Consider the following 144,179-nt stretch of genomic DNA (forward strand, 5'->3'; position numbering starts at 1 on the left):
TAAGCGATGCCTGCTTGTGTGAGGGAAGTGGTTATAGGCAGGAGTGAGCTTCTGGCTTGCATTGTAGCTTGTACTAGGTCTGTGAATGTTTGGACATCTGAGAAGGGGCTCAGAAGGTGGTCTAATTTTCTAGTTGTTAGCATCAGTGCATCCTTGAGATGGTAAAAATGTGTGCAAGCAATAATCTCATGAGAATTTTGGGTCTAGGGAGTCTGTGGGCTCTATCTATAATAGGCTTGTGAGGGGGTGTTTCAGGGAGAACTTTTATAATTAGGCTCTTTATGAAGTCCTGTAATTCTGAAGCAAAGGATTCAGGAACACCTTGGATTTTAACATTGTTGCGTCTGCTGCGGTCTTCAATATCAGCTATTTTAGCTTTGAGTTGCTGAACTTTATCCTCTAGTGAATAATGGGAATCAATTAGGTCAATGTGTGATTTAGTAAGTTCACTCAGTTTAGATTCAGTATGGTTAACTCTGCTTCCTAGCTCCTGTACAGAGATATTAAGAGTAGCGCATATGCTCTCATGTAAGCTTGAATTGAGTCCCTCAGGGCTAAGACAATTCCCTTAATAAAATTTTCTGTGGCAGGTTGGACTTTAAATTGAAGTTAGCTAAATCTTCCCTCACCTCCGGGCATTGGCTTATGATTAACACCAAACACAAGAATATTTGAACATCTTAAAATAAATGTAGAACATTTTGGTACGTAGGAGGGGTAGACAGGAAATTGCACACATTGCATGAAACAAACATAGACATAAAACACAGTAGACCAGATAACTGAAGAATGGATGTCACCACTGCATTCATCCTCTCTGGGATACTTCTAGTAGGTATGGTCTGTTATCTACTGTATATCTGCTGTACATTATCTGGACTATTAGGAGAATATTGCAGACATTTATGTCTATTATTTGTGACAATATATCTCACCCAATCTAACAGTCTACACATATTACTAATGAAGTCTTTATATTACCAGGGGGGAATATGGCGCAGTCCGTAAACCAGATATCCGCTCCTCAGCTTGTCCTCCAAGGAGATCCTGTAGTCCTGGAATGTACATATACAATTACTGGCTATCCTGATATTATCTGGTACGTGCAGCATCCTGGTAAAGCTCCGGTTATATTACAAGGCCTGGGAGAAAAAGAGGATAACAGATTTACAGCCAAACACAATAGAGTCCAGCAATCACACCACATGAAAAAAGCTCAGGCTGAACTGACTGATTCTGGGGTATATTTCTGTGCTGTGACTCACACAGTGAGTGGCACCCAGAGCTCACCTGTCACAAAACTCTCCAAGATCATGTCTTCTTATAGACACCTGCAGAATGAAAGTCTTAAAGACTCCACAGGATATGCCATTTGTAGGAGTATTCTTTGTAAGGATTTGGTCTTGAATAATATTTTATTATTTATTATGGTTTTGAAGCTTCATCTATCTTTTTAGATTTCCCTTGAAAATGAAAAGGGAATGTTTCATAAGAAAATGACAGTATTTAAATCCAGTTTTTATTCTTGACTATCAATTTTTTTTTAATTTCTTGAAATCTTGAAGTTTTTACGATGTTCATAAGAGCAAACAGATTAGACTAGCACTAGTTTTCTGACAGCTCTAAAATACTGATGGAAGCCTACATAAGACAGAACAGCAAGTCTATATGTACAGATAAACATGTTTTTGTCTGTAATGTACAGTGCATGATTTTTGCATCTATATTATAGCTGCAACACTGCAACCTGATTAGACACTAGGTCTTGCCAACAGCGGCAAAAAAGCAATTGCCCTATGTAAACGTTTTTTTAGACACTACTTTTATGTAGTAAACCTCTTGTTGAGTGAGCCTTGACATGCCTTTACGATGCACTTGAACACATTTTGCCCAGTTAAAAGACTTTGAGAAGGGTGGAATGAGAGAAGCAGGATGTCCATTTCAACAAATTGCCCACCATCTAGGCCATTCTGATGAAGCTGTCAGGAGGTGTTGGGAGCAGTGATTACGTGAGGGCGCACACACACATACACACACACGGCTAGCAGTCTCCAGCCAGCCCAGACAGATTACCAGTAGAGAGGTTTGTTTGATCTGCTGACAAGCACAAGCAGATCCAATAGTTTCATTGTCCACATTCAAACACAGGTGGCACTTTCATTACAGAACCCTATCAGTCCAGGGTAACCACAGGGCAAAATACAGATGTAACAAACAGTAACTTATTAAATTAACATGTTAAATACGTAGTTGATGCAAATACTGACAACTTTTTTAAAGGATTTTGTTGTGTTAAATGTCTATTAAAAGTTTTCTGAAACTGTATATGTAATGTCTTAAGTGTCAATCTTAAGTTTGTTACATCTGTAAATTGACAAGAGACAAAGCTAAGCTACAAATAAAACACTCGAAACAAGCAAGGAATCACGCAGCTGGGTTAGGAACAAGACACTGTACTAGAACTAAACAAAGAATAATCAATTTAATTGCAAATAGCATACGATATAACCAGTGACACACTGCAGAAGCTAGGAATATATAAAGAGAGGCTAGTCAACGAGGAAATGCTCTCCAAATGAAACTGGGCTGCAGAAAAGTAGTAAGATGACCTACTCTACTTTATCAGCTGTTGGAGAGTTGTATAGCAGTTGTTTCAAGAATAAACTAGAAGACAGGAGATGACAGTACAGCAATAAATTTCCTGATGGTCATTTGATCATCCTGCTAGTTTTCTATCACACTTGGGGCTGTTATTGTGATATGCACAGGAGCAAAATCTGCCATCAAACCACAGACATGAATGGCATCAAGAGAACTGGTTTTCCATAAATAAATGGACAGGTGACTATATTACCACAGAAGAATCCACATCAGATTTTTCTGGATGGATTTCGCCTCAAAATTCATGGCAGAAATCTATGTTGAGTCACAGATGTGTGCTGAAGATTTTCACTCTAGTTTACCATTGATCTGCCCTCAGATTTTGCCCCTTTCAATGGACAAATCTGCATGCAGATTTACGGATGCTGATTCCACATCATGAAGTGACATGTTTGTACAATATGGTCATTGATACTTTGGTCTGAGAACCAAATTCACAGGGACATTGCAAAATCTATTTACTTACCCCCAATTCTCAAAAGAATGACAGGACAAGCTCCCTCTTAAGACCCCATTTATTCCACCTGAAAGTGAATTACAGTTTATTCCCTGTTTCCCCAAAAATAAGACCTACTCTAAAAATAAGCCCTACTCTGATTTTTGGGGGGAGGCTTTAAATATAAGCTCTACCCCGAAAATAAAGCTAGCTGCATTGCATTAAAAAAAGTATTGGAATAATGTTAAGAATCAAGTTCTGTGACTCTCCATTTTGTCTTGCCTCATACAACACTGAGGGCTCCATGCGGATCGCTGCTCGTCTGACTGAGCCCTTAACTATGTACTTTAGCCTAATTCTCTTTTCAACCTGAGAAGAAGATTCATCTGAGCATACAGCCATTTCTTTGTTTTCTCAGAATTTCTCATGAAATATAACTTTTTCAGTTATCTCAGAATTTCACAGTAGAAATGTTACAAGTTTTTGTAGATATGTACTGTGTGTTAGTTGCTTACATGAATTAATAGTTTCACACGAGACCTTATGTGAAGCTTTGGCATCAAACCATGTATACTTCTTTTTCTTGATAAAAACTCTGTTTGTAGTAATAAACTTAGAATTCTTTGAATACAGCAACCTGTCTTGTCATAGACTTCTGCAGGCCTGCTACATTTCAATACTAATTCGGAACTCGGCAACATATCATTTGGGGTCCCTGGAATATCCCTAACAAATACTTACCTAGCAGGCTTGGTCCAGGTCCTCCTGCTGCCGTCTGGAGCTCCGCCGTGCATCCTGCAATCCTCGTTAACCCACAGAAGATCACTTCTTGGTTATGAGATTCATAAATCCCACATCCAGGAAGCGATGGCTCTGATTGGTTCTCGAGCACTCCTCAGCCAATCAATGCCATTGCATTGTGGAGGCAGGATTTATGAATTGGCCAATCAATGCCGCGGCTCAGCATGTCGGAGCTCCGGAGAGCAGCAGGAGGGACCTGGACCGAGCCCACTAGGTAAGTATAGTATCACCTGAAAATAAGACCTAGTGCCTCTTTTGGGACAAAAATGAACATAAGACAGGGTCTTATTTTGGGGGGAACACGGTACGACAATATTACCAGTGTCTGTAGAAAATAATCTGAAAGACAAACACATTGCTTTAGTATTTGATATAACACGCATTTGTATGCTGTCAATGACACAGTGACTAAAACTAACAGATCATCTGTCACATATCTTCACCACATCCTCAGTAACATTACTTCCCCCATACCATCTTTTTTTAAGAAGAGCACGAATTTAATACTTTTTCTCACCACTGGTATGTCGAGATACACCATATTTTGTAACATTTTCCCTTAGTCTCCAACACCAGATTTAATTTTAAAGTCTAGTAAAATCTGAGAATATCCACATAAACTGGATTAGATTTTCAAAGCAAAATGCATCAGAATTTTGGAGCAAATTGCCATGTACTAAATTTATTATACATTTGAGGTAGAGATGAGCGAGCACCAAAATGCTCGGGTGCTCGTTACTCGGGCCGAAATTATCGCAATGCTCGAGGGTTCGTTTCGAGTAATGAACCCCATTGAAGTCAATGGGCGACCCGAGCATTTGTGTATATCGCCGATGCTCGCTAAGGTTTTCATTTGTGAAAATCTGGGCAATTCAAGAAAGTGATGGGAAGGACACAGAAACGGATAGGGCAGGCGAGGGGCTACATGTTGGGCTGCATCTCAAGTTCCCAGGTCCCACTATTAAGCCACAATAATGGCAAGAGTGCCCCCCCCCCCCCCCTCCCAACAACTTTTACTTCTGAAAAGCCCTCATTAGCAATGCATACCTTAGCTAAGCACCACACTACCTCCAACAAAGCACAATCACTGCCTGCATGACACTCCGCTGCCACTTCTCCTGGGTTACATGCTGCCCAACACCCCCCCCCCCCCCCCGCACGACGCAGTGTCCACAGCGCACACCAAAGTGTCCCTGCGCAGCCTTCAGCTGCCCTCATGCCACGCCACCCTCATGTCTATTTATAAGTGCGTCTGCCATGAGGAGGAACTGCAGGCACACTGCAGAGGGTTGGCACGGCTAGGCAGCGACCCTCTTTAAAAGGGGCGGGGCGATAGCCCACAATGCTGTACAGAAGCAATGAGAAATCCAATCTTGTGACACCTCCATCAGGTGCTGCACACGTGGGCATAGCAATGGGGAACCTATGTGCCACACACTATTCATTCTGTCAAGGTGTCTGCATACCCCAGTCAGACAGCGGTTTTTTTATAAATAGTCACAGGCAGGTACAACTCCGCAATGGGAATTCCGTGTGCACCCACAGCATGGGTGGCTCCCTGGAACCCACCGGCTGTACATAAATGTATCCCATTGCAGTGCCCATCACAGCTGAGGTAACGTCCGATTAAATGCAGGTGGGCTTCGGCCCACACTGCATGCCCCAGTCAGACTGGAGTTCTTTAGAAGTAGACACATGCAGTTACAACTCCGTGTGGACCGACAGCATGGGTGCGTGCCAGGAAGCCACCGGCGGTACATAAATATATCCCATTGCATTGCCCAGCACAGCTGAGGTAATGTCATGTTTAATGCAGGTGGGCTTCGGCCCACACTGCATGCCCCAGTCAGACTGGGGTTCTTTAGAAGTAGACACATGCAGTTACAACTCCCTGTGGACCCACAGCATGGGTGGCTCCCTGGAACCCACCGGCGGTACATAAATATATCCCATTGCAGTGCCCAACACAGCTGATGTAACGTCAGCTTTAATGCAGGTGGGCAAAAAATTAATTGGATTACACTGTAGGCGAGGGCCCCAAAAAATTGGTGTACCAACAGTACTAATGTACGTCAGAAAAATTGCCCATGCCCAACCAAGAGGGCAGGTGAAACCCATTAATCGCTTTGGCTAATGTGGCTTAATTTGTAACTAGGCCTGGAGGCAGCCCAGTTAAAATTATATGACTGAGCCTTGTGGGCCTAAGAAAAATTGCCCGTTCGGCGTGATTACGTCAGGTTTCAGGAGGAGGAGGATGAATATTATACACAGATTGATGAAGCTAAAAGGTCCACGTTTTTGATGGTGATAGAGAACCATGCTTCCATCCGCGGGTACAGCCTACGTATTGTTTAGGTATCGCTGCTGTCCGCTGGTGGAGAAGAGAAGTCTGGGGAAATCCAGGCTTTGTTCATCTTGATGAGTGTAAGCCTGTCAGCACTGTCGGTTGACAGGCGGGTACGCTTATCCGTGATGAATCCCCCAGCCGCACTAAACACCCTCTCTGACAAGACGCTAGCCGCAGGACAAGCAAGCACCTCCAGGGCATACAGCGCGAGTTCAGGCCACGTGTCCAGCTTCGACACCCAGTAGTTGTAGGGGGCAGAGGCGTCACGGAGGACGGTCGTGCGATCGGCTACATACTCCCTCACCATCCTTTTACAGTGCTCCCGCCGACTCAGCCTTGACTGGGGACCGGTGACACAGTCTTGCTGGGGAGCCAGAAAGCTGTCAAAGGCCTTAGAGAGTGTTCCCCTGCCTGTGCTGTACATGCTGCCTGATCTCTGCGCCTCCCCTGCTACCTGGCCCTCGGAACTGCGCCTTCGGCCACTAGCGCTGTCGGATGGGAATTTTACCATCAGTTTGTCCGCCAGGATCCTGTGGTATAGCATCACTCTCGAACCCCTTTCCTCTTCGGGCATGAGAGTGGAAAGGTTCTCCTTATACCGTGGGTCGAGCAGTGTGTACACCCAGTAATCCGTAGTGGCCAGAATGCGTGTAACACGAGGGTCACGAGAAAGGCATCCTAACATGAAGTCAGCCATGTGTGCCAGGGTACCTGTACGCAACACATGGCTGTCCTCACTAGGAAGATCACTTTCAGGATCCTCCTCCTCCTCCGGCCATACACGCTGAAAGGATGACAGGCAAGCAGCATGGGTACCCTCAGCAGTGGGCCAAGCTGTCTCTTCCCCCTCCTCCTCATGCTCCTCCACCTCCTCCTCCTCAACGCGCTGAGATATAGACAGGAGGGTACTCTGACTATCCAGCGACATACTGTCTTCCCCCGCCTCTGTTTCCGAGCACAAAGCATCTGCCTTTATGCTTTGCAGGGAACTTCTCAAGAGGCATAGCAGAGGAATGGTGACGCTAATGATTGCAGCATCGCCGCTCACCATCTGGGTAGACTCCTCAAAGTTTCCAAGGACCTGGCAGATGTCTGCCAACCAGGCCCACTCTTCTGTAAAGAATTGAGGAGGCTGACTCCCACTGCACCGCCCATGTTGGAGTTGGTATTCCACTATAGCTCTACGCTGCTCATAGAGCCTGGCCAGCATGTGAAGCGTAGAGTTCCACCGTGTGGGCACGTCGCACAGCAGTCGGTGCACTGGCAGATGAAACCAATGTTGCCGGGTGCGCAGGGTGGCAGCGTCCGTGTGGGACTTGCGGAAATGTGCGCAGAGCCGGCGCACCTTTCCGAGCAGGTCCGACAAGCGTGGGTAGCTTTTCAGAAAGCGCTGAACCACCAAATTAAACACATGGGCCAGGCATGGCACGTGCGTGAGGCTGCCGAGCTGCAGAGCCGCCACCAGGTTACGGCTGTTGTCACACACGACCATGCCCGGTTGGAGGCTCAGCGGCGCAAGCCAGCGGTCAGTCTGCTCTGTCAGACCCTGCAGCAGTTCGTGGGCCGTGGGCCTCTTCTCTCCTAAGCTGAGTAGTTTCAGCACGGCCTGCTGACGCTTGCCCACCGCTGTGCTGCAACGCCGCGCGACACCGACTGCTGGCGACGTGCTGCTGCTGACACATCCTGATTGCGAGACAGAGGTTGCGTAGGAGGAGGAGGAGGAGGGTGGTTTAGTGGAGGAAGCATACACCGCCACAGAAACCACCACCGAGCTGGGGCCCGCAATTCTGGGGGTGGGTAGGACGTGAGCGGTCCCAGGCTCTGACTCTGTCCCAGCCTCCACTAAATTCACCCAATGTGCCGTCAGGGAGATATAGTGGCCCTGCCCGCCTGTGCTTGTCCACGTGTCCGTTGTTAAGTGAACCTTGGCAGTAACCGCGTTGGTGAGGGCGCGTACAATGTTGCGGGAGACGTGGTCGTGCAGGGCTGGGACGGCACATCGGAAAAAGTAGTGGCGACTGGGAACTGAGTAGCGCGGGGCCGCTGCCGCCATCATACCTTTGAAAGCCTCCGTTTCCACAACCCTATACGGCAGCATCTCCAGGCTGATAAATTTGGCTATGTGCACGTTTAACGCTTGAGCGTGCCGGTGCGTGGCGGCGTACTTGCGCTAGCGACGGCTGGACGGTGCGCTGAGAGACATTGGTGGATGGGGCCGAGCACAGCGGAGGTGAGGGTGTGGGTGCAGGCCAGGAGACGGTAGTGCCTGTGTCCTGAGAGGGGGGTTGCATCTCAGTGGCAGGTTGGGGCACAGTGGGAGAGGCAGCGGTGCAAACCGGAGGCGGTGAACGGCCTTCGTCCCACCTTGTGGGGTGCTTGGCCATCATATGTCTGCGCATGCTGGTGGTGGTGAGGCTGGTGGTGGTGGCTCCCCGGTTGATCTTGGCGCGACAAAGGTTGCACACCACTGTTCGTCGGTCGTCTGCACTCTCAGTGAAAAACTGCCAGACCTTTGAGCACCTCGGCCTCTGCAGGGTGGCATGCCGCGAGGGGACGCTTTGGGAAACAGTTGGTGGATTATTCGGTCTGGCCCTGCCTCTACCCCTGGCCACCGCACTGCCTCTTCCAACCTGCCCTGCTGCTGCACTTGCCTCCCCCTCTGAAGACCTGTCCTCAGTAGGCTTAGCAAACTAGGTGGGGTCAGTCACCTCATCGTCCTGCTGCTCTTCCTCCGAATCCTCTGTGCGCTTCTCCCTCGGACTTACTCCAATTACTACTACCTGAGTGATAGACAACTGTGTCTCATTGTCATCGTCCTCCTCACCCACTGAAAGCTCTTGAGACAGTTGCCGGAAGTCCCCAGCCTCATCCCACGGACCCCGGGAACTTTCCAAAGGTTGGGCATCGGTCATGACAAACTCTTCCGGTGGAAAAGGAACCATTGCTGGCCATTCTGGGCAGGGGCCCGGGAACAGTTCCTGGGAGTCTGCCTGCTCTTCAGAATGTGTCATTGTAATGGAGTGAGGAGGCTGGGACAAAGGAGGAGCAGCAGCCAGAGGATTCTGAGTTGCAGCAGTGGACGGCGCAGAACTCTGGGTGGTCGATAGATTGCTGGATGCACTTTCTGCCATCCACGACAGGACCTGCTCACACTGCTCATTTTCTAATAAAGGTCTACCGCGTGGACCCATTAATTGTGAGATGAATGTGGGGACGCCAGAAACGTGCCTCTCTCCTAATCCCGCAGCAGTCGGCTGCTATACACCTGGATCAGGAGCTCGGCCTGTGCCTACACCCTGACTTGGGCCTCCACGTCCTCGACCGCGTCCACGTCCTCTAGGCCTACCCCTACCCCTCAGCATGGTGTATTACCAGTAGTGCAGAAACAGAACGCTGTAATTAAGTGTGCCGCTTATTGGCCTGTGGTTGGAGGCTGACTTCGCTTACGGAACGCACAGCAGAGGCAGGAAAGAATTCTGTGCAAGCCTGCTGTAACACTTAGCTGGCTGTGTATGAATTAGGACAACTACCCCCAGCAGAGACGCAGTACACTGAGGACGGTCACAGGCAGCCCAAATAGATTTTTTTTCCCAAATGTTTTTGGAAAGGCCCACTGCCCATATACACTAAATATGTCTTCTGTCCCTGCCTCACCACTACTGGCCCTGGACAATGTAAAATTACTGCAGGACGCAATGCTCTGCACGGCCGATATACAAAAAAAAAAAAAATGTGCAACACTGCAAAAAGCAGCCTCCACACTACTGCACACGGTTAGATGTGGCCCTAAGAAGGACCGTTGGGGTTCTTGAAGCCTAAAATAACTCCTAACGCTCTCCCTATAGCAGCTCCGGCACCAGCAGCACTGTCCCTGATCTCTGTCAGAATGCATCTCTGGCGAGCCGCGGGAGGGGCCGATTTATATACTCAGGTGACACCTGATCTCGCCAGCCACTCACTGCAGGGGGGTGGTATAGGGCTTGAACGTCGCAGGGGGAAGTTGTAATGCCTTCCCTGTCTTTCTATTGGCCATAAAAGCACGCTAACGTCTCAGAGATGAAAGTGAAAGTAACTCGAACATTGCGTGGTACTCGTCTCGAGTAACGAGCATCTCGAACACGCTAATACTCGAACAAGTATCAAGCTCGGACGAGTACGTTCGCTCATTTCTAATTTGAGGTACTTATTGCACCTCATTAGACAGTTTTGAAAAGTGTCTAGAAAAGGCAGCATGGTTAAGCAGAGTTCTTAGCTTGTACCACAATTGTGATGCAGAGTACTGGTCTAAAGTAAGCCAAAAAGGGGTGTAAAGAAGAGAAAATATATCAGTCAAGATGCACCAAATTAACTACACAACGTGATCTACTGTGATAGATGTGTAAATTAAAGTCAGCAGTAATAAGTCTGCCCCACTATGGTTTGATTTGTGGCATTTTTACAGCCAGTGACATAATTATCAAAAGGATGTTATATGTGGTTTTCTGGATGCTTAGGGCTCAGTCAAAAGGGGCCCGATCCGCCAGTGTTTCTGGACGATAAAACGGCCGCACTGCAGGTGCGGACGAATCTCCACACCGGCCAGAAAAAAGGACATATGGTTTGCAATGGAGCCGGTCATGCGGAGATTTGTCCGCACGTAATGCGGCCGTTTTATCGCCCAGAAGCACGGACGGATCGGTGCCCGTGTAAGTGAGCTTTTAAAGGGGTTTTGATATTTTAAAAAAAAATCTATACTTAGCTATTCCTTTCCTGTCAGTTTCCTTAACACATCTTCTCCTAGCTGAGCTTTTGCAGTGACCCGGGTCACCTCACCGCACACTGGGTCCAGCTTGTTATGAAGGCTGCATTCTTCAAATTCCTTCCGGCTGGGTCAGTGAAGGTCACATCCCTGTGCTGTCGCTTCACTGTCTAGGAAGGAATTGTAATCTATTTCAGAGACAGCTCACATGAGCAATCTCTGAAGAAGATAGGCAGTCCTCCTGCTGGCTTGTTAGCTGTGACATAACGTACATTGGTTGGCAGACAGAAGGCTGCCAACCAAATGTAAGTTACCTCATAGGAGGGAAAAGAATCAGGCAGCTCAAGTGAAGTGACCCCTCTGGACTGCAGGAGACAGGAGAAAATGGAGGAGGTGAAGATCTGGTAAGTAGACTGACGGGGGAGGAATAGATAAATATAGAATTTTTTTTTTTTGTGACAGAACACCTTTGGGCCTCGGTCAGACGACCGTTTTTTTTCCCCGATTTGCGGATCGCATGACGGATGCGCATCCGCAAATCGCGTGACCGGGCCGACGATTCCCAAAAAAATCTGCAGCTAGCAGCGTTTTCGGCGAAACGGGCCCGATCAAAGGAGTGCTGTCCAACTCATTGAAATTTAATGGAGTCGGCAATACAGCCGGCTCCATTGAAAGCAATGGGCTGCCGGCGAGCGCAGCATGAATTTTCGGGAAGGGCTTAAAAATATAAGCCCTTTCCTGAAAACCATCCAAAAATGTGTAAAAAAAAAATATATATATATATACTCACCTTGTCCCTGCAGCCGGAGTTCAGCCGCGGCCAGCCGGCAGTTCTCCTGAACCGCTGAGAGCTGCCCCTGATTGGTCCCTGCGCTCAGCCAATCAGAGGCAGCACTCACTCACTCATTCATGAATTCATGAATGGGTGAGTGAGAGCTGCCTCTGATTGGTGAGGGCTGTGACCAATCAGAGGCAGCCCATTCAGCAGGCGGGGATTTTAAAGCCCCACCTGCTGAATACTACACAGAGCAGTTCGGGAGAACTGCCGTCCGGCCGTGGCTGAACTACGGCTGCAGGGACAAGGTGAGTATATATATATATATATTTTTTTATTTTTTTTTACACATTTTTTGATGTTTTTCAGGGAAGGGCTTATATTTTTAAGCCCTTCCCGAAAATTCATGCCGCGCTCGCCGGAAGCCCATTGCTTTCAATGGAGCCGGCTGTATTGCCGGCTCCATTGAATTCAATGGGCGAACATCGTTCTTCTCTGCCACAGCTGTTACAGCTGTGGCACAGGAGAATGATCTTTATAGTATATGTCCTCAATGGGGTCGGCCCCATTGAGCGCATATATAGAACACAAGGAATCGCAGAACGCACCTTTCAATACCCTCCACATCGGCACAGATATCTATATGTGACAAAACCCAGCCTTCATACAGCAGTGCTTTAGGTGGTAAACACCAAACTGCTACCCTAAAACTCGTAAGTCTAGGGAAGCACAGCCACATGGCTGAAGTGCTGTTGATGGCTATGCAGACCGAGGCTGACACATGACTCACTCTGCACAATCTAAAGCCAAGCTTGGTTGTGTGTGACAATGGGGCCACCCAGCTGGCAGCACTTTGCCTCTGAAATTTCACACAGGTACCTTGCCTGGCCCATAGGCTGAGCCTGGTAGTGCAATGCTTGCTAAACAATTACCTAAGTTTACTTCAACTGCTGGAAATGGCCAGGAAACTGTGCTCACACTTTCGGCAGTTACACCCAGAGGCAGGGAAGGGGACTATGTTACAGTCTTTCCATCCATTACTAATTCCAGCCATTCTATGTAGATTGTGAGACCAGCCAGAGGACACTCTTAGGCCTGACCCAGAGGAATGTGGTCCATTACCCTTAAGCACTTTAAAGCATATGAGTGCTTTTCTGCTGCAGTGCTTCCAGAAGGACCATCGCATTATCCACATCAAAATAGCAGATCATTACTGGGTGGCCATCTTCCTTGAACCCCGCTACAAGGACAAAATGACAGATCTCATTCTGGCAGTGAACATTGACCTTAAAATGCAGCAGTATTAGGAAAAACTGTTTAGCAGCTTGAGTGGCTCATGGTGGACAAGCAATTCCACCATCGGCAGCAGGGGAAGTCTGAAGGAGGTCTGGCATAGGTTTTTCAGCTCATTGCAGCTGGCAGCAACAGCACAGGGTAAAACTTAGAGTCACAGGCAGCAATTAGATGACGGTCCAAGAGTATGTCAGTTCCCTTGTGGTTGTGCCCAGACATGGCTTTTGCCCCTTTGACTTCTGGGTGCCTAAGTTAGACGAGTGGCTAAAGCTTGTACAACATGCTTTAGAGGTGCTTGCCTGACCTACTGCCAGTGTACGATCAGAAAGGGTGTTCAGCACATCTGGGGATGTGATAATTGACAGATGCATCTGCCCTTCCACAGACAATGTGGATTGCAGTGTCCTGTGTTTAGTTGTCATGCTGATATCCCTACTTTCCCAGATTTTGTGCATGTTTACCATCGCGCTTCGCCCCAATGCTATTCTATGTTTTATTTCTGGCATAGATTCTCCCTCCTGATCAATTTTCCAATGAGGGAAAATAAAGTCTTGCATACATTCTATGGCCTCGTTGTCGATTTTTATTTGAATTTGCCCTTTTTTTGCAGTTGATATAATTTTTGTCTTCCTCCTTCTTTTTCTCCCCAAATGAAAACTCAACATGGAAATATGGGTACTACGGCTCTTATGTTTCCACGAGGAGCACACCCTGTCCTCAAGGTGCTGTTTTTGGTGGTGGTGGAAATTCTGCTGCTCTCTTTCTCCTGCTTCCACTATATTTCCCCCTCCTCCTCCTCATTCTCCAAGAATGAAAATTTTCTAAAGCACAAGAGCTTTAGCCCGAGAGCTTTTCCTTAGAGAAAGCCTGTGCTTGGCTGTACTGTTCACCTGCCAGAATTCGACTTTTTGCAAAATTTAGGACATTGCTTTTAAAATAAGTGCCATGACTGCTGTCTTGCTTAGTGTAATTTTTGGTATTTCTACGCCTGTTCATCGGAGCGGGCCCAGGCTTGAGTATTCGAGTTGCCTGCTAGAATTTGTCCTTGGAAAATTTATGACATTGCTTGTAATACAAGTACCAAAGCTGCTGTCTCCCTTGACATCCTTTTTGGTCACTCATGCTTTTCCTTTGAGGAGAAGTAAGAGGCCCGTCCTTGCCTGTTATGTTCAACTGGAAGAATTTGTCCTTTGAAAATTTATATAACTGATTTTTAAACAAGCAGCACACCTGCTGTCTTGTGTAGCATAATTTTTGGTAGCTCTACAGCTGTTCCTTGGAGCAGTTCCGTGTTTGAGTGTTGTGTTCACTTGGTAGAATTTGTCCTTGGAAAATGTATTACATTGCTTTTAAAACACGCAACTCACCTTCTATCTTAAATGGCTCAATGTTTGAGCTAGGAGATCCTGTGTGGGCCTTCTTTTGTTTTCAATGACAACCTTGTGCTACGAATGACCCCCACACCACTATACACTATTTTTACCAATTTTTGGGTAAAGCACAGTGTTCTTCAGATGCGTGACTGTATTACCATGCAATTTGGGGGACTTTGGCTGCCTTGGGGACCTTCTGGAGGTTAAGTTAGTGAATCCAATTTTTACTCCCATTGAATTGAATGTGAGTCGAAATTAGCCGCCCTGATTTAGGATAATTTCCATACAAATTGGCCCAGTTCCAACTTGAAACAATTATTCCACTAGTCACTCCTTACTAGTCTTAATGAGAGTCCATTCTTTAAGATTTAGTTTGTGGAGTTCATATCTCACATTACATTGGAAAATGTCTTAGTTTAGGAAAGTTTTGCCTTATATCATGCTTTATGTGATCTGTCCTCTATGAAACAAAGGTTTATATGAAATGTATGCAGTAGTATTATGTATGTCAATGACTACCAATTAAAGTTTTATTTAACAACACATTTTCCAAAGAGCTTTTGTGTTGCACCATAAGATGGCACTAGCACCTAATTAATTATTACTATCATCTGTAGAGATGCCTTTTATTGTGGTTGGAAACCTTTGATGAAGTTACTGCTAGGCTCTTAGATCTCTATAATTTCATTAGATATTTATGAACATAAATGAAACACTGAATCAGTAGTGTTTAAATGGAATGACAAGTCAATGGGCCAACAATGTTTTTTACTCTTGCAGAAACAGAATGATGAATGAGAAGTAAACGATTCTCATTTGTCATTCAGTTGTTGACTCGCGTTCAGACTGAACTATAATCGTTCACTTTCACTCCTTTGAATAATTTTTTTAACAATAATTGTTCCATCTAAACACACTATAACTCCATTAGCATTGTGTAGTATTGAATGGGTATGGCTGCACAGTCTCTGACAAAGGAGATGGGAGGGCAAACTGACCTTGTGCTGATCAGTACTGGGAACTTTCCCCAGTCACTAATTTCAGTTGAGGACTTCAGGCATAGCACATATAAGGTGCTTTAACTACATATGAACATAATTGCAAAGCAAAAAACTGATAAGTGCGCCATTTATTTCTGCAGTGACTTAGCAAGATATGTGTGCATTGATTTTTCATGCAGAAAAAGTTTCCATAGATTTTGTTAAGGACCGCTGCACGGTCACATAACCTTTCGGGGCTTGGGTTCCAAATTAGTCCATACCTGGGTGCACCTTAGAAACCAAGAACTAAACTCAGAGACAGTTATTGGTTTCCTCAGATACGCGGAGATGAACCACGGCAAGTATACTAGTTCTCTCCTGGCATAAGGCGGGCATACTGAGCCTTTATTCACTTGGTATTGTTCTAATACAAGAAAGGAATGGGTTATTAGTCACAGCGTTAATCTCATTGGGTTAGACAAACATTAAGAATCATGCATTGTTCAGCAATAGCATAGCGTGAGAATATATGAAAATGTCCTTCAAATATCTGCTTTCCCCGGCGTTATCTGGTCCTCCCTTGTGATTCAAACGGCCGTAGTATCTTGTCAGCACAGTCAGTTCTTTTGTCCAGATCTCCGAATGGAGGCATGGGAGAGCTTCTTCTGATAACAGCTACACATTAGACATCCAGACTTGTTTTCTCGGAAGAATAGAAACAGATGTCATGAAACACTGTACTGTACCTCCTGCTCTAAAGTTATTTCTACTTTGAAATATTGTATCTGGCGTCCATTTTGTATCTAGTGGCCATTTTGAGACAGAGTCTTCCATATTATGAGCCTGTACCTTCTCAATCCCCCTAGAAACTGTCTCAAAAATAAACAATACCTTTATAACTTCCACAAGACAGGGTAAGGTTTGCTTTCCCTATTTATAGCTTATGATCTATGCTATACCTATCATTGTTGGTCAGTTGTTCAAGGGCTAATCCCTTTCCCAACAACTAATCCTAACTAACTAAACGCAAAGACCTAATAGACACAGGAGGAATCTACAACACACATGCTACTGTATTCTAATGGCTGGGAGACTAGAGTGGTCACCCCTGCTTCTGTTGAGACAACTCCATAAGGGGTCTGGCCTTGAACAGATCTGGCACCCCCCTTGGCACTCCTATTGCATCTATATATACATGTGGATCAAACCTGCCACCTGGATCGTCAATTTCTCTCTTAGTACGGTGTGGTATTGGATTCTCACCCTCAGTGTAGTCTTATTGCACATTTGATTGTATTAATTTGTTCTGGTCCCTAAAACAGAAGGCTAGTGTACAGTAGTCAAAGGTGTGTGGCTATGTGTGTGTTAGAGAAATTGTACTACAATATAGCATGTAAAGGATATGCAGGATCATGAGTTCTGTGCTTCGGGACCCAGGGCCTTTTTTCAGTGCGAGGTGTGGGCTTTCCTTCGAGCTTGACTGCAGTTGGGGTGGTGAGCAACATCTGGTAGGGACCTTCAAACCGGGCTTTTCTCTCAATCTTTTTCACATAGACCCTGTCACCTGGTTTCAGATCGTGACACTCGTCTTGTAGGACCTGAGAGAGAAGCAGAGACTACAGAATGCGTTACTGACAAGTCCTTAGAGAGACCTATGACAAAATTAACAAGAGAATCATTTCCCAAACTCGGCTACTGTGGCATGTACTCTCCGGAGAAAAAGAAAAACTAATGGAAGACACTCAATTCAACATTTTCCCGTTTCCTCCATTGCCTTTTGGATCTACTTTCCCACTGCTCTGTGGATGGTAGAGTGTGTGAAAGGCCTTGGATATACCCAAAGCAGACATGATGTATTGCATTATTTCACCTGTGACGTGTGTACCTTTGTTTGACTCAATCACTTCCGGTACCCCGTATCTGCAGATTACCTCATTCATGAGCTTCTGTGCGGTTACCTGCTTATTTACTTTGGTAACAGAGTAGGCCTCCAACCTGAAAAGACATCAACAACAACAAGCACATATTCATACTTCCCAACAAGTGGGAGCTGAATGTAGTCAATTTGCAATCCCTGAAATAGGTAGAGTGGCCCAGGCAAGTGTACCTTCTCAATTTAATTGTGAAAGTTTCAAGTGCATTTAATGCATTTATTCTACATATATTTATTGCACATTTATTTCCATGTAAAACAGAACAGATGCCAACGTAAAAAAAATACTTGATAAAAATGAAAAATAGCTTTGATGTTAGCAGAGGTGAACCTTGGAGCCATTTGAACTATGTTTTAGGCTGCTCTCACATGGCAGAGAAACTCTCGTGAGATAGGTGCATTGCGAGATGCACAAATCTCATGCAAATATGAACCCCATTCTTTTGAATGGAGTCATAAACACAAGCGATGTGGTGTGGGAAAAAAAATCGCTGCATGTCCTATCTTTTTGCATTCCTTGGAACATATCATCCATTGATTTCAATGGGACCTTTAATGCATTGCATGGCTCTTTTATGCCATACGATGTGCAGTGCGAGGTTTCTCATTGAAACTTGCACAAGCCGATTAGAATTTCACAGATGTGAAGCGGGGCATTTTTGCCTGAAAATCGCCTCGCATCAAAGGGCAATTCGCACATTTATGAGGACCATATCGGGCCGAGAAACTCAGCCTGATATCGCACTCACCCGTGGGTAGGTAGCCTTATGGAATCATTTTGACAGCAATCCCCCTTATATTTTCCCTAAATTGCTTTGATTTGATGAATGGGGTATGTGCTTATGGGAGTTACATCTGTACTCTTGCCCTCTCTCCACAAAATAAAGGTGCTACAAATAAGCACCAGGGTCAGATTGCCCACCAGTGTATCAGTGGATTTCAGTGGGCCCACCTTCTGATGCAATAACGGTCTCAAAAGATCCAAGACAACCTTATTTGAAGGTGACTTTGCCAGTAGGATCTGTTTCTTATTAGCTGGTTGTGCTGATTATGAGCTAAACCACGTAGAAGCGCTTCAAGAATATATACTGAGGAGCTAATCCAAAGTTGTCCACATGGGGAGCTGCAGGCTCTTGTCATGATACACCATGAGAGGCATCCCGAGGGCTCTAAACCGGGTCAACAATGAAGAACAAAAATAGCAGGACTTGGCGCTGCTCCCAAAGAGACATTGCGAAAAGACACTTATAGCCAAATTGCAGTTTTCATTAGACAAAAAAACAACAAGCTATGCGTTTCAACCAGTCTGTGTGCCCTAAGGAAAACCCCAATCTGGAGTTGAAACGTATAGCTCACTAAAGGGTTCCACAGAAGACTATGGGGGGGACGCAAATGTGCACGCTATACAGGGGGATGTGTGAGATACAGCACAAAACTGCAGGGAAAAGAACATATCTGGACCTCATCAGGCAAAATAGCCTTTTAAATCAGTGTGGGGGTGTTGCACACGCATATAAACGCCCTGCGTGTGCAAAAAAAGGACAGTACAGTGCACAGACACGCACCCAAAAGCACATCATATGATAGTGCAGAAACATTGCACTGATACATGCGCATTTGCACATACTCTCGTGTTAAGGAGCATTGAGTCCATTATATTTTTAAAATGCTATTTTTTACTATGCTGTTTGGTATATTAGCTAGCTGGACTGGCCTAGATGAAGTGCTGCCCTTAATAAGAACAGCATGTTCTAATAACAGAGATTATGTCACACCCCTAACATCTAAACTCTGTATAATTGGCAGGTTCTGACATCGGAATGTTGAAATTATTTACAGATACACTTATGATAAATAGTTATAATTTCTCCGTCAGGCCAGGTTCATGACATTTCACCTGAGGCTTTCTTGCTTTCTTTTCATTGTAGTTTTTTTGGGGGCATGAATGGATGGATATGAATTTTCATGTGCTTCCATATGTTTTTAAGGCATTGTGCTTTTTTAAAGGAACCATCTAATGATGCTCTTGCAGTGATGCTCCCTCCACCATACTTCCCACTTGGGATGTGCTTTGAAGTTTGGTATGCAGTTTTCTTTCCCCTTCAGACCTAGCTTTGTGCATTTGTTTAACCCCTTAATGACGCGGTCCTTTTTTTCCATTACTGTTTTTCTTCCCCCCTTTAAAAAAAATCGTAACTCCCTTATTTATCCATGAGCATCGCTGTATAAAGGCTTGTTTTTTGCGGGACGAGTTATAGTTTTTAATGGTGCTATTTAATGTATCATATAATGTACTGAAAAACTTTTTAAAAATTCTAAGTGTAGTAAAATGAAAAAAAAATTGACATTCCGCCATCTTTCAGTGCATCTTGTTTCTATGGCACACAAACTGCAACAAAAATGACATGATAACTTTATACTACGGGTCAGTATGATTACTACGATACCAAACTTGTATAGTTTTTTTTTTTTTTTTGCTGTACTACTCTTTTTTTTCAAAGACATTTAATTTTTTTAAATTATTCACTGCCGCCATCTTCTGCGCGCAATTACTTTTTATTTTTCTGTCAACGTAGTTGTGCGAGGGCTCATTTTTTGCAGGATTTATTGTAGTTTATGTTAGTACCAATTAGGAATACATATGACTTTTTGATCGCTTTTTATTTCCATTTTTCTGAGAGACAGAAATTGAAAAAGTGCATTACTGGCGTTCTTTATTTTTTTTTTCGGACGACATTCATCGTGTGGGGTAAATAATGCACTATTTTGATAGATCCGATTTTTACAATAAATAAAACTTTATTTATCTTATTCTTTTTTTTTAAGCCTCCCTGAGGGACCACAACTAGCGATGCTTTGATTGCTCCTGCAGTGTGATCTAATGCTACAGCATTACACGATTTGACAGGCAGTCTATCAAGCCCCCCCCCCCCCCCTCATGGATGGCTTAAAAGGCAGTCTCCTAAGGCAGCCCTGGGGCCTTTCAGAAGGCCGCCAGCTTCCATGACACCTCTACGGCTGCCCTGATCTCACCGCAAGGGTGCCGTATGGGACCCCCGAGCATCATTTGGGGGATTTAAATGCCGCTGTCAGAATTGACAGCGGCATTTAAAGGGTTAATAGCTTCGATCAGCCATGCAGACGATTACAGCTATCGTCCGCGGGTATCAGCTGTAATAAATACCCCTACATACATACATACCCCTACGCTCCAGGATTTAAATGTACCTCCTGGAGCTGGAAAGGGTTAAGAAAAAATCTACTTTTGCCTCATATGTCCACAAAACATTTTCCCAGAAGCATTGTGGAATACCCACGTGGTCTTGGGCAAACTTAAGAAGGTCCACAATATCTTTTTTAGATTGCAAGGCTTCCTTCATCCCAACTTTCCAAACGCTATTCTTGTTCAGTATTTTTCTAATATTAAATGCAAATAAAATTACCCAGAGGAGCTTGCATGGCCTTATACGTCCCCTGCCTCACCTTCTAGGTGTCTCCACACCCATTTTGGGTGCTCTGCTTGGGGAGAGACTATGCTATCCCCCTACTCACTCACCTCCTAGATGTCTCCACATACTTTTTGGGTGCTCTCCTTAAGGAGACACAGCACCCCTCCTGAACCTCTAATATTAAACAAATAAACAAAGTTTTTTGTAGTTTGTAATCTCTTCATTGGTCCTGTGTGGTAGGTGCCACGCCAGCTGTAAAATTGTCACTGTCGTCAATAGGGTGCACATGGTCAGCCTGCACTTGGGCGTATTCGTTTTTGTGCGTACCTCAGCGCAACATATTTCCGCTAGGTGCAAGGCTTTTTTGTGCATAATTCAGCATATTTTACTGTACTTTTTGCGCACGTAGGGCATGTTCATTTGCGTGGCAGATGAACATGCTCTGACTTAAATGGCTATTTAGCCTAATTAGTCCCTTGTGTGCTCCTTTTTCAGTGGAATTGCGCAGCGTATTGCACATCTGTGCACACATTTGCGAACCTGGTGTGCAAATGCGCACAAAAATAGAGCATATCCTATTTTTTTTGCACATGGCAGAAATGCAAATAAAAAAGTAAATGAAAACAAACCCATTAAATTCAATGTGTGCTATTCTCTGTGTATTGCTTGTGCAAATACGCCAGTGTGAAAGAACCCTAACACCTCAGGCAGAAAGATGGTGTACATTAGTCCATGAAAAGTATATGAGAATGGGAACAGCAATTTAATTCTCCTATGATAGACATGAAAAAAAGTGGCAATTTTGTAATAAAAACTAGTTGCTTCAGTTATTAAAGGAGATGTCCCGCGCCGAAACGGGTTTTTTTTTTTTTTAAACCCCCCCCCCCCGTTCGGCGCGAGACAACCCCGATGCAGGGGTTAAAAAAACCACCCGCACAGCGCTTACCTGAATCCCGGCGGTCCGGCGTCTTCATACTCACCTGCTGAAGATGGCCGCCGGGATCCTCTGTCTTCATGGACCGCAGGGCTTCTGTGCGGTCCATTGCCGATTCCAGCCTCCTGATTGGCTGGAATCGGCACGTGACGGGGCGGAGCTACACGGAGCTACACGGAGCCCCATAGAGAAGAGGAGAAGACCCGGACTGCGCAAGCGCGGCTAATTTGGCCATCGGAGGGCGAAAATTAGTCGGCACCATGGAGACGAGGACGCCAGCAACGGAGCAGGTAAGTATAAAACTTCTTATAACTTCTGTATGGCTCATAATTAATGCACAATGTACATTACAAAGTGCATTATTATGGCCATACAGAAGTGTATAGACCCACTTGCTGCCGCGGGACAACCCCTTTAATTTAGATATATTGGAACAATAAAAATGGTTGCAAAGGTAGAAATAAAAGGTCAGTGAAGTATGCAGTTCATGTTCAGCAAGTGTATTAGAACCTGAAGCAGATTTTTTTTAAAATCAGCTATCACATTGATTGGACACCTTAAGAGCTTCCCTACACGACCGTATTTTTGTACACGTACAATATATGCGCTCAGAACACAAAGAATAGAACCCATTGATTTCAATCGGCTTGCACTCAGGAGTGGGTTTTGCGCACACATTTTGCCTGCACAGAAAAAGGCAGGACCTGCTCTCTCTTCCTGCATTTTGCGTAGCAGAAGCACCCATAGAAGTCTATGGGAGATCAACAACAAATACATAAGGGGATGCGTGAAACACTGCACAAAACCATAGGGAGAAGAACACATCTAGACCTCATTAGGTTAAATAACCTTTTATTTCACGGAAGGAGTGTGTCACGCTTACGTGTGAATTAGCCCTGTGTGTGCAAAAAATATAGTAATATGTGCAGACAGGTGCGCAAATCAATCTCATCAACTTCATTCATGCGCGGTGTTTTTGTGAAGCCGCCCTCAAGGGTTGTGTAAGTCTACCATATCTTTTTATATCGAAACAAGTTTGTAAAAATCCGTGCACATGCCGCAGAAACAGACTCATTCATATGTACGAGAATTGTATTAGCCACAGAAATGTCTGCAAGAGATATGCTTCATGTGATTACAATCTAATCAGCAATGACAAGACGGCCAGTGAAACCATAGATGAAAAAGAAACTAATGTTACACAACGCACACATATTATCAGTTCACTTCCTCTGCACACTGTGCTACATTATATCTGCTCTTCCTGCTGCTGAGAACAGGTTATTATTGTCCTAGATTTAGGAATGGGAAAGCAGGTCATGCATAGCGCACTCTTTCATGTCCCTGTGGGTGAACTCCATGCACTTTACTAGTAGAAGCACTTTGGATGGGTGTGACACAGCAAGCTGCACGGCAGGTTCTTCTTGTACTCTGGCTGAAATTCTCACATTAACAAGTAAGTTTTAGTACAAACTGCCCATCACTATAATATCTACCATACTGTAATAACATGATTGGCAACTATGCTACTGTGTGCACCTGCTTGAGGCTTCACATGACAAGCTCTCCCCCTTTTTGTATAAATGTGTGGCGTTTCACACAGCATTTTTTGGAAAATGCACTTGCAGATTTTGATCCATTTTTTGAGTAGATTAAACAAGAATGAAGACTTTAAAGGAAGGACTTATTCGTGAATAGATGTGATTTCAATGGGTTTGTTCAATTGCGTATTTCAATTGTGCAAGAAAAAATCCACAGCACGTTCTATTTTCATGTAAATTGCGCACGAACATAGCACATATTAAAATAATTTAAGTTAATTGTCCATTGAAATTATGGCAGCATGCGTCAGTGTTTTTTGCATTCGCAAATACATGCAACATGCGAGTGCAAAAAAATACTGTAAAACACGCACAGGCAGGCACAAAAATGTAATGCCCATGGTGCAAATACACAGTACAAATGCGCACGTAAATGCGGGTATACTCATGTAAAGCCGCAGCATATTTGTCCAGTAAACGGGTTAGATGTGCACATGTATTGGCACATAGTACTGTATTTTTTGGGCATGCAGACCCGCTCTGATTTAAAAGGCTATCTAGCCTAATCAGGTCCAGATTTCTAACGCTGCGATTGGAGCTCACAGTCTATGTTCACCTAATTGTACGTTTTTGGACTATGTAAGGAAACCCCTGTAAGCATATAAACTCCCTGCAGATGTTGTCCTTAGTGGGATGTAAATTCAGTCATAATTTGACTAGCAAACGCTGTGGACGATGTAGCTACAGTATGTTATTGCATGAAGGCTTATCACTGTGTACAGTGCAGCTGAGAAACTTGTATTTGGAAGTGGCACCAGACTCTCCATAATGCCAAGTAAGCTTCCTATATTAGTATATACCTTATGTAATACAAGCTGTTGCATACTTATACTGATTGTTCATAACATTAAATGGCTATGTGGGTCTATAACTGAGTTTAACCAAGATACTACGACTATTTCTAGTTGCTTTGGTGACTTATTGATGTTTTAGTAATTGGGAATATCATTGGGATCTGGCTTGTATTTGGCATTAGAATCGTTTTGGCTGTTGTACCTAGTGAACTTTAATATTTTAATGTTTTTGTTGTTTTTGATTTGTATCAAAATAAACCAAAAAGGAGTTTTTGTGATGGGATATTTACTGTAAATGAGTGAGAGAAGACTGATATTTGGAAGGCACAAAACTAGCAGTTGGACATAAGTATCAGCTAATAACACATATAGACCATTATGATGGTGAATAATTGAGCTTTAAACAATATTAACACTGTATGAAAGTTATAATAATAATAATGTAGATAAAGAGACTTTATCACCTACTTTTAGCCCCTTAAACTAAGCTTATGGGCTGAAAATAGGTGACCTAAAGAGTCCAGAGATGTGTTATACTTACCTCCCCCGTCGCTCCCCTAATATGAGCACTGGGAGCAGCACTGGTGGTACATAATCAGCAAATTATAAAATTAAAACAAGCAGATCACTTAGCGTGACTCTCAATTGAGCAGTGATTTTCAGCGGTCAAATCTGGGGAAGTGAATAAAACACTTACATCCCCGGACTCAGCGGGTCATCTACTTTCAGCTCATAAGCTTAGCTTACAGGGCTCAAAGTAGGTGACAGATTCCCTTTAAAGCATACCAATTACACACTGAAAAGTGTATAATTTACATATACTTTACATTTATATATTTACAAAAACAACTTTTAGTATGGGGGAAAGTAAATGTTATTTTGTTTTTAAAAAATATTTTCTAGGAATTTGAACATAAATTAGTACTGTCCATGCATTTAAGTCCCACCTACATATTAATATATTTATTGCCTTGTTATTTAAATAGGGCTCATGCACATGACTATATTACAGTTCTCTACAAGGTCGGAGCTTTACAAAGCCATAATGTTAGACCCATAGTAGTCTCATGGGCACTACTGTATGTCTGTATGCCTGTTACTTCATATGGAGGCTATAACATTTCATTCCCTGCAATACGTATAGGGAAAAGTATCTCCATACCATGATACTGTATGGAGGCACACAAACTACCTAGGAATCTGTTGTAGGAGCCGTAGGCACTCCATGCACCAGCATGCCATCATGTGCAGGAAATAGCAGACTTTCTATCAATTTATACAAAGCCTAGTTATTGTAAACAGGCATATCATTGTGTATGGTACAACTGAGAAACGTATATTTGGAAGTGGAACCAGACTCTTCTGCTTACAGGAGAAAATGTTCTGTCAACGAACCAGCAATAATATGTGTGCAGAAAAGATGCATCAACCAACAAAGGAGCATTTACAGGAATTTTCACAAGGGCCGATGATTGGGCAAATGAACATATGGACATTTATGCCCAATCATCAGCCCATTTAAAGGGGCCTTAACAAGCTAACTATTGGAAGAAGAGGAGTGATGGTCCTACTCACAAGAGCTTACAATCATAGATTTAATAACATGACTTTAGAGAAAGATCCAGGCGCCTTAGTATAATTGTGTTATTTACATAAACTCAGTTTTAAAGTTTTGTTAGTATTGCAGATCCATCTTTTAAGGATGGCCCAGGCTGCTGTTCTTTTCACAGTATGTTTTTATGAAAACAACTAATAATGATGGATCTTATACATTTCTACATGATAAACTTCAACTAAAATGAATCAGTATGCATTTTCAGTATGAAAAGACATCGAAAGAGATGTTAATGTAGTCCCTAGGTACGAGGCAGTCTATACCCTGCCCATTTCTTGTGGCAGTAGCGCTCTATTGATGTCCGCATATGATGGGGCAACCCACATTTGTTTTAATATGCCCAGACAAGGCAGTTGTATGTGAAAGAGGTAATGGCACTGACAACACATTGTACACTGAATTCAAAGCCTTTGCTGATGGCAAACATACTGTGAAAGAGTTATTGCTATGGTGTGTGTCACTGTGATATCAACTACAAGAATATATTTGGATCAGGAACCCAAGTATCTGTGCTACCCAGTAAGTAATTATTTTCTGGGTCATATAATTTATATATGGCCTAAACATTTATATCCCCCATGATTTTATATGGTTAACATAACAATGCATAACATAACTTCTAGGTTATATACAATGGTCGTGGATAGCTTTCTGCTCCTACGATTCACTGGCTTCAGTCATATTGTATGAATTTGGACATTATAATTACACAACAGCACAAAAATAGTGGAGAAATAAAGCTGTTCTATGTATTATTACTGTTATCTCATATTCAGTTAGTGAATCTAGCTTCAATTTTACACAGCCATTTCTTACCATAAATATATCACATTACTGGCTGTGTTATTTGTATTACCACAATAGGGATGATCAGATACAAATGTCTGTATTCCATGCTCTAAATAATAATTACTTGAAGAGAGAAAGTAAGCGAAGAGGTAGTTTTGGGTACAGGAGAAGTCACTGTGTGAATCTGGAGGGGTCGATAAACTCACATTTGGTAGAGGAACAGTCCTATCTGTCACACCTAGTGAGTATCATGAGAAATCTAGGTTACATTCAAACAAATGTTTCAGAGTTTGTTGTATGAAAGTTATAATAATAATAATATAGATAAAAGAGTCCGGAGATGTGTTATACTTACCTCCTTTGTCGTTCCCCTAATGTGAGCTCTGGAAGCTTTAGTGCATTGAGCACCACTGGTAAATAATCTACAAATTATAACATTAAACGAGCAGATTACTTAGTGCGCTTTTAATTGAGCCGCGGCTTTCAGCAATGACATCGGGGAAACCTCAGGGGAAGTAAATAAAAGACTTACATTTAATAAAATGAATACCTTTTAATGGCTAACAAAAATACATGATGTTACAGCAAGCTTTCGGACCTGCGCAGGGTAGCTTGAGGAAGGACCTTACGCAGGTCAGAAAGCTCGCTATAATATCATATATTTTTGTTAGCCATTAAAAGGTATCATATCTACAAGATTACTTGATTTTTCTTACTGATAACAATCACAGAGTGAGTAAAAACGCAGAATTATGAAACCAATGATTTACAATGGTTTTCTTCACATTTGCGATGTTTTCACTCATGCGATGTTGCGAGAAAACATAATTGCAGCATGTCCTATCTTACTGCGTTTCATTATTTTTTTTATCTCCCATGTTTCTCTATGGAGCCTCCTTTTTATTGCGTTTTTTTAACGGGAATGTCAATGGGACTTTTTAATGTTAAAAACGCATCGCACAAGAATTGCAAAGCACCAACTTGTGATTTTTGTGCGATGCATTTTTAACATTAGAAAGTCCCAATTACATTTGCATCAAAAACACTTGCAAGAAAAAAGCAAGTGTGGAAGAGCCCGTAGCAATGTTTTCACTGATGCGATGTTGTGGGAATAAAACTCAAAACACATGAGAAAATCATGAGTGGTAACGATGTTTTTGGGTGAAAAAGCAGCACTGCCGCTCAAAAGTGGTGGGGAAAAAAATGTGATTTTGTCTCAATTTTCTCGCGGCAAAATCGCGATTGCCCATGTGGAACTAGCCTTAAGCCTTTCACTTAGAAATGGTGAAGATCTGAAACATAAAGCAGTGTCTATGCAAAATCATGGAACTTATGTACCAGCAATGAACAATAAAATACTGACTCTTAATAGAAGAAAAGTGTTCCTCCATAAAGCCCAAATAACATGCGCGTATGTTGTCAGTTTTCACTGACAAACTGAAATTTGCAGCCTGCTGAAAATGCACATTTTGATTAACCAATGTATTTCTCTCATTGCATCAAAAGCAAAGAAATAAGTTGCAAATTCCACAAGGAAATCTGCATGTAATTTCATGTAATGACTAGAGATGAGCGAACGCGTTCGTCCGAGCTTGATATTCGTGCGAATATTAGGGTGTTCGGGATGTTCGTTATTCGTGACGAACACCATGCGGTGTTCTGGTTACTTTCACTTCCTTCCCTGAGACGTTAGCGCGCTTTTCTGGCCAATTGAAAGACAGGGAAGGCATTACAACTTCCCCCTGCAACGTTTAAGCCCTATACCACCCCCCTGCTGTGAGTGGCTGGCGAGATCAGGTGTTCGCCTAATATAAAAGTCGGCCCCTCCCGCGGCTCGCCTCAGATGCGGTGTGAGTTAGATGAGGGACAGTGCTGTTTATACCGGAGCTGCTGTAGGGAAAGAATTGGTAGTTAGTGTAGGCTTCAAGACCCCCCAAAGGTCCTTATTAGGGCCACTGATAGCTGTGTGTTGGCTGCTGTTAGCAGTGGGATTTTTTTTTCTTTCTCAAAATCGCCTCTGCAGACCGTTGCACCTGGCATTAGGGACAGAAGTGCTGCATAGGCAGGGAGAGTGTTAGGAGTGAGTGTAGCCTTCAAGAACCTCAACGGTCCTTTCTAGGGCCATATTTATCCGTGTGCAGTACTGTCCAGGCTGCTGTTGGCTGTGCTGCATTTTTTTTGGGCTTCTCAAAATCGCCTCTGCAGAGCATTGCACCCTCCATTGATACTGCAGGGAAAGAATTGTATAGGCAGGGCCACAACACAGTTATTATTCATAGAATATACGCAGTGCTGCCTGTTGGTGGGAAAAAACTGAAAAGAAATCTATTTGTCCAGCCTGTGTCCGTCCTTACGCCTGTGGAGACGTGTGAGCTGCGTGAAAAACATTGCTAAATCATACGCAGCCAGCTACGCTTTACTGCTGGGTTCGCCATTTGCTTTCCTTAATTGGGGAAAAAAATACCTGCTCTCCAAGAGTTATAATAACTCTGCTACCCTCACGTTCTGTGACACATAAGCAGGGACACAGCGCAGTTATTAAACTTCGCAGGTTCATTGAATATACGCAGTGCTGCCTGTTGGTGGGAAAAAACTGAAAACAAATCTATTTGTCCAGCCTGTGTCCGTCCTTACGCCTGTGTAGACGTGTGAGCTGCGTGAAAAACATTGCTAAATCATACGCAGCCAGCTACGCTTTACTGCTGGGTTCGCCATTTGCTTTCCTTAATTGGGAAAAAAAATACCTGCTCTCCAAGAGTTATAATAACTCTGCTACCCTCACGTTCTGTGACACATAAGCAGGGACACAGCGCAGTTATTAAACTTCGCAGGTTCATTGAATATACGCAGTGCTGCCTGTTGGTGGGAAAAAACTGAAAAGAAATCTATTTGTCCAGCCTGTGTCCGTCCTTACGCCTGTGTAGACGTGTGAGCTGCGTGAAAAACATTGCTAAATCATACGCAGCCAGCTACGCTTTACTGCTGGGTTCGCCATTTGCTTTCCTTAATTGGGGAAAAAAATACCTGCTCTCCAAGAGTTATAATAACTCTGCTACCCTCACGTTCTGTGACACATAAGCAGGGACACAGCGCAGTTATTAAACTTCGCAGGTTCATTGAATATACGCAGTGCTGCCTGTTGGTGGGAAAAAACTGAAAACAAATCTATTTGTCCAGCCTGTGTCCGTCCTTACGCCTGTGTAGACGTGTGAGCTGCGTGAAAAACATTGCTAAATCATACGCAGCCAGCTACGCTTTACTGCTGGGTTCGCCATTTGCTTTCCTTAATTGGGAAAAAAAATACCTGCTCTCCAAGAGTTATAATAACTCTGCTACCCTCACGTTCTGTGACACATAAGCAGGGACACAGCGCAGTTATTAAACTTCGCAGGTTCATTGAATATACGCAGTGCTGCCTGTTGGTGGGAAAAAACTGAAAAGAAATCTATTTGTCCAGCCTGTGTCCGTCCTTACGCCTGTGTAGACGTGTGAGCTGCGTGAAAAACATTGCTAAATCATACGCAGCCAGCTACGCTTTACTGCTGGGTTCGCCATTTGCTTTCCTTAATTGGGGAAAAAAATACCTGCTCTCCAAGAGTTATAATAACTCTGCTACCCTCACGTTCTGTGACACATAAGCAGGGACACAGCGCAGTTATTAAACTTCGCAGGTTCATTGAATATACGCAGTGCTGCCTGTTGGTGGGAAAAAACTGAAAACAAATCTATTTGTCCAGCCTGTGTCCGTCCTTACGCCTGTGGAGACGTGTGAGCTGCGTGAAAAACATTGCTAAATCATACGCAGCCAGCTACGCTTTACTGCTGGGTTCGCCATTTGCTTTCCTTAATTGGGAAAAAAAATACCTGCTCTCCAAGAGTTATAATAACTCTGCTACCCTCACGTTCTGTGACACATAAGCAGGGACACAGCGCAGTTATTAAACTTCGCAGGTTCATTGAATATACGCAGTGCTGCCTGTTGGTGGGAAAAAACTGAAAAGAAATCTATTTGTCCAGCCTGTGTCCGTCCTTACGCCTGTGTAGACGTGTGAGCTGCGTGAAAAACATTGCTAAATCATACGCAGCCAGCTACGCTTTACTGCTGGGTTCGCCATTTGCTTTCCTTAATTGGGGAAAAAAATACCTGCTCTCCAAGAGTTATAATAACTCTGCTACCCTCACGTTCTGTGACACATAAGCAGGGACACAGCGCAGTTATTAAACTTCGCAGGTTCATTGAATATACGCAGTGCTGCCTGTTGGTGGGAAAAAACTTAAAACAAATCTATTTGTCCAGCCTGTGTCCGTCCTTACGCCTGTGTAGACGTGTGAGCTGCGTGAAAAACATTGCTAAATCATACGCAGCCAGCTACGCTTTACTGCTGGGTTCGCCATTTGCTTTCCTTAATTGGGAAAAAAAATACCTGCTCTCCAAGAGTTATAATAACTCTGCTACCCTCACGTTCTGTGACACATAAGCAGGGACACAGCGCAGTTATTAAACTTCGCAGGTTCATTGAATATACGCAGTGCTGCCTGTTGGTGGGAAAAAACTGAAAAGAAATCTATTTGTCCAGCCTGTGTCCGTCCTTACGCCTGTGTAGACGTGTGAGCTGCGTGAAAAACATTGCTAAATCATACGCAGCCAGCTACGCTTTACTGCTGGGTTCGCCATTTGCTTTCCTTAATTGGGAAAAAAAAATACCTGCTCTCCAAGAGTTATAATAACTCTGCTACCCTCACGTTCTGTGACACATAAGCAGGGACACAGCACAGTTATTAAACTTAGATAATTCATTCACTAGAGGCAGTGGGGCCTTTCGTTTTCCAAAAAGGGCAAAAATTATATTTGGCCTGCAGTCTTGCGCCAATTTATTTCCTGCCTGGGAAATCTAATCACTGGTAATACAGCATGCTGAGGGGTAGGGGTAAGCCTAGAGGACGTGGACGTGGACGTGGCCGAGGACGCGGAGGGCCAAGTGAGGGTGTGGGCACAGGCCAAGCTCCTGATCCAGGTGTGTCGCAGCTGTCTGCTGCGCGATTAGGAGAGAGGCACGTTTCTGGCGTCCCCACATTCATCGCCCAATTAATGGGTCCACGCGGGAGACGGTTATTAGAAAATGAGCAGTGTGAGCAGGTCCTGTCCTGGATGGCAGAAAGTGCTTCGAGCAACCTATCGTCTACCCGCAGTTCTGCGCCGTCCACTGCTGCCAATCCGAATCCTCTGTCTGCTGCTCCTCCTTCCTCCCAGCCTCCTCAGTCCACTACAATGACACCTGCTCAGGAGCGGGAACACTCCCAGGAACTGTTCTCGGGCCCCTGCTTAGATTGGGCAGCAGCGGTTCCTCTCCCACCAGAGGAGTTTATCGTCACTGATGCCCAACCATTCGAAAGTTCCCGGGGTCCGGGGGAAGAGGCTGGGGACTTCCGCCAACTGTCTCAACAACTTTCTGTGGGTGAGGAGGACGATGACGATCAGACACAGTTGTCTTGCAGTGAGGTAGTAGTAAGGGCAGTAAGTCCCAGGGAGCAGCGCACAGAGGATTCGGAGGAAGAGCAGCAGGACGATGAGGTGACTGACCCCACCTGGTGTGCAACGCTTACTCAGGAGGACAGGTCTTCAGAGGGGGAGTCAAGGGCATCAGCAGGGCAGGTTGCAAGAGGCAGTGCGGTGGCCAGGGGTAGAGGCAGGGCCAGACCGAATAATCCACCAAGTGTTTCCCAAAGCGCCCCCTCGCGCCATGCCACCCTGCGTAGGCCGAGGTGCTCTAAGGTCTGGCAGTTTTTCACAGAGACGCCTGACGACCGACGAACAGTGGTGTGCAACCTTTGTCGCGCAAAGCTCAGCCGGGGAGCCAACACCAACAGCCTCACCACCACCACCATGCGCAGACATATGATGGCCAAGCACCCCGCAAGGTGGGACAAAGGCCGTTCACCGTCTCCGGTTTGCACCCCTGCCTCTCCCCCTGTGCCCCAACCTGCCACTGAGATGCAACCCCCCTCTCAGGACACAGGCACTACCGCCTCATGGCCTGCACCCACACCCTCATCTCCGCTGTCCTCGGCCCCATCCAGCAGTGTAGTTCAGCGCACCGTTCAGCCGTCGCTTGCGCAAGTGTTCGAGCGCAAGCGCAAGTACGCCGCCACGCACCCGCACGCTCAAACGTTAACCGTCCGCATCGCAAAATTCATCAGCCTTGAGATGCTGCCGTATAGGGTTGTGGAAACGGAGTCCTTCAAAAGTATCATGGAGGCGGCGGCCCCGCGCTACTCAGTTCCCAGTCGCCACTACTTTTCCCGATGTGCCGTCCCAGCCCTGCACGACCACGTCTCCCGCAACATTGTGCGCGCCCTCACCAACGCGGTTACTGCCACGGTCCACTTAACTACGGACACGTGGACAAGCACAGGCGGGCAGGGCCACTACATCTCCCTGACGGCACATTGGGTGAATTTAGTGGAGGCTGGGACAGAGTCAGAGCCTGGGACCGCTCACGTCCTACCCACCCCCAGAATTGCGGGCCCCAGCTCGGTGCTGGTATCTGCGGAGGTGTATGCTTCCTCCACTAAAGCACCCTCCTCCTCCTCCTCCTCCTCTGTCTCACAATCAAGATGTGTTAGCAGCAGCATGTCGCCAGCAGTCGGTGTCGCGCGGTGTGGCAGCACAGCGGTGGGCAAGCGTCAGCAGGCCGTGCTGAAACTACTCAGCTTAGGCGATAAGAGGCACACGGCCCACGAACTGCTGCAGGGTCTGACACAGCAGACCGACCGCTGGCTTGCGCCGCTGAGCCTCCAACCGGGCATGGTCGTGTGTGACAACGGCCGTAACCTGGTGGCGGCTCTGCAGCTTGGCAGCCTCACGCACGTGCCATGCCTGGCCCACGTCTTTAATTTGGTGGTTCAGCGGTTTCTGAAAAGCTACCCACGCTTGTCAGACCTGCTCGTAAAGGCGCGCCGGCTCTGCGCACATTTCCGCAAGTCCCACACGGACGCTGCCACCCTGCGCACCCTGCAACATCACTTTAAGCTGCCAGTGCACCGACTGCTGTGCGACGTGCCCACACGGTGGAACTCTACGCTCCACATGTTGGCCAGGCTCTATGAACAACGGAGAGCTATAGTCGAATACCAACTCCAACATGGGCGGCGCAGTGGGAGTCAGCCTCCTCAATTCCTTTCAGAAGAGTGGGCCTGGTTGGCAGACATCTGCCATGTCCTTGGTAATTTTGAGGAGTCTACCCAGGTGGTGAGCGGCGATGCTACAATCATTAGCGTCACCATTCCTCTGCTATGCATCTTGAGAAATTCCCTGCAAACCATAAAGGCAGCTGCTTTGCGCTCGGAAACGGGGGCGGGGGAAGACAGTATGCCGCTGGATAGTCAGGGCACCCTCCTGTCTATTTCTCAGCGCGTACAGGAGGAGGAGGAGGAGCATGAGGAGGAGGGGGAAGAGACAGCTTGGCCCGCTGCTGACGGTACACCGGCTGATTGCCTGTCATCCTTTCAGCGTGTATGGCCTGAGGAGGAGGAGGAGGAGGAGGATCCTGAAAGTGATCTTCCTAGTGAAGACAGCCATGTGTTGCGTACAGGTACCCTGGCACACATGGCTGACTTCATGTTAGGATGCCTTTCTCGTGACCCTCGCGTTGCACGCATTCTGGCCACTACGGATTACTGGGTGTACACACTGCTCGATCCACGGTATAAGGAGAACCTGCCCACTCTCATTCCCGAAGAGGAAAGGGGTTCGAGAGTGTTGCTATACCACAGGACCCTTGCGGACAAGCTGATGGTAAAATTCCCAGCCGACAGCGCTAGTGGCAGAAGGCGCAGTTCCGAGGGCCATGTTGCAGGGGATGTGCGTAGATCGAGCAGCATGTACATCCCAGGCAGTGCAACAGTCTTTAAGGGCCTGGCCAGCTTTATGGCTCCCCACCAAGACTGTGTCACCGCTCCCCAGTCACGGCTGAGTCGGCGGGAGCACTGCAAAAGGATGGTGAGGGAGTACGTAGCGGATCGCACGACCATCCTTGGTGACGCCTCTGCCCCCTACAACTACTGGGTGTCGAAGCTGGACACGTGGCCTGAACTAGCCCTGTATGCCCTTGAGGTGCTTGCTTGTCCTGCGGCTAGCGTGTTGTCGGAGAGGGTGTTTAGTGCGGCTGGGGGAATCATCACAGATAAGCGTAGCCGCTTGTCAACCGACAGTGCCGACAGGCTAACACTCATCAAGATGAACAAAGGCTGGATTTCGCCAGACTTCTGTTCTCCACCAGCGGACAGCAGCGATACGTAAGCAATACGTAGGCTGCACCCGCGGATGGAAGCTACGTTCTCTCTCACCATCCAAAACGGGGACATTTCTGCTTCATCAATCTGTGTCTAATATTCCTCCTCCTCCTCCTCCTGCTCCTCCTCCTGAAACCTCACGTAATCACGCTGAACGGGCAATTTTTCTTAGGGCCACAAGGCTCACTCAAATAATTTTTCTGAACAATTTTTATAAGTTTCAATGCGCTTAAAAGCATTGGAACTTTAACTTGAACCAATTTTTCGTTACACTGGGCTGCCTCCAGGCCTAGTTACCACTTAAGCCACATTAACCAAAGCGATTAATGGGTTTCACCTGCCCTCTTGGCTGGCCATGGCCAATTTTTGGGATGTACATTAGTACTGTTGATACAGCAATTTTTGTGGGCCCTCGCCTACAGTGTAATCAAATTAATTTTTAGCCCACCTGCATTACAGCTGACGTTACCTCAGCTGTGTTGGGCAATGCAATGGGATATTTTTGTGTACCGCCGGTGGGTTCCAGGGAGCCACCCATGCTGTAGGTGCACACTGAGTTTTTAATACTTCTGTACACTTCTAAAGAACCCGTCTGACTGGGGCATGCAGTGTGGGCCGAAGCCCACCTGTATTACGCACGACATTACTACCTCAGCTGTGTTGGGCAATGCAATGGGATATTTCTATGTACCGCCGGTGGCTTCCTGGCACCCACCCAGGCAGTGGGTCCACAGGGAGTTAAACCTACATGTGTCCACTTGTAAAGAACCCCAGTCTGACTGGGGCATGCAGTGTGGGCCGAAGCCCACCTGCATTAACCCTTTCCAGTCCACTGTGTGACCTGTGAAGACATTAGGGTTTAAGGCTGTACAGCTCCGTTGTTGGTAGACGTCCGTCGGGGTTCTCTTACTGTATATTGCCAGCCTCTCTGCTGTCGGAGCCTATCCTACGTGTCAGCTCATGCAGTACTGGCTTTAGCCAGCATATAGCGCCGTTGTATAACAGCAGAAAAAGAGTAAGCCCCCTAGGAAAACCATATACAAATTGGATTGGAAAGGGTTAAGCACAACATTACTACCTCAGCTGTGTTGGGCAATGCAATGGGATATTTCTATGTACCGCCGGTGGCTTCCTGGCACCCACCCATGCTGTAGGTGCACACGGAGTTTTTACTACATCTGTACACTTATAAAGAACCCCAGTCAGACTGGGGCATGCAGTGTGGGCCGAAGCCCACCTGCATTAAGCACGACATTACTACCTCAGCTGTGTTGGGCAATGCAATGGGATATTTCTGTGTACCGCCAGTGGGTTCCAGGGAGCCACCCATGCTGTGGGTCGACAGGGACTTCACAATAGGGAGTTGTACCTGCCTGTGTCTATGAATTAAAAAGCCCGGTCTGACTGGGGCATGCAGACACCTTGACAGAATGAATAGTGTGTGGCACATAGGTTCCCCATTGCTATGCCCACGTGTGCAGCTCCTGATGGCGGTGGCACAGGATTCTATTTCTCATTGCTTCTGTACAGCATTGTGGGCTATCGCTCCGCCACTTTTAAAGAGGGTCGCTGCCTAGCCGTGCCAACCTCTGCAGTGTGTGCCTGCGGTCCCTCGTCATGGCAGACGCAATTCTAAATAGACATGAGCGTGGTGTGGCATGAGGGCAGCTGAAGGCTGCGCAGGGACACTTTGGTGTGCGCTGTGGGGGGGAGGGGGGGCGGTTGGGCAGCATGTAACCCAGGAGAAGTGTCAGTGGAGTGTCATGCAGGCAGTGATTGTGCTTTGTTGGAGGTAGTGTGGTGCTTAGCAAAGGTATGCCATGCTAATGAGGGCTTTTCAGAAGTAAAAGTTGTTGGGAGGGGGGGGGCCCACTCTTGCCGGTATTGTGGCTTAATAGTGGGACCTGGGAACTTGAGATGCAGCCCAACATGTAGCCCCTCGCCTGCCCTATCCGTCACTGTGTCATTCCCATCACTTTCCTGAATTGCCCAGATTTTCACACATGAAAACCTTAGCGAGCATCGGCGAAATACAAAAATGTTCTGGTCGCCCATTGACTTCAATGGGGTTCGTTGTTCGAAACGAACCCTCGAGCATCACGGGAAGTTCGTTACGAATAACGAACACCCGAACATTTTGGTGTTCGCTCATCTCTAGTAATGACTGATACATTGGATCAAGGATTATCCTCTCTGGTGTTTTGGTGGCATGTTTTTGTGAAAATATCTTATAAGAAGGATAAATTAATGTATCTAAGGCTGGGTTCACATTAGTGCTTTGGGTTTCTATTATCTGTCTCTGTTCTAGGTGCTGAACTATGGTAAAAATGTAAGTGCCTCATCTGGTAGTAATCCAAACACTTACTGCAATAAAAAAAAGAACAGGGTGGAAAATACTTGCAGATTTGTTAGCATCTTGTTGCAGTCTATGATCTAATCTAACCTGAGACTTAGATGATGTTAGCAAAAAAGTAATCTTGTGTTCATTTAATCAAAACTTTGGCTTTGTTTAGAGAATTCCTTTCTATCATCTATAATTTTTGCAAATGTCCAGTTTCTCTGCGAAGCAAGTGAGGCATCCCACATCTACCAGGTCAATCAGAGATACATTGTAGATACATACTTGTATCTGATGTCCTCCCTGACTAATGGCTGGGAATCCTAAACTGGTATCCCCATCTGTTAACTCAGATTTGCCTCATAGAGTATTTGTTTTTGTTTTTTTCTATACTAGAAAGTATAATATGTTTCCTAGACATCCAGGAAACATTTCATATAGATGACACCGATTATGTTCCTGCATGGTTAAGTTCTTGTAGTGACATGAATCACTGTGTATAATGATGCTCGTAGAGTGATTTTTGGACAAGGAACAATTCTCAAAGTTCTTCTAAGTAAGTCTTTGTTGCTATGACTTTATTTATTGCTAGTAACATGTTATATAGATAAAGAAGTGCTGTGCAGCTTATATGTGTGCAGAACTAGAGCAGTTTATAATTTAGACTGTATATCATGTAATGTATAAAGCGATCTTATAGACACATGTACTGTATATTCATGTACTAGAAGCTACAGCGCGTTCTACATTAGCAATCTGAAACCTAGTGTATCTGCAGCTGGCATCAAACTACAAGTCAGATCATAGCATGGTTGCGACTGTCAGGGCATGTATCATAATTTGTCAGTGTATCATAATTTGTCAGTGTATCATAATTTGTCAGTGTATTATAATTTGTCAGTGTATCATAATTTGTCAGTGTATCATAATTTGTCAGTGTATCATAATTTGTCAGTGTATTATAATTCCAGCATACTTTACAAACCAATAAGCGGTACTGCTTTTAGAAACACTGAGAAACAAGATTTCAAATTCTACTCTATATGGCTGACCGATAATGTTACATCTATAATATAATAAGTTCACTTTCTAAACACCTTACTGCTATAGTAGTTGACTGTGACATTGAGAAGCATAAATGTTTCTATTCTTTCCAGAAACAAAGAGATATAATGAATAACAACTTAAGTGAATAAACTAGAATCCATTATTACGTGCATTATCATCCTTAAGGCTCAGTCACACGGGCGCCGATCCGCCCGTGTTTCTGCATGATAAGACGGCCAGACCGCGTGCGGACGACTCTCTGCGTGACCGCCTCCATTGCCGGCCATGTGTTCTTTCTTCCGGCGGTGCCGAGAGTCGTTGGCACCTACAGTGCAGCGGTCTTAATCATGCAGAAAAACAGGCGGATCGTCGCCCGTGTGACTGAGCCCTTATGCTAACATTCAGCTTCATGGCAAAACTTCCTCCAGTTATTAATTGTACTGAGGCACCCTTAAAATTGTTGATATATGCTAATATATCATAGGCTTCTTCAGCACTTACTGTATCATTCCAATCAATGTTAGCAGGCTCTTCAGGTATATCACACAGTGTGGTCCAGTTTGCTTGTTTAAATTTTGCTTATGATTTTCCCAATGTACCACCTCAGAGCGCTGGAGTCTTCTCTGACATAATGAAGCAGAACTGTTTTATTCTTTTTTTGATAAATATTGAATTAAGTGGTGGGTTTTGGATACTATTGATTTTATGTAGTCACGGCTCAAGTTACAATAAACACAATAGTTTGCAAAAGTTTTAGGCAGGTGGGGAAAAAATGTTGATACATAAGAATGCTTCCAAAAATAGAAGTGTTAATAGTTTTTTGTCAAATCACAAAATGCAAAGTGGATGAATAAAAGAAAATCTAAATCAAATCAGTATTTGGTATGGCCATTGGCCACCTTTCCCTTCCAAACAGCATCAACTCTTCTAGGTACAATTGCACTTAGTTCCTGAAGGAATTCAGCAGGGAAGTTGCTCCTTCTGTGAATGTAGGTTTCCTTAAATCCTTCTATCTCTTCAAGTAATCCTAGACTGACTTGATGATGTTGATATCAGGGATTTGCGGTGCCATATCATTACTCCAGGGCTCCCTGTTCTTCTTTTTACTGACGATAGTTCCCAATGACATTGGCTGTATGTTTGGGGTGGTTGTCCTGTTGTAGAATACATTTGAAGCCAGATACCTTCTATGTTTGAAAAAAAAAAATTCTTACTTTGCAGCATTTTTCCACACCTGCCTAAAACTTTTGCACAGGACTGTATATACATACAGGCTGTATTTATTGTTATTAGTCGCAATTGTGCATTATATAGCATGGTGGAATGCAACCCAGAGCATTCCAGCTAAAGTCATACTCCATGCTTCTGAACATGATGAGATCAGAGGTTTTTGCTACTGGAAGTATCACTGTGTACTGTTGGAGTTGGCAATAAGCTTACTTTCGGCAGAGGAACAGTTGTATCTGTCCCACCTAGTAAGTAGAATTTAGAAAATACAGTTGTATAATTACTAAAGCACATTTTTCTTAATTCCCAGGGTGGGTTCTTTTGTATAGCTAAAGAGCATGTATGCACCAATGTATTTATTAATATATTATACCAGGAGGTCACCTTGATACAATGAAAGGTTGGCATTAACTTGGCCAATCAACTCATCTTACTGCCCTTCATAAAGGAATGTGTATTTCAGAATTAGTTCTAATTGCCCAGAGGGTTTTGTTTTATCAACTTCTGAAGAAGCCTTATGATCTGGACGAAAATGTGTCTTTTTGCATTCTAAGCACATATAGTGTCCTATTGTCATGGGTTGTAGTTATATATTTTAGAATTATGTTGGTGTATTTATCAGTAAAGTCCAGGGACTGTGATCAGGATAAGACGTGAGCTCTTCCTGTGAACTGCAGGGATTATGAAAAGCTTCTAAACACTGTGTTACATCAGGATATAACAAGTTCATATTTGGAAAGGGCACCAAACTAGATGTGATCCCAAGTAAGTGATTATATAATATTCTGTCCTGTATCATTAGATAGATAGATAGATAGATGGATAAAAGACAATTCTATCATTAGCAATTTGTTCATAGACTGATTTATGAGAAATTAACTTTAATTTATTATTAGAATATACTTATTATAATAATACTTATTTAATATATAGATACTATTCGATGATAGAAAATATCAAAATCCCGATAAACAATGTGCTCGATATATAACATATGTCTCACAATAGGATTATTATAACTTGTTGGATACATTTCTCTCTCCATACATTATTTTACGCTGCAGCAACTTAATTTCAATGTGTAACACAATGTGAATATATATATATATATATAATTATGATTAGATACAATGCATGTTCTACTGGATAGATATTACAAAGTCTATACTATTGTGGAGATCTAGTGTAGTTGGGGGAATGAAATCCCCCAGTAAGCTGAGTGAGAGATAGTGTAAAGCTGTGAGCCAGTGTGCAGAATCAGGTACCTGGGGAAAGCTGACATTCGGAGGAGGAACACAACTTTATGTTGCTTCCAGTAAGTGTTTCTCTAAATGTATGTAAATGTAGGATAAAAAAGATATTTTGTATATAAAAGAAAGTAATGAAGGCTCACACTGCGATCAGTGACAACCCTGGTGATAGTAAATAGTAAAATGTCACATTTTGTAATCTTGGTAAGAAGGGATTTCTTATAGAGGATATAATTTCAGGCTATGGAGGGGTAGAGCTGGGTGACAAGTGTGAGACTTTTTGTAATGACACTAAGTACTGTGACTATATCTGGTGGAAACAGACTGGTATTTGGAACAGGAACAAAGGTTATTGTGTCACCAAGTAAGTGGACATGACTACTTCTTATAGGATTAATATTTGTAGTCTGTAATTGTGAATACAATCATCTAGGTTTCTTTTAAGGTGAGTTCACATATCGCATATTTACTGTGGAATGTCAGCTGCATTTTCATGCCCAAATTCTGCAGCAATGTACAATTCAATGTAGGTGAAGGGGTTTTAGCAAACCCCATTCAGTTAGGTTATGTTCACATGCAGATTTTTTGCACTAATTTCCACCTCTAGACACCACTTCAAAAATCATGACTTTTTGCAGCATTTTTTGGTGTGGATCTACTCACAGAATTTTCTCTGTCAGGGCCCAGCCATACGGGCACCGATGCGCAGATGTTTCTGCAGGATAAGACCGCTGCACTGCTGGTGCGGATGATTCTCCACACCGGCCGGAGGATAGAACGCATGGCCGGCAATGGAGCCGGTCATGCAGAGAATCGTGCGGCCGTCTTATCATGCAGTAACATGGGCGCATCGGGTGTGACTGAGCCCTCAGTGGGCAAAATCCACGTGTGGAATTCCAATGTGGAAACAAGTGTTTCTGTGTAAAGAAGTGACATGTCAATGACAGGATAAATTCCGCTTCTGGATCTGCCCAAAAAAGCACAGCAAAAAGCAGTGGATTTTGATGTAGTTTTTCAAGCAAAATTCACTATAGAATATTCCATAGTGAATTCCGCCATGTGAACATTTCCTTACAGTGGAAGGAATCCACAGTAGAAGAGTGTCATGCTATGGATTTTCAAATCCACAACATCCTTTATTTGTTATGGTTTTTCACAGAAGAATTCATTCATAATCATTACACACGATGAGTGAATTCATAGTAAAACCCACACCTTGGGTTTCCTTGCACCTTTTTGGTGTGGATTTTGACATGAATTCTGTCTATTGTGTTAACTTACCTTTACAGTACAAATCACTTAATGATTTCATTCTTGATTATTTTCACTCAAGCTTATTTCTTAAAGGGCTTCTTTCTTAATGAAGGTTTGTCCCTTTTTTCTATTGATGACCTATCCATTAATTTCAGTGGAAGTGAAGTCACCTGTTATAATTCCGACTCTGGGCACTAGACGTATGGCTCTGCTGCACTAACAGTGAGCTGGATAATCAGCTGATCAGCAGGTATCTCGGGTGGCAGACCCCACTGATCTGCTATTGATGATCTATCTTGGGGAAGTCATCAAAAGCTAAAAGTGACAAAACCCCTTTTCAATGAATTTTTGAGTCTTCAAATGTATCAGTGCAAATGAACTTAGTGAATTAAATACCAAATGTAATCCACTCTTCAGAGAGAATCGAGTATCAGATGTCTTCTCCACCACATTTGTTTCTGTCGACATTGTACTGAGATTTTTAACAGTTTGTTGGATATTTCATGAATTCCATTTTTCACAATTATAATTTTATTTTCCTGACTTTGAATGTACAGTATGTACAAATCTACTTACAAGCTGTTCTTACGCAGTATTGTGGGTGACCCACATATGTTTGACAATTGTAGGTTTTTGTTGAGGTTCCTTTTACTGTGATAATAACAACGACAAATATATCTTTGGAGCAGGAACACAACTGACGGTCCTCCCCAGTAAGTTCTCAGGTTTCTTCACTTTTTAAGATATCAGAAATATATATTTTTTAAGAAATAACACTGAATAGAGAAAACTATTAAGACAGATATGAATAAGGTCTAACAGAAAACCAAAGTGAATCTCATGTAACGCATTGAAGCACAAATATGTATAAAAATATTTTTCGTCTAATGATCCTCGTCAGCCTGAAGATTTCTCAGTGTTGAGATGGCTGTTTTTGCACATTGTGATATCACTGTGGGTACTGGAAGTGGGTACAAGATCACATTCGGCCCTGGAACTCTTGTATCTGTCGTATCCAGTAAGTGATAACATTTTTTTGACAATTCAGCAATACTGAATATTAGACATAACAGAGAGCACATTGCTGTAGTAAATGATGACCTGACAAGCCTTATCAACTGGGTGTTCATAGAGAACTATGGCATCATATCTGAGATAAGTGTCACTCTGGGGTTTTTAATATCATGGTGTAGGGAAGTAAAATGTATTGACTAGACATATGACAACCCGGTCTAACACATATGGTGTTATATTAGTTATATTAGTCTTGTATCCACTGGAAACAATCAAGAACCATATGTTATACTGTATGTTAATAAACTCTATCCATATACAATAATGTCCTGTTCACACGATTCAGTATCAACTGCAGGTAAATTAGACACACATTTCAATTAAAATATGCATTAGGAGCTCGCCCGGTTACTGCCGGTCTCTGATGTGGGTTTTCATTTCATGATGCAACTCTGCATGTGGATTGGCCCCATTCAATCTTGCTAAACAGTGTGCTGATTTTTCTGATAAAGAATCTGTATCAAGAATGAGCAGGTCAATTTTTTTTTCACAACGTGGATCTGAAATCTAAATTATGACTTAACTTCCCATTGAAATAAATCTGGTAGTCAAAAGACAGATCCTGACACAGATTTTGCAGTGAAATCTGCATCTGAATTCACGTCCAAATATGTCCATGTGAATGGGGCCTAATTTTTTCAAATTCTATAAGCTTCTGTAGGTTAATATAAGCAGCAGGAAGAAGAAGGAAAATCTATCAGATCATAGTTTTATGACTTTCTATTTTCTACGAAATGGAAAATCATTCAGTTTGCTACTTGGCTCTCTATTGTCTCCAACAATTATATGTGAATAAATTTAGGAAGATAAGACAGAAATGTGATGTGGGTGAACTGACCATTCGGGCATTAGGGCAGTAATTCAGGGCCCCTTGGACAATTAAGACACTCCCAAAATTTGATATAGTGCATGTAATAAGTGCTCCTTGAATGCTTTCTGTCAACCCAACTGTGTCATGTTTCCTATGGTGGGTAAGGACCCATAATCTTAATGCTCCGGGGCCCAGAGCACTATCAATCCAATTGTTTAATAGTGATTTGTGAAACACTGGCTACTGCAGATATTCATAGAGAGAGAGAGACTATATAGTTATATATGTACTACCTTTGTATCTAGTAATTTGAGTAATAGGGTTTTTGAATGACTAGATAGCACTGTGCTTCTTCAGATTATAGCAAACTAACTTTTGGTGATGGAACTAAACTATATGTTTCTCCAAGTAAGTGAAGATTATTGTGTATTGTAGGAATTTATGGAATTCTAACATCTTCTTTTAGAAACATGTTTAATAACAAAGTAGCTGAAATTATGTAAATTATTAATATTATCAGATATCCAAGCATGAGTAAGTAAACATGACATGTTCATGCGCTTGTGCCCCCCAAGAGTCTCTTTTGGTGTCTGAATCAGACTATTAGCAATTTAGAGCAGATGACTGAAATATTTCTATAAAGACACACATGTAACACAAGCACTTCATTTATTAGAAAATGAACTGCATACAGAAATCTAACAGTTATAAATATGCACATAAGAGCTACCGACTGCAGAGGGAGAAGATCCACTGCCTGGTTATTAATATGCTTTACATATGATTTCAACCCTTCACCGATCTTGTGGATGGCTGGAATATCCCTTTAAATACCGTATTGACAATACATTCAGCTTGGCTATCTGAGTCCAGTTGGGATGTTGTGGGGACATATCTGTGAAGCTCAGAAATAATAGAATACAATGGTTTATATATACTGTAGTCATTGCAGGTTTATAAGTCTTCTGTATATGGAGTAAATGTTGGCACAGTACAAACTGCTCATGGATGTGGTCTGGGGGACTCAGAGGGTTTATGTTAAGAGGTGAAGTGATGTGTAGTAATAACAACTACAATCTCATATTCGGGCACGGCACCAGATTACATGTTCTACCAAGTAAGATATTTATCATTTATATGCTGTTTAGAGCTGTATGACAGTAAGAGGTCTGTGTGTGGCTGATGGCACATTACCATTTGTATACTGACATTTCTCTAAGATGAAAAATTGCAGAAAAATGGTCAATTAGCGTCATGCTAAGTAAGTGATCTATATACATGGGTTATATGGGGAAACAGAAAATCTTTCAAAGAAATACCTGGTCTAGATCAGGGATGGTCTTCTGAAGAAAATTCTATCTTTCTTTCTTTCTATCTATCTAGTTTTGATGAACATATTTTTGGGACACACATTGACAGATATGAAGGGTACAATATATAGCAATATATTATACATATCTGCGTCATTACATATTTATGAGGTAATTTATAGACGTTATATTATACTGCTTTTAATTAAACACTAAAGTTATAGATAATGCTTGGATGAAGACATTACTTCTTCCCTACTAGTTTTGCCTTGCACTCTATCCTGTGTATGATCACAGCTTTTCGCTATGAGATTACACACTGTGTAATGATAATGTCAAACTCACTTTTGGAAGTGGGACAAAGTTAACAGTTGCACCAAGTAAGTTATATAGATATTGATGTTGTTTATTATAGTAACCATACTGGACTGATTGAGAATGAAAGTTTTATGGGAAACACGAGTGACGAGATAGCAGTGTGGTCTTAGCAGAGCATGGCAGTATTCATTCACTTTACACTCACAGGACTTGCATACACCCCTATTTAACTAAGCTAGCAGTAACTCTGGGGTACAGTATTGGATGCTACTGATGTTCACCCCACACATATATACCATACAAAATAGATGATTGACAGCACTTGTCCGAATCCCAGAGAATCGGGCATATCAAAATCTTAGCTACATACTTATTAGAAGAGTTTCTAGTACAATCAAATTCTAAGGTCGTCTTCAAACAGGCTGAAAATGTTGCAGAATTTCCACTGACGGAATCACTGCAGAAATTCTACAGCATTTACAACAACACAACCATGAAATTATTAAAGAGGTTTGTCCAGAGCTAAAAAAGTGGTCTGCTATTTTATCAGAAAGAGCGCCTCCTCTGTCTGTGGGTTGTGACTGGTATTGCAATTCAGCTCTATTGCAATTGCGAATGAGATTGAATGCAAGATCAGCCCACGGACAGATGTGGCACTGTTTCTGGAAAACCAGCAGATCCATTTCCCAGCCCTGGACGAATCCGTGCAAGACTGACCCATTCAGATTATAATATTATGGCTTGGTCTGTGATCTGCTTCTAGATTTGTTATTTGGCTAAAGTTATCATTGCAGTGAAATTGATCTTAATGACACGTACAGATCCTTGTAGTGAGATCCTGCCATGTGTAATGTGTACCCGCAGTTAGGTTTTATGTAATGGTGTTGAGCACAGTGTTCTGGTACTGGCTTCAATAAACTGGCATTTGGGGAAGGGACCAAACTCGATGTGCGACCAAGTAAGTTTGTAATAATTGTACTTGAGTAATCATTTATTTTAGTGAATTAAGTTTCTAGATGATGTAACACTTTTTAGTGAGCTCCCCACGACTTAATTGATTATTGACATTATGTAGCATCACTTACAATATTCATGCAGTACTGTGCAAACATTTTAGGCAGGTGTGGAAAATGTTGCAAAGTAAGTATTCTTTTAAAACTAGAAGTTCTAATAGTTTGTTGGTCAATTAACAAAATGCACAGTGACCAAACAATCAATCAATAGTTGGTGAGACCACCCTTTGCGTTTTAAAAAACGCCACCAGTTCTAGGTAAACTTACACGCAGTTTTTGAAGAAACTCGATACTAATAGTTCATAGGCTTCTACAGCACTTGCTGTATCATTCATCATTCATTTTTTTGATAAATAGTGAATTAAGTGTTGGGCTTTGGATACTATTGTTTTCTTGCAGTCTCAGCTGTAGTTACAATAAGCACAGTACTTTGCAAAAGTTTCAGGCAGGTGCAGAAAAAATACTGCAGAATAACAATTCTTTAAAAACAAGAAGTGTCAATTTTTTGTCAAATAAAAAAAATGCAAAGTGAATGAATAAAAGGAAAATCTAAATCAAATCAGTATTTGCTGTGGCCACCCTTTGCCTGCTAAACTGTATCAACTCTTCTAGGTACAGTTGCACACAGTTTTTGAAGAAACTCTTCAGGGCAGTTGTTCCAAACATCTTGGAGAACTAACCCCAGATCTTCTGTGTTTGTAGCTTGCTCAAATTCTTCCGTGTCTTCATGTAATCCCAGACAAACTCAATGATGTTGAGATCAGAGCTACATGGGTTGCATATGATCACTTCCAGGACTCCTTGTTCTTCTTTACACTGAAGATAGTTCTTAATGACATTGGCTGGACCAAACACCTTCTACTTTTGAAACAATTTTTACTTTACAGCATTTTTTCTACACCTGCCTAAAACTTTTGCACAGTCTTGTATATACATACAGATTGTTTTTATTGTTAATAGCTATAGTTGTGCATTGTATAGTGCGGTGGTTTGCAGCTAATAACATAGCCTGACAATCTGCTGGGAGCTGAATTTGTGCTACAGCTGGAGAGACTAAGATTGAGGTGTTATTAGTACAGTGTACCACATATGTCTGTTTCCCTTAGAACTAGTTAGTGTATGTGCACACGATTTTAAGGTGCACTAATGAAGACATGTTCCTTCAGAAGTATATGTATTTTAAGCATGCAGTCAGTGACATTATCTTTTATACTGCAGATACTATATATGTAATTCCCAGTATACAGCTGCAGTAAATGTTTTACATCATATCAGTGACATAAAGTCATACTCCATGCTTCTGAACATGATGAGATCAGAGGTTTTTGCTACTGGAAGTATCACTGTGTACTGTTGGAGCTGGCAATAAGCTTACTTTCGGCAGAGGAACAGTTGTATCTGTCTCACCTAGTAAGTAGTATTCCAGAAAAATCAGTTGTATACCAGTAATTACTCTAAAGTACATTTTTCTTAATTCCCCGGTTGGGTTCTTTTGTACAGCTAAAAAGTATTTATGCTCTTATGTATTTAGTGTATTATACCAGGAGGCCACCTTGATACAATGAAAGGTTGGCATTAACTGGTCCAATCAACTCATTTTACTGCCCTTCAGAATAGAATACGAATTCCAGAATTGGTTACAGTTGCCCATAGAGTTTTGTTTTACCATCTTCTGAAGAAGCCTTGTGATCTCAATGAAAATGTGTCTTTCTTCATTCTAAATATATGGAGTCCCATTGTCATGAGTTGTAGTTAGATACTTTAGAATTATGTAGGTGTATTTAGAGGTTTTTGCTACTGGAAGTATCACTGTGTACATCTGGAGCTGGCGATAAGCTTACTTTCGGCAGAGGAACAGTTGTATCTGTCTCACCTAGTAAGTAGTATTTAGAAAATACAGTTGTATAATTACTAAAGCACATTTTTCTTAATTCCCAGGGTGGGTTCTTTTGTATGGCCGAAGAGCATGTATGCACCAATGTATTTATTAATATATTATACCAGGAGGTCACCTTGATACAATGAAAGGTTGGCATTAACTTGGCCAATAAACTCATCTTACTGCCCTTCATAAAGGAATGTGCATTCCAGAATTAGTTTGAATTGCCCAGAGGGTTTTGTTTTGCCATCTTCTGTGTCTTTTTTTCATTCTAAGTATATATAGTGACCTATTGTCATGGGTTGTAGTTATATCATTTAGAATTATGTAGGTGTATTTATCAGTAATGTCCAGGGACTGTGATCTGGATAAGACGTGAGCTCTTCCTGTGAACTACAGGATTATGAAAAGCTTCTAAACACTGTGTTACATCAGGATATGACAAACCTATATTTGGGAAGGGCACCAAACTAGATGTGATCCCAAGTAAGTGAATATACAATATGCTGTCCTATATCATCAAACAGAGATAGATAGATAGATAGATATGGGATAGATAGATAGATAGATAGATAGATAGATAGATAGATAGATAGATAGATAGATAGACTTCTCTTACTCTATAACACTGTATAGAATAGCATAGTCTACGATGCTATTCTACACTTTTTTGTAGTATGCCGACAAATACCGTCCCGGCAGGCTAAAAGGACATTCTTTTGGCCTCCAGCAGGTGAGTGGAGCCCTGTAAATACATGTCATCTACATCACTGACATTACATGAGACGGGCCTGACAATAGGAAATGGTTAGAATGTAAATAAAAAACTTCCAGATACATTTTTACACATTTTTATCTGTTACGGAGCATTCATTAGTCATAAATCTGTCTCACAGTATGGAAATTTAAGTTTCCACTTACTGACAGCAAGTATACAGTTTAGAGATTCACAGAATCATTGTAAGTGATGAGAAACTGAAAGAAAAATTACATAATCAGTAAGGTTTAAAGACCATATAAAGACCTTTGTATATTTGCAGTATTTAGTAAGTATAGACACTATTTAACTATTTAAAGTTGTAGGCATGTCTTATTGGCATCTACAGTGTTCTATACGTGAGACTGATTTTATTGTTATGCTTTTGAGCCTGAAATACTTTTTTAACAAATGTCATACCCAAGAGACAATTCTATCATTAGCAATTTGTTCATAGACTGATTTATGAGAAATTAACTTTAATTTATTATTAGAATATACTTATTATAATAATACTTATTTAATATATAGATACTATTCGATGATAGCAAATATCCAAATGCCGATAAACAATGTACTCAATATATAACATATGTCTCACAATAGGATTATTATAACTTGTTGGATACATTTCTCTTTCCATACAATATTCTACGCAGCAGCTTAATTTAAATGTGTATCACAATGTGTATATATATAATTACAATTATGATTAGATACAATGCATGTTCTACTGGATAGAGAACTAAAGTCTATACTATTGTGTTGATCTAGTACTGTTGGGTGAATGAAATCCTCCAGTAAACTAAATGAGAGATAGTGTAAAGCTGTGAGCCAGGGTGCAGCATCAGGGGGTTTTGGAAAGCTGACATTCGGAAGAGGAACACAACTTTATGTTGCTTCCAGTAAGTTTTTCTCTAAATGTATGTAAATGTAGGATTAAAAGTATACATTGTATATAAAAGAAAGTAATGAATTCACAGACTGCGATCAGTGACAACCCTGGGGATAGCAAATAGTAACACTTAGCATTTTGTAATTTTGGTAAGAAGGGATTTCTTATAGAAGATATAATGTTATGCTATGGAGGGGTAGAGCTGAGTGATAAGTGTGATGCTTTTTGTAATGACGCTAAGTACTGTGACTATGTCTGGTATCAACAGACTGGTATATGGAACAGGAACAAAGGTTATTGTGTCACCAAGTAAGTGGATATGACTACTTCTTATAAGATTAATATTTGTAGTCTGTAATGGTGAATGCAACCATCTAGGTTTCTCGGAATTCCAATGCAGAAACAAGTGTTTCTGTTTCAAGAAGTGACATGTCAATGACAGGATAAATTCCACTTGTGGATCTGCACAAAAAAAAACACAGCAAAAAGCAGTAGATTTGGACCCGTTTTTTTAAGCTGCATTCACCATGGAATATTCCACTTTGTGAACATTTACTTATGGTGGAAAAAATCCACAATAGAAGAGAGTCATGTTATGGATTTTCAAATTCACAGCATCCTTTATTTTTGTGGATTTGCTGTGGATTTTCACAGCGGAATTCATTAGTTACACGCAATGAGTGAATTCATAGTGAAACCCATGCCAAAATTTGCTTGCACCTTTTTGGTGTGGATTTTGACATGCATTCTGTCCAATGTGTTAACTTACCCTCACAGTGCAAATCACTTAATGATTTCACTCAAGATTAAGTTTTTTTTTCCTAATGAAGTTTTGTCCCTTTTTTCTATTGATGACCTATCCATTCATTTCAATGGAAGTGAAGTCACCTGTTATCATTCTGACTCTGGCCACTGATGCAGACATATGGCTCTGCTGCACTAACGGTGAGCTGGATAATCAGCTGATCAGTAGGGATCTCGGGTGGCAGAGATAAGTCATCAAAAGTAAAATTTACAAAACCCCTTTAATGAGTTTTTGGGTCTTCAAATGTATCAGTGCAAATGAACTTAGTGAATTAAATAACAAATGTAATCCCCTCTTCAGAGAGAATCGAGTATCAGATGTCTTCTCCATCACATTTGTTTCTGTTGACATTGCACTGAGATTTTTAACAGCTTGTTGGATATTTCATGAATTCCATTTTTCACAGATATCATTTTATTTCCCTTCTTTGAATGTACAGTGTGTACAAATCTACTTACAAGCTGTTCTCATGCAGTTGTTTGGGTGACCCACATATGTTTGACAATTGTAGGTTTTTGTTGAGGTTCCTTTTACTGTGATAATAGCAACAACAAATATATCTTTGGAGCAGGAACACAACTGACGGTCCGCCCCAGTAAGTTCTCAGGTTTCTTTACTTTTTAAGATGTGAGAAATATATATTTTTAAGAAAACACTAAAGAGAGAAAACTATTAAGACAGATATGAGTAAGGTCTAACAGAAAACCAAAGTGAATCTCATATAACGCATTGAAATTTTTCTTAAAAACAAATCCATCATACTTTAAAGCACAATTATGTAGTAAAATATCTTTTGTCTAATGATCCTCGTCAGTCTGGAGATTTCTCAGTGTTGAGATGGCTGTTTTTGCTCGTTGGGATATCACTGTGGGTACTGGAAGAGGGTATAAGCTCACATTCGGCTCTGGAATTCTTATATCTGTTGTATCCAGTAAGTGATAACATTTCTTTGACATTTCAGCAATATTGAATATTAGACATAACAGAGAGCACATTACTGTAGTAAATGATGACCCGACAAGCCTTATCAACTGGGTGTTCATAGAGAACTATGGCATCATATCTGACATAAGTGTCACTCTGGGGTTTTTAATATCAGGCTGTAGGGAAATCAAATGTATTGACTAGACATATGACAACCCAGTCTGACACATATGGTGTTATGTTAGTCTTTTAGTCTCATATCCACTAGAAACAATCAAGAACCACAAGTTATACTGTATGTTAATTAACTGTATCCGTATACAATAATGTCCTGTTCACACAATTCCGTATCCCCTTCGGATAAATCAGATACGGATTTCAATTAAAATATGTATTAGGAGCTTGCATGGTTACTGCAGGTGGGTTTTCATCTGATGATGCAGCAGATCTGCATGTGGATTGGCCCCATTCAATCTGGATAAACAGTGTGCAGGTCTTTCTGATAAAGAATCTGCATCAAGAATGAGAATGTCAATTATTTTCCACAACGTGGATCTGAAATCCAGAGGAACTATGGTTTAAAATCCCATTGTACTCCAGTAGTAAAAAGACACAGATCCTGACACAGATTTTGCCATGAAATCTGCATCTGAATTCACATCATAATATGTCCATGTGAATGGGGCCTAATTTCCTCAAATTATATACACTTCTGTAGGATAGTATAAGCAACAGGAGGGATGAGAAATATCTATTAGGTCGTGGTTTTATGAATTTCTCTTTTCTAAAAAATGAAAAATCATTCAGTTTGCTACTTGGCTCTCTATTGTGTCCAATAATTATATTGGAAAAGGTTTAGGAAGATATGACAGAAATGTGATGTGGGTGAACTGAGCATTCAGCCATTAGGGCAGTGACTGGGGGCCCCTTGGACAATTAAGACACTCCCAAAATTTGATAAATTGCATGTAATAAGTGCTCCTTGAATGCTTTCTGTCAACCCAAGTGTGTCATGGTTCTTGTAGCGGGTATGGACCCACAAACCACAACCTTAATGCTCCGGGGCCCAGACCACTTTCCATCCAATTGTTTATTAGTGATTCGTGACACTGGCTACTGGAGATAAAATATATCTGGATTAAAAAATAAATAAATAAATATATATATATATATATATAGAGAGAGAGAGAGAGAGAGAGACTATATAGTTATATATGTACTACCTTTGTATCTAGTAATTTGAGTAATAGGGTTTTTGAATGACTAGATAGCACTGTGCTTCTTCAGATTATAGCAAACTAACTTTTGGTGATGGAACTAAACTATATGTTTCTCCAAGTAAGTGAAGATTATTGTGTATTGTAGGAATTAAAGGAATTCTAACACTTTCTTTTAGAAACATGTTTAATAACAAAACTAGCTGAAATGATGTAAATTATTAATACTGTCAATTATCCAAGTGTAGGTAAGTGAACATGACATGCTCATGCACTTGTGCCCCCCAAGAGTCTCTTTTGGGGTCTAAATCAGTCTATATTAGCAATTTAGACCAGATGACTCATACATTTCTATAAAATCACAGACTGTATGCAGTTAATTTTCTAATATATGAAGTGCTAATGTTACATGTAACAGTTATAAATATGCACATAAGAGCTACTTACTGCAGAGGAAGAAGATCCACTGCCTGGTTATTAATATGCTTTACATATCATTTCAACCCTTCACCGATCTTGGGGATGGCTGGAATATCCCTTTAAATACCGTATTGACAATACATTCAGCTTGGCTATCTAGGTCCAGTTGGGATGTTGTGGGGACATATCTGTGAAGCTCAGAAATAATAGAATACAATGGTTTATATATACTGTAGTTATTGCAGGTTTATAAGTCTTCTGTATATGGAGTAAATGTTGGCACAGTACAAACTGCTCATGGATGTGGTCTGGGGGACTCAGAGGGTTTATGTTAAGAGGTGAAGTGATGTGTAGTAATAACAACCTCAAACTCATATTCGGGCAAGGCACCAGATTACATGTGCTACCAAGTAAGATATTTATCATTTATATGCTGTTTAGAGCTATATGACAGTAAGAGGTCTGTGTGTGGCTGATGGCAAATTACTGTTTGTATACTGACATTTCTCCAAGATGAAAAATTGCAGAGAAATGGCCAATTAAAGTCATATTAAATAAGTGATCTATATACATTGATTATATAAGGAAACAGAAAATCTTTCAAAGAAATACCTGCTCTAGATCAGGGGTGGTCTTCTGAAGAAAATTCTGCCTATCTATCTAGTTTTGCTTAACAAATTTATGGGACACAGAGTGCAGATATGAGGGGTACAATATATAGCAATATATTCCACACGTGCATAATTAGATATTTTTGAGATTATATGTGGACATTATTATATTGTACTGCCCTTATTCAACCGCTATAGTTATATTATAGATAATGCTTGGATAAAGATACTACTTCTTCCATACTAGTTAGGCCTTGCACTCTATCCTGTGTATAGAAATAATAGAATACAATGGTTTATATATACTGTAGTCATTGCAGGTTTATAAGTCTTCTGTATATGGAGTAAATGTTGGCACAGTACAAACTGCTCATGAATGTGGTCTGGGGGACTCAGAGGGTTTATGTTAAGAGGTGAAGTGATGTGTAGTAATAACAACCTCAAACTCATATTCGGGCACGGCACCAGATTACATGTGCTGCCAAGTAAGATATTTATCATTTATATGCTGTTTAGAGCTGTATGACAGTAAGAGGTCTGTGTGTGGCTGATGGCATATTACTGTTTGTATACTGACATTTCTCCAAGATGAAAAATTGCAGTGAAATGGCCAATTAAATTCATATTAAAGAGGAGATTTATATACATGGGTTATATAGGGAAACAGAAAATATTTCAGAGAAATACCTGGCCTAGATCAGGGGTGGTCTTCTGAAGAAAATTCTATCTATCTATCTATCTAGCTTTGATTAACACATTTGTGGGACACACATTGACAGATATGAAGGGTGCAATTATTAGCAATATATTATAATATCTGCATCATTAGATATTTATGAGGTTATATGTAGACGTAATTACATTATACTGGTTATATTTCAACACTAGATAATGCTTGGATAAAGACATTACTTATCCCATACTAGTTATGCCTTGCACTCTATCCTGTGTATGATCACAGCTTTTCGCTATGAGATTACACACTGTGTAGCAATAATGTCAAACTGACTTTTGGAAGCGGGAGAAAGTTAACAGTTATACCAAGTAAGTTATATAGCTATTAATGTATTTTATTATAGCACTGATACTGGATTGATTAAGAATTAAAGTTTTACGGGAAAGACAAGTGATGAGATAATAGTGTGATCCTAGCAGAGCATGATAGTATTCATTCACTCCCCACGACTTGCATAGACTCCTATGCTATAAGATAATAGCAGTAACTCTGGGGTACAGTATTGGATGCTACTGATGGTCACCCTACACATATATACCATACAAAATAGATGATTGACAGCACTTGTCAGAATCCCAGAGAATCAGGCATATCAATATCTTAGCTACATACTTATTAGAAGAGTTTCTAGTACAATCAAATTCTAAGGTCGTCTTCAAACAGGCTGGAAATGCTGCAGAATCTCCACTGGTGGAATCACTGCGGAAATTCTGCATCATTTACAACAACACAGCCATGAAATTCTAAAAGGGGTTTGTCCAGGGCTTAAAAATGTGGCCTGCTATTTTATCAGAAAGAGCGCCTCATCTGTCTGTGGGTTGTGTCTGGTATTGCAATTCAGCTCTATTGCAATTGGGAATGAGATGGAATGCAAGATCAGCCCACGGACAGATGTAGCACTGTTACAGAAAAAACAGCAGATCCATTCCCAGCCCCAGACAAACCCGTGCAAGACTGACCCATTCAGATTATAATATTATGGCCTAGTCTGTGATCTGCTTCTAGATTTGTCATTTGGCTAATGTTATCATTGCAGTGAAATTGATCCTAATGACACGTACAGATCCTTGTAGTGAGATCCTGCCATGTGTAATGTGTACCTGCAGTTAGGCTTTATGTAATGGTGTTGAGCACAGTGTTCTAATATTGGCTTCAGTAAACTGACATTTGGGGAAGGGACCAAACTCGATGTGCGACCAAGTAAGTTTGTAATAATTGTACTTTAGTAATCATTTATTTTAGTGAATTAAGCTTCCAGATCATGAAACACTTTTTAGTGAGCTCCCCATGACTTAATTGATTATTGACATTATTTATTGACACTTAGAATATATACATGCAGTACTGTGCAAAAGTTTTAGGCAGGTGTGGACAATGTTGCAAAGTAAGTATTCTTTTAAAACTAGAAGTGCTAATAGTTTATTTCAATCAATTAAGAAAATGCAAAGTGAATAAACAAAAGAAAAGCTTAACTCTAAATCAAATCAATATTTGGTGTGACCACCCTTTGCTTTTTTAAAAAAAAACGGCACCAGTTCTTCTAGGTACACTTGCACACAGTTTTTGAAGAAACTCGATATATACTAATATACAATAGGCTTCTACAGCACTTACTGTATCATTCATCGTTCATTTTTTGATAAATAGTGAATTAAGTGGTGGGTTTTGGATACTATTCTTTTCTTGCAGTCTCAGCTGAAGTTACAATAAGCACAGTACTTTGCTAAAGTTTTAGGCAGGTGCAGAAAAAATACTGCAAAATCACAATGCTTTAAAAATAGAAGTGTCAATAGTTTTTTTTGTCAAATAATGAAATGCAAAGTGAATGAATAAAAGAAAAATCTGAATCAAATCAGTATTTGTTGTGGCCACCCTTTGCCTTCCAAACTGTATCAACCCTTCTAGGTACACTTGCACATAGTTTTTGAAGAAATTCTTCAGGGCAGTTGTTCTAAACATCTTGGAGAACTAACCCCAGATCTTCTGTGTTTGTAGCTTGCTCAAAACCTTCTGTCTCTTCATTTAATCCCAGATATACTCAATGATGTTGAGATCAGAGCTCCGTAGGAGCCATATGATCACTTCCAGGACTCCTTGTTCTTTTTTACACTGAAGATAGTTCTTAATGACATTGGCTGGATGTTTGGCTGTCCCGACGCAGATTATATTTGAAGCCAACCAGACACCTTCTACTTTTGAAAAAAATCACTGCAGCATTTTCCCATACCGGTGTAAAACTTCTGCCCAGTCCTGTATATATATATATGAGTTGTATTTATTGTTATTAGCTGCAATTGGACATTTGTGCATTGTATAGTGCGGAGGTCTGCAGCTATTAACATAGCCTGACAATCTGCTGGGAGCTGAATTTGTGCAACAGCTGGAGAGACTAAGATTGAGGTGTTATTAGTATAGTGAACTGTATATATCTGTTTCCCTTAGAACTAGTTAGTGTATGTGCACACGATTCTAAGGTGTTGTACTAATGAAGACATGTACCTTCAGAAGTATATGTATTTTAAGCATGCAGACAGTGACATTATCTTTTATACTGCAGATACTATATATGTGATTCCCAGTATACTCCAGTAAATATTTTATATCATAAGAGTGACATAAAGTCATACTCCAGGCTTCTGAACACGATGAGATCAGAGGTTTTTGCTACTGGAAGTATCACTGTGTACTTATGGAGCTGGCGATAAGCTTATCTTCGGCAGAGGAACAGTTGTATCTGTCTCACCTAGTAAGTAGTATTCCAGAAAATACAGTTATATACCAGTAATTACTCTAAAGTACATTTTCTTAATTCCCAGGTTGGGTTCTTTTGTACAGTTAAAAAGCATTTATGCTCTAATGTGTTTAGTGTATTATACCAGGAGGCACCTTGATACAATGAAAGGTTGGCATTAATTGGTCCAATCAACTCATTTTACTGCCCTTCAGATAAGAATGTGTATTCCAGAATTGGTTACAGTTGCCCATAGAGTTTTGCTTTGCCATCTTCTGAAGAAGCCTTATGATCTTGATGAAAATGTGTCTTTTTTCATTCTAAGTAGATATAGTGTCCTATTGTCATGGGTTGTAGTTATATATTTTAGAATTATGTAGGTGTTTTTATCAGTAAAGTCCAGGGACTGTGATCTGGATAAGACGTGAGCTCTTCCTGTGAACTGCAGGGATTATGAAAAGCGTCTAAACACTGTGTTACATCAGGATATAACAAGTTCATATTTGGAAAGGGCACCAAACTAGATGTGATCCCAAGTAAGTGATTATATAATATTCTGTCCTGTATCATCAAACAGAGATAGATAGATAGATAGATAGATAGATAGATAGATAGATAGATAGATAGATAGATAGATAGATAGATAGATAGATAGACTTTTCTTCCTGTATAACGCTGTATAGAATGGCATAGTCTACCACGCTCTTTCACACTTTTTCGTGGTATGCTGACAAATACCATCCCGGAAAGCTAAAAGGACATCCTTTTGGCCTCCAGCAGGTCAGTGGATCCCTGTAAATACATGTCATCTACATCACTGACATTACATGAGACGGGCCTGACAATAGAAAATGGTGAAAATGTAAATAAACGGAAAACTTCCAGATAGATTTTCACACATATTTTTATCCGTTACAAAGCATCTATAAGTTATGAATCTGTCTTAAAGTATGAAAATTTAAGTTTCGACTTACTGACAGCGAGTATAGAGCTTAGAGAATTATAGAATCATTGTAAGTGATGAGAAACTGAAAGAAAAATTCTCTGATCAATAAGATTTAAAGACCATTTAAAAACCTTTGTATGTTTGCAGTATTTAGTAAGTATAGACACTATTTAAAGTTGTAGGCATGTCTTATTGGCATCTACAGTGTTCTATATGTGAGACTGATTTTATTGTTATGCTCTTGAGCCTGCAATAATTTTTTAACAAATGTCATACCCATTATATATGAAATTCTAATAAGAGACAACTCTATCATTAGCAATTTGTTCATAGACTGAATTATGAGAAATTAACTTTAATTTATTATTAGAATATACTTATTATAATAATACTTATTTAATATATAGATACTATTCGATGATAGAAAATATCCAAATCCCGATAAACAATGTACTCAATATATAACATACGTCTCACAATGGGATTATTATAATTTATAGGATATATTTCTCTTTCCATACAATAGTCTACACTGCAGCAACTTAATTTCAATGTGTATATATATAATTACAATTCCGATTAGATACAATGCATGTTCTACTGGATAGATATTACAATGTCTATACTATTGTAGAGATCTAGTATAGTTGGGGGAATGAAATCCCCCAGTAAGCTGAGTGAGAGATAGTGTAAAGCTGTGAGCCAGGGTGCAACATCAAGTAACTGGGGAAAGCTGACATTCGGAGGAGGAACACAACTTTATGTTGCTTCCAGTAAGTGTTTCTCTAAATGTATGTAAATGTAGGATAAAAAAGATGCATTGCATATAAAAGAAAGTAATGAATGCACAGACTGCGATCAGTGACAACCCTGGTGATAGTAAATAGTAATACGTGGCATTTTGTAATTTTAGAAAGAAGGGATTTCTTATAGAGGATATAATTTCATACTATGGAGGGGTAGAGCTGGGTGGCAAGTGTGAGACTTTTTGTAATGACACTAAGTACTGTGACTATATCTGGTGGAAACAGACTGGTATTTGGAACAGGAACAAAGGTTATTGTGTCACCAAGTAAGTGGATATGACTACTTTTTATAAGATTAATATTTGTAGTCTGTAATTGTGAATACAACCATCTAGGTTTCTTTAAAGGTGAGTTCACATGTTGCATATTTACTGTGGAATTTCATGCCCAAATTTTGCAGCAATGTACAATACAATGTAAGTGAAGGGTTTTTGGCAAACCCCATTCACTTAGGATGTGTTCACATGCAGAATTTTCTGCGTTGATTTCCACCTCGAGAAACCTCTTCAAAAACCACAGCTTTTTTCAGCGTTTTTTTGGTGTGAATCTGCTCAAGAAATATGCCTTGTCAGTGGGCAAAATCCACGGACAGCATTCCAATGTGGAAACAAGTGTTTCTGTGTCAAAAAGTGACATGTCAATGACAGGATAAATTCCGCTTGTGGATCTGCACGAAAAAAATGCAGCAAAAAGCAGCAGATTTTGACCCGTTCTTTCAAGCTGCATTCACTATGGAATATTCTACTGTGGAAAAAATCCACAGTAGAAGAGAGTCATGTTATGGATTTTCAAATTCAAAGCATTCTTTATTTTTTGTGGATTTGCTGATGATTTTCACAGCGGAATTCATTTGTTACACGCAATGAGTACATTCATAGTGAAACCCACGCCAAAATTTGCTTGCACCTTTTTGGTGTGGATTTTGACAAGCACTTTGTCTATTGTGTTAACTTACCATTACAGTGCAAATCACTTAATGATTTCATTCTTGAGTATTTCCACTCCAGATTATTTCTTAAAGGGCTTCTTTCTTAATGACGTTTTGTCCCTTTTTTCTATTGATGACCTATCCATTAATTTCAGTGGAAGTGAATTCACCTGTCATAATTCTGGCCCTGGCCACTGATGCAGACGTATGGCTCTCTTGCACTAACAGTGAGCTGGATAATCAGCTGATCAGCAGAGACCTTGGGTGACAGACCCCACTGATCTGCTATTGATGATCTATCTTCAGGATAAGTCATCAAAAGTAAAATTGACAAAACCCTTTTAATGAGTTTTTGGGTCTTCAAATGTATCAGTGCAAATGAACTTAGTGAATTAAATAACAAATGTAATCCCCTCTTCAGAGAGAATCGAGTATCAGATGTCTTCTCCATCACATTTGTTTCTGTCGACATCCTACTGAGATTTTTAACAGTTTGTTGGATATTTCATGAATTCTATTTTCCACAGATCTAATTTTATTTTCCTGACTTTGAATGTACAGTATGTACAAATCTACCTACAAGCTGTTCTCATGCAGTAGTTTAGGTGACCCACATACGTTTGACAATTGTAGGTTTTTGTTGAGGTTCCTTTTACTGTGATAATAACTATGACAAATATATCTTTGGAGCAGGAACACAACTGACGGTCCGCCCCAGTAAGTTCTCAGGTTTCTTTACTTTTTAAGATGTGAGAAATATATATTTTTAAGAAAACACTAAAGAGAGAAAACTATTAAGACAGATATGAGTAAGGTCTAACAGAAAACCAAAGTGAATCTCATGTAACGCATTGAAGTGTTTCTCAAAAACAAATCCACCATCTTTTAAAGCACAATTATGTAGTAAAATATCTTTTGTCTAATGATCCTCGTCAGTCTGGAGATTTCCTAGTCTTGAGATGGCTGTTTTTGCTCGTTGGGATATCACTGTGGGTACTGGAAATACGTACAAGCTCACATTCGGCTCTGGAACTCTTGTATCTGTCGTATCCAGTAAGTGATAACATTTCTTTGACATTTCAGCAATATTGAATATTAGACATAACAGAGAGCACATTGCTGTAGTAAATGATGACCTGACAGACCTTATCAACTGGGTGTTCATAGAGAACTATGGCATCATATCTGACATAAGTGTCACTCTGGGGTTTTTAATATCAGGCTGTAGGGAAATAAAATGTATTGACTAGACATATGACAACCCGGTCTGACACATATGGTGTTATATTAGTGTTTTTTTCTTATATTCACAAGAAACAATCAAGAACCACATCTTATATATATATATATGTTAATTAACTCTATCCATATACAATAATGTCCTGTTCACATGATTCAGTATCCACTTCGGATAAATCAGGCACGGATTTCAATTACAATATGTATTAGGAGCTTGCATGGTTACTGCAGGGGGGTTTTCATTTGATGATGCATCAGATCTGCATGTGGATTGGCCCCATGCAATCTGGCTAAACAGTGTGCAGGTCTTTCTGATAAAGAATCTGCATCAAGAATGAGCAGGTCAATTTTTTTCCACGACGTGGATCTGAAATCCAAACTATGGCTTAGATTCCCATTGAACTTAATCCGGTAGTAAACAGACAGGGATTTTGCCATGAAATCTGCATCTGAATTCATGTCAAAATATGTCCATGTGAATAAGGCTTCATTTTCTCAAATTCTATAAGCTTCTGTAGGTTAATATAAGCAACAGGAAGAAGAAGGAATATCTATCAAATCATAGTTTTATGACTTTCCTTTTACTAAGAAGTGGAAAATCATTCAGTTTGCTACTTGGCTCTCTATTGTGTCCAATAATTATATGTGAATAAGTTTAGGAAGATAAGACAGAAATGTGATGTGGGTGAACTGACCGTTCAGCCATTAGGGCAGTGACTCAAGACACCTTGGACAATTAGGACACTCCCAAAATGTGATATATTGCATGTAATAAGTGCTCCTTGAATGCTTTCTGTCAACCCAACTGTGTCATGGTTCTTGTAGCGGGTATGGACCCATAATCGTAATGCTCCGGGGCCCAGACCACTTTCAGTCCAATTGTTTAATAGTGATTTGTGAAATACTGGCTACTGGAAATATATATATATATATATATATATATATATATATATATATATATAGAGAGAGAGAGAGAGAGAGAGAGAGAGAGACTATATAGTTACACATGTACTACCTTTGCTTCTAGTAATTTGAGTAATAGGGTTTTTGGATTACTAGATAGCACTGTGCTTCTTCAAGTTTTAGTAAACTAACTTTTGGTGATGGAACTAAACTTTATGTTTCTCCAAGTAAGTGAAGATTATTATATATTGTATGAATTAAAGGAATTCTAACACTTTCTTTTCAAAACATAAGTTTAATATCAAAGTAGCTGAAATGATGCCAACTATTAATATTGTCAGTTATCCAAGTATACATAAGTCAACATGACATGTTCATGTACTTGTGCCCCCAAGAGTCTCTTTTGGGGTCTGAATCAGTCTATATCAGCAATTTAAGGACTTTTACCTACTAGCGTTTTTTTTAGCCCTGCAATATCGCAGCATTTTTATCAATGATACTTTCTAATGTTAAAATTGCATCGCACAAAAATCGCAAGTTTGTGGTTTTGTGATTTTTGTGCGATGCAATTTTAACATTAGAAAGTCCCATTGAAAAAACGCAGCGATATCTTAACGTTAAAAAAACGCTAGTGGGTAAAAGCCCTAAAGCAGATGACTCATATATTTCTATAAAGTCACAGATTTCTGAATGCAGTTCATTTTCTAATAAGTGAAGTGCTTGTGTTATATGTAACAGTTATAAATACGGACATACTAACTATGCATTAATAACCGACGCTGGGTTATCAATATGCTTTACAGATCATTTCAACCCTTCACTGATCTTGTGGATGGTTGGAATACCCCTTTAAATACCGTATTGACAATACATTCAGCTTGGCTACCTAGGTCCAGTTGGGATGTTGTGGGGACATATCTGTGAAGCTCAGAAATAATAGAATACAATGGTTTATATATACTGTAGTCATTGCAGGTCTATAAGTCTTCTGTATATGGAGTAAATGTTGGCACAGTACAAACTGCTCATGGATGTGGTCTGGGGGACTCAGAGGGTTTATGTTAAGAGGTGAAGTGATGTGTAGTAATAACAACCTCAAACTCATATTCGGGCAAGGCACCAGATTACATGTGCTACCAAGTAAGATATTTATCATTTATGTGCTGTTTAGAGCTATATGACAGTAAGAGGTCTGTGTGTGGCTGATGGCACATTACTGTTTGTATACTGACATTTCTCCAAGATGAAAAATGGTTAATATACTGTAAGTCATATTAAAGAGGAGATTTATATACATGGGTAATATTAGGAAACAGAAAATCATTCAAAGAAATACCTGGCCTAGATCAGGAGTGGTCTTCTGAAGAAAAATCTATCTATCTATCTATCTATCTATCTATCTATCTATCCATCCATCCATCCATCCATCCCTCCATCCATCTACTTTTGCTTAACACATTTGTGGGACACACATTGACAGATATGAAGGGTACAATTTATAGCAATAAATTATAATATCTGCATCATTAGATATTTATGAGGTTATATGTAGACGTAATTACATTATACTGGTTATATTTCAACACTAGATAATGCTTGGATGAAGACATTACTTCTTCCATACTAGTTTTGCCTTGCAATCTATTCTGTGTATGATCACAGCTTTTTGCTATGAGATTACACACTGTGTAACGATAATGTCAGAGTGACTTTTGGAAGTGGGACAAAGTTAACAGTTACACCAAGTAAGTTACATAGCTATTGATCTGTGTTATTATAGTACCCATACTAGACTGATTGAGAATGAAAGTTTTACGGGAAAGACAAGTGACGAGATAACAGTGTGGTCCTAGCGGAGCATGATAGTATTCATTCACTTTACACTCATCACGACTTGCATACCCTCCTATTTAACTAAGCTAGCAGTAACTCTGGGGTACAGTATTGGATGCTACTGATAGTCACCCTATACATATATACCATACAGAATAGATGATTGACAGCACTTGTCAGAATCCCAGAGAATCAGGCATATCAATATCTTATCTATATACTTATTAGAAGAGTTTCTAAGGCCGCCTTCACACAGGCTGGAAATGCTGCACACAGCCATGAAATTCTTAAAGGGGTTTGTCCAGGGCTAAAAAAGTGGTCATCTATTTTATCAGAAACAGCGCCTCATCTGTCTGTGGGTTGTGTCTGACATTGCAATTCAGTTCTATTGCAATTGAGATTGAATGCGAGATCAGCCCATAGACAGATGTGGCACGGTTTCTGGAAAAACAGCAGATCCATTTCCCAGCCCTGGACAAACCCGTGCAAGACTAACAATTCAGATTATAATATTATGGCTTAGCCCTCCTGCACATGGGCGTATTTGCATTGCGGAGTCCGCGGTAGGCGTCCGCCTCCGGACTCTGCAGCAAATACAGCCCATAGTGTTCAATGGCAAAACGCCATTTCATCTATACGAATGGAAATCGATTGCAATTTTCCGCTCGCGGAAAATAAATCACAGCATGCTGCAATTTTGTGTGGGTTACGCACAGCCGGCTCCCATTGAAGTTAATGGAAGCCGTCCGTTCCGCTGGCAGTTCCTCAGTGAGCACTGCGGAAGTATCGCGGGATACGTGTCATCCCCTAGCGCCGACAGCTACTGCGCAACAGAGTGCCAGCTGGCACATCCGCAGCATGTGCAGAAGTTGCCGGACAGGTATGCAGGGGTCACTGGCCGGAGACCAGTCAAACTCCGCTGCAGGAATCCCGCATGCGGGGTCCGTCCCACCCGTGTGCAGGAGGCATTAGTCTGTGATCTGTTTCTAGATTTGTCATTTGGCTAATGTTATCATTGCAGTGAAATTGATCTAATGACACATACAGATCCTTGTAGTGAGATCCTGCCATGTATAATGTGTACCTGCAGTTAGGTTTTATGTAATGGTGTTGAGCACAGTGTTCTAGTACTGGCTTCAATAAACTGACATTTGGGGAAGGGACCAAACTCGATGTGCGACCAAGTAAGTTTGTAATAATTGTACTTTAGTCATCATTTATTTTAGTGAATTAAGTTTCGAGATGATGTCATACTTTTTAGTGAGCTCCCCATGACTAGGGGCTTATACCCACTAGCGTTTTTTTTTTTATCGCTGCGATATCACAGCGTTTTTTTCAATGAGACTTTTAATGTTAAAATCGCACAAAAATCACAAATTTGTGCTTCTGCGATTTTTCTGCAATGCGATTTTAACATTAGAAAGTCCCATTGAAAAAAAACACAGCGATATCGCAGCGTTTGGAAAAACGCTAATGGTTAATTGATTATTCACATTAGTTATCAACACTTAGAATACACACTGTGCAAACGTTTTAGGCAGGTGTGGAAAATGCTCCAAAATAAGAATGCTTTTAAAACTAGAAGTTCTAATAGTTTGTCTTGGTCAACTAACAAATTGCAAAGTGAATAAACAAAAGAAAATCCAAACTTTAAATCAAATCAATATTTGGTGTGACCACTTACCACCCTTTGCTTTTTAAAAAAAAACGTCACCAGTTCTTCTAGGTACACTTGCACACAGTTTTTGAAGAAACTTGATATATACTAATATACAATAGGCTTCTACAGCACTTACTGTATCATTCATCATTCATTTTTTGATAAATAGTGAATTAAGTGGTGGGTTTTGGATACTATTGTTTTCTTGTAGTCTCAGCTGAAGTTACAATAAGCACAGTACTTTGCAAAAGTTTTAGGCAGGTGCAGAAAAAATAGTGCAAAATTACAGTGCTTTAAAAACAAGAAGTGCCAATAGTTTTTTTTGTCAAATAATGAAATGCAAAGTGAATGAATAAAAGGAGAATCTGAATCAAATCAGTATTTGTTGTGGCCACCCTTTGCCTTCCAAACTGTATCAACTCTTCAAGGTACACTTGCACACAGTTTTTGAAGAAACTCTTCAGGGGAGTTGTTCTAAACATCTTGGAGAACTAACCCCAGATCTTCTGTGTTTGTAGCTTGCTCAAAACCTTCTGTCTCTTCATTTAATCCCAGATATACTCAATGATGTTGAGATCAGAGCTCCGTGGGAGCCATATGATCACTTCCAGGACTCCTTGTTCTTTTTTACACTGAAGATAGTTCTTAATGACATTGGCTGGATGTTTGGCTGTCCTGACGCAGAATATATTTGACGCCAACCAGACACCTTCTACTTTTGAAAAAAATCACTGCAGCATTTTTCCATACCGGTGTAAAACTTCTGCACAGTCCTGTATATACATTTAGGTTGTATTTATTGTTATTAGCTGCAATTGTACAATTGTGCATTGTATAGTGTGGTGGTCTGCAGCTAATAACATTCTGTCTCTTCAGGTAAACCCAGATAGACTGGATGCTGTTGAGATCAGAGCTCCGTAGGAGCCATATGATCACTTCCAGGACTCCTTGTTCTTCTTTACACTGAAGATAGTTCTTAATGACATTGGCTGGATGTTTGGGGTTCTTGTCCCGAAGCAGAATATATTTAAAGCCAATTAGACACCTTCTACTTTTGAAACAATTTTTGCTTTGCAGCATTTTCCCATACCTGTGTAAAACTTCTGCACAGTCCTGTATATATATATATATATATATATATATATATATATATATATTAGAGATGAGCGAACACCAAAATGTTCGGGTGTTCGTTATTCGGAACGAACTTCCCGTGATGCTCGAGGGTTCGTTTCGAACAACGAACCCCATTGAAGTCAATGGGCGACCAGAACATTTTTGTATTTCGCCGATGCTCGCTAAGGTTTTCATGTGTGAAAATCTGGGCAATTCAGGAAAGTGATGGGAATGACACAGTGACGGATAGGGCAGGCGAGGGGCTACATGGTGGGCTGCATCTCAAGTTCACAGGTCCCACTATTAAGCCACAATAGCGGCAAGAGTGCCCCCCCCCCCCCCACTGTCAGCATAAAGATCGTCCTCCTCTGGCACAGCTGTAACAGCTGTAGCAGAGAAGAACGATGTTTGCCCATTGAATTCAATGGAACCGGCAATACAGCCGACTCCACTGAATGCAATGGGCTGCCGGCGATCGCAGGATGAATGGTCGGAAAGGGGTTAAATATATAACCCCTTTCCTGCAATTCATCCAGAAATGTGTTACACTAAAAATATATACCGGCGTATAAGGCGACAGGGCGTATAAGACGACCCCCCAACTGTCACCTTATACGCCGGTAATACAGTGGAGCAAAGAATAAAAAGCATTACTTACGTTTTTAGATGATCTGCGGCGCTCCTGCAGGCTGTCACTCCCTCCTGGTCCACGGCAGAGTATTGCTTTCTCCACGAAAGACTTTAAATCCCTGCCTCCAGAAGCACATGTGCCTTCAGCCAATCACAGCCAATGACAATGATGTCATTGAATGGCTGTGATTGGCTGTGTTTCTGGAGGCGGGGATTTCAAGGCTTGAAATCCCCGCCTCCAGAAACACAGCCTATCACAGCCATTCAATGACATCATTGTCATTGGCTGTGATTGGCTGAAGGCACATGTGCTTCTGGAGGCAGGGATTTAAAGTCTTTCGTGGAGAAAGCAATACTCTGCCGTGGACCAGGAGGGAGTGACAGCCTGCAGGAGCGCCGCAGATCATCTAAAAACGTAAGTAATGCTTTTTATTCTTTGCTCCACTGTATTACCGGCGTATAAGGTGACAGTTGGGGGGTCGTCTTATACGCCCCGTCGCCTTATACGCCGGTATATATTTTTAGTGTAACACATTTCTGGATGAATTGCAGGAAAGGGGTTATATATTTAACCCCTTTCCGACCATTCATCCTGCGATCGCCGGCAGCCCATTGCATTCAGTGGAGTCGGCTGTATTGCCGGTTCCATTGAATTCAATGGGCAAACATCGTTCTTCTCTGCTACAGCTGTTACAGCTGTGCCAGAGAAGAAGGATTTGTCTTCTATATGTTCTCAATGGGGTCAGCGCTGCTGCCGCTGGCCCCATTGAGCGCATATAGAATGCATCCATAGCGAGCAGCGGGAGGGGCAGATTTCAATACTCGGGTGACACCTTATCTCCCCAGCCACTCACAGCAGGGGGGTGGTATAGGGCTTAAACGTTGCAGGGGGAAGTTGTAATGCCTTCCCTGTCTTTATATTGGCCAAAAAAAAGCGCTAACGTCTCAGGGAAGAAAGTTTAATTTACCAGAACACCGCATGGTGTTCGTTACGAATAACGAACATCCCGAACACCCTAATATTCGCACGAATATCAAGCTCGGACGAACACGTTCGCTCATCTCTAATATATATGTATGTATATGTATATATATATATATATATATATATATATATACATATATATATATATATATATATATATATATATATATACATATAAGTTGTATTTATTGTTATTAGCTGCAATTGTACAATTGTGCATTGTATAGTGCGGAGGTCTGCAGGTATTAACATAGCCTGACAATCTGCTGGGAGCTGAATTTGTGCAACAGCTGGAGAGACTAAGATTGAGGTGTTATTAGTACAGTGTACCACATATATCTGTTTCCCTTAGAACTAGTTAGTGTATGTGCACACGATTCTAAGGTGTTGTACTAATGAAGACATGTACCTTCAGAAGTATATGTATTATAAGCATGCAGTCAGTGACATTATCTTTTATACTGCAGATATTATATATATAATTCCCAGTATACAGCTGCAGTAAATGTTTTACATCATATCAGTGACATAAAGTCATACTCCATGCTTCTGAACATGATGAGATGAGAGGTTTTTGCTACTGGAAGTATCACTGTGTACTTATGGAGCTGGCGATAAACTTACTTTCGGCAGAGGAACAGTTGTATCTGTCTCACCTAGTAAGTAGTATTCCGGAAAATACAGTTATATACCAGTAATTACTCTAAAAGACATTTTCTTAATTCCCCGGTTGGGTTCTTTTGTACAGTTAAATAGCATTTATGCTCTAATGTATTTAGTGTATTATACCAGGAGGCACCTTGATACAATGAAAGGTTGGTATTAACTGGTCCAATCAACTCATTTTACTGCCCTTCAGAATAGAATGCGTATTCCAGAATTGGTTATAGTTGCCCATAGAGGTTTGTTTTGCCATCTTCTGAAGAAGCCTTATGATCTTGATGAAAATGTGTCTTTTTTCATTCTAAGCATATATAGAGTCCCATTGCCATGAGTTGTAGTTATATACTTTAGAATTATGTTGGTGTATTTATCAGTAAAGTCCATGGAATGTGATCAGGATAAGACGTGAGCTCTTCCTGTGAACTGCAGGGATTATGAAAAGCGTCTAAACACTGTGTTACATCAGGATATGACAGACTTATATTTGGAAAGGGCACCAAACTAGATGTGATCCCAAGTAAGTGATTATATAATATTCTGTCCTGTACCATCAAACAGAGATAGATAGATAGATAGTCTAAAATGCTATTCCACACTTTTTTTTGTGGTATGTCGACAAATACTGACCCTGCAGGCCAAAAAGGACATTCTTTTAGCCTCCAGCAGATAAGTACCCTGTAAATACACATAATCTACAGGGCCAAACAATATATAAATGGTGAGAATAGGAAACTGGAAATTTTCAGATACACTAATACACATACTCGTATCTGTTGTCTATTATGGGGCATGGAACTGGGTTGTAATCTCAGCATGAAAACAGATGTTTCAATGTACTGCCAGCAAGTGTAGAGCTAAGAAATAGAAAGAAAAATTCTATAATGAATAAGGTTTATATATACAAGAAACTGAAAACCCCCATAAGATCTTTGTATATTTGCAGTATTTATTGAGTAGAGACACTATTTAACTATTTAAAGTTGTAGGCATGTTTTCTTTGCACCTCTAGTGTTCTATATGTGACACTCATTTCATTGTTGGGCTCTTGAGGCTGAAATAATCTCCTAACAAATGTTATATCAGTATGATATGATATGAAATTCTAATAAGAGACGATTCTATCATTACTATTAGCAATCTATTCATAGACGAATTCTGAGAAATTAACTTTTGTTTATCTTTACAATACTCTTCTATGATACAAAAAAGGAAAGTCCCGATAAACAATGTACTCGATATCTAACATACATCTTATAATAGGATTATTATAGTTTGTAAGACAAATTTCCGCTTCCAGACAATATTCTTCACTGCAGCAGCTTAACGTCAATGTGTATCGCAATGTGCCTATACTGTATGTGTTCACATACAAGGCTATTTGATTTGGATTGAAGCACTGTGGTAACTAGTGATGGTTACAAACTGATATTTGGCAGCGGGACTAATTTATTAGTGACTCAAAGTAAGTATGGCTGAAAAAAATTGTATTGGTCATGCATTGACAGAAAGCAAACATTGAAAAACAGCTGTAATGTATTTAACATATTTTTGTGGGTAGATGGAAGCTATAGTAAAAGTACTATATATATGATGACAACATACTGTATGATTAGATACAATGCATGTTCTACTGGATAGATATTACAATGTCTATACTATTGTGGAGATCCAGTACAGTTGGGGGAATGAAATCCCTCAGTAAGCTGAATGAGAGATAGTGTAAAGCTGTGAGCCAGTGTGCAGAATCAGGTACCTGGGGAAAGCTGACATTCGGAGGAGGAACACAACTTTATGTTGCTTCCAGTAAGTATTTCTCTGAATGTATGTAAATGTAGGATAAAAAGGATACGTTGTATATAAAAGAAAGTAATGACAAGTAGTGACAACCCTGGTGATAGTAAATAGTAATACGTCACATTTTGTAATTGGGATGAGATAAGTATTTCTCAGGGCTTTTACCCACTAGCATTTTTTTTAACGCTGCGATATCGCAGCATTTTTTTTCAATGGGATTTTATAATGTTAAAATCGCATTGCACAAAAATTGCAAGTTTGTGCTTTTGCAATTTTTGTGCGATGCGATTTAAACATTAGAAAGTCCTATTGAAAAAAAAAAAGCGATATCACAGCGTTAAAAAAAACGCTAGTGGGTAGAAGCCCTGAGAGAAAACTTTAGGGGTAGAGCTGAATGACAAGTGTGATACTTTTTGTAATGACATTAAGTACTGTGACTATATCTGGTATCAATAAACTGGTATTTGGAGCAGGAACAAAAGTTATCGTGTCACCAAGTAAGTGGATATGACTACTTCTTATAAGATTAATCTTGGTAGTCTGTAATGGTGAATTCACATATCGCATTTTTACTATGGAATTTCAGTTGTAGATTTTATGCCAAAATTCCGTAGTAATGTACAATTCAATGCAAGTGAAGAGGTTTTAGCAAACCCCATTCATTTTGGATATGCTCACATGCAGAACTTTCTGCAATAATTTCCAACTCTAAAAAAACGCTTCAAAAACTGTGGCTTTTTGCAGCATTTTTTGGTGTGGATCTACTTGCGGAACTTGCCCTGTCAATGGGCAAAATCCACATGCAGAATTCCAATGCAGAAACGAGAGTTTCTGAGCAAGGAAGTGTCATGTCATTGGCAGGGTAAATTCTGCGTGCAGATTAGCACCAAAAAAGATGACAAAAGGCAACCAATTTTTACCCAGTTTTTCGAGGAGAATTCTCCATGGAAAATTGCACGGTGAATTCTGCCTTGTGAGCATATCCTTAAAGTGGAAAATATCCACAGTAGAAGAGAGTCAAGCTATGGATTTTCAAATCCATAGCTTCCTTTATTTGTTGCGGAAATGCCACAGATTTTTACAGCGGAATTCATTCATTGCGTGCAAAGAGTGAATTCATAGTGAAATCCGCACCAAAATCTGCATGCACAATTTTACTGCGGATTTTGATGCACTTTTTCTTCAGTTTTTAGACTTATCCTTACAGTACAAATCACTTAATGATTTCATTCTTAATTATTTCTTTTAATTATTTCTTAAAGGGATGTTGTCACTTTTTACTATTGATATCCTATCCAGTGGATACATCATCTATAGCAGATTGGTGGTGATATGTCATTTGAAATCCTTGCTGATCACCCCAGCCTGCAGTGCAGTGGGCCGAACATCCACATCGGTGGTCAGGGACAGAAGTGAAATAGGCATCTTAACTCCCATTGAAATTAATGGGTGTGAAGCCATTTATTCAATAGCCTTTCTGGATGTCCACATTGATGGTTAGGGCCAGAAGTATAAGGGATGGCTTCATGCCGATTAATTTCAATGGAAGTAAAGCCAGCTGTTACACTTCTGGCCCTGACCACTGATGCGGACATTTGGCCCTGCTGCAAGGACAGTGGGCTGGATGATCAGCTGATCAGCAGGGATCTCAGGTGGCAAATCCCCACTGATCTGCTATTGATGATGATCTATCTTGAGGTTAAGCTATCAGTAGTAAAAAGTAACAAAACCCCATTAATGAGTTTTTGCGCCTTTAAATGTATAAGTGCAAATAAACTTAGTGAATTATATAACAAATGTAATCCACTCTTCAGAGAGAATTAATCAGATGTCTTCTACGCCACATTTGTTTCTGTCGACATTTCACTTTATGTGCGACTGCGATTTTTAACGATTTGTTGGGTATTTTATTAATGCCCCTTTTCACAGATATCATTTTATTTCCCTTCTTTGAATGTACAAATCTACCTACAAGCTGTTCCTATGTAGTAGTTTGGGTGACCCACATACATTGACAGTGGTAGGTTTTTGCTGAGGTTCCTTTTACTGTGATAATAATAACTACAACAAATATATCTTTGGAGCAGGAACACAACTGACGGTCCTCCCCAGTAAGTTCTCAGGTTCCTTTACTTATTTAAGATATCAGAAATATATATTTTTAAGAAATAACACTGAATAGAGAAAGAGTTATTGAAACAGATATGAGTAAGGTCTAACAGAAAACCTAAGTGAATCTCATGTAATGCATGGAAATGTTACTCAAAGATAAATAAACCATCTTTTAGTGCACAATCGTGTAGTAAAATACTTTTCGCCTAATGATCCTCGTCAGCCTGGAGATTTCTCAGTGTTGAAATGGCTGTTTTTGCACATTGTGATATCACTGTGGGTACTGGAAGTGGGTATAAGCTCACATTCGGCTCTGGAACTCTGGTATCTGTTGTATCCAGTAAGTGATAACATTTCTTTGACATTTGAGCAATATTGAATATTAGACATAACAGAGAGCACATTGCTGTAGTAAATGATGACCTGACAGACCTTATCACCTAGGTGTTCATAGAGAACTATGGCATCATATCTGACATAAGTGTCACTCTGGGGTTTTTAATATCAGGCTGATGGGAAAAAATAGATATATCGGAATATCGTCCTAATCATATGGTGGTATATGAGTTTCTTAGTTCCAAGTCTTATATCCACTAAACACTATCAAGAAAAAGTAAAACAATGTACAGTATAAAACTGCTTCATGTCTGTTAGCATTAAATATATTATTTTAAAAAGAAGCATAATAAGAAACTGTTTGGATCCCTGATCTCTGCAGATGCAGCCCAACAGTATCACAAACTACAATATATACCAGACAATGTTATTTTATTCTCATGACTAGTAGAACATAGTCAGATTTTATTATATTTTCATATGTAGATAGAGCAAAACCCACCCAGACAATGACAACTACCTTATGATTTACCGGCACCGTCACCCACTACTTGTAAAGGAGGAATTCTAGCATGTTTGGACATTTTTGATTAATGCATCAGGCTAGTATGCGGTAAAAGCTATTTTTGTTGCTGGGCAACTACAGCGGGTGAAAAGAAATTGCACTAAAAATGAGGACTTTGAAAAACAGGCTGTAGTCATAAAAAAGAGATTTCAACAGAAAGGGTACCCTAAGCAAATAATAGAAACTGCATATAAGAAGGCCCTAAAGAAAGAAAATGGAGAAAAAGGTGTCAAAACGAGGAACAAAGAAGGGAATAGCCAGGAATTCAAATCAGCGTTCATCACCAAAATACAGTTCCCAACACGGAGAAATAAATAGGATCCTCAAGAATAACTGGCCCATATTGAAGGAGGATCCTTTTTTAATGCAAACTATATCAAACAACCCCCGATGTGTTTTTAGAAAGAACAAAACCCTAAAAAATTTATTGGCCCCTTCATGCCCGAGAAGAGAAGGTAACAAGAAAAAGGAAAAAAGCAAACTACAAAAAAGCAAGATGGGAGAAGGAGGTGTACACAGATGTAAAGAGAAAAAGTGTAAATGTTGTCACAATATTGAAAATGGTAGACAGGAGGTGGAATTAGTAAATGGGGAAAAGATCAAGATAGTACAACATATGACCTGTAATGTAAAATTGGTGATATATATGATAGAATGCCCCTGCAATATGAGATACATAGGCAGGACCATTAATACCTTGAGGGAAAGGGTTAATAAACACAGAAGTAATATTAACAAGGGATACACCAAACATAGTGTATCCCGCCACTTTTCCATGCACCATAATAAAAAAAGTGAAGGACTCAGAGTCACACCCCTGGAATTCATTCATGAAAAGTCGGTACAACGTCTACGAGAAAAAGAGATGTATTGGATTTACAGAATGAATACCCTCACTCCAAATGGCTTGAATGAAGTGCTTGAAAAACTATAAGTATGGATTATGAAGGAAGATAAATTGTTGATCGTTAATTATTTATTTATTAATTGTTAGTTATTGGTTATTGATTATCAATTATGAATATATTTATTAATGGCAGTAATTAATTATGAAATGAAACAGAGATGGAGGTAGTATTATAACACATGGATATATACATATATATATATATCAATTCCGGATCAATAATAGGTTTACTAAGAATTTTTTATAGAGAAAAAATATTTTATCATAATTAATATGACATTTTAATATAAATTTTATAGTATATTATATATACATATATTAATATTAAACAATATTTTAATGTATTTATATTTTAATAGTATATATATATGCCATATAAATTAATATATGTGGATTCATGTGCAATAGTAAGTATAGATTAGAGGTTAAATAACACTGCATAAAAGTAGAGATGTATACTGAATAAGATCAGGGTAGAACAATGAGGACAGAGGTTAAGGGCTATAACACCTGTCTTCTTTTTATATATACTATTTGATATGTGATAATATTTCTTATATATGATATATACAAGCAAACAGGTACAGAAAATGAATGGGTAATAAAAAAGGGGCTCCTCCTTTCGTTATATATAGCTAGCGTTAGGTAAGGAGGGAGTTAATGTGCTCCAGCACAGCGTTCCACATCATTGGAGCCTGCTCTGGTGGAGCGTGATGACGTCGTCACGCTACCACTGATGAGACGGCCGAGAGGAGCGCAGGGAATACACTTACTCCATGCGTTCCACTGTGGATGTCGGAGCTACGTTGACGTGATGACGTCATCGCGCCAGGTTGACACACGTGATTGGTCACGTGGGCGGCACGGAGTAGGACGCCGGCATGACAGCAGACAGACGTGCCTGCGGGAGAAAGGAGGAGCACTAAGGTAATTAATACAAACACATAAGATTGTTGTATATATATATATATGTTTAATGTATGTGAGTTTTTTATGATTGTGCTTGAGAAAGTCGCTATATGCGACGAAACGCGTTGCACTGTACTTGGATATGGAATAAAGAAAAGTTTTTAACTTACTCATTTATTGGCAATTCCAATCCCTGGTGGAATTGGGTCCTAAAGGAGCGCAGGAACCTTTTTACTTTTATTTGTTGCTGTAAGGTCAGATAAATTATTTTGTACACGATTGGATTTAGATCTACAGAATAGCTGTTACCTTATTGTAAGGATGTATGTGACTGTGTCTTGGAGCTGCAAAAAAGATGATCTTTGGAGAAGGAACACAACTCACTGTAACTCCAAGTATGTATTGTAAACATAGTTTTATTCATGCACTCAACCATATAGATCAGATTCGTGTCATTGTCAGTTCTGATGGGACATTTTTTATGTGGACATATGTATACCATTGATATATCAGGAGGCAGGGGTATAGCTAAAGGCTCATGGGCCCGGGTTCAAAAGTCTATCTTGGGGCTCCCCAACTTCTCTTAACCCATTAATGCAGTGGCATAACGTGAAGCTTCTGGGCTCCAATGCAAAACCTGTTACAGGTCCCCAACTGGGGTCAGAAATGCTCTTTTCTCCTTAGGGAGAGCAACTATATACTATAAACTAAGTGAGGAGACTCAAATGGCCACGCACGCTCCTCTGGGTAATATGCAAATAAGGGACATGGAATTTATTCCATCTCCCTTATTTGCAGGTCCCCAACTATAATGCTTTATTCATAGTACTGGGCTCCCTATATGGAGAAGAGAGGCCTTATGGGCCTCCTAAGGATCCTGGGCCCGGGTGCAACCGCATCCCCTGTATCCCCTGCATCCCCTATAGTTACGCAAGTGTCAGGAGGCTACTTGTGATATGAAGGATCCTGAATGCGAGTCTTCATGTCACATGTGAATGGGGCCTAATTTCCTCAAATTATATAAACTTCTGTAGGTTAGTATAAGCACCAGGAAGAAGAAGGAATATCTATCAGATCATAGTTTTATGAATTTCTCTTTTCTAAGAAATGAAAAATCCTTCAGTTTGCTACTTAGCTCTCTATTGTCTCCAACAATTATATCTAAATAAGTTTAGCAAGATAGGACAAAAATGTGACAGGGGCAGGCTGACCATTCGGCCATTAGGCAGTAACTGAGGGCCCCTTGGACAATTGAGGCACTCCTGAAATATGATATATTGCATATGATAAGTAATACTTGAATGCAATCTGTCAACCCAATCCAAATATGTCATGATTCTTGTGGTGGATAAGGACCCACAATCTTAAAGCTCCAGAGCCCAATCAGTCCAATTGTTTGAAAGAGATTTGTGAAATATAAACTACTATATATATATATATATATATATAATGTAGTTACATATGTACTACCTTTGCTTCTAGTAATTTGAGTAATGGTGTTTTTGAATGACTAGATAGCACTGTGCTTCTTCAGGTTTTGGCAAATTTACATTTGGTGATGGAACTAAACTATATGTTTCTCCAAGTAAGTGAAGATTATCATGTATTGTATATTAAAAGAATTCTAACATTATCTTTTAGAAACACGTTTAATAACAAAGTAGCTGAAATGATGACAATGATTAATATTGTCAGTTATCCAAGCATAAGTAAATCAACATGACATGCTCATGCGCTTGTGCTCCCCAAGAGTCTCTTTTGGGGTCTAAATCAGTCTATATTAGCAATTCAGAGCAGATGACTCATATATTTCTATAAAGTCACAGATTTCTGAATGCAGTTATTTTTCTAATATATGAAGTGATTATGTTATATGTAACAGTTATAAATACGGACATAAGAACTATGCATTAATAACCGACGCTGGGTTATTAATATGCCTTACAGATCATTTCTACCCTTCACCGATCTTGTGGATGGTTGGAATATCCCTTTAACTACCTTTTTCACAATACATTAAGCTTAGCTATCTAGGTCCAGTTGGGATGTTGTGGGGACATATTTATAGAATACAATGGTTTATATATACTGTAGTCATTGCAGGTTTATAAGTCTTCTGTATATGGAGTAAATGTTGGCACAGTACAAACTGCTCATGAATGTGGTCTGGGGGACTCAGAGGGTTTATGTTAAGAGGTGAAGTGATGTGTAGTAATAGCAACTACAAACTCATATTTGGGCAAGGCACCAGATTACATGTGCTACCAAGTAAGATATTTATCATTTATATGCTGTTTAGAGCTATATGACAGTAAGAGGTCTGTGTGTGGCTGATGGCACATTACTGTTTGTATACTGACATTTCTCCAAGATGAAAAATTGCAGAAAAATGGTCAATTAAAGTCATTGAAAATAAATAATTTATATACATGGATTATATAAGGAAACAGAAAATCTTTCAAAGAAATACCTGCTCTAGATCAGGGGTGGTCTTCTGAAGAAAATTCTGCCTATCTATCTAGTTTTGCTTAACTAATTTATGGGACACTGAGTGCAGATATGAGGGGTACACGTGCATAATTAGATATTTTTGAGATTATATGTGGACATTATTATATTGTACTGCCCTTATTCAACCGCTATAGTTATATTATAGATAATGCTTGGATAAAGATACTACTTCTTCCATACTAGTTATGCCTTGCACTCCATCCTGTGTATGATCACAGCTTTTCGCTATGAGATTACACACTGTGTAACAATAATGTCAAACTGACTTTTGGAAGTGGGACAAAGTTAACAGTTACACCAAGTAAGTTATATAGATATTGATGTTTTTTAATATAGTACCCGTACTGGATTGATTGAGAATGAAAGTTTTACGGGAAAGACAAGTGATGAGATAATAGTGTGATCCTAGCAGAGCATGACAGTATTCATTCTCTCCCACAAATTGCATATACCCCTATGCTACTAAGATAATAGTAGTAAGGCCGCTTGCAGACGAGCGGGTCGGATCCGGCGGCGAGAATTCTCGCCGCGCGATCCGACCCGAGAGCCTGCAGTGACAAGCGCGTACTCTCCCGCGCCTGGCGGCCCCGGCTCTTTCATGTGCCGGCTGCCGCGCAGCCGGCGCATGCGCAGACCGGAGCCGGCGGCCGGGTGAGTGTGTGCCCCGCAGAAAATTAGGACATGCGGCGGTTTGTTTGCCGCGCGAGATTTCGCGCGGCCAAACCGCGGCCGTCTGCATAGGAGTGTGTATTGTAATGCACTCCTATGCAAACTTTCAGCGGCGGAAATCCCGCGGGAAATCCCGCGGCGGGATTTCCGCTCGTGTGCAGGCGGCCTAACTCTGGTGTACAGTATTGGATGCTACTGATAGTCCCCCGACACATATACACCCTAAAAAATAATAGATGATTGACAGCACTTGTCAGAATCCCAGGGATTCAGGTATATCCAACTCTTTTCAGGTATATCAAACTCAAGCTACATAATTATTGGAAGGTTTTCAGGTTAAACCAAATTCTTAGGCCGTCTTCACACAGGTTGGAAACGCTGCAGATGTTCTACTGCATGAATTGCTGGGAAATTCTGCGGCATTTATAGTACAAGCCACATAGAGGAGATATCAGAAATCTCCTTTATATGGTGTGGAAATTTCCTACGAGTCCGCAGTATTTTTGAAAAATATTGCAGATTTTAAATCTGCTGCTGTGGAATTAACCCTTGAAATACAAAGGTTAAATCCCGCAATAGACTTTCAAGAAAAACTGCGGCCAAATCCTTACCATTTAGGTGTGCATCTGGCGACTCTGGTTTTGCCCGCGTAATTGTTGGGGGTTTTCCATTGCGGAATGCCTGCAGCGATTACGCCACGTGTGAAGATGGCTTTATTCATGAGGTAAACAAAACTAAAAAGATGAAAATAGAATAATGAATGTGTTACTATAACAATACATTATATTGAGCAGTTCAGGAAATGCCCATTAATGATAACACAACCATACATTTTTTTAAGGGGTTTGTCCAGGATTAAAAAAAGAGGTCAGCTATTTTATCAGAAACAGCGCCTCATCTGTCTGTGGGTTGCGCCTGGTATTGCAATTCAGCTTTTTTCACTTGAAGGTGGATGAGATGGAATGCAAGATCAGCCATGGACAGATGTGGCACTGTTTCTGGAAAAACAGCAGATCCATTTTCCAGCCCTAGACAAACACCTGTAAGACCGACCCATTCAGATTATAATATTATGGCTTGGTCTGTGATCTGCTTCTAGTTTGTTATTTGGCTAATGTTATCATTGCAGTGAAATTGATCCTAATGACACATACAGATCCTTGTAGTGAGATCCTGTCATGTGTAATGTGTACCTGCATTTAGGTTTTATGTAATGGTGTTGAGCACAGTGTTCTGGTACTGGCTTCAATAAACTGACATTTGGGGAAGGGACCAAACTCGATGTGCGACCAAGTAAGTTTGTAATAATCGTAGTGAATTAAGTTTCTAGATGATGCAATACTTTTTAGTGAGCTCTCCATGACCTAATTGATCATTATTAATACTTGCAATATATATGCAGTACTGTGCAAATGTTTAAGGCTGGTGTGAAAAAAATGCTGCAAAGTAAGAATACTTTCAAAACTAGAAGTGGTAATAGTTTATTTTTGCAATTAACAAAATGCAAAGTAGATGAAAAAGTTAAAATCTGAAGTCTAAATCAAATCCATAGTTGGTGTGATGACCCTTTGCTTTTAAAACAGCATCAATTCTGAGTACACTTGCACACAGTTTTTGAAGGAAGTTGTCAGGGCATTTTTTTTCCAAAATTCTTGGAGAACTAACAACAGATTTTCTGTGGATGTAGGCTCGCTCAAATCCTTTCTGCTCTTCATGTAATTCCAAGATTTTAAGATCAGAGTTCTGTTAGGGCCATGTCATCACTACCAGGACTCCCTAATCTTCCTCACACTTCAGATAGTTGTTAATGACACTGACTTTATGTTTGGGGTTGTTGTCCTGCTGCAGAATGAATTTGGAGTCAATCAGACCCCTTCTATTTTTGAACAAATTCTGACTTTGCATCACTTTTCCCACACGTACCTAAAGCTTTTGCACAGTCCTGCGTATATATATATATATATATATATATATATATATATATATATATATATATAATGTGTGTGTATAGAAACACACAGGACTGTGCAAAACCTTTAGGAAGGTGTGGGAAAAAAGAATATATATATATATCTCCAAGAGAAGTGATCATCATTATATAAAAAAAAGTCTATGCAGCAAAAGGGTGCTAGCCTCATAATCTCGATCCTAGATCAAGAAGATGTAGAATTTGCAGCACTCCCAGATCAGGACTAGAACATTGTTTTTTGGGTGAATAAACACCATTGTACCTGATCTATTTGGGAGTGATGTATATAAGTCATATTAAGGAGATCATCTATATCCATAGGTTATATAGGGAAACTGAAAATCTGTCACGCAAATGCCTGGTCTAGATCAGGGGTGGTCTTCTGAAGAACATTCTACGTGTATCTATCTATTTAGTCTTGCTTAACAAATTTATGGGACACACATTGACAGATATGAAGGGTACAATGTATGGCAATATATTGCGCATCTGTATAATTAGCTATTTATGAGGTTATATGTAGACATTATTATATTGTACTGCTGGTATTCAACCACTAAAGTTATATTATAGATAATGCTTATTCCCTACTAGTTTTGCCTTGCACTCCATCCTGTGTATGATCACAGCTTTTTGCTATGAGATTACACACTGTGTAACAATAATGTCAGAGTGACTTTTGGAAGTGGGACAAAGTTAACAGTTACACCAAGTAAGTTATATAGCTATCGATGGTTGTTATTATAGTAACTAGAGATGAGCGAGCGTACTCGGAAAAGCACTACTCGCTCGAGTAATTTGCTGTATCCGAGTATCGCTGTGCTCGTCCCTGAAGATTCGGGTGCCGGCACGGAGCGGGGAGCTGCAGGGGAGAGCGGGGAGGAACGGAGGTAAGATCTTTCTCTCCCTCTCTCCTGCCCGCTCTCCCCTGCTCCCCGCTGCAACTCACCTGTCAGCCGCAGCGTTACCCGAATCTTCAGACCCGAGCACAGCGATACTCGGATAAAGCAAATTACTCGAGCGATTAGTGCTTTTCCGAGTACGCTCGCTCATCTCTAATAGTAACCATACTGGATTGATTAAGAATTAAAGCTTTATGGGAAAGACAAGTGACGAGATAATAGTGTGGTTCTAGCAGAGCATGATAGTATTGATTATATATACGTTCTATATATATATATATCTTAGAGCTGTCACTCACTGTAGATACGTTTACCTAGCTAGAACAGCAGCGGATATATTCTTGTAGTTACATGTAGCACTGTGCATATGGAGGCAACTACAAGCTCATATTTGGAGCGGGAACTAGTTTAACTGTTCAGCCAAGTAAGTTCTTTGTGGATGAAACAGTTTTTAATATTCCTCTGGAACTAGTATCTATATAGTAAGGATTCACTTTGCTATGTGTTATAGGTTACAGGGTATTGTGTGCTGTATATATCTGTAAATACACTGTATATATACGTACACCGGGCATTTTGAATATGTCTTAGAAAGACTGGTCTCTCGCTTATTAATGTGTGTCCGATGGGGATTTTAACCCCAAGAGATGATTTCAGGGCCAAGTCTTCTGGCTTTACTGTGTTTGTCTACACTACTCTCTGTACAGCAATGTATGTAGACATCGGGCCCTATAGAGGTCCATACATTGAAAAATACATAGAGAAGTAAAGAAACACAGTAGCTCCTGTATTAGCAGTGCCTGAACACAACTCTTGTGAACTTTGAGCTAACCCTGGAAAACCCCATAAATTGGAAATCCCATATACATTTAATCCACAACATAATATTTCCAATTAGTTTTTGACATTTACCATAGTTATCAATGTTATTAGCTCTGAAAGCTAACAAGACCTCTTCCATTCACACTGCAGCTTCAATATTGATGCTTTGTGTTACGAGTATATAGTGGTTTGTGTATGGGGATTTCTGACTGTGCTAGTACCGGTGGCTGGAAGTACATTTTTGGTGAAGGCACCAGACTCATTGTTCAACCCAGTAAGTGATGAAATATATACTAATGTTTCAAAAAAGATGATTTCTATTAATTTGCAAGATTAAGGGCTCGTTCCCACCAGCGTTCAGGCTTTGCATTTCTTTCTTCAGTTTTTGGAGCAGAGAGGTGGAATTAAATGGTTCAGTTTTTCCCAATTGATTTCAATGTTTAAAAACAATGGAAAGCAAATGGAAAGCTTTCAGTTCCCTTCTATTTTTTATGTTTCAGTCTTTAACAGAACTAGTAGCGCAGTCTACAGTACTATTAGTTGTGTTTAAAAAATAGAAACGTAAGGGAGCAAAAGCAAACTGAAAGCTTTTTTGTTTTCTCTCCATAAAAAAAAATTAAATTAATGGGGGAACAAAGCGGAACCATTTAATTCTTTCTCTCTTTTCCAAAAATGGAACAAAGAGACTGACAGCCTGAATGCTGGTGTGAGCGAGCCCTAACACAGTCATGAATTGTTTGCATTGCATCACAACTACAATGATAATAGTAAGAATTTCTATATTTTCTATAATTTCTAGGTTTTTTACTGTTTTTCACATAGGAAGCAGAATGATTTTATTTTACATCAGTCTCTCTCCATTTCCAAGACTACTTAGAGAATAACAATTTTCTTAAGGACGCCTCTCAAAAGAGGCATACGGTGATGAGCTGGAGGAATTAGTTTAATGGGGATATGCTGTGAAACAGTTTCACATAGCTATTTTAGTAATCATATTATGGAAATTAAAAAAGTTTGGTACCGTGTTTACCAGTAGAGCAAAATGTGATTGTTCCCAGCAAGAGAAAGCACGTAATCTTGTAGATATGATATCTTTTAATGGCTAACAAAAATACATGATGTTAATGTGAGCTTTCGGACGAACACAGGGTTCTATTTCATTTAAGCCTGAAGAAGAACCCTATGTAGGTTCGAAAGCTTGCATTAACATCATGTATTTTTGTTAGCCATTAAAAGATATCATATCTTCAAGATTTTGTGGTTTTCCTTGTTGGGAACAATCACATATTATGGAAGTATCACTTGAATCACCCACAGTTCCACTGAACCAAACTGGAATTACCATAAGCTTCTATACTAAGTAATGGGGATGTAAGTGCTATGGTTGTTATATGAGCCCTATAATGTCCCTAGGTGAAGTTCGCACAAACACTAATTGTTGATTAGTATTTTGGATATTGATTAGCATTACATGTAAAATTAGATCTATTCATTAAACTTTCCAACCTTACTGCAATTTACCTTTAGCAAGTGATACATTCAGCTCTGCTACATCTGTATGTACATTGTACATATATTATATGATATAGATATTCCAAGTTCACTTTCCTGTGAAGGAACAAACTGGAAGAAAATTTGGGTTTTGGTACTAAAGCATAGTCAAAACTGCCATGAAAGAGCAATGTCCATAGTATAGTGTAGTAAATATGATCAGTAAGTGTAAAGACTTCTGTCACTGTGTGCTTATGGATCCAGCATTGGAAAACTTGTCTTTGGACAAGGAACAAAACTAATTATTACCCCAAGTAAGTATTATTTACACAAATTAAAATGTGTTGCATTGAGTGGGATCAAATCTACAAATAAAAATCCATAATAGGAAATGACAAAATGTCAGACCTGATGAAACAATGAGCCGGAAAAGACGATTAATAGTCGTGAAGTTAGCATATTTAAAGAATGTGATTGTTTTTCTTTTAATAGTCTAATTGTAAGTATTTAAGTAGATTATGAATACTGCAGAAAATAACAATGATTAGAAGTAGCCCGATGCTATTTTACTGGGCCACCTGGTAACCCAAAATTGATATAGACCCGACATCATTTCATAATATTGTCAGCATCATGGGTGATTTCCACTACTATGTTTTATACAATGATTTCCTTGTAGAATACATACATTACAGAAAAAATGGACCTTTGTAACTTAGTTGACTTCTGAAGTTTATTAGTTCATTTCTTAATTGGAAGGCTGTTTTTGGAAACAGACATTGGCAGATGAAGAAAGTGATAATTGTATATAATTATACAATAACTGCTGTAATTAATATGTATGTGAATTACTACTCATTTAGTCATTCTGTATACAAGAAGGAAACATGCCAATTGATATAGAAATGCGATTTACAATTCCCCAAAGGTTTAATTGGTGTATCCAAGCTCCAGAGGGTTTTCTGAGTGTGAACGAGGTTTGAAGAGTAATACAATCAGCATTTTGTGTGCGTGTCTGTGCATATTAGTGTAATTTTTGTGCACACAAGTCCAGTTCAGGTACAAACAAGACACACCCTATTTGTGGTGTTTAATGGCTATTTAAGCCTAATAACGTCCAGTTGTCTTTTCCTGCATTTTGCGCAGTGTCACACTCCTCCTCTTGTGTATTTGTGCCCCTGCCAAAGCCTTCCATTAGACTTTTGCTGCACAAAACTAAATGTGCGCAAAATGCACTTTGTGAGCTAACCCATTGAAATCACTGGGTTCTATTCTTTGTGTTTAGCACCAACAGATTTTGCGTGCACAAATACCTGCGCAAACACGGTCGTATGAAGAAGCCCTAAATTTGTAAATTAAGATAATGAAGTAGTTTACATGGAAATGAAGGGGATATTCCACCTGAAAGCTATCTATCTGTATATTGTAAATATATATTATGTATATTAAATAACTGAAATCATAATTATGTATGCCATATTATAAATCTATCAGAATTTATCATAGGTCATGCCAGGCTGCCATCTGCTGCTGTGTAGTTCTACAATGAGGTTTTATGTAAAGGGCATTGTTGATGTGTGAATAGTGGATCTGGCTGGGGAAAGCTTGTATTTGGGTCTGGAACACGGCTGCATGTGAATCCACGTAAGTTATTTATGTATGCATAGATATAGATACGAGTCAATAGTTTAGATTAGAAGAACATCAGTGATCAGGTACCTGCAAAGGAGATGTTTTTGTAGAAAGATTCAACACAGTGTAATGTTGCCAACAAGTTAGTCTTTGGAGATGGAACCAGAATAGTAGTGAAGCCAAGTAAGTAGTGATTTACATGCACGTCATTTGTCACATTTTGCTTTTTCAGAGACAAAAAACACTACTTATGCTACAGCCTGTATTAGATTTTTGTAATCTCTGATTTTTATAATTATTAGAAATGGTATTTTTAGCACCATTCCCGGACATTTTACTGTCCAGTACAGAACAGCTATTAAACACAAGGTTAGTAACCAGAAAGTAGAGATAAACTGGGAATATATACAATATGGCCACAGCAAGGTAAAACAGGAACAATAGATCTGCCAAGATGAAATAACAATGTGGGAACTATTTGCAGAATTAGAAGTCATGTGGTAATAAATTATTCTACTGGCACTGTATTAACATTTTCAGGGACATGGCTATAAGGGGGCTGAGGAGGGGGCAAAGGAAGCCATTGCACCTAAGCTGTGTTGTTTGAGGTGATCCAAAGGCACCTCTGCCATGTAAGACACCAGTATTATAAATGGCACAATATAGGTGGGAGGCCACTTACAAGTTTTGTATTGTGGCCTGGAAGATATGCCCCTTTGAAATAGGCACACAATTTAGTAAGCTGGGTAGCAGAATCGCTAACTACTGTCTTTATCATGGCATATGTGCAGAAGGAGACACTTGGCTATCTTAGTCCCATAGACAATGAATGGAGTGATCCCAGTTATTGGACTCCATTGATCATAAACAGTGGATATGTGATAAATGTTTATAGGTCAGCCCTCGTATTACATAGCACACATGAAATTCTAGTATCTTCAGAAATGTCAGAATAAGTAGTGCATGGCTTGATAAATACTGTTTTGAGACTGAACACTACTGCTTTCAATGCTGTAGCCAATAAAGCTGTCACTGTTGCATGTGTATAATATCAATCAATGGGAGTAAATGAGACCCCTGCTGTCAGTGCAGTATATGTTAAAGGGCTACACACTGTGTGGTTATGGCAGTGCAGGAAACAGACTGGTGTTTGGACAGGGCACTCTCCTCCATGTTAATCCCAGTAAGTATGATGTACTTTATAACACAGAGACTGGAGTAAATGTGAAAAATGTAATAATACCGTATATACTTTTAAACATGGAATATGTAATTTGGCATGTGTAGACGACAGTGCAAACATTATGTTATTACCCAATCTGACCCTGATGTGACAGGTACTCCCTATATGCTTATCAAGTAGGCATAATATAGTAAAAATAGGCAATTGTAGCAATGGGAACAGAATACAATTACAAATCCTATATCAAATAGTACTTTATTCTATTAATAAATGTCATTAAATAGTCCCAAATAATCAAGGAATGAATAAAATGGATCACAAGACCACTTGCCAATCTAGATGATGTATCAATGCATTTATGTCATGTTCACTGGGACCACAATACATGCGTGCCCTAGGATGGATCCCTGACACATTTACTGTCACAGAATACTTTTTCATTACCTCCTATTTTGTTATGAGAGTGGTGGTGAACATTGCCAGGTGAGACCTTAGTGATGGCTGCAGTGTATTCCCCAACATATGTATGCAGCGCTCCAGAATACAGTAGCACTTTCCATAATACTCCACCACACAGAAGATACACCAGTCTTTATAACCGACCCCTAACATATTTATTATAGCATATGTGTAGAAGAAGATGTTCCAACCAACCTGATAAATATGTTGTTTAGTCTGAATGTCATTCATTTAAATACAATTACACCAGAAAACCATCACATATTGATCAGTAGACATGCATTATAGTCTCCAATATTGGTATTATCTATATGCTAAATTAGTATATAAGAAGTAGAAGCATTAGCATATTAGACTACGAATAATAAGCTTGTAATGAATAAATATTGGGAGTAACTGTGCCTCTTGATGAAAGTGCAGTATTTGTTAAAGGGCTATGCACTGTGTTATAGCACGGGAGTTTACAGACTGGTGTTTGGACCAGGGACTCTCCTCACTGTTATCACTAGTAAGTAGTCTACATATTTATAACACAGAGTGGACAAAGTATTTGACAGCTATGAAAATGTCATAAAAGTATCATAAAATGTAGTAGATGTCGTAAACTTGTAGTAAACTGCTACATCCGTACTTATTATTTATCATGTTTTACATGTGTAGATGAGGCCAAAATTACAGTAACTACCCAATGTGATCTGTATGTTGTCAAATAGAGATTAAAATTGTAATTAGCAGGACCAGCTTCATGCTCCATATGTACTGTATATAGTTCTAGATGGTGATGAAGGAAGGCAGGTGGTACATAGAGGGTATATGTAGTACCATATATTACTGTGATAATACTGGGGCCAGAAAGATGATTTTTGGACAAGGCACACGGCTGTCTGTGAATCCAAGTAAGTTTTAAGGAACCATCTTAAATTAATGTCTAGTTACATTGGGCAACTTTACTTTGTTCTTCAATTCATCTATATATTCAAAAACTCTGCTTGCTGTAAACGAAGGAAACGTTCTTGTTTACAGCCATAGGCTGAAATCTTATATAGATATACTTTCTATAGCTACAGGTTTGATAGAATTGTAGGATTCTAGGCAATCCTCCGGAAGCTAATTAGATCAGCAGTATTGATCCATCTTCCCTGTCCAGCTGGCTACAATGTATTAGCGTATTGTAGACAAAATGCATTAGGCTGCCTTCACACGGGCAAAAAATGCAGTGGATATTCTGCAACATTTAGGGTATGTTCACATGGTGGAATTCACATTGGAAAATTCCACATGAATTCGACCTCTAATATCTTTGATAAAATGCATACCTTTTTTACGTAGATTTCCACCTGGATCTGCGTGTGGAATTAGTCCTGTCAATGGTCAAAATCCGCGTGCGGAATTTCGACATGGAAATCCAGTTTCCATGCGTTTCCGCATCAAGAAGTGACATGTTGCTTCTTTTTTAGTTTCCACATTGCTTCTGCTTCAAAATTCCACATGCCGATCTTTCCCATATACAAGGCAAATTCCGCATGCAGACCTGTGTGAAAATCCGCATCAAAAAGATGCAGATTTTGACATAGATTTTAGAGGCGGAATTCACAAACAATTTTTCCATGGTTAATTCTGCTGTGTGAACATACCTTGTGGCAAAATCTCATTCACATGGTGCAGAAATTTCCTACAACACACCTGCAGCGTCTTTAAAAAATGGTGCGGACTCTAAAGGCACATTTACATGGAGCAATGATCGCTCAAAAATCACTAAAAAACGATCGTTTGAGCAATCATCATTGTGTCTAATCATGCACTTTTTGTGCACTGCTAGCTGATCGTTAAATTCGGTCCAACCTAAAAATCCTCTTTCAGCCTTATCAGCAGTTCTCCACAGGGAGTGCTGATAGCATTGTTTCCCTCTGGAGAACAAAGGAACAGGAAGCAGATAAGAGCCCTCGGACTATTAACTGCTTTCAGCTAAGGCTTCATTTGCACACTTAATTGCTCTTAAGTAGCTGAGTAGCTACTTAATAGTTTATGCAAAATGATCGCTCAAAGCTGTCACTCAAACTATCGTTTAAGTGATCTTTGAGCAATCATCGCTCCGTGTAAATGGGACTTTAGTCCACAGCATGTCTATTTCTGCAGTGGAATTCAATCCTTGCAATACAAGAGTTGAATCCTGCAGCAGATTCGCAAAAAAAAAGTGGCGCAGATTTGGTGTCTGCAGTTTTCCTGCGTATCTGCTGTGGAAAGCCTGCAGTGGATATGGTCTGTGTGAAGGTGGCCTCCATCCGGAGCTCACAGAGCATTGCCTAGACTGGATACTTCTCAGTTGAGAGCAGAGCTATGGCTGCACATATTTTCAGCCTCGTAAAATTAAAACAAATATAAACAATATATAATAAAGTGATGCTCTTTATGTTGTGATTATAGTGATTTTTGACAGATATTAATAGTATTTAGGGTAAACCTACATATAGTAGAAGCAGGAGCGGGTGGGGGCACTGAATGACAATGGTTTGTGTATTGGTCTGTATGACTGTGCTAACAGTGGGAACAGCTGGAAGCTCATATTTGGAAGAGGAACACAATTAATTGTTAATCCCAGTAAGTTGATATTGTCATTGTTCCCATTATATACACAGCTATACTGGTTGGCACAATGATACAGTTAATATTAATATATCGTTAAAGATGCTAAACTCCTCAAATATAAAATGACTCTATAAAATTATATGTATCAATATTGACTTATTCTGTGTTAACCTTGTTTTCTCTAGAAGCAGGTTTTTGGAGGTTATTTTGCAGCTAGTTAATAGAATATGGCACGCCATGTTGTATTTGTAACATTTTACAATTGAAGAATATATGGTGCATTTGGTGTAGTTTAGAGGCTTAGATTTTATGCCAGCCAGCTAGAAGCGTGAAGATGAGACTTTTTGTGCGCTTTTTAAAATGACACATTTCATAATTATGGCTAAAAGGTCACTACACCCAGAGCCACGCCCATTTGACTCACAAACTAGTTCACTAGGCACAAAGAGTAATTCGTTTGGAGCAAATTACAGTATGCATTCACTACTTCTAAAATGGCATTAGCCTGTACCTGACTCCCTATAATCTATATAATATTATCATATATACAGTCAAGGGAGCTTTGGTCTTTACGTTTACTTACATTGCCGGTTGTATAGAGAATACTTAGTTTAATGTAATGTTGTCTACTAGTGCTAAATTATATGAAATTAAATTAGCAATTTTCGTGCACTTTGTTGACCCCTGAAAAGATGCACCTGCACCTTCCAGTTCACATAGACTCTCCAATAATGGTATTATCTATATGCTAGATTAGTATATAAGAAGTAGAAGCATTGGCATATTAGATTACACGTAATAAGCTTGTAATTAATAAATATTGGGAGTAACTGTGCCTCTTGATGAAAGTGCAGTATTTGTTAAAGGGCTATGCACTGTGTTATGGCACAGGAGGTTACAGACTGGTGTTTGGACCAGGGACTCTCCTCACTGTTATCACTAGTAAGTAGTCTACATATTTATAACACAAAGAGTGGAGAAAACATTTAACGGATATAAAAATGTCATAAAAGTATCATAAAATGTAGTAGATGTCGTAAACTTGTAGTAAACTGCTACATCCGTACTTATTATTTATCATGTTTTACATGTGTAGATGAGGCCAACATTACAGTAACTACCCAATGTGATCTGTATGTTGTCAAATAGAGATTATAATAGTAATTAGCAGGACCAGCTTCATGCTTCATATGTACTGTATATAGTTCTAGATGGTGATGAAGGAAGGCAGGTGGGACATAGAGGGTATATGTAGTACCATATATTACTGTGATAATACTGGAGCCAGAAAGCTGATTTTTGGACAAGGTACACGGCTGTCTGTGAATCCAAGTAAGTTTTAAGGAACCATCTTAAATTAATGTCTAGATACAGTATGTGTTACATTGGGAAACTTTACTTTGTTCTTCAAGTCATCTATATATTAAAGAACTCTGCTTGCAGTAAATGAAGGAAACATTCTTGTTTACAGCCATAGACTGAAATCTTGTATAGATATAGGGATTCTAGGCAATCCTCCGGAAGCTAATTAGATCAGCAGCATTGATCCATCTTCCCTGTCCAGCTGGCTACAATATATTAGTGCATTGCAGACAAAATGCATTAGGCTGCCTTCACATGGACCAGAAATGCTGTGGATTTCTGCTATCGGAATAGCTGTGGATATTCTGCAACATTTAGGGTATGCTCACACGGTGGAATTCACATTGGAAAATTCCACATGAATTCGGCCTCTAATATCTTCGGCAAAATGCATACATTTTTTACGTAGATTTCCACCTGGATCTGCATGTAGAATTAGTCCTGTCAATGGTCAAAATCCGCGTGTAGAATTTCGACATGGAAATCCAGTTTCCATGCGTTTCTGCATCCAGAAGTGACATGTTGCTTCCTTTTTAGTTTCCACATTGCTTCTGCTTCAAAATTCCGCATGCAGATCTTGCCCATGGAAAATGCAAAATCCGCATGCAGATTTGTCTAAAAATCTGCATCAAAAAGACGCAGATTTTGACATAGATTTTAGAAGCAGAATTCACAAACAATTTTTCCATGGTTAATTCTGCTGTGTGAACATACCTTGTGGCAAAATCTCCTTCACATGGTGCAGAAATTTTCTACAACACACCCGCAGCATCTTTGAAAAATGCTGTGGACTCAAAAGGCCCATTTACATGGAGCAATGATCACTCAAAAATTGCTAAAAAGCGATCGTTTGAGCGATCATCATTGTGTCTAAACGCGCGGCCATCATGCACTGCTAGTGGATCGCTACATTCAGTCCAACCTAAAAATCCTCCTTCAGCCTTATTAGGAGTTCTCCACAGAGAGTGCTGAATTGTCTCCCACTGGAGAACAAAGGAACTGAAAGCAGATAAGAGCCCTCAGGCTATTAACTGCTTTCAGCTAAGGCTTCATTTGCACACTTAATTGCTCTTAAGTAGCTGAGTAGCTACTTAATAGTTTATGCAAAATGATCGATCAAAGCTGTCACTCAAACCATCGTTTGAGCGATCTTTAAGCAATCATCGCTCTGTGTAAATGGGACTTTAATGCACATCTATTTCTGCAGTGGAATTCAATCCTTGCAATACAAGGGTTAAATCCTGCAGCAGATCCGCTAAAAAAGGTGGCACAGATTTGTTCTCTGCAGTTTTCCTGCGTATCTGCTGTGGAAAGCCTGCAGTGGATATGGTCTGTGTGAAGGTGGCCTCCATCCGGAGCTCACAGAGCATTGCCTAGACTGGATACTTCTCAGCTGAGAGCAGAGCTATGGCTGCACATATTTTCAGCCCCAAAATATTAAAACAACATGAATGTAACAAAGAGGTTTACATAATATATAATAAAGAGATGCTGTTAATGTTGTGATTATAGTGATTTTGACAGATATTGATGGTATTTAGGGTAAACCTACATATAGTAGAAGCAGGAGCGGGTGGGGGCACTGAATGACAATGGTTTGTGTATTGGTCTGTATGACTGTGCTAACACTGGGAGCAGCAGGAAGCTCATATTTGGAAGAGGAACACAATTAATTGTTAAACCCAGTAAGTTTATGTTTGCATTGTTCCCATTATATACGCAGGTATACAGGTTGGCACAATGATACAGTCATCTTAATATATCGTTAAAATGATTTAATATAAAATTATATGTATCAATATTGACTTATTCTGTGTTAACCTTGTTTTCTCTAGAAGCAGGTTTTTGGAGGTTATTTTCAGCTAGTTAATAGAATATGGCACGCCATGTTGTATTTGTAACATTTTACAATTGAAGAATATATGGTGCATTTGGTGTAGTTTAGAGGCTTAGATTTTATGCCAGCCTGCTAGAAGCGTGAAGATGAGACTTTTTGTGCGCTTTTTAAAATGACACATTTCATAATTATGGCTAAAAGGTCACTACACCCAGGGCCACGCCCATTTGACTCACAAACTAGTTCACTAGGCACAAAGAGTAATTCTTTTTGGAGCAAATTACAGTATGCATTCACTACTTCTAAAATGGCATTAAGCTGTAACTGACTCCCTATAATGTATATAATATCATATATACAGTCAAGGGAGCTTTGGTCTTTACGTTTACTTACATTGTCGGTTATATATGACAGTACACAGAATACCTAGTTTACTGTAATGTTGTCTGCTATTGCTAAATTAAATTAGCAATTTTCGATCTTGCTCTTTGTTGACCCCTGAAGTATTAGAAGCACCTGCACCTTCCAATTCACATAATCTCTGACAGTAACCATGTCTAGGTTTATAGTAATAGAAAAAAATAGCCTTATATATTCTGAGTCCCTGATTTTAAATCATGTATCCATAAAATTATTACAGTGTAACTCATTAAACATACAAATCTCAGATCATTGATGAAAAAGATAGGGAGCTCACAAGGTAGTCCGGTTTGTGTACTGGCATGTATGACTGTGCTTATACTGGAGGCACAAACAAACTGATATTTGGCAGAGGGACACAGTTAATTGTTCAGCCTCGTAAGTGATATTTTATACCATATTATGTTCTGGATTATTTCTTGCATGTGTATATGACTCAGGTTAGATTCATAGGATCGTATTACAGGCACATTTATGGACGTGTGTCCTGGCCTGACCATGGGTCTACTGACTCAAACTCACAGCATCATGCATTCCTATGCTCTGATTTCGGATCAGCACACCCACGGTTGATTCAAAAAGCTCATCCCTATTTGAGGGCAGAAATGCGCTCTTATGATGCTTGTTTAAAACTAGCCTTTCGGAAAAGTTTCTGTATTATGGTGAATATATGGAACATTTTTTAGCTCTACCTGATAGCACTATTAAGAACAATATTGATATAGATTAACAAGTTATAAGAAGCAGGCTGACCACTAGTTTAGAAAACAGTCATTACACCGAAAAGCACTAATATTTAAATAGGGGAGTATGTACAGAAAGATAATGTACTATGTAACCAGTGCCAGGCAGCTTGTGATAAGCCATAACAACAGAGGGGGGTTTAAGTACTGGTTTGTTTGACTGTGCTAATACTGGTGGTGGCTGGAAGCTAACTTTAGGCAAGGGAACCAAATTAACTGTTTTGCCTAGTAAGTATAAAAAATGTTGCTACAAATATGGAGGTCTTTCAATAATATATTTATAGTCCATATATAATGCTTGGAAATATACAGTATTTCTGCTGTAGCACTACAGTATTTTCAATGGATTACTTTCTTTGCTAAATATTCTACATTTCAAACTGGAGAGTCTTCCCTGTATATGATGAACATGAATAATTGTATAGTGTAAATCTAATGTGAAAGGAGATACCCTCAATGAAGAAGCTACACATAATTCCCGCTTTCAGATGAGCATATTTTAACTCTGTATTTGGTCCATGTTTTGCGGACCGTAATACGGAGATAATGTAAGTCTATGTATCTATTCACATGGCCATGTTTTTCACATCCATGTTTTAAAAATGTAGGATGATCTACTATTTGTCTGATTTTGGCTCTGTGTTTTCATTCATTGGTATTAATTTGTATTGGGCGAATACGAATCTGGATTTACCCTGTAGAGAATAAAATCAAGGACAGCTAATGCAGAGGCAAATACAGATCAAATACTGATGACACACAGTTGCAATATTATCTGTAATACGTCTCTTTTATGGACGTGTAACAATACATTCATCTGAAACTGGCCTAAAGGTAACATATTTAAAGAGGTAATTAAGCATTTATAAATAGTGCTGAAAAAAACTACTGATGAGGATTCTATTAAAACTCAGAGTTTTCATGCTATTGAACCCTGATGTCTGCAGGGCCACCCAACACATACAGGGTAATCTGTAGACAGAATTTGTGGGGTATGACCATAAAGGACCATACCTATGTAAATAGGGCAGTTGAAGAAGCAATACTCATACATCTTCAATCCCTATTGCTTAGCAACCATATGCCTAGTGCTCTCTTACTTTCGATATATTTTAAAAATGACAAGGAGATGGCATGATTCTAAAATTTGTCTTTAAGATACCTGTAAATCATTGCACTGCATAGTTAGAAAATCCTAAATTTTAATCTTTCTAATACTCATTATGTAAAAATCCGAAACCCTGCTTAACCAATCACTGACCAACTAGGATTTTCTAGTCATCATACCTAGATAGTCCATAATCCATCGAAATAACTAATTTTAATGATAATATGTACAAAGGGTTCAGCACTATATGAGATAGATCTTTCTATTTTAGAGATCAATGGAACCTAAATCTGTCTTCTTGGTTGTAAAGATTTCTGTACCTGATACTTACCAAAAAATGAACCCAAGCAAAAATTTTCCGATTGCCATTGAAATACGGCATAGTGAGTTATAATGGGCAAATGTGGTAACTTGTTTACAGTATGTCTAGTAAATTGTCTATATCGATGCACCAGATTTCTGTTAGTCAAAATTGATTATTACCATTTATGCACAAATTCTCAGCATGAAGATTTGTTTTCCATTGTAAAGTCTAAATTATAAGTGTATCTGTAAAGGGATTAACTTCAAGAAAAAGTAAAAAAATCCTTTATGTAAGAAATCGAGGTCCCTATTGGTAATAGAGCTGCTGTGATATTAAATGCATACAAGTTCAAAGGACACATATTGTATAACAGTGTATCACTGTGATACTGGAGGATATACAAAACTTACATTTGGTCCGGGTACAAAACTGGTGGTCAATCCTGGTAAGTGTTTTATAAGTAAACATAAATAATCTTTGCAACACATAGATCTCATACATTTAGAACTCTTCATGGGGCCCCTACAGAATTTATCCACACAGATCAGAAGGTTTAATTGTATGGGCTCAGTCACACGGGCACTGATCCGCCGGTGTTTCAGGACGGGAAGACGGCCGCACCACATGCAGACGAATCTCCGCATGACTGGCTCCATTGCTAGCCATATGTTCTTTTTCTGGCATGTGTGGACATTCGTCCGCACCGCCCTCTTCCCGTCCTGAAACATGGGTGGATCAGCGCCAGTATGACTTAGCCCTATGACTGTATTTTAAAGGGGTTGTCCCGAGGCAGCAAGTGGGTCTGTACACTTCTGCATGGCCATAATAATGCACTTTGTAATGTACATTGTGCATTAATTATGAGCCATGCAGAAGTTATAAAAAGTTTTATACTTACCTGTTCCGTTGCTGGCGTCCTCGTCTCCATGGTGCCGACTAATTTTCGCCCTCCGATGGCCAAATTAGCCGCGCTTGCGCAGTCCGGGTCTTCTGCTTTCTTCTATGGGGCTCCGTGTAGCTCCATGTAGCTCCGCCCCGTCACGTGCCGATTCCAGCCAATCAGGAGGCTGGAATCGGCAATGGACCGCACAGAAGAGCTGCGGTCCACGGAGGAAGAGGCCATCTTCAGCGGTGAGTAGAGAAGTCACCGGAGCGCGGGGATTCAGGTAAGCGCTCCGGTGAGCTTTCTTTACCTCCCTGCATCGGGGTTGTCTCGCGCCGAACGGGGGGGGGGGGGGTTGAAAAAAAAAAAACCCCGTTTCGGCGCGGGACAACCCCTTTAAGTGGAAGATTAGCATTTTACAAGTGTCTTTCACAAAATATAAGAAAAGTATGAGTATAGTTGGTTGAGTGCAGTAAAATAACAAAACTCTTCAATATAAAACACTATATTCACATTGAGCAGTTCTATGAATAAAATATATCTGTCACCCTTTAAAATCGTAGAAAGCTGGATGTTCTCATCAACCTTTAAATGATGGCAGCAAGAAATAGGAGTAAAATAATAAAGTAATAGGAGAATTGTACATTTTTGCTAGAGTTACCTTTTATGTTTACTAGCTGGACTTGTTTGTAATTCTTCCAGGCTGCGATGTGGCATACTTTTAATGTCCATATTACTAGCGTCAACATCCATACTACTCATGGTTCTACTGTTCTGAAAGTAGATCACTATTAAACCCTATGGTATCTAAACTCTGTTTACTTGTGAAACAAGCCTCCGACATTGTTCACCATGTGTTCAATCAAGTAAACAGAGTCATAGATAGATAAATGGATGGATGGATGGATGGATGGATGGACAGACAACAATTAGATCACATCTATGTTTTCTGTATTTCCTATGGTCCCAAGCCTCATTTCATTTGCATTATTTGAAGCAGATATACATTCAGAATGAGAGCTGAGTTTATGTAGAGAGGTTTCTGGTTGTGGTAATAATGCTGGCCGGAGGATTATATTTGGAGCTGGCACTGAACTCACCGTACTACCTAGTAAGTAACAAATCTCTAGTGTATATATCATTACACTGAAAACATGTTTAATCAAGATATATACCCCCTCATATTGTAGGTAATAAGGATGTGATAGATGTGATGTTATTGTGTTCATTAATCATTTCTCTGTTATTAGTGACATTTATTCTCATGTATCCAACATTATAGAATTCCAAGAATATAATGTATTTTTTATCCTGAATGTATGTTTCAGCTCATGGGTAACTAATAATGCCCTTATGGTTACTAGTATTAGCAATACAGAAAGCTGCTTTAGGGCCCTTTTACATGGAACAATTATCGTTCAGTATAAATGCTGCCAGTGACTGAATGATGAACAATAATTGGTTCCCTTATCATTCATTCATCTATGAATGACTGCCTGTTTACTGTGAATGGCCAGAGCAATCTCTGGCCAGCTCCACCTTCATTCACTGAGCGATTATCATGAGGACGACTGCTGTTTTAGTGCCAAACAACTGCTTTGTGTAAAAGGACCCTTAGAAATTAAAATTTGGAATTTGCAAAACGTGTGCCAGGCAGCAGAAGTTACCATCAGCAAAGTACAGGAACTGTTAAGTTGACTGAGGAGATACCACAATTTGCTGCTCTACTGCCAAAATTACTTTAGTAATGGGAGTTATTCCTATGACAGCTACGTATTAGGGACCTGCTGGTAATCCAATTCTCTAATATAATATTTAAATGTTCCCAAGGTGGAGCCTCATTTTAAAGTAAATGCTCCAAATTCCTTTCTACGTGAGTGAACATAGTATTGTTGAGGGTACAGTTTGCAAGACCCTCACTAATCACTATAACGAAGGGCCAATGCTGCTCTTGAGTGAAGCTGATAAGAGCTGAATGGTCAAGGGGCTTGGAAGAGTGTGCAGCACAGTTTAGCCACTGGTTTGGGTCTTGGCACCAAAATCCCAACAATATTGACAGTTCTCTGTAGCCACAGGTGCATATTTATGTTAAATAACTTTCCATTATCCAACACCCTACTAGGGATTTATATTCAGTATTTTAATATTGATACAAGAATTGTACAATTTATTAACAGAACAGTCATGGAGGAATATGATATGGTCTGCAGGATTTTAGTTTGTACCATAAAGGTATTTGTCAGGATATGTTTCAGTGTGTGAATTTTGCTGGTAGCAAACTGATATTTGGCAAAGGAACCCAGTTGACTGTGATGCCCAGTGAGTATCCCTGTTTCTAATCTGCAATATTATCAACTAATGGGATAAAGACTATATGACTTAAAAGTTGAATGGCTACAGTTAGACAAGCTTCTGACACTCACAGTACATGCCATTTTACTTTGACCATTTAAACATTAGTGCCTGAGAAGGCAGATAAATTTCCCTTCATTAGGAACCAATAGATTTCTCACCCTATAAGGCCATGGTCATCAGTGTCATCCAGCACTCATGCAACTTGCAAGCAACCTCAGTGTTTCAATATGAAGGAAACAGTTACAGGCGAATTGCATTACAGAAATCATATGGACTGTAGTCGTCTCCAATGATGTTACTATTTCAACCTTCATAAGAATTCTGTACTTCAAGATTAAATTATGAGAGCATATAAACTTAGTAGGAATCACATTAGCCATGGTCTAACGTAGTCATTTCAATGTTTCTAACACTTAATTGCAACAAACTAGTGCTGAGCATCACAAACATGGCCACTGTTAGCATGTGTATGCAGGATGCGGGTCTATGTAATTGTAATGAAATGTGTCAAGGTGCTAATAACCTTGGACGGAAGATGACTTTTGGATTAGGCACAAAGCTAATTGTAAAACCCAGTAAGTTATGTTATATATATAAATAACTCTAAAAGCATTGCTATTGTATATTGTAACAGCCGATCTACAGTCGTGTGCTGTTATTACACTGTGATTGTTCTCGGTAAAACAATCTATAAGTTATCTTATAGATACGATACCTTTTTAATGACAAAAAGAGATAATGTTACAGCAAGCTTTCAAATCTACTTAGGATCAGATTTGAAAGCTTGCTGTAACATCATTTCATTTTGTCAGTCATTAAAAGGTATCATATCTATAAGATTACTTTGTTTCTTTTTCTGAGAACAATCACACTTTGCTCTGCCGGCTAACACGGTACCAAACATTTTATTTATTACACTGGGTATACAAAATGACTTTTAATACTTTGAATCAGAGTAAATGTAAATATTAATGTATCAAAATGGTAAAAAAGCAGATGTAATGCACTTATGTGAGTGTATCGTAGAACTAGTCAATAACCTGGGTCTGGCCCTGTTATTGCCATATCCTGCATCAGTGTGGTAATTATAACACAGGCAAATTCATATTCGGCCATGGAACAAAATTATTGGTGAAACCGGGTGAGTTTGCCAGAATATATATAAAAGTAGTGTACTCTAAGCATGATGCAGCAATACCACATGCATAATAATAGTAAAAGATGTCACCAAGTCCCTTGATATTATAACATATTGTGTATCCAAGAGATTAGGTTGTGTAAAAAATGGATTTTGTATTAGACTATTAGAGAAAGCATTATGAGTATGTCTCAGGCAGGTATATTAGGTCTTCTAGTAATGGTATATTTATATGGTGAATGTCACTCAGGGAAAAATCTGCCATGTATGTTCTGTAGAAGTGACAGAAATCTAAGCTTGAACCTAGGATTTGTGTAGCAGATTTGCAGTTACCAGTGCAGGGGATCCGCATAGCGATTAGGTACCATGGGCAAATTGTGTGTGCTTTGGAATCTGTATAAAAAAGTGACATGTGATTGATTTTTTTTTTCCATTAAGTGGATTTTAAATCCAGCAGTGGAAAAATCCAGATCATGTCGATTATGTGGTTGATTCCCATTGCAATCAATGGGGCACTGCAAGCATGTGGATTTCACTGGGATTTTGGAATCTGATGGCCAAGATAGATTATGTCCAGGGGTCCCATCTCAATCTTGTTTTCAGGATTTTGGTTGAAAGCCAAGACAGGACCTCTAGATGTAAAGGCTAAATGCAGTGTGAATAAAGCCCAATATTGACTAAAGAAAGCACATCTGCTCCCTTGCTAGATTATATTTACTATGTATATAGTGCATTAAAAAATATAGTCAAGTTTCTATACATGCATTATATGACAAATTAGTATTACTAGTGCTATTTATATTAGACGAGTAAAATTAGTTTAAAGTTAGATAATAAGATGTATGTAATGGACATCCATAGTAAAACTGCCGTCTAAACTAACATCTCTTATGCAATATGCTGGGATTACCTGAACTATAAATGTAACATATGCAATAGATTAGTAATGAGCGTAATCTAGCTTTTATTTAAGCACTGGCTAAGATATTTACCCTAAGCGACCTTGGGTGCTATTGAGTTTATTGAAAGGGAACCTATCACTGTGTGACTATAGTACCAAGAAACTCATATTTGGATCTGGAACTGCCCTAATTGTGTTGCCTAGTAAGTATTACAGTTATTACCTATTGAAATTTTCAATGTCTGAAATCTGAAATATTTTTGGTTTTAGTGATGTTTTTGTTAGCGATTATTGTAACCATACAATAAGGATCCAAAATACTGGGTGATAATCAGGCCAAGTATGGGATAATGGCAAGTGCTTATAATGAAAGAGCTGCACACAGTGGATATTTTATGAAAAAAACATATAATGAAACTGATCATTCCCTGGTCAAAAAGTAATAGGAAGGGTGCTGCTTGTCACAATCCTTTGGCAAGGCGATAGCTTTTTGCTAACATTTATGGGGTCTGAGGATGGGCAGTAGCTGCACCGGCCATCAGTGTAACTGATAAATTTCCATGTTATGGCAATAATGGTCCACATTATAGAAGATACTCCATAGATAAAGAGAAAGAGAGAGAGTGCAGATTTCTCATATTCTAGTGGTGTCTCCTACGGTTAATGTAATGAGTCTTCTCAGTGTGGAAATACTGCGGGTCAGAAGATAATCTTTGGATCAGGGACCCAAGTGATTGTTAAACCCAGTAAGTCAATCATGCTGGAATGTTGAACCCTGCTGTTCAGATTACCGGTAAAAGTGAGTTTTAAGCATTATTTTTTAATGACTATTTTTCAGAATCAAAATGACTAACAAGTTATGATGTAGAGAGATAACACCAATTCAACAATCTAAAAGTAAAACTGATTATCTAAATGTCCTCATATTATCCCTTATTACTTTACATTAACATGAATCCATTAATAAATGTACACTAACCTTTGAGATTGGGTTATAGGTTAATGTTTAATTCAGAGCATTCCCAATAAGGAAATGAATATACATGACAGGAGAATTGGATGCATTTCTTGATGTTCCGGGCGGATTTTAATTATAAAATCCATGCGTGGCCCCTGCACGGGAGACCTGCAGCTTTAGTTGCCCATTGGGATGCATTAGCACCCACAGGGCAATTTAAAGCATGCAGGTGTGATTTCCCCCCTGATGCGTGGATTGTACGAACTGGAAGAAATCGCAGCATGCCTTATTTCCCTGCGGATACGCGGGATGGCTTCCAATGAAGTCAATGGAAGCCGTTCCCACCGTGGCACAGCCACAGCTGTCACTGCGGCTGAGCCGCGGATCCACGGAAAAGCAGGGCATTTTTAAAAAAGCACTGCGCATGCGCCGGACGCATCCATTGTGATGAAGAAAGAAGATCCGGCTGTCTCAGAGGAGACCCGCGCTGGACCAGTAAAGTATTTTACCAAGGATTACACTCGCTTGCCAATCATATGACATGTGAGTGCAATGCACTTTTTTTTTTAAAGCTCCCATTGAAAATAATGCACAATTCTCAAACACAAATTGCCCAAAAATAGGACATGTTGGTCCAAGTGAAAAATCACTTGTGTGAATTAACTCATTGGATTTGTGTGTGTTCTGTCCATCTCAGAATTAAGCAGAATTCTCACGGAACATCGATCGTATAAATATACATTAATAACCCCCACGAGGAAGGAAGTGTGTATATGTATGTGTTATTGCCTTGCAGTATATCACTGTGATAATAATCTTAACAAGCTTACTTTTGGAAAAGGAACTAAGTTAACCGTAAATATTGGTAAGTGTCCTTTAATAAGATATTCTCATTTCTCATGGAGTTATCTGGAATCTTTTTGAATTTTTTATAGAAATACTTAACAATATTAAATTTTAACTGCAGACCCACAATATAAAAAAACCTCCCCAAAGAACCCTTATCTGGCCCATAAAGCAGCATGCTACGGTAAAAGAATAATGAAAATAAGGCCATGGTTTGGCAGGTAGACAGCATGTGGGATTAGGGGTTATTTTATAATTATGACAGTCATTCCATTCTTGAAAGTAGAGGAAAATGGTGTATTACCGTCCAAAAATGTCCAGCATATATTAATTACTGGTGTTAATTTTTTAGTTCACATAATCGAAATGAACTTCTTGTTCTCACTTCTGTGCATACTTGATAGTTTATGCTGATATAATATATGTTTTTTATCACTCTGTGATAATATTAGAAAGGCTACATTTAAAAAGGAATCAAGCTAACTACGAAATGTTGTGAGTGTAGGTTTATATTAACATGTGATGTTTATGAAAGTATGGGGTTGATATGGCCAGACACACTAAGGCCGGTGCCATATGAGTGTATTTGCACGACTAAAAATTTACGCATGCAATACGTAGACAATAGAACTTATTGATTTCAATGGGTTTGTTCAGATTTTTGATTTTGTGCACGCATTTTAATAGCACAAAAAAAAAATAGCACGCCCTACTTTTCTGTGCATTTACACACCAAAGATCCCCATAGACGTCAATTGGGGGTGCGCAAATGCACGTGCAATACGCAAGGAGATGCATAATACGCTGAGCAAGTCCACTTAAAACAGAACACATCTGGAACTTATTAGACAAATTAGCCATTTCGCTCAGTGTGCCTGTGTTTGCTGTGAGCAGAAAAAGTACAGTAAAATATGCTGATACACGCATAAAAAGCCTTGTTTTGTGCTCAAAAAAGATAAGCTGAGGCGTCCTAAAATGTATCATTGCCACCTATTAATGCTATAAATCACCTTTACATTGAAGACAAAACCAAAACTAATATGCAAATGAGCCGCTTAAAAAAATGTAATTCTTTACTAATAATTGCACTAAATTAATTTGGTTAGATAAGTATAATGAACTCAAATTTTTGGCAAATGTAGTAAGAGATCAGTCTTGGTAACTACAACCAAGTGATCAAAAGTACGTCATGCATTTTCGCTAAGGTATAAACTATTGTGGAATCTGGGAGCAGCTAACAAGCTCAAATTTGGTGCCGGAACACAATTATTTGTGACACCAAGTAAGTCGTATATAGATTTTACTCAAGTACTGGCCAAGATACGTACAACGCACATCCTTTAGTGCTGTAAAGTTTAGTGAAAGGAACATATTACTGTGTGACAACAATGCTAGAAAACTCACCTTTGGATCCGGCACACCCCTAATAGTGCTGCCCAGTGAGTATTACAATACATGATATATGTGCATTTATTAAAATTCATGTTGTTTTATATTTAGAAATAAACCAAATATTGCTTTGGTCACATTAAACGGCACAGTCTAACAACTGGGGCAACAATCAGACTGTGTATGGGGATATAGCAAGTGCTTGGACTGAATGGAAGAGTTGAAAGGGGTATTCCTATCTAATAATATATTGTTTTATCACTAGGATGGTCCTTGTAATTGAAAACCTGCACCATCCAGATAACATCTTCTCTATTTATGTCCTCATTAATGACAATAGCGATAGATCAAATAGTGCATCCACGTATATCCATAAATAAAGTTAGGAATGGAGAAATATGATCCGGCTGACGAGCTTCAAACCCGTTTGGTCTTTACTAGAGATGAGCGAACCTACTCGTTTCGAGTAATTACTCGATCGAGTACCGCGATTTTCGAGTATTTCCGTACTCGGGTGAAAAGATTCGGGAGGCGTGGCGGAGCGGGGGGTAGCAGCGGGGAACAGGGGGGAGCCCTCTCTCTCTCCCTCTCCGCACCACTCCCCGCTGCAACCCCCACTCACCCACGGCGCCCCCCGAATCTTTTCGCCCGAGTACGGAAGTACTCGAAAATCGCGGTGCTTGGGCGAAAAAGGGGCGTGGCCGAGTAGGTTCACTCATCTCTAGTCTTTACTCATAGCCTGAAATTGCTACATCACTAAAGTACGCTATTACATTATGATTGGTGGGAGTTAGACCTCTGGGACCCTGCTTATTATGAGATTTATACCATGCGCAGTGGTGCTCCTGTTTGAGTAATTAGAACTTTGTTGTATTTCTCTGCACCGCAGGTAACTAAGAGCGCTACTGTTCAGGAAAAACCTTTTACACGGGATGACAGTCGGGTAAACGACTGCACGAGCGCTGATGCCACCCCTAAAGTCACTAGTGCTCGCTCAGAGTATTTACACAGGCAGAGTTGACCGCTGGATCGCTGGCCTCTTGCTGGCTTCTCACTCAGAGCTTCACTTTCTACGTGAAGCGCGAATCGGGGAGCGTTTACACGGAATGACAAGCCAGCGATAGTTTATAAGCTGACAGAAAGTCGGTGATAACGAACTGTGAACGGATAGTGAGTGATTAATTTTTTTGCATGTGCAATGCCCGACTATTGCTCAGCTTCATTTGTTTGAATGACTTTGGGCGATAATCATCCCGTGTAAATGGCCCATAAATCAGTGCTGCTGCTCCTCTATTCTCAGGATCACTGTTTGTCCTGGCATTCAGATCCCCAATAATCAGTGACTGAGGGCAACTATAGATATTCCATTGAGAAAGAGAAAGTGAGAGAGTGCAGATTTGTCATATTCTAGTGGTGTCTCCTAAGGTTAGTGTAATGAGTCTTCTCAGTGTGGAAATAGTGCTGGCCAGAAGACAATCTTTGGATCAGGGACCCAAGTGAATGTTATACCCAGTAAGTCAATCATGCTGGAATGTTGAACCCTGCTGTTCAGCTAAGGTGTAGAAGTACGTTTTAAGTATCATAATATTTTAATGACTATTTTTCAGAATCAAAAGGACTAAAAAGTTATGATGTAGACAGATTACATCAATTCAACAATCTAAAAGTAAAACAGATTATCTAAATGTCCTCATATTATCCCTTATTACTTCATTACCATGAATCAATTAATGAATGCTGTTTGTGTGTATATTGTATTACTGTGTTGTACATGACTGTGGGTAAGTGGTAGAACTTTGACATTTGGAAAGGGAACTAAACTACATGTGACTATTGGTGAGTGTACGCTGATATTCTCATGTGATTCTGATGTATGAAATAGTAATATGGCCAGGTAGACTTCTATATAGCATTACTAGCTAATGTCTTTAAAGGGGTTGTCCAGTGCTAGAAAAACATGGGTGCTTTCTACCAAACACAACACCACCCTTGTCCATAGGGTTGTGTGTAGTATTGCTGCTTAGCTCCACTGAAGTCAATGGCAGCTGAGCTGTAATACCAGATACAACCCACGAACAAGGGAGGCACTGTGCTTGGAACAAAGCAGCCATGTTTTTCTAACCCTGGTCAACCCTTTAAGGACACTATTAGGTGAGCATAATTTACCTCCCTATTGGTCCCTGTTTTGGGGACTGCCATATGGAACTAATGTGAATATATGTATTTATTCACATGACCGTATTTTTATGGCCAGTTTTTGAAAATGCAGCATGAACTATTTTTTGCCTCTGTATTGCTATATTTTTCTATTGGGCAAATACTGATCTGTATTAGTCTATTAGAAAAAATATATGGAGGCAAATAGTGATGACTAGAGATGAGCGAGTATACTTGCTAAGGCACTACTCGCTCGAGTAATGTGCCTTAGCCGAGTATCTCCCCGCTCGTCTCTAAAGATTCGGGGGCCACCGCAGCTGACAGGTGAGTTGCGGTGGGGAGCAGGGGAGAGCGGGCGGGAGAGAGGGAGAGAGAGATCTCCCCTCCGTTCCTCCCTGCTCTCCCCCGCAGCTCCCCGCCCCGCGGCGGCACTCGAATCTTTCGGGACGAGCGGGGAGATACTCGGCTAAGGCACATTACTCGAGCGAGTAGTGCCTTAGCGAGTATACTCGCTCATCCCTAGTGATGACATACCATTGTAATGTCATGTGGAACACATCTATAGTACAGATCCCTATTAGAGACGTGTTTCCATACACTTGTCTGAAACTGGCCTAATCTGAAGAGTTCCTACATCAATATTAACCAATAATGATGCAGGAAATATTCAGATTAAAGTTAAAAATTAAATTACATAGAAATTTCAAGATGTTTTTATAAATCTAAATGGTCTACAGTAATATGTGCGGCATTATTCTTTTAAAAATATGAAAGGCAGATTTGGCAGCTATTGAAATCACAGACTCATTTTCCAACTACAAAGATATTGGTGAACAGGAAGTGATGTATTTTTGCTATGGGGCAAACTGTTGTGGTAATTGGGGAGCAACCAACAAGCTCATATTTGGTTCTGGAACGCAACTCTTTGTGACACCAAGTAAGTGTAATCTGAATTCTACTCAAGCCCTGACCAAGCCATCTACATAATAGAGCCAGTACTGCTGTAGAGTTTTAGGAAAGGGAACCTATCACTGTGTGACTATACTGGTAGAAAACTCACATTTGGATCTGGAACAGCTCTAATTGTTTCGCCCAGTGAGTATTACAGGATATGATCTATAAACATTTTCATGGAATATTCATTGGATAATTCGTAATACTAGAAATATATTTGCTATTCTCTGAACGGCAAAATGTCAAAGATACATGACGATACAGTTGTTACAATGTCAGAACAAGTTCCCCTTAAGCTGACCTAAAGGCACATAAAATGGATTTTCCAATTGATATCAGCTACAGAACAAAAGGAATTTACTGGCAAATATTTATTTCAGTTTAGAAACTACAAAACTATTAATGTATAAGGCTATAATCACATGCACAGATCCTGATTTATCAAGGCAGCGATTTTCTATGTCTGTGAAAATATTAACTACACAGAAGCAATATGTGCCAGATTTTTTAAGAGGTGCACACCTTCTAATAAGTTTTATGCATTTTATTAAGGCCATGCACCAGAACTCAAATCTACACTCATGGCTGGTGTAGATTTGCGTCATAGTCTATGCCAGTGTCTGCTGTAAATCATGGTAAATATGTAGGGTCATGAGGGACCACGTCTCCGTCCACTTAGCCATGACCACTTTTTTTTCCAAATTATTTTTATTGATGTTTTTTCAGGATTTTCCATTACAAACAATTTCATGCATTGCTTGAATAACAACAGGTAATAATAATGCTAAAATCAATCAATTTTACCAAGAAAGAAAAGGAAGATGAAATTAAGGAATAGTTGTGGATTGTAGTTTCCAAATCACAGAAATCACATTACAAGGAAAATCCATAAAGTGACTTTGTAACAGAGTAACATAGTTTCAAACTATACAAACACACAGTAGTGCAGTCAGAGGTTCCGTGATATACTGAATTATTCGCCATGACCACTTTTTGAAAAACTGACCACTGTGGTGAAAAGGGCTAAAAGTCTGCAATTTTTTAATGCAAAAGCATGTATTAAAAATGGCAACTTTTTCCACTAGAAAACTGATGCAGATACCTTGATAACATAGCGGGAGATTTCCAACAGATTATGTAAAAATGTTGTGACTTATTGATAGTTCGGCTGCGGTAACGACAAATTTATGATGATTTTACTCTAGAAACTGATGTCAGTTATACCAGAAAAGCATACTAGTTCCTAGCTGGTATAGACTTCTGTGTGGGCGCACGGAAGAGCTAAGATGTGCCGATTATGTGAGTAGGCGTGCGCCTCTTCATATATTACACACAATGTATGCCAATGAGGATAATATTAAGAACAGAATATGAAACGTCGGTCTGAATGAATCTCTAAATAGTTTTTATACAGGATTTGGTGAATATTTGGTGTTTTAATACCGTTTTTTAGCCACACAAGGTAGTAGATACAAAAGGGATGAGAAGGAATTACGTTTTTCTATAGGGTATGTTCACACATAGCATAAAAGCAGTGGATTTCATGTGCTGTATTTACAATACAAGCCATACAGATGAGATGATAATCAATCTCATCCACATGGTGTGGAAAAAAATCTGCAGTATGTCAATTTATACTGCGGATTTTCTCTTCTTCAAATAAGGGGGTTAAATCTCTGCCAAAGTACTCACCAAAATTCACATGTTACATGATGGTTATGTTGCACAGTTGGTGTGGATTTTGATACGGTTCTGCGCCAACAGCAGCAGATTAATTGCTGTGGAAAATCTGCTACATCATCGTAGCCTTATGTGGTTATTTCAATTTGGATTCACTTCTGGCTTTGGCTAAGAAAATGTAATAAAAAACAGTATGTGTGAGTCGTTAGGTATTCTTGCAATGGTGTAAACTGCTGTGTAAATTGGGGAACAAGTAACAAGCTGATATTTGGAACTGGAACACAACTAATTGTCACACCAAGTAAGTCAGGTTTTTGAAGAAAAGTATTAGCTACTTGTAATTGTTTTAATTTTGTAAAAGCCCATTTAAGGATGGATCTAGAAGTGGATCCAGTAGGAAGAGGAAATATAAGTCCATGCTTTATATTTCCCATTAATTGGTCTCAAATAAGTGCATGAAAAACTGCCTATAAAAAGTGAGCGTATTTTTTGGAAGTTGGTCTTCTTTTAGAGTACAGCACTGTTTTCAATCATCAATTCTGAAAGCAGCCTAAGATCGGTTTGAGGTGAGCATATAAAAGCATGTCTGTAATATGGATCCGTATTATAGACATGTTTCAAAAGACATTACATCAATATTTACATCCGTATTTTTATTTTCTATTGGGCAAATACTGATCTGTATTTGCTCAATAGAAAAAAAGCTAATAGAGAGACAAATATGCCAAAAATAGATCGTGCTGCGTGTTCAAAAAAAGCCTGTGAAAATACAGCCAAGTCATTAGCCCTATAGATTTATATAAGGTCCATATTACGGTCCCCTCAACATGGACCGACTGATGCAAAACTATGTTTAGCTGAAAGCAGCCTTACTATGTTTGAAACCACCCTTAGGGCTTGGTCATACGCACCGTGTGTGCAGGCAAAAATCCGCGCCTACCAAAAATAGAACTTATGGGTTGCAATGAATGTGGTCATGCGGATTTTTTACACACGCGGTGCGTTTTTTTTTTTGTGTGAATCTTTGCTCGACTGACCGATCCCTTAAATGTGCCAAATTATTATGAGATGAATGGAGATAAGTAATCTAACAGAAAAGAATGTTCTAACTTTTTTTCTTTAGTAAATATTACCTCCCATGATGCTACTTTATCCAGAAATGTTTTTTTGCACATGTGTATATCATTGTGTATTCTGGTGTCGGATATGGAAAACTTATTTTTGGATCTGGTACAAAACTTACCATTAAGAGTGGTAAGTGCTTTAGATTATGAAGGCATTATTTTCGCACTAAGCAAGTTATATACAAAAAAATGGATAGAAAACTATTTTCCCAACTTTTTGAATATGAAAGGTAAATGATTTTATCTTGATGTATATCATTTACTATGAGCATCAGTAAGAATCATTATATCCAGTGAATAATATTTTTCCTTGGAAATTTCCATAAACAGACCAAAAAATTTTATTTTTATTATTTGGTGCTATGGATATTAGATGTACTTTTGGGTATATTTAGGGAGTTGATTCCAAAAATAGCACCAGTTTTGCCGTATCAGCTCCAGTTTTGGAGATATGGTAAGAAATGGCATAACTTCCTTACATTTTAGATTTTAAGCATTTTGTTTCTCCAAACATTATTTTGTGGATATTTAGGCATAATTTATTAATTATAAGGAAGGTTAGATTACTTTTGACAGCATATGATGACATAATACCTCCATTCTAATCATTTTAATTTTTCATCTTGTCTACGGTTTTTGATTACATAACATTCCTGGACCAAGCGGGAAAAAAACTCAAGCAGAGATTTTTGATAATCCCCAGATTAGACAACTCAACAATGACTTAGGTTTCATAAATTCAATGAACAAAGATGAGTCTAGTGTCTAGTCTTAATTTATTATAATCGTCAATTTTCTTGACAACCATAAGGTATACAAATAATTTGAATTAGAAGATGACATGCTCTCCACTTTTAAAAATCTTGGATGTAGCATAACCATTTTGTCCCAGAGTTCCATTTGAATCACCAAAAATGACGTTCAGACAGAACCCGGACTTTAATTAGTCAATAAGGTCTCCACTCGATATGCTTTCCATTCCTTCCCAGCATTTGTGCTGGACAGAAACCCATAGTCATGTAGATGACTACACTTTTCTGACTTGAACAAATGCTGGAAAAGAACGAAAACCATATCAAATGGAGAACTTACAGGGCTCTGTTTGACTAATGAAAGCCTATGGCTTCATCTAGAGTTCCACCTGCAAATCATTTTCAGATTCAACCTCGGGATGGAACCTCGGGATGAAAAGCCTGAGCACACACTGAAACAATATGGACCCAGCCTTAGCTGAATGCAATTGATGGAAAACCCATGCATTGTGCACCTTTATGATGTCCAATGCTGAACAAAGTTATACATGTGTATAGCTCAATATACTGACATAAGCTCATTACCAAATCATAATAACCTGCTCACCTGTGTCAAAAAAAATCCCAGACGCATCTATTTTTTCATGAGCACCTGAAAAAAGTCCTGGACTGTTCAGGAATGTACGGACGCATAGCAACCCTGAACTGGAGGGCCAAAAATGTGGATGAGCACTCATGACCATATTGTTTGAAAAAAATAACTAGGCCATTTTTTTTTATTTTCATGTTTCCAAATTACACTATTCTTAGTAGATTAGTTATGTACTGTTTTCTTATGAACATTTACAAAGTGTGAATTATCTGTAAGGATTAATTAAACTATTAATGGATGGATGGGTATATAGGTAGAATACACAATTAACCTCCATTTTTATTATTTTTCAGATACAGCCCAGACAATCCCTTCTGTATATCCGCTGACACCTGACAAGAAAGAAGAAGGTTTCCCGGACACAGTGTGCCTGGTCACTGACTTCTCATCACCAAATAAAACAATTGCTGTAGATGAAGAAGACACAGAACTAAGTGACATTGCGGCGCTGGACAAGTCCAGCAATGACAAGTGGAGATACAGTTCAGTCATATGGGACAGGAACGATCCTACCAAGAAACTTTCTTGTACAGTGAAATATGATAATCAAATTGTCTCACCGGACAATATAGGTAAATTGCATATGTTTATACTGTACATAAAGTAATCTCTATTTGCTGTATCTACCGTATATACCGGCGTATAAGGCGACGGGGCGTATAAGACGACCCCCCAACTGTCACCTTATACGCCGGTATTCAGTGGAGAAAAAAAAAAAAATTCATTACTCACCTGCCCCGGTGTTCTGTCGCGCTCCAGCAGGATGTCGCTCGCTCCGGCAGGCTGTCGCTCGCTCCTCGTCCCCGGCGCAGCATAGCTTTCTGAATGCGGGGCTTGAAATCCCCGCTTCCAGAAAGCTAATACACACGCCGGCAGCCATGACAGCATTGAATGGCTGTGATTGGCTGAAGGCGCACGTGTTAGCAATCACACTATTCAATGATGTCATTGAATAGTGTGATTGGCTGAAGCCACGTGCGCTTTAGCCAATCACAGCCATTCAATGATGTCATGGCTGCCGGCGTGTGTATTAGCTTTCTGGAAGCGGGGATTTCAAGCCCCGCATTCAGAAAGCTATGCTGCGCCGGGGACGAGGAGCGAGCGACAGCCTGCCGGAGCGAGCGACATCCTGCCGGAGCGCGACAGAACACCGGGGCAGGTGAGTAATGAATTTTTTTTTTTTACACTTTTTTTTTTTTTGAATTACCGGCGTATAAGACGACCCCCGACTGCAGAGCAGATTTTTCGGGGTTCAAAAGTCGTCTTATACGCCGGTATATACGGTATCTATACAGCTTTGAAAATCTCATACCTTTTGCTGCTACTATAAATGCTGCAGAAAATCTAGTCAAATCCACCCCTGGGAAGAAGGCCTAACACTTTTGGTTTGAGAACTACACTGGCTATCAAACATTAGTGAGAACCAAGCTTGATATTGTGTATATATAATAACTGAATACCTGGAGTATGAGGGCTTAGTCACATGGGCGCCGGTGCGCCCGTGTGACTGAGCCCTTACTGCAGGAAGAAGACGGCCGCACGTCAGGATGGACGACTCCCCGCAGCGCGGAAGAAAGAACACATGACTGGCAATGAAGCCGGTCACATGTTCTTTTTTCCGGCGCTGCAGAGAGACATCCGTCCTGAAGTGCGGCTGTCTTCTTCTTGCAGTAACACGGGCGCCGATGTGCCCGTGTGACTGAGCCCTGACACTGAACTATGTAAATGAAGTACAGCAGTAATATGGAAGAGAGACAATTACTCCCCAAATTGCTTTTTGACATTTAACTGCACTGCGGGGCCCGTCTCTCTCATTGTTAGCTATTAACTTACGCTACAATCAGTTTTAAAGGAAATGTGAATGTATTACTTGTATAGCATTAGTAATGGCTGTATTAATGTTTATTGATTCTAGAGGACACACATAACACTTTGCTATCGGAACAAACATATTTTTAATCAACAACTTAAATACCAACTAACCACGGCTTACTCATTTATTTTCCAGATGAAACAACTGACACTTGTTTATCCCCGACTGTCAGTCTGCATTTCCGAACAAGTAAGCTACTTTGATAAATATCTTTGATTACATTTTTGTTTCAGAGTAACCATATTTTATGATGGACGTCATTTTGGGATGGACTTTGGCATGGAATTTGCATGAAATTCACGCTGATTCCGCATTAAATCCGCATCCCATTGCTTTCAATGGGAACCATTGTGCAGAAAAAATAGAACTGACATGTTACTTCTTGACGCGGATTCTGCACCATCTCTCTGTGCAGAATTTGCCTCAGGAATTCTGCACATGGATTTGCCCAATGAAAAGAACTGCAACCACATGTGGATATGTTGGTGTACATGTGCATAGCCATGGGGTTATTTTCACATCATTCATGGTGCAGTAAAAATGACCCTGTCTTTATTCTGTGGGTCAGTACAATAACAGTGAGACCGAGTTTTAATAGTAGTTTTTGTATAGTAATACTTAATCACTTGCCACCCAAGTCAGTTTTGGCCTAAACTAAAAAAGCACAATTTTACCATTACGTTTTTTTCTGATGGCATTAACCATGCAGGAGTAATAATGTGATCTTTTAATGAATTAGACCTTTGTGGAAGTAGGAATACCATTTTCTTTTTCTTTTTGATGCGACAACTGGGAAACATTTGTTTTGCTTTTAATATTTTTTATAATAATAAAAAAAATCTTTATTTTACTTACATTTACTTTTTTTATTAGTTGCCATAGGGAACTTGAACATGTAATCATTTGATCGCCTGTACAGTATAATGCAATACTGTGGTATTGCATTATGCTGTATAATAACAGGCTGCCATTAAGGATGTGTGAAAAGCACGTTCCTTATAGGCTAACGATCAGGCAGCCCTGGGGGCCTTCAGAACTTCCCCGGTTGCCATGACACCCAAAATGCACCCCCACAATCTTATCTGGGGGGGTGGGGCACTTAATTTCCGATAGACATTTAAATTGTTGCTGTCAGAACTGACAGCGGCATTTAAAGGGTTAGCAGCAACAATCAGAGTTATCTCCATTCATGGCTGTGGTGGGCAGGTCTTGGCTGTAAAAAACAGCTCATACCCACTGTATATGGAACAGGTCTGGCTCCTGAGACCCCTTCATACACTGTATATGAGGTAAATGGCTACAGACATTCTAAAGGCCCATTTACACCAGCCGATGATCGCTAAAAAATCGCTAATTGGCGATTGTTTTAGCGATAATCGGTGCATCTAAATATGCGCCCATCGTGCGCTTTTCCGGCACTGTTAGCTGATCATAAATTTCAGTCCAACCTAAAAATCGGCATTCACTTTTATCAGAAGTTCTCTATGGGAAGTGAGCGCAGATAATAGCCCTTGGGCTATTAACTGCATTCAGGCAAGGCTTCATTTGCACACTTAATTGGTACTTAAGTAGCTGAGTAGCTACTTAATAGTTTCTGCAAAATGATTGCTCAAAGCTGTTACTCAAACTGTTGTTTGAGCGATCTTTGAGCAATCATCGGCCTGTGTAAACCAGCCTTAACTCCATGGGGTATTTACAGATAAAACTTATGTATGTATGATGGGAAGGGGTTAAACAAACATATGGAAAAAAAATCATATATCTGACGGATGCCTTGGTAGATGCCATCCATCACCCATCCATTACCCATAGTCTCCCATATTAAAAGACATACACGTTAAGGGTGTGTTCACACAAAGCTGATTTGCTGCTAATTTTGTTAAGCATCTGGATCAGATTTCTCCTCTTTAGGCTTTCATACAACATGGATACGCTGCAGAATGTCTGCTGTGGAATTAATTAATTAATATTAATTCAATTTAAAGGGTGACATCTGCTACAGATCTGCACCAAAATCTGCAGCAAGTCAACTACATTTGAAGGCTCTCCTAACATAGATGCTTTTTCACTCAATGTCTGTGTAGATGCCTCTGATTGATGCCGTTGCAGTCTTTAAGCTGATGCTAATTGTCCAGAAGGGTTGTAAATGACACTTTTTAATAAGTATGTGTTACTCCTTTATAGATCCAGGCATGAACACTTTGTCAACTTCGGTTCTTGGACTGAGGATACTTACTGCCAAAGCTATTATCTTCAACCTAATAATGACCATGCGCCTTTGGTCATCTTAAGGTGAGCGACATCACATCTTCAAACATCTTTCTTGTATCTTCTTCCTTGGTTCAAAGGCAGAAAAATGCAAAACAATCAGTTTTCAGAGTAACTATAAGTAGCTGTTTTGCCAAGCTGTAAAATGTATCTGTCATTAATGATGGTCTGTCAGTGGGGCAAAATTTAAATTGGGAGATTATGGAAATAGTAATGCAGAATGAAAGGGTAGACCTGAATCCACCAAGTACCCAAACTCCAAGGTGCATACCATGTTTCCTCGAAAATAACACCTACCTCGAAAATAAACCCTAGCCTGATTTTTCAGTATTTTCAATGAGACTTGAAATATAGGCTCTAGTTACACTACATAAAAAATACATATAAATATAGGAATACAATACCTAGCAGGCTCGGTCCAGGTCCTTCCTGCTGCTTTCCAGAGCTTCAGCTTGGTTCCCGCAGTCCTTGGCCGCACCCACAGTATCACTTCCTGGTTACAAGATTCATAAATCCCACCTCCATAAACCGATGGCTATGATTGGTTCTTTGAGCGCTGCATTGATTGGCTGAACCATGGCACTCAAAGAAACAATTACAGCCATCACGTTGTGCAGGCAGGATTTATGAATTGGCCGAGGGAATTGGACCGCCCCTACTAGGTAAGTAAAATAAGACATCCCCGAAAATAAGACTTAGCGCCTCCTTGGGGGAAAAAATTGATATAAGACAGGGTCTTATTTGGGGGGGAAACACGGTATCAAGTGATTACTGTCTTTAAAGTTTGCAAACGTACTCAAGGACCTCACATAGGAATTACTTTTCATATAAAATGGTGGTAGTTTTGGGCTACATAGGGGAAATATACATCAGCATACCAATTTGTAGACTGAACTCTCCAGTACAAAAAGAATCCTCCAAAAATTCTTTACAATGATAGTCAATGGGTGTCATTTGCAAATTTATGGCATATGGTATACAATTTGTACAATATATATTGATAAAATTAAGAAAACTGGAGAAGGGTTGTTGATCCAAGCATTTATTCTGATTGCAAGATCTGGAGTCAGGAGGAAATCTTTTTTCTCTAAGATGAGAAAAATTGGCTTCCACCTCATGGGGCTTTTGCCTTCGTCTGGATCAACATTTCAGGATAATAGGCGGAACTGGATGAACATATGACGTATTCAGCCTTACAAACTGTGTTACTATGTAAAAGTAAACTAGATTTAATATCAAGTGACAAAATTCACAGCATGTACGGTATGAAGGCGAACAATGAGGAATGCTCAGCTTTTCTGATGTTTACAGCAATGCTAACATATTACATAATGTACTACAAATGCTGAAATAGCACACAACTAATCACCTCTTATTCTTCATTTATAGGAATTCATCAACTGGGCTCAGCACAACAATATCACCTATAAGTGGATCCTCAGTCATTTTCAGCTCTGTAGAACCATATTAAATCCTTAACTTGTATAAACTGTATGTGACTATAATGTGCTATGTACTATATGAATGCTGTGCTCTGACTATGAAGATGGTTTCAGAATGTTAAAATACAAATTTATTAGCCATTAAGTACAGGAAAAAACTATATCACCCACTATAATAAGTTGTAGTTAATGTATGCATTGCTTTTCTTCACATGCGTTGTTACTAGTATGTTCCAGTCTTCATATGAATGCTATGTCTATATTGTATACTTGTTTATAAATGTCTCTTCTATACAATGTAAACAATATCACACAAAGTTTTATTAAAACATTTACTAAAAGAGAATGTGTAGTAAATGTGTCAGTTGTAAGTAAAGATTCACAAACATTTGTCCTAGGATAAGGGATTTTCCTGGATTACAATATTGTAATGTCAGATCGCTGGTTTCTACTCTGGACACCCCTACCCGATCAGCTGTGTGAAAAGTCAAGACACTACATTTGACTGCATGTCATACATTTAGTGGCGACTGTGCTGAGGTTTGTTCCATTCACTAGAATTCACTGCAGTTTTACTACCGTTGATCTTGCTGCAAATCCATTGTGAATCTGCAGTAATTCCGCAGAAAAATTTGCGTAAACTAAAATCAGATTTTGCTGTGGATTTAGTACAAATTTTACTCCTTAACATTCAAGCTGTGAAATTCACATTTGAAAATCCTGCTGTACGTGGATTTCTAATACATGTGAATGGCATTTTCAACCCCCCGTTCCAAATGTAATGGAGTATAATTTGCTGTGGATTAGCATTACATAATCCACACTGCAAACCACCAGCAAATGCACCATACCTACAGTATGTTGTAGATTCAGGGTATCAAAATCAGTGGATTGTGCAAACACCACAATTGACACAATTTAACTTGTAGTAATTTTATTATATAAATGACCATGGAGAAATGTTCACAGCTATTAAATATATTATGAAAGGAAGGAAACAACCACTCGGCAGTATATGTAAAAGGAACACATATGAACATATGGTGGTTGGAAAAAAACAACATGAAGGATAGAAACCTTTGCTTCTTGAAATAGAGACATCTCTCGAAATAGAATATTGCAACAACTCTGGGCACAAGAGTTTAGGGGCTTGTAAAATTAATAATAAGAAAGGATTGATATATAGATCCTGCTCAGTTTGGTGCTTTGTGAAATGGGCAGGCCCTGTGTTTGAATGGAGCAGCTCCTATGGTTTGATTGATGAGTATTCACATCCAGACATAGTGATTTGTTTCCATAATAGGAATCTGAAGCTAATTATTTGACAATCTATCTTAATAGTCTAGTTGTGTCACACCCATAGTCTCTCACACTTGCTGACAATGAAAAAAAGAAAGAAGTAGAAGAGATAACACCGGGAGGTTAGAAACTCAATGTAGATGGTTTGGAAGAAATTGAGGTTGGAAACTGTATATTATGCCCTCTCTAAATGTATTGAATGTTTATTATTAAAGGGGTTTTCCAGGGAAATACCTATGGATAGGTCCTTTGGTTAGGTCAAAAATAGTTGATCGTCTGTAGTCCATCATATGTGATCCCTGCTAATCAGGTGCCCGCTGTCAAGTGCAGCTAAACACAGCGGTATAGAGCAGAAGCTGCTGTGTAGTGGGTGGCACTTGTAATTGAAAGCTAGGTTCTCATTAAAATTAATGACAACTGCACTTGGAATTACCATCTCCGGACACTACATAGCAGTCAGAGCAGCACCTTCCACTCCGTACCCCTGCGGCATTAACAGCAGGCGCCCAATCAGCTGATCGGCCGAGGACCAAGCAATCGACCCCAGCTAATCCACTATTTATGACCTATCCTGATGATATGTCATCAATGGTATTTCCTTGGAAAACCCTGTTCGGCTATGTTTACACGTGGCGGAAACCTCTAAAGCCTTCACGCTCTTGGTGCTTTCTTCATTGGGGACCCGGCGACCTCTAATGAGTGAATCGTCGCTGGTCAGGTGATGTAGCCATAGTATTCCAGCTGCCATATATATTTATAGGAGGCAACATACATTATCAGTGTTCAGCTATAGGCATGCAGTAATATAATTATCAAGCTGTGGCATTCAGTACCTGAATATACCAATAAATAGGTGTGGATGACAGTGTGGTAAAAAAAATCACACAAATATCAGTCATATAAAGTAACAAGAAGTATTACAGTGAATCACATTACTTGTATGCAACCTACAAATGTCCAATCACATCAATAAACTGTTAGCTTAATATATCTCATATTGTAATTCCCATCCCAAATTGTGAGTACATCAATCCTATCTAATTTAAAATCATAGGGGAATTATATCAAGACATACACTGGTGCTCGCCTCTTAATACATTAGGTGCATTTCTGATGGCCAAGACACTGAAATCTCAAAGTTATGTTATGATTTATGGCAGTTTCTGGAGTAAAGTATAGTAATTTTGCCAGGTTGTGGAAGACCACTTCGCCTACTACTAAACCCCACCCACTTTAAAAACTTGTCAAGCAAGTTGTGGAAAAGAAAAAAGTTGCCCTTTTTTTTCAAAACAAGCATGTGCCAAGATTTGTGACCTTTTTTTGTTACAATTTTGATGCAACTACCACAAAAAAATTCTCCCATAGTGCCCTGGTGCTGGCAGATATAAACTGCTTCTATTGTGTTCTTTCTCTATCACCGGGTCTTTTAATCCAAGACTAAGTAGGGAGAGAAGTTCTTACTCTACCTCGGCTTTATGTACTAGTGGAATTGAATGACACGTGTTCTCTTGAAACCTATGGAAACCAAAGTGGATCAAATACGGTTACCTTGTGCTTTCCTTGATGCCTTAGGCTTAGAGGAAATTTTTGATAAACATTTTTATTGTCCAGAACATGTTACCTATTACTAGAGTTACAGTATATAAAGAAAACTAATTTGAAGATTGCAGTAATTTAAGGCTAACTGTAATGTTTCCAAAAGGGATGACTGCCAGGACAGGTTTACCAATAGGGGTACAGTAAGTACTGTTGCACCAGAGCCTTGGAGCTTGAGGCAGCCAAAAGGTGCCTCTGCTTCATACAAGGAGACCAATACTTAAATGACATGTCATAGGTAGAGGTCCCTCAAATTACACCTTTGACTGATATGCAATCCACAAAAATATTTTCCATCATGATTACAACTTTATCTTACATATTTACAGTTTTGGGAACCTCCAGATAGAATTACAGAGGAATTCCCATTACACACATGTATGGCATATGTGTGTGATAGGTGAGGATTACCTATGTCAAGAATGGGCTCAGTAACTGTGCTTTAATGTTTCCATAACATGTGAAGGGAGAGAGCTGCATGACCACATCTCCATTCATTCTCCTTCTGCATATGGCAAGGGGACCCCGCTTCTCAACATAGGTGTGGCTTCCAAAGGTTGGACAAGTAGCTATCAGGCATTTATGGCATATTCTGTGGATATGCGATAAATGTCTGACAGCTATATATCCTTTGAAATGCATTTATATGAATGATATCACACATGCCAAAAGTTACGGGACAGAAAATAATATTGCGTAGGAGCCCCTCCAGCCGGAAGAAGTCAAGCAATTTGATTTGGCATCAATTCCACAGGTGGATGGAAGACATCCACGCCATGCCATCTGGATAGCCACTTACAGCTTCATGGGATTTTTAGGAGCGGGATCTTGGGTGTAAAGGGAACTCTCCATCACATCCTATAAACGCTCCATCGAGCTCATGTTGGGCGAATGTGCAGCCACACCATTCATAGGAACTCTCCAAAACGCTCCTAAAACCAATTATGAACAACTCGGGCCTGATAGCACACTGTGTTATTCTGCTTGAATATTCCATCATTGTGGGGGTACATGAAGTCCACGAAGAGCTGTAAATGGTCACAAAGGAGTGAAACATAGCGGGCACCAGTCATTGACATGTTTAGGTGTAGCAGTGGCACAAACCAATGCCATGAGAACATAACCCACACCAATTTGGAACCACCACCAACCTGCGCAGTGCCTTGTTGACAACTGGGGTCCATGGCTTCATGGGGTCTGCACCACATATGAACCCTACCATCAGCTTGAAATATTTGGTAACATGACTCATTGGACCACACCACATGATTTCAGTCCTCTAGGTTCCAGGTATCAACCTTAAAAACCCAGGTGAGCCACTGTGTTATCATAGGCTAAGGAACACTGCACTGACCATTAGTATGTGAGTTTGTGCCCTCTGCATTCAACGTGGATGTGATTTGTGTAAAGTCGCTTGTCTGTTAGCATAGAAAATGCTAGCCAGATGCCTGCAGTCGTGATCATTAAGCATCCGTAGCTGGCCTCCTCCTTGCCCAGTGTGGGTGATAATGCCTTCAATTATCTATTCCCGGTACACACATTACTCTGTGCATACAGAAAGGTTGCATGCCTGCACAAGTTCGGAAACGGAATGTCCCATCCATTACCCACTATCATGCCTCATTTGAGCTCCAATAATTCATGTTGTCTTGCCATGAGCATGCTGGCCAGTGTTCAACCCAATTCGCAAGACAACACCCACAACTTATACAGGTGTGGGCATTCCCAAGTCAACACCTGTGGTAACAGCACTTCATAATCAATTTACAAACTGCTATCCCATGACTTTTGGCATGTTCAGTGTGGTAGCCAGAGTAATAACTAGGTACCTCAAAATCCAGACCAGGGACCCCCACTATAATGTGCCATTTATAATACTATTGTCATTTGTGCTGCCAAGGATCGGCATCGTTATAGTTACATCATCGCTATCGGTTCTTTACAGGGGCTACATATCACTGACATTAGGTTTTGTGACATTTTTGTCGCACATGGCCCTTCTTGATGGGAATGTGGCCATATGCTGCAGTTCTTGATGGACTGAGGTGACTTCTTACAAGTCTCATTTTTGAGCAACATCTTCTAGTTATGATTACCGCACATCCCCTCACATGTATTAGGTCCAGTGCTTTAGGAATAAGTACACTACTGTAGACAGTACCTAATGTCAGGCTTACAATGGGTTCAGCCTCACACATTAATGTGGTAATATCATTTTTACACAATATAATAGTTTTTTTGCTCTCATTGCATATAGATATCCGGCGTGTTGCTCTCCCACATCCGTTCCGTGACGTGGAACTTTCCGTGTAGACACTTCCTTGTTTCCACTGCTTAAAAATAAAAAATAGGTCAAGATCGGCGGTTTTGAAGGGGCGTTATGCAGGTGCACATGACCAAGCCATCGTTCAGGCAACCGCTCCAGCACAAAACTAGGCCGCCTTTGAAGCCTCTCTCAATTTGTCAACCACATCCTCTGGAAAGTCGCAGGTTTAAAAATACAAACTAAACAGTCAGAAACGATCAACAGGATGCGCATCATAAGCGAGGAAGTGAGGCAGGTGGGCAACCACAAGGCCAGAGAAGTGTGCCACGATGTGCGTGCGGTGAGGCGGCACACCATCATGGGAGAAGCAGTAACAATGTTAGATTGTCATGTAACACGCGGGGCTCAGTGATGGAAATATATTCCCTGCAATTACAATACATACATGTAAATACACTGCACAGCCGTTCACTTCTATCCTAGCCAGTCTTCAGAAACTTCATCTGAAGGAGGCGCTGGATGTAGATGTCATTGCTGAATGAATGCAGGCACAAGGTGGCCTGTGTTAGAAGTACTTAGAGACCCGTCATTAGGAGTACTGGACCTCCAAACACCTTACAATCAAATATGTTGTCATATTCTAAGACTACACTTTAGCCTGAGGTGATGATAGGGTTAACTCGGAAGAATATTTTTAGCGCCAACTTTTCTTTTTTGTGGTTTAAACTTTTATACTGTTTGTAGTCAAAAGACACCTGCATTACAGGTCAGAGAGAAGAAGTAGTGGACAAGACTGCCACCTATGCATCAAAAAGGGAATTGCATGATTGTAGGTATTTCAGGGATAGTGCTTATTCACCTTCATTAGTGCCACACAAGAGCAGTTAAAGGGAACCGGTTATCACCTATGAGCCACACAAACTGTTATGGGACTTGTGCTTATCAGACCATGCTTCCATACACGGATTGCTTCTAGAGATAATACTGAGGTATCATTCAGAGACAGCCGATAAAGCCTTATGTACGCAGCAACGCCATGATGCTTTTCTCATGGAAGCTCTGAGGCAAACCCCCCCCCCCCCCCCCCAAAAAAAAACCCTCTCCCCCTGCCAATGAAGTCCTCTGGGTGCTGTATTCAGGATCCGGGTCATATGGTCCATCAACACAGCCATGTTCATTAGGGCATATATGGGTATGTATTGCAGACCTGCATTCCAGTCGATGTGCCTTTGCACCTCGTATGCAGTAAGCTTTAGTTGTGAGCGCCTCTTCTCCCCTTTTAATAGTTTTTCTTCTTTTTCCAATGAAATTAATATTGTAGCATGAATAGTATGCTCATATTTCCAGATGAAAACATTTTGCCAATTTTCAAGATTGCAGAAAACTCCGCCTGATCAAACCATAGATAAGAAAACAAAAAAATGCAGCCAGCGAGATGTGCAGTATCAAAAGTGGAGCAGAGGAAAAGTGAGAGTTGCCCATGGCAACTATTCAAGTCACTGCTTCCCTTTTCCAGAGGGCCTGAGAAAAATAAGTGGAATGTGATAGGCTGCTATGGCCAACTAGTCTGTGTCCTTTGCACCAGTTCAGATGCATTTCCCCCTATCTAATTATATGTGACCGTATAAAAAAAACTTTTTTTATTAGTCATGATAAAATGCCCACACTGCTGGTGGGTGGAGGTCAGTAGTAAAAAAGTATATGTATAAGTGATGCACTTACTTCGTAGAGGCTGTCCAGTATAGAACTCCTCTAAATCCAGGTAGATCCTTGAAAATCCAGGTAATGTTATTGAACAAAGTATTAATATACTGATAAAGGCCCATTTAGCCACAACGATTATCGCTCATAAGATGTCTTTTGAGCGATATTCGTTGCGTCATTTACATCGTAAGATGATCGCTGAAACGATGAGCGATCACATTGCGGTCCGGAGTATGCAGAGAACAAGCAGGGAGCCGCTTGTTCTCTGGATCCAGCTGTTCCCCGCTGGGAGCGCACGGCTGTCATACAGCCGAGTGTTCCCAGCAGGGGAGAAGCAGGGGGCCGCCTGTTCTCTGCATCCACCTGTTCCCCGCTAAGAGCATCCGGCTGTCATATAGCCGAGCGCTCCTAGCGGAGAATGCAGAAGACAAGGGAGGTGTCCCCACGTGTCTTCTGCATCCAGCTGTTCCCCACTCGGAGCACCTTGCTGTTATACAGCCGAGCGCTCTGAGCAGAAGATGCAGAAGTTAAGTGGGATGTCCCCGCTTGCCTTCTGCATCCAGCTGTTTCCTGCTCCAAGCGCCCCCAGCTGTTATACAGCTAAGCGCTCTGAGCGGAGGATGCAGAAGACAAGTGGGGTGGCCCCGCTTGGCGTCTGCACGGAGTGCCCGGCTGTTATACAGCAGAGCACTCCATGCGAGAGTATGGAGAACGCAGCTGGACAGCTATGTTCTTCATACCCCACCTGTCATCAGGGAGCAGGATACAGCTCAAACAATAGTATCAGCTGTATCCCACTGTGAATCCCTGATAAGACTCATCGTTTTCTTTTCAGCACGCTGAAAGACAAACGATGAGCGATGGTTTAACGAAAACTGCACAAGGTCAGTGCAGTTAGACAACGATTATCGGTCAAAAGACGGCTTTGAGCGATAATAGTTGTCTAAATGGCCTTTAAGAAAAGGGCGGGTGGAAACATCACTTCCCTCAACATGTTGACAGCCAAACTGCGTAAAAAACAAAAAAGGCCTCCAGAATGTGACAGGTAATCAGGAGAGGGGACCAGGGATGGAAAAATGTGGTTTTCGCTGGATAGGTCCTTTAAAAAAGGGAGCCGTCGTGACCTCTGAGCCCTATAAACTACGTTATGGGGCTCAAAAGGTCAGGGGATGGAGAGTACTGTTTTATACTCATCTGCGCCGCGTTGCTTCACTGTGTCCCCTCAAAGTCTGAGTCTCAGTAGCGGGACTCTTCAATACGCACTGTGTGCATGCTCTCCCATTCATTACTAAGGTGCCATGCTAATGGTGCACAGATTTTGAGGGGGGGGGGGGGGGATTGGGTTTCACCGTGCAGGACAGCCAGCAAATAGGAAAGAGTTCCCTAGACTCCGCGTTCCCTGATTTTTGAGCCCTTTAGCAGTTTATGGGGCTCAGAGGTCATGACAGGTTCCTTTCAAGGTAGATTGGAATATTTGCAACGTTACATAGACATCAATACATGGGAAATTGGGATGTATAAAGTATTGAAAACTCACTTTTAATAATTACCACCACTTTTGCACTGATAAGCTGCGCTGCCCATTAACCATAGTGATGCCATGGCACCTGTGCTGCTATGCTGACCAATTCATGGGAGCTATACCGCATAGATCAGCTAATGCTTCTAGCTTTTAATCTAATGGAGTAGTTACTGCATTTAGGAATGAAATATTCCAGTAAAACATTGTATATTCATCTTGAATAGTGCCAGCTAGCTCACTTCTCACTGAAATTATTTCATTTGGTAACTGATATAATGGTGCGTTAGTCTACTCACAAGAATCACCCACCAACTATGCAACAGTTATTAGCAGTATAGAGTATAAATGCAGAAACCTGCTAATGTGGCAATAAAAGAAACCCAGGACAACTGTGTAAGAAAGTCACATTTTATTGACCAAGTCATTTTTAAGTCACAAACCGGGGCTCCAAGCCATGTTCTTGCCAAGACAACATAATATGAGGTCACAAAAAAAAGTTGGCGATAGTTAATCTCGACGTCCAGCAATGTGGAAAATGTCTTCATTCCAAGGAGACAACAGTTCTAGAAACAAAACGAAAATTCATATAAAACCTGGTTAAGGATCAGTTAGAAATGTAGCAATACCCCATGTCCTTTCATGGCACTGCAGAAATAGACTAATTAAATCAACTTCTATTGTTCTGTAATTTTCCCTACTGTGTGAAGGCAGCCATGAACATTACTGAAGGTTTGGTCACAGTTATTTCTTCCGACTCCCCGATAAACACGTACACCCTTGGATTTACAGAGGGCGCGTGTCCATTTCAATATGGAGAAGGGAATGAAGCCAAATTGCTTGATCATTCTCTTGTTAGGTGGCCCCTATAAACATTAGATTGTCAGACGATCCCAACAGGTTCAGCCAAGCTTCATTTAATGTGCAGGGGCAACTTGACTTCAAACCTCGTAACTGGGCAGTTTGTTCTGTAACCAGGAGAGATATGCTTAATTACTAACTTCTTCACTGCTATGTAGATTTTGTAGATTACCGTTTACCAGAATTTACTGCATTGACATCAGCTATCAGAAGACTTTTATAAATAGGGAAACAGCGCACACTACTGGCTAAAATCAAGTACAACAGCAGAAATGAAATAACTATCACTATAAAAGGAATTAATCATGCATCCAACAGATTTATTTAACTCCTTCATTGATGTTATTGCCATTTCATCCGGTTTCCATTTATTCATCAATCCTCTTAATGGTCACACTAAGGCCTCCCTCACACAGATGTTTATATACAGCGTTTAGCGCTGCCTTTTCCGTGCAGCGCTAAACGCAGTACAACGCTTCCACTCATTTCAATAGGGCTGTTCACATAAGCATCTTCAACGTTACACTCTGACAGCGATGCACGTTCTACCTTTGGTAGGTTTCAGCCCTGCATCGCCGATTTAAATGAATGGGCAGCGGTTTTAGCGCTTCTGAAGGAATGCTCACTTAGTTGGCGCCGTCTGGGTCCCTGCCGCTGTTCTCCGGAGCTCCAGGCTGGCTGCCAGGCACTTGTCAAGACGACAAAACATCTATTGCTAGTGAAAGGGATTGAAATCCCCACCTCCCAGCGAGAGATTGCACTGATTGGTGGAGCCGGAACTCTATGCACCAATCACAGCTGTGATTGGCTGAGCCTGCTGCCACTCAGCGAGCTCAGCCAATCAGAGCAATCTCTTGCTGGAGAAAGGCTCTTCCATCCCTATCACTAGAGAAAGATGCTCTGTCGACCATGACCAGTGCTTGGAGCTCCGGACCGCAGCGGCAGGGACCTGGACAGTGCAAGCTAAGCGAGTTTTTTCAGCATCCTTGGCTGCGTTTTCAGCTGTGCATAAAAGGCTGCCAAAACATTGTCAAAAATGAATGACAACACTGCTGAAACCGCAGTAAACGCAGTGTTTCTGCAAATGCCTGTGTGAGGGAGGCCTGACGGACAATTTAAAAAATAAATAAAAAAAATACAGTACGCATATGGAATGTAAAGAGAAGAAACAAAGGGTGGGCAGAGCTTCTGATTCTGAAAAGGCTTTGGAAATGTGATTACGAAGGGGTTCCTGCCGTCCTAGTAACAACACAAAGCTGGAAGGCTATACTGGTGTCAGATCGTGTCAGTAGCTTATAAAGGTGAATATGCAGAGTAATGATAACTACTCTCCTCCCAGCAGGCAGAGATGGCACCAGCTCTAGCTGGCCATGTGATGTCGTTCTGGTGCATCATGGGAGTGTTAGCATAGCACTGAGAAAGTGAGTAGGGAGAACTCTCAGCATCAAGATGGTGCCTGGTAAGCATTAGATGAGGCTGCACTACTTGGAAGCGACTGCAGTATACATAGGAGACGTCCAGAGTGTGACAGGTAATCAGGTGAGCAGCGGAAGGATGCAAAAAGGAGTTTTCACTGGAGTGACTCTTTAAACTCACAGACCCCTCAATAATCAATCATTGTAGATCCCCAGACTAAACATGGCTAATACGTAAGCACAACATACAAACCTCTAAACGCAGAAGGAAAGGAAATCATCCAACGAAGTTAACGACAACCAAATGCAGGATTGTGTTGGCAAAAAGAAAATCTGCAAAGGCCCGTTCTGGAGAGATGCCCAGGAAGTCGCCTTTATTCTGGGGGTTGATCTGGATCCTTAAACACACTGTAGGAAACAAAACACATTATTCATACAGTACACTAAGAGGAGCCCCTCCACTTCCCAGGATGTATAAGGGGACCCCATAAACAATACCCCCCACAATGCTGCCATCCTCTATGCTCACGGTACTCCTACTGAGAGTCCTTTATTTTTCTAGTGTGCAACTATTGTTTAACCTCTTCATGACGGCTATATACCTCCAAACTGCAGCTGTCCACTACGTATTCTGTGTATGGGAGGGCTCAGGAGCCATAACCACTTCATACATGGCGGGTCTCTCTGACAGCTGACACCCGCCAGCAAGAGCCGTGATCAGAGAACTGCGGCTATTAAGCTTTTAAATGCCCTGATCGACCAGGATTTAAATGTCTCAAACAGAGTCTCACACCCCTGATCAACGTGTGGAACAGCTTACCACGGGAGGTTGTGAGTTCTCCTTCAATAGAAGTATTGAAACAAAGGCTGGACTGACATCTGTCTGGGATGTTTTATTGAATCCTGCACTGAGCAGGGGGTTGGATCCGATGACCTTGGAGGTCCCTTCCAACTCTACCATTCTATGATTCTATGATAAGATCACGGGGTGCACTCAAGGTATCATGGCAGTATAGGGGCTTCTGAAGGCCCCTCAGGCTGTCATAATCGTTTGCCCATCGGGACTGGCCTGTGTCATTTTAAATAAGCCAGCCTGTTCAAATACAGCATAATGCAATACCATAATACTGCATTATACTGTATAAGCGGTCATATGATCGCATGTTTTAGTCCCCTATGGGGACTGATAATAAAAAAGTAAAAATAAGCAAATTGAAGAGTTTTTATTATTAAAATAATATATTAAAATATTAAAAATGTTAAAAAAAAACCTTTTCCCAGTGGTTGCATCAAAAAAAATTGAAAAATTGGTATTGCTGCAAAAAGGTTCAATTTATAAAAATATCTCATTATTATTCCTGCATGGTTAACGCCATCAGAAAAAATTGCAATGGCAGAATTACGCTTTTGTGATTACTGTCTCCAAGAAAAAACGGAACAGAAAAAAAAAAAGATCAAAAAGTCGTATGTTCTCCAAATTGGTATCAATAGAAAAATACAGGTCACTCTGCAAAAACTGAGCCCCCGCACGGCCTTTATGGACTGGAAAAAATAAAAAACGATATATTTTTTTACTTATGCATTACTATCTATCATCAATCTATATATTTATATATATCTATAGATATCTATCTATTTGTACTGACCCACAGAAGATAGCTTATCCTCGCACTATGAACGCCATAAAAGTTACCCCCCAGAAATGGTGTAATTTTTTCCCCCTATTTCGCTCTACTTGGACATTTGTTAAAGCTCTTCCAAGGTGCATTAAATGGTACCATTGAAAATGCAACTCGTCCAACAGGAAAAACCATTCCCTCATGTAGATGCGTCACCAGAAAAATGAAATAGTGAGGTTTTTTTTTTTTAAGTGAAAATCCCAGAAATGCAGGATGTGACTGGACGCATCCATGCCCCTGAGGCCGAATGCACACGGGCGGATTTACATTACAGAATCCGGATCGGGCGTCCGCCTCCGCATTCTGCAGCAAATACTGCCCATAGCGTGCTACAGAAAAATGCTTTTCCCTGTCCGCAAGTGAAAACCAATCACGATTTTCCGCTCGCGGAGGGGAATCGCAGCATGTTCTATTTCAGCACCGATTCCGTGCAGACGGCTTCCATAGAAGTTAATGGCAGCTGTCTGATCCGCGGTCCTTCCGCAATTACATTGCAGAAAGGTCGCGGTCTTTGCGTCATCGCCTAGCGACAGCATTATTTGTACTGCGCCGGCCGACACATCCGCATACAGATAAAGAAGACTGCGGACAGGGACATGATGTCACCGTCTGGACACAGGGTTGCGCTGCGGGATCCGTCTCGGCATTGTGCATTCGGCCTCAGTCATGCAAGGGTTAAGCAGTTCCCTTGTACCCCGCAACGGTCATCCCCTATGGACATAGTGCAGGGGGCCCCAGGAGTTACCGGCTAGGATGAAGGAGCCCACGCAGGACGTGAAGCCGGACAGGAAGGAGTTAAACGGGAAGGTGCCGACCAGCAGGCAGTACAGGAACTGCATGGCGCCGGTCAGCAGGATGTACAGCAGGTAGGCGTCCAGCAGCTTGAGGCGCTGCGGAGTGGAGCTGACATACTCCTCCAGGAAGCGGGACACCACCGAGATCACCGACACCGACATGTCTGCAGGACGCCAGCCGGAAGTGTCCCCCTGGAAACACCGCGCCAATGAGACGTGGCGGCGTTACAGGAGCCCTGACGTCATCACCCCGCGCCGGTAGCGCCGCCTCCGGAGGACTACAAGTCCCAGCACACCTTCCTCTACAATGAATAGAGCTATTGGTTCCCTGGCATCAGCTTATAATAATCGTGTCTGGGCGCTGGTGGCTGTAATGTGCGCTTGTTCTGTATGATTAATGGCTACATTACACGGGATCTCCCACCATGATGCTTCCTCATGTACATGGCGTGTGTGCTGTCAGGGGAAGGCTCTGTGGTCTGAATAATTGTCCAGGAGAGTAAATGCACGGCCGGGCTCAGACAGGGGGAATTTGCTGCGTGCCGCCTGCAGGAGATGTATGTGGCAAGCTTGCAATAAAATGTGTACTTGCTGCACGCCGCCATTCGCCAGGCACCATCTTGGCGTGTATAGCTACGCTCGGGGGTCCGTGGCAGCTGAGAACAGCGCTGTGACTGAATCCCTGAATGGAAACCCATGGGTCATTCACTTCTATGATGAAGCAGACGCCTCTTTGCCGTCCGTTTTACAAGGCTTCCGTTTGCTTCTGCTTTATTTGGCGCACCGGATAATGGAGGTGACTGCGCTGTGCTGCAGTACTAATCAAGCAGAAACAAATGAGAACCTTGGAAAACGGACAGCAAAGAGGCGTCTGTTTCATCATAGAAGTGAATGACCCACGTGCTTCCATTCAGGGATACCATCACAGCGCTGTTCTCAGCCGCCATCACGGCCCCCCCAGTGTAGCCACATAACGTAAAATAATACCATGTGAACGCTCCATAACTGGAGGGAGGTTATGCTTCAGTGAGTGAAAAATTGAGCAATCACTCCTTCTAAAAGCACGCAGTTGTAACAACTCGATGCAGCGACTGTTTTCAGCGACTATTTGAACTAGCTTTCTTGTGTAAACCCACCCATATAGAGTGCCATTGATAGGGATTTTTCAATGTTACGTTAATATGCTGTGGGGCTCCAAATCAAAGGTGGTTATGGCAGCCACCATGAGAAAGCAATAGACACAGGCATCACGGTCGTGTCTTAGAGCAAATCTGAGTTTATTGTGTACATTGTCTTTCTTATACAAAAAATAGTAGGCGTATCAGAGGTTGAACTGCTTTACAGAGGTCGACCTGTTTTACTGGTACATAATTTTGTCTTCTCTATAAACAATGCTTTATTTGTTTGTTTGTAGACATCGTGTCTGGTATCCTGATTATCATCACACTCTACATTAACAAAGCATTCCATACAACCTTTTGATCAGTGTAACGAGATAAACAAGCTCTTGGAGACATGATGGACACTTAAGATTACACCTCTACTTCATTTAGCAGAGCTTTTCATAGGACACAGAATAGAGTGTACAATTTAGGCCTACAGCCTCCGGAAACGTATATCAAAGATACATACATATATAAATTAAGATGTTCATAACCCTCACAGTCCCCCATTTTGAAACAGTCCATCTTGAAAAGAGCCTTTGTAGTGGTACTATCAAGGGTGCTAAGCCACCCCCGCCGGTCTTTCTATCCTCTTCGCCGGATCCCCACTGTTGTTGCTCTTTTACGTATGACTGTTTTAACGATATCGTAGAGGGAGCGATTCCAGATAATTTGCTTGTCTCCGTATCCCACAGAATGTCCATAAATTGCAAACACTCAAAAGAATGAACAAAAGAAACAGTATTAGTAAAGGGTGAAACATAAAATCCATCATCTTTCCTGCAATAGGTGACCATTCAGTAAAAATATCATACCAGTTATACTCTGTGTCTACCTGGATCTTAGTACCTAGGCTGACTAGCTTATCTCCTACCCATACATTTTTCTAATTCCATAAGGGAGAGGTTAGTAACATCCAAATGCTTTTAAAGGTGTTCAGTATCTATCATTAGTCTTACAATTCTACCCAAGGATACTGTCAGAGTTGACATAGGGATAGCATCTGGGTACCAGTAGTACCTTAATGTTGCTTCAGCATCTGGCAAAAATGTGTAAGTTTCTGTAAACCAATGTATCACCGACATGTTCTGTATACATCCAGACAATGGAGTGGTGAGATTATACATACTGGTGGTTCCAGTTCGGTTGGCAACAAAGAATATATATTGGGGGCCAACTTCTATCAGCATATAGATGAAGCAGGTAACACCGTCCAATCACATATGCTGACTGAAGGCTGCTGGAAACATGGCTCATATGCGGCTGTACTCCGTCCGCATGCTAGGCCATCCAGTGTTTCTTCACAGTTCTCTATACCATGGGTTTTATTTTCACTATAAATCATCATACCTGTGAACTTGGGCAACCAATATTGGAAAGCATATAGAGGCGGTCCGAACACCACAGGTAGTACTACAGACTTACACATCAGGCTTGTGTCCTTTACATCATAAAATCATTTCCCCAGTGCTATACTCATCAGAGCATTCTATACCATCAGCCTCGGGCCGTATCCAAGATGCTACTGGAATTACATTATTGAGAATATTTCTCCACAATTTTTCATTATTTGTCATCACATCTGACTGCTTTGTCCCTCTCGTGAATCATATATACATATTGCAGGCTACATTGTGTATAGTTCATGAATTTACTCATATTTACAAACAAATCCTTTTAAACCGCAAAACCAGATTAAAAAGCGTTAATACATCCTTATCATATCCTAATGCAAGACATCGGGGGAGGAACAAGGAAGGCATGCATTGTGCCTGAACATTTATCAATCTAGAAACATCCTGTCCTACCCCAGCCATTTTATTCTTCATCACCTCTAAATCTATAGAGTTTAGAACCCCTACACCTGTACCAATTCCCCCTAATAGGGTATCATACCATTTTCGTTTTCCTCTGGTGCAGGGTTTCATTGCCTGAAGAGAAATATTATAATGCAATATGGTTTTCTGGCTCTTTGTGGATGATAAGGGGTGTCAAATGCCTGGGAGTTACCCAGGGCAGACATGAAGTGTTGCATTATTTCACCTGTGAAATGTGTACCTCTATCTGACTCGATTACCTCTGGTACCCCGTATCTGCAGATTACCTTATTCATGAGCTTCTTTTCGGTTACCTGCTCATTTACTTTTGTAACAGGGTACGCCTCCAACCTGAAAAACATCAACAACAAGCACATATTCATACTTCCCAACACGTGGGAGCTGAATGTTGTCAATTTGCAATCCCTGAAATGGGTAGAGTGGTCCTGGCAAGTGCCTTTGTGGTCAATTTACTTCTACCCTGTTGCTTACGGCATAGCTCATGCAAAACTGGACAAATGATGTAGCAGCTACAAAGAACCCAGGGGGCAACCCTTTCTCTCTCAAGCATCAGTAGCATAGCTGCCTCCGATAGGTGAGTCTTTCCATAGATCAGCTGGGCCATCATGGGGTACAGGGATCGTGGTAGGCAAGTTACTGACTGTTTGCCATACGCCACCCTGTTCTACTGCTCTCATATTAGTCCATTTATCTTTTTCTTCTTTGCTGGCTTGTGACTGTAATGTCTTTAGTACATCAATGTTCAAATTTTTATCAAAGTCCAAATCATAGTCTCTGACTTGTGCGGTCAGTATCTTCTTTTCTTCTTTCTTCCACGGCTTGAGGGCCGCTGTCTGCGCTGAAGTCTGCTAGGGCGTTGCCTTTTGCTTCTGCACTGTTGGCTTTAGTATGAGCTTTCACCTTCAGGATTGCTACTTTGTCTGGTAGGAGTAGGGCTTTCATAAGGTTCTGTACTACTACACCATTCTCAATGGGTTGTCCTACAGAAGTTTAAAAATGCCTGGCCTTCCATATTGGGCCGTAACCATGATCTATGCCGAATACATACCAGGAGTCAGTGTAAATGGTTACCTTCTGTCACTCTACACGCCTCAGTGAGGGCCTTCAGTTCCGCTTCTTGTACCGAGACATGCGGAGGCATTCTGCTTTTAGAGATCTTGTTGTGTGAACATCTGGTGTGGAGTCGTCAATCACCCTGGTACCATCTATAAAATACAACTCAAAATATGTATTAACAAGGGGTTTCAATAACTCTTTAAAACTTAAACTATCTTGTTGCATCAATGCTAGACAATCATGCTGATATTCTATTCCAAATAGATCATGTTCTTATTTGCAAAATTTTTTTAAAAAAAATAGCTGATCTGTAATACATAGATCACCTATGCATCCCCCTCCCCCATTTGATCACCTATGCCTCCCCCTCCCCCATTTGAAACAGGATACTCGATTGGAAGAAGAGTAGCCGGGTTCACCATTGAAAAGAAATATTAAAGGGGGGGGCATGTGCAAAGCACAAATCAACCTTATTTGACGAGCTAGAGACAGATGTTTAGGTTGTACTTGAGTGAGTATACTCTGGATGTCATGAGGGGTGAGAACCACTAGAAGGGTAGTTCAGGACCAACTCAGAAGACTTGTCAACCACTACTTGTACTGCTGCCACCGCACAGACACAGGAGGGGGCTCCTCAGGCTATCGGATCCAATCTCATGGAGTAATACCCAAGTGGCCGTGGACGTCCTCCATGTTTTTGCGTCAATACTGCTGTCGCATGAAAGGCCAGGGACGGCAGTATGAGACAAGTCCCAAAAAGGTGCGAAGCTTTGGCAGCAGAAGAAGATACAGAAATGGCTTGAACTGCAGCCCTGCGTCGTTCTGTGAGATGTCTGCCTTCTTGAGCTAGACAACAACCTTTTGTTTACAAAGCTGTAATTTTTCCTTTTTAAGCCTTGCAGCCATTTTCTGCTAAAAAAAAATTTTAGAAGAGAAATAGATGCAGATTGACATGTTTCAGATCCTCAGCACAAAGCTGGAAAGTGATTAACATATTGCAACAGCACAGTCCCCTCATGCGGAGTCCAAGCCTGCAGGACAGTTACATAAATGCCCTTTTGTCTGAAAAGGGGCCGGAGATTCAGACTGTCTCCACTCTGGCTTATTATCTATGACCTTAGGGATTTCAATAGACCTTCTACAAAGGCCATACTAAGTACATGTTTACCCATCTCTTCTATGCCCCTATATCCCAGATCTGACAAACGTTGTTGAAGGGGGGCATAGAATTGTTTTACACTTTCTTCCTTCTCTTTGTGTGATATTAGAAAGAGACAAGGAGGATTCTCTCAAATTTTTTTTTTATTTTTTTTTCTTTTTCCCCAATGTTTCAGACAAATTAAAAATATTTTACCACTTCTCAATTCTCTATGTTTAATTTTATCCCAATCTGTGCCACAATAGTCTTTCACATAATTTTAGATTATAGTTCCCGCTGCCTTCCCTGTTCTACATATACTCCTGCATCTCCTCCTTGTCCTCCTTCTCATGCTTCCACTCACTAGCCTAGGATCTAGTGAGCATAGGCATAACCGGTTTGCACCGAGGAGCTCCGCAAGCAGGGCAGCTCTCTCTCCAATCCGGGTTCTGTTGTCCACAATGCCAGCAGGTCCATCCCTCCAGTCCAATGTTTGACCTTGGAGTGGATGACTTGGCATAGGGTGGGGAGGAGACGGTTGGAATTGAGATGAAGGAGGGGGTGAAGATGGAAGAGGGAACTAACCCGACAATGAGAGAACATCTTTGAATTCTTTTCTCATTTCATTTTCAGCTACTGAACAGTATATATATATATATATATATATATAATACAACATACTTCCTATGTAGCCAAATATAACCAATTCTTAATTCAGATTTCTTTGCAAAGACAAGTAGGTCTTCTAAAGCCCAGTACTCCACCCTTTGAAATGTATCTTATCTTCTATAGAACACAGAAACTTCTCCAGACAAATAGCTGTATAACTGGTTCCACTGCCTGTGACCATCTTCACTTGCCCCCACCTTACAAAAACTGCAAATTCACACTCACTAAGGGGGGTTTTATTCATTCCTATACGGACTGATAATATGTGAAGTAGAAATTGGGATTGTATTTACTGTACACCAGACTTCCAATAATGAGCGAATTATGTATAGATAAGAAAAACTCTTAGTACCGCGGTTTTTACACAATTCGCTCAGAATAGGCTACCCAATGACAAACACAATACAACTTATGCCCATTTCTACTCACATACTGATATTCACCACACTGCGACCACTCAGCGGCCAATATATTATAGGGGGCTTTATTCCACCCTGGCATAATTAACAATTCATCGGACACTTCTTTGTTCTTAGCTACCGACATTTTCGTACTATTGCGGATTTTCTTAAAAGGCGACATTTTCACACTGTGCCAGATTATCACAAGAATTTCTTCAACTATCAGTTTATCAAAATTTTCCTTTAAAACAAACTAGTGTATTACTCTCTGCGTAATCCTGTTCACAGCGCCATTAATATATATATTGCTGCAAGGAGCAAGACTTAGTTCAAATTACGCTTTAAAGAGAGTAAGACACAATAAAAGGCCCATACTGTAGTTGATTGGGACCCTAATAAGTGGGATGGGGACCAATATTCATTTGCCAATTTCTTTAGCTATCTTCCGCACCTTATCCTCTTTACCAGCAGTATGGACAATGGCTGGCGGTTTATGTACACCAAGAGGCTTATTATTTTTATTCTTTCACACACATAAAACAATTGTTTGTTTCACTATTTTTCTGTGCAGTCTTCCGCACCTTATCCTCTTTACCAGCAGTATGGCCAATGGCTGGCGGTTTATGTACACCAAGAGGCTTATTATTTTTATTATTATTTTCTTTATACACTCTTCAAATAAAATACTGTTGTTAATTGGAAATGGGATACACTTTAAATAGAACTTTTGCTATTAATTTGACTAAAGTACTTATCAGGTGTTTCAAGTACACAATTATCTCATATTAATATCTTAATTCAATTAACACAACTCAATATTTTTGAATTCCACATATTCCACCAATCTGTATATACATATATACACTGTGGTAATCCTGGGCTATTATCTCACACAACTAGTCTCAGGAATAAAATTAGATGCCCCTCCTTTGGTCACTCCATTTGTTCAAGTGAGAGACTTAACATGGAGTCTAAGAGTGACCTTCACTCTATACATTACCACAATATACATATATATACACCAACATCCACTTAAAATGGAGACACACTTCTCACCTAGGCTGGACTGTGTGTAGGGTGGAGCAAGACCTGTTCCTATTGTTTTTCCCTCCCATCTCCTTACATCACCTAGCTCCACCCCCTATGGTCTGGCTCAGCATTTGGTCATTTTTGCTTCATTTCGTTTCTGGTTACCGGACAGTATACACCATATAACACAGTCTAACTCTCATACAGGTCCTTCCATTTATACACACACATAAAGACAAAAACATTTGCATGTCAGTTACTATTTTTTTTTGTGTCAGTACTTTTTTAAGTGTCAGTACTTCCTCACTTGTCTAAAAGTGTCGGTACTTCCCAACCCTGCTTATTTCCCCCCGTCTCAACTACTTCTCTTATACCTATAAGAGGCTCCCATTCAGGGATTTTATCCCCTGAAAATTTTAGGCTTCCCTGGTACAATTTATACCATGCCTTCCCGAGATCGGCAAGAGGGTTTCATATTCTGTACTTCCTCACCCTGTACACTGACCATGCAAAGTAACAAATAAAGACAATAACAGTTAAACACCCGCACAGCATATTCAGCCCACCATATGAATTCTTAAAAAGCTTGAAGATTTATAAGAGGCATGCACTTCTTACCCCTCGGACAGGAAAGGAGCAGCCAGGAAGCACGGATAGATTGTGGCAAGATAAAACCTTACCTTACTGCGCAGTTTTTGTCAATCCGTGGTTCCGAGTGGCTCCTTATCCCATCTGGGTCCGGGGGGGTTCGAGGTGTAGGTGGTCCTCTTGTTCCATCAAGCCCCGCGATCGGGCGCCAATTACTGATAGGGATTTTTCCATGTTACGTTAATATGCTGTGGGGCTCCAAATCAAAGGTGGTTATGGCAGCCACCATGAGAAAGCAATAGACACAGGCATCACGGTCGTGTCTTAGAGCAAATCTGAGTTTATTGTGTACATTGTCTTTCTTATACAAAAAATAGTAGGCGTATCAGAGGTTGAACTGCTTTACAGAGGTCGACCTGTTTTACTGGTACATAATTTTGTCTTCTCTATAAACAATGCTTTATTTGTTTGTTTGTAGACATCGTGTCTGGTATCCTGATTATCATCACACTCTACATTAACAAAGCATTCCATACAACCTTTTGATCAGTGTAACGAGATAAACAAGCTCTTGGAGACATGATGGACACTTAAGATTACACCTCTACTTCATTTAGCAGAGCTTTTCATAGGACACAGAATAGAGTGTACAATTTAGGCCTACAGCCTCCGGAAACGTATATCAAAGATACATACATATATAAATTAAGATGTTCATAACCCTCACACCATCATACCGTCTGTAACCCCAGTACTGCATAACAAGGCGTACACAGGGTGACTATTCACCACATAGTCACTACAGCAAGTTGTTAGGATATGAATGACTCTGTGCTTTTATACAGCTACTCATACACAGAAATCAGCTTTTTGGACCCCACCAGAAAAATTTAAAACAACTCAGTACAGACATCCCTATACTGAAAACTGATTGATCGGCCCACATACTGCAGATGGGACAGTTTCCACCCTGTGGGGGGGTCAAAACCAGACCATTCAGCTGATGCTGTCTGCTTCCGAATTAGTCTTAGATATGAGTACTCAGACGACGCAAATGGACAGCCACATGCACCATGGGACTGTCATAAGCGAAGTGAAGTTTATTCACAGAATTACAGAAGTTATAGAAGAAGTTTGCTGACGTAATGATTTGATTACTGCGCATGCCCGGGGTCACTGAACACCTGGAAATTCTTAATGAACAATACATCTTTCAAAGACGTCTCCTACATAAACAATGTATCAACGCTCGGTGACGGTTGTATCAAAGCAGACTCACATGTGAAAGTACAGATAAGACAAGTTTCAGGGTCACATAGTGGGAACAGGACAGATAAAGGGTAAGCTTGGAAGAGAAATTAAATGTATTTTCCTTATTTATTCTAAGACAAGGGAAAATCTAGAATTAACCCCTCACAACCCCAAATATTAAAAAGTCCATTGTCTACAGCCAGGCCATCAGATGCAACCGGATCTGCTCCAACCCTACAGAAAAAAAGGAACATTTACACCACCTTAAAAGGACATTTTTAAATCAGGGCTACCGTCCCACCTCAGTTGATGACCAGATCACCAGAGCCACCCGGATACCCTGAAATCAACTACTCCAATACACAGAGAAGGAAGAAAACGGTTGTGTACATCTAGTAGTGGCCCACAATCCACAGCTGGGGGTACTAAGGAAAACTGCAAAGAAACTCCATCATACCCTGCACAAGGATGACCGTCTGAAGACCATATTACCAGACCCTCCCCTTCTGTGTTACTGGCAACCTCCAAGTCTGAGGAAATTTATAATCAGGAGTGCATTGCCCTCTGACACAAAAAGGAACTTATCCCTGGAAGGTAAGGAGCTGTAAGACCTGCTCACATGTACTGACTGCGGACAGGATACGGATCCCAGACACACAGCAGGACTATAAGGCTGGGTTCCCATAGAGGAGAGCGAGGACGCAACGGAAAAATAAAAATTGCCATACTGCGGCCGAGGAATCCGCACTACAGCGCCGGCTTCTGACAGCTTTGCCGCGACAGATTGGTCGTCCCGTGTGGACGAGATTTTTGACAAATCTCGTCCACATGGCTGGCTAAGCGCAGGATTAGCAGCCGCAGGCGGATTTGCCACAGTGAGATCCCGGATGGAATTTCTGCAGCAAATCTGCCCTGTGTGAACCCAGCCTAAGATGCTGTGCAGGGAATGTCCTGATGGGGGCCTTTATGTTAGACAAACAGGACAAAAACTTAGAGCAAGGATGAGATCTCATCACCGCACAATTAGGGCGCCCACCCACTGGCGTTTGCGATTTCCGTGCGTGAAAAACGCCGCATTTTCGCGGCGTTTTTTTCCGCGTTTTCGTGGCTTTTTCGCGGCTTTTCCATTAATTTCCATTGACTTTCATGGGTGCATTAGGAGAAAAATAAGGACACATATGCAACTGACAGTTCCTATGTTAAAAAACGCAACGCAACGCAAAACGCCAGTGGACAGGAGTACATTCAATTCTAATTGCTCTGCAGAAAAAACGCAAAACGCAGAGAAACGCAAATCGCCAGTGGGTGGGCGCCCTTAAAGAGAGAAAGACAGAATTACCTGTGTCGAAGCATTATTGTAGCCACGGACACAACATAGAACATATGTAGATTACTATATTAAAAGGCAACTTCAAATTTCTAAATCATAAAAGAATTTGGGAGTATAAATTTCTAACCAGTTTTGAAACTCTCAAGACATGCATAAACATTTCAAAAGGCGGGGTGGAGTATATGAGAAATCTACAGCAGAGATAACACTCTGACCTGGTGACCCCCTAACACCAATTTAGAGACCGCAAGGCTGAGTGTTCATGGGCAGGATGGAATATCGCGAGTGATATACCGCCGCGGGGGATCACTAATGTCACCGCGATTTTCTGTGATGAACCTATCTGACGGAGATGACAGTGCTTCTAAGGTGATATATTCTTATTTGGGGGGGGGGGGTGGGGCTTATATTTCAAGACTCCCTGAAAATCCTCGTCGTGGAGAGTCCCCTGCCACTGCTGTCACAGCAGTGGCAGAGGATCGCAATCCTCACCCACTGATTTCAATGGGGCTGGAGCTGCTGCCGCCGTCCCCATTGAATACGGTTGGCGAGATTGCAAAAGGAATAGACAGGCTGAGATTTTGTTTAAACGCTGAATCACGAGTGTTAAAACATTGCAAATGTGCATGGACAATTGGAAGCCATTGGCGTTATAATTTTGCGAATCGTGTGAAGCCACCCTAAAGCCGCACCGTGGAAATTCGCCGGCAGCCAGCACATCAAAGAGCCGGAGCCGCGGGAGAGGTGAGATCCGCATTGGTCCCTGCAGGGGCTCGGGCCGGGTCCTGCTGTGAGAATTCTCACAGCGGGATCCGACCCGGCCGTCTGCAGTCAGCCATAAAACCCACTTTTATTACAGACAGCCTATCAGTGACATTCTGAGTAAATCAGAGACGGCCTGAGGGCTCAGTCACACGGGCGCCGATCTGCCCGTGTTTCAGGACGGGAAGACGGCAGTGCGGCAATGGAGCCGGTCATGCGGAGATTCGTCCGACGCGCGGAGCGGCTGTCTTCCCGTCCTGAAACACGGGTGGATCGGCGCCCGTGTGACTGAGCTCTCATGTGAACGCCCTCATATTCACATAGATTTAGTCTGTATCTTGTAAATAGATGTAAAACCTCATGCACTTATTTTAGTTGTGCAAATACGGGCCGATTCTCTTACCAAACATTCCTCAATAACCTTTAATTTTTTGTATGGTTCCCTATGAAAACTGACATGGAAGATTATGGAACAGATTTAGGAAAACTACCTGAAAGAAAAACTGCCAGTTACTCTTTAGCAACCAATCACAGCACAGCTGTCATTTTGCAAGAGCATTATGAAGGATAAAAGCTGAGCTGTGATTGGTTGCTAAAGGGCAACAATTTTTGTTCTTGCCTTGTAAGTGACAGCGACAATGTTTCAGAAAACTCTAGTAGGGCTGCTGGCACAGATCAACAAGGAGAATTAGTAGGGCCCAGTAGTGCTGCAGTGCAGGTTATACCAGTTCCTCCCATTGACGTTGACCGTCTTATGTAGACAGCCACATCATTTGCCGATTCACCGCCACCCCAGGAATAACGTGAATAATGTGAATGACACAAATTTCTCCTTCATTGATTATTTTACACTTACATTTTATGAGTAACCGACACAGTCCACCAAGCAAGTTTGTATGCAAGGCAGACTATTGCGCAGCATCCTTCTACATACCCCACATGTTCTTGCGGCTCACATCTAGTACCACGTATGCCAACCCAGCGTTTGCTGCAGCAATGTAATGACTGACTTAAACGGTGATGTCACATCATGACATTTTCTTGGCGGACTGTTTTTGCAGGGTGGTTTCTCCAGTCACCTTTTACTCCCTTTTAGCTGGGTACTCATTTTACCAACATTCGAAGGATGGAAAGCTGAGTCTTTGTAGCGCTCTTTTGACAGGATTTTCAGGGAGCTTGAATGGCTTGACTAGTTCATCGAGCGCTGCAGTGATTAGCTGATCCGTGGCACTCGAGAACCAATCAGAGTCAGCGCAACCTTCAACCCACAACCTTCAGGTCGTGAGCAAGAGCATGCAGTTAGGACTGCAATTATGCTGCCTTAATACTGCGCCACACGAGGCTCTATGTTTGCTGCAGTAATGTCAAGACACCGGTAAGAAGAAATATTATGATTTCTTCATTTTAGTGATTCTACAAGATCTTCCAAGAAAGCATAAAAAATGGATTGTTTATGTAAAATTCGGCCATTCATTACATATTTAAATGAGATATTTAAAACTGATTACACCCCAGAAAAACATTAGCACTAAAGAGTCCTTAATGAGTTTTAAGGGAAAACTATCCGTCAAGCAATATATACCGTCAAAAAGGGCACTTTGTGAAAGTGAAATGGTATCTTACTTCTTTTAGGATTTAGGGCGCCTACCCACTGGCGTTTGCGATTTTCGTGCGTGAAAAACGCAGCGTTTTCGGCGCGTTTTCCGCGGCGTTTTCACGGCTTTTTCGCGCCTTTTCCGTTAATTTCCCTTGACATTCATGGGTGCATTAAGAGAAAAATAAGGACACATATGCAACTGACAGTTCCTATGTTAAAAATTGCAACGGACTAAAAAAAAAAACGCAAGTGGACAAGAACACATTCTACCCTAATTGCTCTTCAGAAAAAACGCAAAACGCAAAGGAAAAAAAATCGCCAGTGGGTGGGAGCCCTTATGAAGGGACAATAATCTCAATTCTCTACGGTGCCCCCCTAATCTTACTGTCAGTGGTAACATTGGGAGCTAATCCAGCCTTCCTGCACCGGGGGTATCACCTCTATCTGGACATTTTTTTTTACAAGTGTGGCCTGCTTCAAACCCCAGCACACATCAAACACCGGAGCCTGTGGGACAATCTGTATAAATGCAAAGGGCTTTCCACAGCAGTGGGCGGAAAAACAAGTTCTAAGGGGAACATCCTGCTTTTTTCAAAAGCAGTTAAATATAGGGACCAAAAAGATGTGTTTGTCCTCAGTGCAGTCCTACACATGCCACAGAGGCCGTCAGGGAGAGGTTCTGCATCCGACAGGCAAAAACTGGTGCGCATAATAAATGACAGTAAATTCATGGGGGGGGGGGGGGGGGGCGTCGATTTGCTATTGCAGCCAAATTTGGTTAGACTGAAATCAAGATCCTGGTATAAAAAAAAGTAGCCATAAGACCTTTTTCACATGGGCGACAGCGAAATCGCAGCTGTGTTCTGTATGATATCCCTGCGTTTTCTTGCAGCGGTATTGCGATTTTGCAGCGCTCTTTTCTTGGGATTTTCGGGGGAGCTTGAATGGCTGTGATTGGTTCATCGAGTGCTGCAGTGATTGGCTGAGTCGCGGTGCTCAAGAACCAATCAGAGCAAGCGCTTCCTGGATGCAGGATTTTTGAAGCCCTGACCTGTAAACACTGGCTGAAGACTACAAACAAGTGCCGCGGAGCT

The 144,179-nt window shown here is 40.6% G+C and overlaps 1 protein-coding gene and 1 gene segment (V, D, J or C); one reads left to right on the forward strand and one right to left on the reverse strand.

Moving 5' to 3' along the window:
• The first annotated feature begins 59,367 nt into the window (after positions 1–59,367).
• Positions 59,368–117,464, forward strand: LOC136628906 (T cell receptor alpha chain MC.7.G5-like). The segment is given in 5 exon segments: positions 59,368–59,446; positions 111,841–112,119; positions 113,556–113,609; positions 115,605–115,712; positions 117,078–117,464. Coding segments are annotated over 4 exon segments (519 nt in total).
• An 8,447-nt stretch (positions 117,465–125,911) lies between these two features.
• Positions 125,912–130,478, reverse strand: DAD1 (defender against cell death 1). Its single transcript, XM_066603942.1, has 3 exons — positions 130,215–130,478; positions 128,044–128,198; positions 125,912–126,080 (listed from the first exon to the last, which is right to left on the reverse strand). Exons 1-2 carry the CDS (start codon positions 130,423–130,425, stop codon positions 128,068–128,070), a joined length of 342 nt encoding a protein of 113 aa, XP_066460039.1. The 5' UTR covers positions 130,426–130,478; the 3' UTR covers positions 125,912–126,080; positions 128,044–128,067.
• Between the last annotated feature and the right edge of the window lie 13,701 nt (positions 130,479–144,179).

The sequence above is a fragment of the Eleutherodactylus coqui genome, chromosome 5, assembly GCF_035609145.1.
Source record: "Eleutherodactylus coqui strain aEleCoq1 chromosome 5, aEleCoq1.hap1, whole genome shotgun sequence".
Lineage (NCBI taxonomy): Eukaryota > Metazoa > Chordata > Amphibia > Anura > Eleutherodactylidae > Eleutherodactylus > Eleutherodactylus coqui.

Bases quoted from the DNA above. Each gene is read 5' to 3' on its own strand.
- DAD1 (XM_066603942.1), bottom strand. From the start codon at position 130,425: ATGTCGGTGTCGGTGATCTCGGTGGTGTCCCGCTTCCTGGAGGAGTAT. The intron at 128,199-130,214 runs GTAACTCCTGGG...TGTTTCCTACAG, and splicing joins GGGCTCCTTCATCCTAGCCG to TGTGTTTAAGGATCCAGATC.